Source organism: Anopheles funestus, unplaced genomic scaffold (assembly GCF_943734845.2).
Source record: "Anopheles funestus unplaced genomic scaffold, idAnoFuneDA-416_04 scaffold_16_ctg1, whole genome shotgun sequence".
Taxonomy (NCBI): Eukaryota; Metazoa; Arthropoda; class Insecta; order Diptera; family Culicidae; genus Anopheles; species Anopheles funestus.
In genome coordinates this window covers 51,202-195,380 of record NW_026045354.1, presented here as the reverse complement: position 1 = coordinate 195,380, position 144,179 = coordinate 51,202, and the positions used below count along the sequence as shown (strand labels likewise).

General features: G+C 47.1%; 4 long non-coding RNA genes across 7 annotated transcripts; all 4 read right to left on the bottom strand.

Moving 5' to 3' along the window:
* Positions 1 to 9,353: 9,353 nt before the first annotated feature.
* On the bottom strand, positions 9,354 to 18,051 carry LOC125774512 (uncharacterized). Its single transcript, XR_007420990.1, has 3 exons — positions 17,045 to 18,051; positions 16,415 to 16,932; positions 9,354 to 9,736 (listed from the first exon to the last, which is right to left on the bottom strand). It is a non-coding gene; the product is annotated as an uncharacterized LOC125774512 (long non-coding RNA).
* A 15,805-nt stretch (positions 18,052 to 33,856) lies between these two features.
* LOC125774514 (uncharacterized) lies at positions 33,857 to 63,152 on the bottom strand. Of its 4 annotated transcripts, none has more exons than XR_007420993.1 (3): positions 63,117 to 63,152; positions 51,091 to 51,174; positions 33,857 to 38,561 (listed from the first exon to the last, which is right to left on the bottom strand). It is a non-coding gene; the product is annotated as an uncharacterized LOC125774514 (long non-coding RNA). The 4 variants fall into 4 exon arrangements; XR_007420994.1 differs by lacking the exon at positions 63,117 to 63,152 and adding an exon at positions 60,219 to 60,254; XR_007420992.1 differs by lacking the exon at positions 63,117 to 63,152 and adding an exon at positions 59,169 to 59,386.
* Positions 63,153 to 70,916: 7,764 nt separating this feature from the next.
* Positions 70,917 to 126,385, bottom strand: LOC125774517 (uncharacterized). Its single transcript, XR_007420998.1, has 3 exons — positions 126,355 to 126,385; positions 80,487 to 80,906; positions 70,917 to 71,484 (listed from the first exon to the last, which is right to left on the bottom strand). It is a non-coding gene; the product is annotated as an uncharacterized LOC125774517 (long non-coding RNA).
* LOC125774518 (uncharacterized) lies at positions 82,063 to 107,097 on the bottom strand. The gene is made up of 3 exons (XR_007420999.1): positions 107,003 to 107,097; positions 97,313 to 98,390; positions 82,063 to 82,236 (listed from the first exon to the last, which is right to left on the bottom strand). It is a non-coding gene; the product is annotated as an uncharacterized LOC125774518 (long non-coding RNA).
* Positions 126,386 to 144,179: the final 17,794 nt, after the last annotated feature.

The window sequence follows — 144,179 nt, the reverse complement described above, 5'->3', positions numbered from 1 at the left end:
AGACACCTTAGCCAAGACACATTAGCCAAGACACATTAGCCAAGACACCTTAGCCAAGACACCTTAGCCAAGACACCTTAGCCAAGACACATTAGCCAAGACACCTTAGCCAAGACACCTTAGCCAAGACACATTAGCCAAGACACATTAGCCAAGACACATTAGCCAAGACACATTAGCCAAGACACATTAGCCAAGACACATTAGCCAAGACACCTTAGCCAAGACACATTAGCCAAGACACATTAGCCAAGACACATTAGCCAAGACACATTAGCCAAGACACCTTAGCCAAGACACATTAGCCAAGACACATTAGCCAAGACACATTAGCCAAGACACCTTAGCCAAGACACCTTAGCCAAGACACCTTAGCCAAGACACATTAGCCAAGACAAATTAGCCAAGACACCTTAGCCAAGACACATTAGCCGAGACACATTAGCCAAGACACTTTAGCCGAGACACATTAGCCAAGACACATTAGCCAAGACACATTAGCCAAGACACCTTAGCCAAGACACATTAGCCAAGACACATTAGCCAAGACACACTTGATAAGACACCTTAGCCGAGACACATTAGCCAAGACACATTAGCCAAGACACATTAGCCAAGACACATTAGCCAAGACACATTAGCCAAGACACATTAGCCAAGACACCTTAGCCAAGACACATTAGCCAAGACACATTAGCCAAGACACATTAGCCAAGACACCTTAGCCAAGACACCTTAGCCAAGACACCTTAGCCAAGACACATTAGCCAAGACACCTTAGCCAAGACACCTTAGCCAAGACACATTAGCCAAGACACCTTAGCCAAGACACCTTAGCCAAGACACCTTAGCCAAGACACATTAGCCAAGACACCTTAGCCAAGACACATTAGCCAAGACACATTAGCCAAGACACATTAGCCAAGACACATTAGCCAAGACACCTTAGCCAAGACACCTTAGCCAAGACACCTTAGCCAAGACACATTAGCCAAGACACCTTAGCCAAGACACCTTAGCCAAGACACATTAGCCAAGACACATTAGCCAAGACACATTAGCCAAGACACCTTAGCCAAGACACATTAGCCATGACACATTAGCCAAGACACCTTAGCCAAGACACAATAGCCAAGACACCTTAGCCAAGACACCTTAGCCAAGACACCTTAGCCAAGACACCTTAGCCAAGACACATTAGCCAAGACACCTTAGCCAAGACACCTTAGCCAAGACACATTAGCCAAGACACATTAGCCAAGACACATTAGCCAAGACACCTTAGCCAAGACACCTTAGCCAAGACACCTTAGCCAAGACACATTAGCCAAGACACATTAGCCGAGACACATAAGCCAAGACACATTAGCCAAGACACCTTAGCCAAGACACCTTAGCCAAGACACATTAGCCAAGACACCTTAGCCAAGACACCTTAGCCAAGACACATTAGCCAAGACACCTTAGCCAAGACACATTAGCCAAGACACCTTAGCCAAGACACATTAGCCAAGACACATTAGCCAAGACACCTTAGCCAAGACACATTAGCCAAGACACCTTAGCAAAGACACCTTAGCCAAGACACATTAGCCAAGACACATTAGCCAAGACACATTAGCCGAGACACATTAGCCAAGACACATTAGCTAAGACACATTTGCCAAGACACCTTAGCCAAGACACCTTAGCCAAGACACATTAGCCAAGACACATTAGCCAAGACACCTTAGCCAAGACACCTTAGCCAAGACACCTTAGCCAAGACACATTAGCCAAGACACATTAGCCAGGACACATTAGCCAAGACACATTAGCCAAGAAACATTAGCCAAGACACCTTAGCCAAGACACATTAGCCAAGACACCTTAGCCAGGACACATTAGCCAAGACACATTAGCCAAGAAACATTAGCCAAGACACCTTAGCCAAGACACATTAGCCAAAACACATTAGCCAAGACACCTTAGCCGAGACACCTTAGCCAAGACACATTAGGCAAAACACATTAGCCAAGACACATTAGCCAAGACACATTAGCCAAGACACATTAGACAAGACACATTAGCCAAGACACATTAGCCAAGACACATTAGCCAAGACACATTAGCCAAGACACATTAGCAAAGACACATTAGCCAAGACACATTAGCCAAGACACATTAGCCGAGACACATTAGCCAAGACACCTTAGTTAAGACACATTAGCCGAGACACATTAGCCAAGACACAATAGCCAAGACACCTTAGCCAAGACACATTAGCCAAGACACATTAGCCAAGACACATTAGCCAAGACACCTTAGCCAAGACACCTTAGCCAAGACACATTAGCCAAGACACCTTAGCCAAGACACCTTAGCCAAGACACCTTAGCCAAGACACATTAGCCAAGACACCTTAGCCAAGACACATTAGCCAAGACACATTAGCCAAGACACATTAGCCAAGACACATTAGCCAAGACACCTTAGCCAAGACACATTAGCCAAGACACATTAGCCAAGACACCTTAGCCAAGACACATTAGCCAAGACACATTAGCCAAAAAACATTAGCCAAGACACCTTAGCCAAGACACCTTAGCCAAGACACCTTAGCCAAGACACATTAGCCAAGACACCTTAGCCAAGACACATTAGCCAAGACACATTAGCCAAGACACCTTAGCCAAGACACATTAGCCAAAACACTTTAGCCAAGACACCTTAGCCAAGACACCTTAGCCAAGACACATTAGCCAAGACACCTTAGCCAAGACACCTTAGCCAAGACACATTAGCCAAGACACATTAGCCAAGACACCTTAGCCAAGACACCTTAGCCAAGACACCTTAGCCAAGACACTTTAGCCAAGACACCTTAGCCAAGACACATTAGCCAAGACACCTTAGCCAAGACACCTTAGCCAAGACACATTAGCCAAGACACATTAGCCAAGACACATTAGCCAAGACACCTTAGCCAAGACACATTAGCCAAGACACCTTAGCCAAGACACCTTAGCCAAGACACATTAGCCAAGACACATTAGCCAAGACACATTAGCCAAGACACCTTAGCCAAGACACCTTAGCCAAGACACCTTAGCCAAGACACATTAGCCAAGACACATTAGCCAAGACACATTAGCCAAGACACCTTAGCCAAGACACCTTAGCCAAGACACATTAGCCAAGACACCTTAGCCAAGACACATTAGCCAAGACACATTAGAAAAGACACATTAGCCAAGACACATTAGCCAAGACACATTAGCCAAGACACCTTAGCCAAGACACCTTAGCCAAGACACCTTAGCCAAGACACTTTAGCCAAGACACCTTAGCCAAGACACATTAGCCAAGACACCTTAGCCAAGACACCTTAGCCAAGACACATTAGCCAAGACACATTAGCCAAGACACATTAGCCAAGACACCTTAGCCAAGACACATTAGCCAAGACACCTTAGCCAAGACACCTTAGCCAAGACACATTAGCCAAGACACATTAGCCAAGACACATTAGCCAAGACACCTTAGCCAAGACACCTTAGCCAAGACACCTTAGCCAAGACACATTAGCCAAGACACCTTAGCCAAGACACATAAGCCAAGACACATTAGCCAAGACACATTAGCCAAGACACATTAGCCAAGACACCTTAGCCAAGACACATTAGCCAAGACACATTAGCCAAGACACATTAGCCAAGACACATTAGCCAAGACACCTTAGCCAAGACACCTTAGCCAAGACACATTAGCCAAAACACATTAGCCAAGACACCTTAGCCAAGACACCTTAGCCAAGACACATTAGCCAAGACACCTTAGCCAAGACACCTTAGCCAAGACACCTTAGCCAAGACACATTAGCCAAGACACCTTAGCCAAGACACATTAGCCAAGACACATTAGAAAAGACACATTAGCCAAGACACATTAGCCAAGACACATTAGCCAAGACACCTTAGCCAAGACACCTTAGCCAAGACACATTAGCCAAAACACATTAGCCAAGACACCTTAGCCGAGACACCTTAGCCAAGACACATTAGGCAAAACACATTAGCCAAGACACATTAGCCAAGACACATTAGCCAAGACACATTAGACAAGACACATTAGCCAAGACACATTAGCCAAGACACATTAGCCAAGACACATTAGCCAAGACACATTAGCAAAGACACATTAGCCAAGACACATTAGCCAAGACACATTAGCCGAGACACATTAGCCAAGACACCTTAGTTAAGACACATTAGCCGAGACACATTAGCCAAGACACAATAGCCAAGACACCTTAGCCAAGACACATTAGCCAAGACACATTAGCCAAGACACATTAGCCAAGACACCTTAGCCAAGACACCTTAGCCAAGACACATTAGCCAAGACACCTTAGCCAAGACACCTTAGCCAAGACACCTTAGCCAAGACACATTAGCCAAGACACCTTAGCCAAGACACATTAGCCAAGACACATTAGCCAAGACACATTAGCCAAGACACATTAGCCAAGACACCTTAGCCAAGACACATTAGCCAAGACACATTAGCCAAGACACCTTAGCCAAGACACATTAGCCAAGACACATTAGCCAAAAAACATTAGCCAAGACACCTTAGCCAAGACACCTTAGCCAAGACACCTTAGCCAAGACACATTAGCCAAGACACCTTAGCCAAGACACATTAGCCAAGACACATTAGCCAAGACACCTTAGCCAAGACACATTAGCCAAAACACTTTAGCCAAGACACCTTAGCCAAGACACCTTAGCCAAGACACATTAGCCAAGACACCTTAGCCAAGACACCTTAGCCAAGACACATTAGCCAAGACACATTAGCCAAGACACCTTAGCCAAGACACCTTAGCCAAGACACCTTAGCCAAGACACTTTAGCCAAGACACCTTAGCCAAGACACATTAGCCAAGACACCTTAGCCAAGACACCTTAGCCAAGACACATTAGCCAAGACACATTAGCCAAGACACATTAGCCAAGACACCTTAGCCAAGACACATTAGCCAAGACACCTTAGCCAAGACACCTTAGCCAAGACACATTAGCCAAGACACATTAGCCAAGACACATTAGCCAAGACACCTTAGCCAAGACACCTTAGCCAAGACACCTTAGCCAAGACACATTAGCCAAGACACCTTAGCCAAGACACATAAGCCAAGACACATTAGCCAAGACACATTAGCCAAGACACATTAGCCAAGACACCTTAGCCAAGACACATTAGCCAAGACACATTAGCCAAGACACATTAGCCAAGACACATTAGCCAAGACACCTTAGCCAAGACACCTTAGCCAAGACACATTAGCCAAAACACATTAGCCAAGACACCTTAGCCAAGACACCTTAGCCAAGACACATTAGCCAAGACACCTTAGCCAAGACACCTTAGCCAAGACACCTTAGCCAAGACACATTAGCCAAGACACCTTAGCCAAGACACATTAGCCAAGACACATTAGAAAAGACACATTAGCCAAGACACATTAGCCAAGACACCTTAGCCAAGACACCTTAGCCAAGACACCTTAGCCAAGACACATTAGCCAAGACACCTTAGCCAAGACACATTAGCCAAGACACATTAGCCAAGACACATTAGCCAAGACACCTTAGCCAAGACACATTAGCCAAGACACATTAGCCAAGACACATTAGCCAAGACACATTAGCCAAGACACCTTAGCCAAGACACATTAGCCAAGACACATTAGCCAAGACACATTAGCCAAGACACATTAGCCAAGACACCTTAGCCAAGACACCTTAGCCAAGACACATTAGCCAAGACACATTAGCCAAGACACATTAGCCAAGACACCTTAGCCAAGACACCTTAGCCAAGACACCTTAGCCAAGACACCTTAGCCAAGACACATTAGCCAAGACACCTTAGCCAAGACACATTAGCCAAGACACATTAGCCAAGACACATTAGCCAAGACACATTAGCCAAGACACCTTAGCCAAGACACATTAGCCAAGACACATTAGCCAAGACACATTAGCCAAGACACATTAGCCAAGACACCTTAGCCAAGACACATCAGCCAAAACACATTAGCCAAGACACCTTAGCCAAGACACCTTAGCCAAGACACATTAGCCAAGACACCTTAGCCAAGATACCTTAGCCAAGACACATTAGCCAAGACACCTTAGCCAAGACACATTAGCCAAGACACATTAGAAAAGACACATTAGCCAAGACACATTAGCCAAGACACATTAGCCAAGACACATTAGCCAAGACACATTAGCCAAGACACATTAGCCAAGACACCTTAGCCAAGACACATTAGCCAAGACACATTAGCCAAAAAACATTAGCCAAAAAACATTAGCCAAGACACCTTAGCCAAGACACCTTAGCCAAGACACCTTAGCCAAGACACATTAGCCAAGACACCTTAGCCAAGACACATTAGCCAAGACACATTAGCCAAGACACCTTAGCCAAGACACATTAGCCAAGACACCTTAGCCAAGACACATTAGCCAAAACACTTTAGCCAAGACACCTTAGCCAAGACACCTTAGCCAAGACACATTAGCCAAGACACCTTAGCCAAGACACATTAGCCAAGACACATTAGCCAAGACACATTAGCCAAGACACATTAGCCAAGACACCTTAGCCAAGACACATTAGCCAAGACACATTAGCCAAAAAACATTAGCCAAGACACCTTAGCCAAGACACCTTAGCCAAGACACCTTAGCCAAGACACATTAGCCAAGACACCTTAGCCAAGACACATTAGCCAAGACACATTAGCCAAGACACCTTAGCCAAGACACATTAGCCAAGACACCTTAGCCAAGACACATTAGCCAAAACACTTTAGCCAAGACACATTAGCCAAGACACCTTAGCCAAGACACCTTAGCCAAGACACATTAGCCAAGACACATTAGCCAAGACACCTTAGCCAAGACACCTTAGCCAAGACACCTTAGCCAAGACACTTTAGCCAAGACACCTTAGCCAAGACACATTAGCCAAGACACCTTAGCCAAGACACCTTAGCCAAGACACATTAGCCAAGACACATTAGCCAAGACACATTAGCCAAGACACATTAGCCAAGACACCTTAGCCAAGACACCTTAGCCAAGACACATTAGCCAAGACACATTAGCCAAGACACATTAGCCAAGACACCTTAGCCAAGACACCTTAGCCAAGACACCTTAGCCAAGACACCTTAGCCAAGACACATTAGCCAAGACACCTTAGCCAAGACACATTAGCCAAGACACATTAGCCAAGACACATTAGCCAAGACACCTTAGCCAAGACACATTAGCCAAGACACATTAGCCAAGACACATTAGCCAAGACACATTAGCCAAGACACCTTAGCCAAGACACCTTAGCCAAGACACATTAGCCAAAACACATTAGCCAAGACACCTTAGCCAAGACACCATAGCCAAGACACATTAGCCAAGACACATTAGCCAAGACACCTTAGCCAAGACACATTAGCCAAGACACCTTAGCCAAGACACATTAGCCAAAACACTTTAGCCAAGACACCTTAGCCAAGACACCTTAGCCAAGACACATTAGCCAAGACACCTTAGCCAAGACACATTAGCCAAGACACATTAGCCAAGACACATTAGCCAAGACACATTAGCCAAGACACCTTAGCCAAGACACATTAGCCAAGACACATTAGCCAAAAAACATTAGCCAAGACACCTTAGCCAAGACACCTTAGCCAAGACACCTTAGCCAAGACACATTAGCCAAGACACCTTAGCCAAGACACATTAGCCAAGACACATTAGCCAAGACACCTTAGCCAAGACACCTTAGCCAAGACACCTTAGCCAAGACACCTTAGCCAAGACACATTAGCCAAGACACCTTAGCCAAGACACATTAGCCAAGACACATTAGCCAAGACACATTAGCCAAGACACCTTAGCCAAGACACATTAGCCAAGACACATTAGCCAAGACACATTAGCCAAGACACATTAGCCAAGACACCTTAGCCAAGACACCTTAGCCAAGACACATTAGCCAAAACACATTAGCCAAGACACCTTAGCCAAGACACCATAGCCAAGACACATTAGCCAAGACACATTAGCCAAGACACCTTAGCCAAGACACATTAGCCAAGACACCTTAGCCAAGACACATTAGCCAAAACACTTTAGCCAAGACACCTTAGCCAAGACACCTTAGCCAAGACACATTAGCCAAGACACCTTAGCCAAGACACATTAGCCAAGACACATTAGCCAAGACACATTAGCCAAGACACATTAGCCAAGACACCTTAGCCAAGACACATTAGCCAAGACACATTAGCCAAAAAACATTAGCCAAGACACCTTAGCCAAGACACCTTAGCCAAGACACCTTAGCCAAGACACATTAGCCAAGACACCTTAGCCAAGACACATTAGCCAAGACACATTAGCCAAGACACCTTAGCCAAGACACATTAGCCAAGACACCTTAGCCAAGACACCTTAGCCAAGACACCTTAGCCAAGACACATTAGCCAAGACACCTTAGCCAAGACACCTTAGCCAAGACACATTAGCCAAGACACATTAGCCAAGACACCTTAGCCAAGACACCTTAGCCAAGACACCTTAGCCAAGACACTTTAGCCAAGACACCTTAGCCAAGACACATTAGCCAAGACACCTTAGCCAAGACACCTTAGCCAAGACACATTAGCCAAGACACATTAGCCAAGACACATTAGCCAAGACACATTAGCCAAGACACCTTAGCCAAGACACCTTAGCCAAGACACATTAGCCAAGACACATTAGCCAAGACACATTAGCCAAGACACCTTAGCCAAGACACCTTAGCCAAGACACCTTAGCCAAGACACCTTAGCCAAGACACATTAGCCAAGACACCTTAGCCAAGACACATTAGCCAAGACACATTAGCCAAGACACATTAGCCAAGACACCTTAGCCAAGACACATTAGCCAAGACACATTAGCCAAGACACATTAGCCAAGACACATTAGCCAAGACACCTTAGCCAAGACACCTTAGCCAAGACACATTAGCCAAAACACATTAGCCAAGACACCTTAGCCAAGACACCATAGCCAAGACACATTAGCCAAGACACCTTAGCCAAGACACCTTAGCCAAGACACCTTAGCCAAGACACATTAGCCAAGACACCTTAGCCAAGACACATTAGCCAAGACACATTAGAAAAGACACATTAGCCAAGACACATTAGCCAAGACACCTTAGCCAAGACACCTTAGCCAAGACACCTTAGCCAAGACACATTAGCCAAGACACCTTAGCCAAGACACATTAGCCAAGACACATTAGCCAAGACACATTAGCCAAGACACCTTAGCCAAGACACATTAGCCAAGACACATTAGCCAAGACACATTAGCCAAGACACCTTAGCCAAGACACATTAGCCAAGACACATTAGCCAAGACACCTTAGCCAAGACACCTTAGCCAAGACACATTAGCCAAGACACATTAGCCAAGACACCTTAGCCAAGACACCTTAGCCAAGACACATTAGCCAAGACACATTAGCCAAGACACATTAGCCAAGACACATTAGCCAAGACACATTAGCCAAGACACATTAGCCAAGACACCTTAGCCAAGACACATTAGCCAAGACACATTAGCCAAGACACATTAGCCAAGACACATTAGCCAAGACACATTAGCCAAGACACCTTAGCCAAGACACATTAGCCAAGACACATTAGCCAAGACACATTAGCCAAGACACCTTAGCCAAGACACCTTAGCCAAGACACCTTAGCCAAGACACATTAGCCAAGACAAATTAGCCAAGACACCTTAGCCAAGACACATTAGCCGAGACACATTAGCCAAGACACTTTAGCCGAGACACATTAGCCAAGACACATTAGCCAAGACACATTAGCCAAGACACCTTAGCCAAGACACATTAGCCAAGACACATTAGCCAAGACACACTTGATAAGACACCTTAGCCGAGACACATTAGCCAAGACACATTAGCCAAGACACATTAGCCAAGACACATTAGCCAAGACACATTAGCCAAGACACATTAGCCAAGACACCTTAGCCAAGACACATTAGCCAAGACACATTAGCCAAGACACATTAGCCAAGACACCTTAGCCAAGACACCTTAGCCAAGACACCTTAGCCAAGACACATTAGCCAAGACACCTTAGCCAAGACACCTTAGCCAAGACACATTAGCCAAGACACCTTAGCCAAGACACCTTAGCCAAGACACCTTAGCCAAGACACATTAGCCAAGACACCTTAGCCAAGACACATTAGCCAAGACACATTAGCCAAGACACATTAGCCAAGACACATTAGCCAAGACACCTTAGCCAAGACACCTTAGCCAAGACACCTTAGCCAAGACACATTAGCCAAGACACCTTAGCCAAGACACCTTAGCCAAGACACATTAGCCAAGACACATTAGCCAAGACACATTAGCCAAGACACCTTAGCCAAGACACATTAGCCATGACACATTAGCCAAGACACCTTAGCCAAGACACAATAGCCAAGACACCTTAGCCAAGACACCTTAGCCAAGACACCTTAGCCAAGACACCTTAGCCAAGACACATTAGCCAAGACACCTTAGCCAAGACACCTTAGCCAAGACACATTAGCCAAGACACATTAGCCAAGACACATTAGCCAAGACACCTTAGCCAAGACACCTTAGCCAAGACACCTTAGCCAAGACACATTAGCCAAGACACATTAGCCGAGACACATAAGCCAAGACACATTAGCCAAGACACCTTAGCCAAGACACCTTAGCCAAGACACATTAGCCAAGACACCTTAGCCAAGACACCTTAGCCAAGACACATTAGCCAAGACACCTTAGCCAAGACACATTAGCCAAGACACCTTAGCCAAGACACATTAGCCAAGACACATTAGCCAAGACACCTTAGCCAAGACACATTAGCCAAGACACCTTAGCAAAGACACCTTAGCCAAGACACATTAGCCAAGACACATTAGCCAAGACACATTAGCCGAGACACATTAGCCAAGACACATTAGCCAAGACACATTAGCCAAGACACCTTAGCCAAGACACCTTAGCCAAGACACATTAGCCAAGACACATTAGCCAAGACACCTTAGCCAAGACACCTTAGCCAAGACACCTTAGCCAAGACACATTAGCCAAGACACCTTAGCCAAGACACATTAGCCAAGACACCTTAGCCAAGACACCTTAGCCAAGACACCTTAGCCAAGACACCTTAGCCAAGACACCTTAGCCAAGACACATTAGCCAAGACACATTAGCCAAGACACATTAGCCAAGACACCTTAGCCAAGACACATTAGCCATGACACATTAGCCAAGACACCTTAGCCAAGACACATTAGCCAAGACACATTAGCCAAGACACCTTAGCCAAGACACCTTAGCCAAGACACCTTAGCCAAGACACCTTAGCCAAGACACATTAGCCAAGACACATTAGCCAGGACACATTAGCCAAGACACATTAGCCAAGAAACATTAGCCAAGACACCTTAGCCAAGACACATTAGCCAAAACACATTAGCCAAGACACCTTAGCCGAGACACCTTAGCCAAGACACATTAGCCAAAACACATTAGCCAAGACACATTAGCCAAGACACATTAGCCAAGACACATTAGACAAGACACATTAGCCAAGACACATTAGCCAAGACACATTAGCCAAGACACATTAGCCAAGACACATTAGCAAAGACACATTAGCCAAGACACATTAGCCAAGACACATTAGCCGAGACACATTAGCCAAGACACCTTAGTTAAGACACATTAGCCGAGACACATTAGCCAAGACACAATAGCCAAGACACCTTAGCCAAGACACATTAGCCAAGACACATTAGCCAAGACACATTAGCCAAGACACATTAGCCAAGACACCTTAGCCAAGACACATTAGCCAAGACACATTAGCCAAAAAACATTAGCCAAGACACCTTAGCCAAGACACCTTAGCCAAGACACCTTAGCCAAGACACATTAGCCAAGACACCTTAGCCAAGACACATTAGCCAAGACACATTAGCCAAGACACCTTAGCCAAGACACATTAGCCAAAACACTTTAGCCAAGACACCTTAGCCAAGACACCTTAGCCAAGACACATTAGCCAAGACACCTTAGCCAAGACACCTTAGCCAAGACACATTAGCCAAGACACATTAGCCAAGACACCTTAGCCAAGACACCTTAGCCAAGACACCTTAGCCAAGACACTTTAGCCAAGACACCTTAGCCAAGACACATTAGCCAAGACACCTTAGCCAAGACACCTTAGCCAAGACACATTAGCCAAGACACATTAGCCAAGACACATTAGCCAAGACACCTTAGCCAAGACACATTAGCCAAGACACCTTAGCCAAGACACCTTAGCCAAGACACATTAGCCAAGACACATTAGCCAAGACACATTAGCCAAGACACCTTAGCCAAGACACCTTAGCCAAGACACCTTAGCCAAGACACCTTAGCCAAGACACATTAGCCAAGACACCTTAGCCAAGACACATTAGCCAAGACACATTAGCCAAGACACATTAGCCAAGACACATTAGCCAAGACACCTTAGCCAAGACACATTAGCCAAGACACATTAGCCAAGACACATTAGCCAAGACACATTAGCCAAGACACCTTAGCCAAGACACCTTAGCCAAGACACATTAGCCAAAACACATTAGCCAAGACACCTTAGCCAAGACACCTTAGCCAAGACACATTAGCCAAGACACCTTAGCCAAGACACCTTAGCCAAGACACCTTAGCCAAGACACATTAGCCAAGACACCTTAGCCAAGACACATTAGCCAAGACACATTAGAAAAGACACATTAGCCAAGACACATTAGCCAAGACACCTTAGCCAAGACACCTTAGCCAAGACACCTTAGCCAAGACACATTAGCCAAGACACCTTAGCCAAGACACATTAGCCAAGACACATTAGCCAAGACACATTAGCCAAGACACCTTAGCCAAGACACATTAGCCAAGACACATTAGCCAAGACACATTAGCCAAGACACATTAGCCAAGACACCTTAGCCAAGACACATTAGCCAAGACACATTAGCCAAGACACATTAGCCAAGACACATTAGCCAAGACACCTTAGCCAAGACACCTTAGCCAAGACACATTAGCCAAGACACATTAGCCAAGACACATTAGCCAAGACACCTTAGCCAAGACACCTTAGCCAAGACACCTTAGCCAAGACACCTTAGCCAAGACACATTAGCCAAGACACCTTAGCCAAGACACATTAGCCAAGACACATTAGCCAAGACACATTAGCCAAGACACATTAGCCAAGACACCTTAGCCAAGACACATTAGCCAAGACACATTAGCCAAGACACATTAGCCAAGACACATTAGCCAAGACACCTTAGCCAAGACACATCAGCCAAAACACATTAGCCAAGACACCTTAGCCAAGACACCTTAGCCAAGACACATTAGCCAAGACACCTTAGCCAAGATACCTTAGCCAAGACACATTAGCCAAGACACCTTAGCCAAGACACATTAGCCAAGACACATTAGAAAAGACACATTAGCCAAGACACATTAGCCAAGACACATTAGCCAAGACACATTAGCCAAGACACATTAGCCAAGACACATTAGCCAAGACACCTTAGCCAAGACACATTAGCCAAGACACATTAGCCAAAAAACATTAGCCAAAAAACATTAGCCAAGACACCTTAGCCAAGACACCTTAGCCAAGACACCTTAGCCAAGACACATTAGCCAAGACACCTTAGCCAAGACACATTAGCCAAGACACATTAGCCAAGACACCTTAGCCAAGACACATTAGCCAAGACACCTTAGCCAAGACACATTAGCCAAAACACTTTAGCCAAGACACCTTAGCCAAGACACCTTAGCCAAGACACATTAGCCAAGACACCTTAGCCAAGACACATTAGCCAAGACACCTTAGCCAAGACACATTAGCCAAGACACATTAGCCAAAAAACATTAGCCAAGACACCTTAGCCAAGACACCTTAGCCAAGACACCTTAGCCAAGACACCTTAGCCAAGAGAGCTTAGCCAAGACACATTAGCCAAGACACATTAGCCAAGACACCTTAGCCAAGACACATTAGCCAAGACACCTTAGCCAAGACACATTAGCCAAAACACTTTAGCCAAGACACCTTAGCCAAGACACCTTAGCCAAGACACATTAGCCAAGACACCTTAGCCAAGACACCTTAGCCAAGACACATTAGCCAAGACACATTAGCCAAGACACCTTAGCCAAGACACCTTAGCCAAGACACCTTAGCCAAGACACTTTAGCCAAGACACCTTAGCCAAGACACATTAGCCAAGACACCTTAGCCAAGACACCTTAGCCAAGACACATTAGCCAAGACACATTAGCCAAGACACATTAGCCAAGACACATTAGCCAAGACACATTAGCCAAGACACCTTAGCCAAGACACCTTAGCCAAGACACATTAGCCAAGACACATTAGCCAAGACACATTAGCCAAGACACCTTAGCCAAGACACCTTAGCCAAGACACCTTAGCCAAGACACCTTAGCCAAGACACATTAGCCAAGACACCTTAGCCAAGACACATTAGCCAAGACACATTAGCCAAGACACATTAGCCAAGACACCTTAGCCAAGACACATTAGCCAAGACACATTAGCCAAGACACATTAGCCAAGACACATTAGCCAAGACACCTTAGCCAAGACACCTTAGCCAAGACACATTAGCCAAAACACATTAGCCAAGACACCTTAGCCAAGACACCATAGCCAAGACACATTAGCCAAGACACCTTAGCCAAGACACCTTAGCCAAGACACCTTAGCCAAGACACATTAGCCAAGACACCTTAGCCAAGACACATTAGCCAAGACACATTAGAAAAGACACATTAGCCAAGACACATTAGCCAAGACACCTTAGCCAAGACACCTTAGCCAAGACACCTTAGCCAAGACACATTAGCCAAGACACCTTAGCCAAGACACATTAGCCAAGACACATTAGCCAAGACACATTAGCCAAGACACCTTAGCCAAGACACATTAGCCAAGACACATTAGCCAAGACACATTAGCCAAGACACCTTAGCCAAGACACATTAGCCAAGACACATTAGCCAAGACACATTAGCCAAGACACATTAGCCAAGACACCTTAGCCAAGACACCTTAGCCAAGACACATTAGCCAAGACACATTAGCCAAGACACATTAGCCAAGACACCTTAGCCAAGACACCTTAGCCAAGACACCTTAGCCAAGACACCTTAGCCAAGACACATTAGCCAAGACACCTTAGCCAAGACACATTAGCCAAGACACATTAGCCAAGACACATTAGCCAAGACACATTAGCCAAGACACCTTAGCCAAGACACATTAGCCAAGACACATTAGCCAAGACACATTAGCCAAGACACCTTAGCCAAGACACCTTAGCCAAGACACCTTAGCCAAGACACATCAGCCAAAACACATTAGCCAAGACACCTTAGCCAAGACACCTTAGCCAAGACACATTAGCCAAGACACCTTAGCCAAGACACCTTAGCCAAGACACATTAGCCAAGACACCTTAGCCAAGACACATTAGCCAAGACACATTAGAAAAGACACATTAGCCAAGACACATTAGCCAAGACACCTTAGCCAAGACACCTTAGCCAAGACACCTTAGCCAAGACACCTTAGCCAAGACACATTAGCCAAAACACATTAGCCAAGACACCTTAGCCAAGACACCTTAGCCAAGACACATTAGCCAAGACACCTTAGCCAAGACACCTTAGCCAAGACACATTAGCCAAGACACCTTAGCCAAGACACATTAGCCAAGACACATTAGCCAAGACACATTAGCCAAGACACATTAGCCAAGACACCTTAGCCAAGACACCTTAGCCAAGACACATTAGCCAAAACACATTAGAAAAGACACCTTAGCCAAGACACCTTAGCCAAGACACATTAGCCAAGACACCTTAGCCAAGACACCTTAGCCAAGACACCTTAGCCAAGACACATTAGCCAAGACACCTTAGCCAAGACACATTAGCCAAGACACCTTAGCCAAGACACCTTAGCCAAGACACCTTAGCCAAGACACATTAGCCAAGACACCTTAGCCAAGACACATTAGCCAAGACACCTTAGCCAAGACACCTTAGCCAAGACACCTTAGCCAAGACACATTAGCCAAGACACCTTAGCCAAGACACATTAGCCAAGACACATTAGCCAAGACACATTAGCCAAGACACCTTAGCCAAGACACATTAGCCAAGACACCTTAGCCAAGACACCTTAGCCAAGACCCATTAGCCAAGACACATTAGCCAAGACACCTTAGCCAAGACACCTTAGCCAAGACACATTAGCCAAGACACATTAGCCAAGACACATTAGCCAAGACACCTTAGCCAAGACACCTTAGCCAAGACCCATTAGCCAAGACACATTAGCCAAGACACCTTAGAAAAGACACATTAGCCAAGACACATTAGCCAAGACACCTTAGCCAAGACACATTAGCCAAGACACATTAGCCAAGACACATTAGCCAAGACACCTTAGCCAAGACACATTAGCCAAGACACATTAGCCAAGACACATTAGCCAAGACACATTAGCCAAGACACCATAGCCAAGACACATTAGCCGAGACACATTAGCCAAGACACATTAGCCAAGACACCTTAGCCAAGACACCTTAGCCAAGACACCTTAGCCAAGACCCATTAGCCAAGACACATTAGCCAAGACACCTTAGCCAAGACACCTTAGCCAAGACACATTAGCCAAGACACCTTAGCCAAGACACATTAGCCAAGACACATTAGCCAAGACACATTAGCCAAGACACCTTAGCCAAGACACCTTAGCCAAGACCCATTAGCCAAGACGCATTAGCCAAGACACCTTAGCCAAGACACCTTAGCCAAGACACCTCAGCCAAGACACATTAGCCAAGACACCTTAGCCAAGACACATTAGCCAAGACACATTAGCCAAGACACATTAGCCAAGACACCTTAGCCAAGACACATTAGCCAAGACACCTTAGCCAAGACACCTTAGCCAAGACACCTTAGCCAAGACACATTAGCCAAGACACCTTAGCCAAGACACATTAGCCAAGACACCTTAGCCAAGACACCTTAGCCAAGACACCTTAGCCAAGACACCTTAGCCAAGACACATTAGCCAAGACACCTTAGCCAAGACACCTTAGCCAAGACACCTTAGCCAAGACACATTAGCCAAGACACATTAGCCAAGACACCTTAGAAAAGACACATTAGCCAAGACACATTAGCCAAGACACCTTAGCCAAGACACATTAGCCAAGACACCTTAGCCAAGACACATTAGCCAAGACACATTAGCCAAGACACATTAGCCAAGACACCTTAGCCAAGACACATTAGCCAAGACACCTTAGCCAAGACACCTTAGCCAAGACACCTTAGCCAAGACACATTAGCCAAGACACCTTAGCCAAGACACCTTAGCCAAGACACATTTGCCAAGACACCTTAGCCAAGACACATTAGCCAAGACACATTAGCCAAGACACCTTAGCCAAGACACCTTAGCCAAGACACCTTAGCCAAGACACATTAGTCAAGACACCTTAGCCAAGACACATTAGCCAAGACACATTAGCCAAGACACCTTAGCCAAGACACCTTAGCCAAGACACCTTAGCCAAGACACATTAGCCAAGACACCTTAGCCAAGACACCTTAGCCAAGACACATAAGCCAAGACACATTAGCCAAGACACATTAGCCAAGACACATTAGCCAAGACACCTTAGCCAAGACACATTAGCCGAGACACATAAGCCAAGACACATTAGCCAAGACACCTTAGCCAAGACACATTAGCCAAGACACATTAGCCAAGACACATTAGCCAAGACACCTTAGCCAAGACACATAAGCTAAAACACCTTAGCCAAGACACCTTAGCCAAGACACCTTAGCCAAGACACATTAGCCAAGACACTTTAGCCAAGACACATTAGCCAAGACACATTAGCCGAGACACATTAGCCAAGACACCTTAGCCAAGACACATAAGCCAAGACACATTAGCCAAGACACCTTAGCCAAGACACCTTAGCCAAGACACCTTAGCCAAGACACATTAGCCAAGACACCTTAGCCAAGACACCTTAGCCAAGACACCTTAGCCAAGACACATTAGCCAAGACACCTTAGCCAAAACACATTAGCCAAGACACCTTAGCTAAGACACCTTAGCCAAGACACATAAGCCAAGACACATTAGCCAAGACACATTAGCCAAGACACATTAGCCAAGACACCTTAGCCAAGACACATTAGCCAAGACACATCAGCCAAGACACCTTAGCCAAGACACCTTAGCCAAGACACCTTAGCCAAGACACATTAGCCAAGACACCTTAGCCAAGACACCTTAGCCAAGACACATTAGCCAAGACACCTTAGCCAAGACACCTTAGCCAAGACACATTAGCCAAGACACCTTAGCCAAAACACCTTAGCCAAGACACCTTAGCCAAGACACATTAGCCAAGACACCTTAGCCAAGACACATTAGCCAAGACACCTTAGCCAAGACACATTAGCCAAGACACATTAGCCAAGACACATTAGCCAAGACACCTTAGAAAAGACACATTAGCCAAGACACATTAGCCAAGACACCTTAGCCAAGACACATTAGCCAAGACACCTTAGCCAAGACACATTAGCCAAGACACATTAGCCAAGACACATTAGCCAAGACACCTTAGAAAAGACACATTAGCCAAGACACATTAGCCAAGACACCTTAGCCAAGACACATTAGCCAAGACACCTTAGCCAAGACACATTAGCCAAGACACATTAGCCAAGACACATTAGCCAAGACACCTTAGAAAAGACACATTAGCCAAGACACATTAGCCAAGACACCTTAGCCAAGACACATTAGCCAAGACACCTTAGCCAAGACACATTAGCCAAGACACATTAGCCAAGACACATTAGCCAAGACACCTTAGAAAAGACACATTAGCCAAGACACATTAGCCAAGACACCTTAGCCAAGACACATTAGCCAAGACACATTAGCCAAGACACCTTAGCCAAGACCCATTAGCCAAGACACATTAGCCAAGACACCTTAGAAAAGACACATTAGCCAAGACACATTAGCAAAGACACCTTAGCCAAGACACCTTAGCCAAGACACCTTAGCCAAGACACATTAGCCAAGACACCTTAGCCAAGACACCTTAGCCAAGACACATTTGCCAAGACACCTTAGCCAAGACACATTAGCCAAGACACATTAGCCGAGACACCTTAGCCAAGACACCTTAGCCAAGATACCTTAGCCAAGACACATTAGCCAAGACACATTAGCCAAGACACATTAGCCAAGACACATTAGCCAAGACACCTTAGCCAAGACACCTTAGCCAAGACACCTTAGCCAAGACACATTAGCCAAGACACCTTAGCCAAGACACCTTAGCCAAGACACATAAGCCAAGACACATTAGCCAAGACACATTAGCCGAGACACATTAGCCAAGACACATAAACCAAGACACCTTAGCCGGACACATTAGCCAAGACACATTAGCCAAGACACATTAGCCAAGACACCTTAGCCGAGACACTTTAGCCGAGACACATTAGCCAAGACACATTATCCAAGACACATTAGCCAAGACACATTAGACAAGACACATTAGCCAAGACACCTTAGCCAAGACACATTAGCCAAGACACATTAGCCGAGACACATTAGCCAAGACACCTTAGCCAAGACACCTTAGCCAAGACACCTTAGCCAAGACACCTTAGCCAAGACACATTAGCCAAGACACATTAGCCAAGACACATTAGCCAAGACACATTAGCCAAGACACCTTAGCCAAGACACCTTAGCCAAGACACATTAGCCAAGACACCTTAGCCAAGACACCTTAGCCAAGACACATTAGCCGAGACACATTAGCCAAGACACCTTAGCTGAGACACATTAGCCAAGACACATTAGCCAAGACACATTAGCCAAGACACAATAGCCAAGACACATTAGCCAAGACACATTAGCCAAGACACCTTAGCCAAGACACATAAGCCAAGACACATTAGCCAAGACACATTAGCCGAGACACATTAGCCAAGACACATAAACCAAGACACCTTAGCCGAGACACATTAGCCAAGACACCTTAGCCGAGACACATTAGCCAAGACACATTATCCAAGACACATTAGCCAAGACACATTAGACAAGACACATTAGCCAAGACACCTTAGCCAAGACACATTAGCCAAGACACATTAGCCGAGACACATTAGCCAAGACACATTAGCCAAGACACCTTAGCCAAGACACCTTAGCCAAGACACCTTAGCCAAGACACATTAGCCAAGACACATTAGCCAAGACACATTAGCCAAGACACATTAGCCAAGACACCTTAGCCAAGACACCTTAGCCAAGACACATTAGCCAAGACACCTTAGCCAAGACACCTTAGCCAAGACACCTTAGCCGAGACACATTAGCCAAGACACATTAGCCAAGACACATTAGCCAAGACACAATAGCCAAGACACATTAGCCAAGACACATTAGCCGAGACACATTAGCCAAGACACCTTAGCCAAGACACCTTAGCCAAGACACATTAGCCAAGACACATTAGCCAAGACACCTTAGCCAAGACACCTTAGCCAAGACACATTAGCCAAGACACCTTAGCCAAGACACCTTAGCCAAGACACATTAGCCGAGACACATTAGCCAAGACACCTTAGCCGAGACACATTAGCCAAGACACCTTAGCCAAGACACATTAGCCAAGACACAATAGTCAAGACACATTAGCCAAGACACATTAGCCAAGACACCTTAGCCAAGACACATAAGCCAAGACACATTAGCCAAGACACATTAGCCGAGACACATTAGCCAAGACACATAAACCAAGACACCTTAGCCGAGACACATTAGCCAAGACACCTTAGCCGAGACACATTAGCCAAGACACATTATCCAAGACACATTAGCCAAGACACATTAGACAAGACACATTAGCCAAGACACCTTAGCCAAGACACATTAGCCAAGACACATTAGCCGAGACACATTAGCCAAGACACATTAGCCAAGACACCTTAGCCAAGACACCTTAGCCAAGACACCTTAGCCAAGACACATTAGCCAAGACACATTAGCCAAGACACATTAGCCAAGACACATTAGCCAAGACACATTAGCCAAGACACATTAGCCGAGACACATTAGCCAAGACACCTTAGCCGAGACACATTAGCCAAGACACATTAGCCAAGACACCTTAGCCAAGACACCTTAGCCAAGACACCTTAGCCAAGACACATTAGCCAAGACACCTTAGCCAAGACACCTTAGCCAAGACACATTAGCCAAGACACCTTAGCCAAGACACCTTAGCCAAGACACATTAGCCAAGACACATTAGCCAAGACACATTAGCCAAGACACCTTAGCCAAGACACCTTAGCCAAGACACATTAGCCGAGACACATTAGCCAAGACACCTTAGCCGAGACACATTAGCCAAGACACATTAGCCAAGACACATTAGCCAAGACACCTTAGCCGAGACACATAAGCCAAGACACATTAGCCAAGACACATTAGCCGAGACACATTAGCCAAGACACATAAACCAAGACACCTTAGCCAAGACACATAAGCCAAGACACATTAGCCAAGACACATTAGCCAAGACACATTAGCCAAGACACAATAGCCAAGACACCTTAGCCAAGACACCTTAGCCAAGACACATTAGCCAAGACACATTAGCCAAGACACATTAGCCAAGACACATTAGCCAAGACACATTAGCCAAGACACCTTAGCCAAGACACATTAGCCAAGACACCTTAGCCAAGACACATTAGCCAAGACACATTAGCCAAGACACATTAGCCAAGACACATTAGCCAAGACACCTTAGCCAAGACACCTTAGCCAAGACACATTAGCCAAGACACCTTAGCCAAGACACCTTAGCCAAGACACCTTGGCCGAGACACATTAGCCAAGACACATTAGCCAAGACACATTAGCCAAGACACATTAGCCGAGACACATTAGCCAAGACACATTAGCCAAGACACCTTAGCCAAGACACCTTAGCCAAGACACCTTAGCCAAGACACATTAGCCAAGACACATTAGCCAAGACACATTAGCCAAGACACCTTAGCCAAGACACCTTAGCCAAGACACATTAGCCAAGACACCTTAGCCAAGACACCTTAGCCAAGACACATTAGCCGAGACACATTAGCCAAGACACCTTAGCCGAGACACATTAGCCAAGACACATTAGCCAAGACACATTAGCCAAGACACAATAGCCAAGACACATTAGCCAAGACACATTAGCCAAGACACCTTAGCCAAGACACATAAGCCAAGACACATTAGCCAAGACACATTAGCCGAGACACATTAGCCAAGACACATAAACCAAGACACCTTAGCCGAGACACATTAGCCAAGACACCTTAGCCGAGACACATTAGCCAAGACACCTCAGCCAAGACACATTAGCCAAGACACATTAGCCAAGACACCTTAGCCAAGACACCTTAGCCAAGACACCTTAGCCAAGACACCTTAGCCAAGACACCTTAGCCAAGACACATTAGCCAAGACACCTTAGCCAAGACACCTTAGCCAAGACACCTTAGCCAAGACACATTAGCCAAGACACATTAGCCAAGACACATTAGCCAAGACAAATTAGCCAAGACACCTTAGCCAAGACACCTTAGCCAAGACATATTAGCCAAGACACCTTAGCCAAGACACCTTAGCCAAGACACATTAGCCGAGACACATTAGCCAAGACACCTTAGCCGAGACACATTAGCCAAGACACATTAGCCAAGACACAATAGCCAAGACACATTAGCCAAGACACATTAGCCAAGACACCTTAGCCAAGACACATTAGCCAAGACACATTAGCCAAGACACATTAGCCAAGACACATTAGCCAAGACACCTTAGCCAAGACACATTAGCAAAGACACATTAGCCAAGACACCTTAGCCAAGACACCTTAGCCAAGACACCTTAGCCAAGACACATTAGCCAAGACACCTTAGCCAAGACACCTTAGCCAAGACACATTAGCCAAGACACCTTAGCCAAGACACATTAGCCAAGATACATTAGCCAAGACACCTTAGCCAAGACACCTTAGCCAAGACACCTTAGCCAAGACACATTAGCCAAGACACCTAAGCCAAGACACATTAGCCAAGACACATTAGCCAAGACACCTTAGCCAAGACACATTAGCCAAGACACCTTAGCCAAGACACCTTAGCCAAGACACCTTAGCCAAGACACATTAGCCAAGACACCTTAGCCAAGACACCTTAGCCAAGACACATTAGCCAAGACACATTAGCCAAGACACATTAGCCAAGACACCTTAGCCAAGACACCTTAGCCAAGACACCTTAGCCGAGACACATTAGCCGAGACACATAAGCCAAGACACATTAGCCAAGACAGATTAGCCAAGACACATTAGCCAAGACACCTTAGCCAAGACACATAAGCCAAGACACATTAGCCAAGACACCTTAGCCAAGACACATTAGCCAAGACACATTAGCCAAGACACCTTAGCCAAGACACATAAGCTAAAACACCTTAGCCAAGACACCTTAGCCAAGACACCTTAGCCAAGACACCTTAGCCAAGACACATTAGCCAAGACACTTTAGCCAAGACACATTAGCCAAGACACATTAGCCGAGACACATTAGCCAAGACACATTAGCCAAGACACCTTAGCCAAGACACCTTAGCCAAGACACATTAGCCAAGACACATTAGCCAAGACACTTTAGCCAAGACACCTTAGCCAAGACACATTAGCCAAGACACATTAGCCAAGACACATTAGCCAAGACACCTTAGCCAAGACACATTAGCCAAGACACATTAGCCAAGACACCTTAGCCAAGACACATTAGCCAAGACACATTAGCAAAGACACCTTAGCCAAGACACCTTAGCCAAGACACCTTAGTCAAGACACATTAGCCAAGACACATTAGCCAAGACACATTAGCCAAAACACATTAGCCAAGACACCTTAGCCAAGACACATTAGCCAAAATACATTAGCCAAGACACATTAGCCAAGACACCTTAGCCAAGACACATTAGACAAGACACATTAGCCAAGACACCTTAGCCAAGACACATTAGCAAAGACACATTAGCCAAGACACATTAGCCAAGACACATTAGCCGAGACACATTAGCCAAGACACCTTAGCCAAGACACATTAGCCGAGACACATTAGCCAAGACACCTTAGCCAAGACACCTTAGCCAAGACACATTAGCCAAGACACATTAGCCAAGACACATTAGCCAAGACACCTTAGCCAAGACACATTAGCCAAGACACATTAGCCAAGACACATTAGCCAAGACACATTAGCCAAGACACCTTAGCCAAGACACCTTAGCCAAGACACCTTAGCCAAGACACATTAGCCAAGACACCTTAGCCAAGACACATTAGCCAAGACACATTAGCCAAGACAGATTAGCCAAGACACCTTATCCAAGACACATTAGCCAAGACACCTTAGCCAAGAAACATTAGACAAGACACATTAGCCAAGACACCTTAGCCAAGACACATTAGCCAAGACACTTTAGCCAAGACACATTAGCCGAGACACATTAGCCAAGACACTTTAGCCAAGACACATTAGCCAAAACACCTTAGCCAAGACACATTAGCCAAGACACATAAGCCAAGACACATTAGCCAAGACACATTAGCCGAGACACCTTAGCCAAGACACCTTAGCCAAGACACCTTAGCCAAGACACATAAGCCAAGACACATAAGCCGAGACACATAAGCCAAGACACATTAGCCAAGACACCTTAGCCAAGACACATTAGCCAAGACACCTTAGCCAAGACACCTTAGCCAAGACACATTAGCCAAGACACCTTAGCCAAGACACATTAGCCAAGACACATTAGCCAAGACACATTAGCCAAGACACCTTAGCCAAGACACATTAGCCAAGACACATTAGCCAAGACACCTTAGCCAAGACACATTAGCCAAGACACATTAGCCAAGACACCTTAGCCAAGACACATTAGCTAAGACACATTAGCCAAGACACATTAGCCGAGACACATTAGTCAAGACACATTAGCCAAGACACCTTAGCCAAGACACCTTAGCCAAGACACATTAGCCAAGACACATTAGCCAAGACACATTAGCCGAGACACCTTAGCCGAGACACCTTAGCCAAGACACCTTAGCCAAGACACATTAGCCAAGACACATTAGCCGAGACACATAAGCCAAGACACATTAGCCAAGACACCTTAGCCAAGACACATTAGCCAAGACACCTTAGCCAAGACACCTTAGCCAAGACACCTTAGCCAAGACACATTAGCCAAGACACATTAGCCAAGACACATTAGCCAAGACACATTAGCCAAGACACCTTAGCCAAGACACATTAGCCAAGACACCTTAGCCAAGACACATTAGCCAAGACACATTAGCCAAGACACCTTAGCCAAGACACATTAGCCAAGACACCTTAGCCAAGACACATTAGCCAAGACACATTAGCCAAGACACATTAGCCAAGACACATTAGCCAAGACACCTTAGCCAAGACACCTTAGAAAAGACACCATAGCCAAGACACATTAGCCAAAACACATTAGCCAAGACACCTTAGCCAAGACACCTTAGCCAAGACACATTAGCCAAGACACCTTAGCCAAGACACCTTAGCCAGGACACATTAGCCAAGACACATTAGCCAAGACACATTAGCCGAGACACATTAGCCAAGACACATTAGCCAAGACACCTTAGCCAAGACACATTAGCCAAGACACATTAGCCAAGACACCTTAGCCAAGACACATTAGCCAAGACACATTAGCCAAGACACATTAGCCAAGACACATTAGCCAAGACACATTAGCCAAGACACCTTAGCCAAGACACCTTAGCCAAGACACCTTAGCCAAGACACCTTAGCCAAGACACATTAGCCAAGACACCTTAGCCAAGACACCTTAGCCAAGACACATTAGCCAAGACACATTAGCCAAGACACATTAGCCGAGACACATTAGCCAAGACACATTAGCCAAGACACCTTAGCCAAGACACCTTAGCCAAGACACATTAGCCAAGACACATTAGCCAAGACACATTAGCCAAGACACCTTAGCCAAGACACATTAGCCAAGACACATTAGCCAAGACACATTAGCCAAGACACATTAGCCAAGACACCTTAGCCAAGACACCTTAGCCAAGACACATTAGCCAAGACACCTTAGCCAAGACACATTAGCCAAGACACCTTAGCCAAGACACATTAGCCAAGACACATTAGCCAAGACACATTAGCCAAGACACATTAGCCAAGACACCTTAGCCAAGACACCTTAGCCAAGACACATTAGCCAAGACACATTAGCCAAGACACATTAGCCAAGACACCTTAGCCAAGACACATTAGCCAAGACACCTTAGCCAAGACACCTGAGCCAAGACACCTTAGCCAAGACACATTAGCCAAGACACATTAGCCGAGACACATTAGCCAAGACACATTAGCCAAGACACCTTAGCCAAGACACCTTAGCCAAGACACATAAGCCAAGACACCTTAGCCAAGACACATTAGCCAAGACACCTTAGCCAAGACACATTAGCCAAGACACATTAGCCAAGACACATTAGCCAAGACACCTTAGCCAAGACACCTTAGCCAAGACACCTTAGCCAAGACACATTTGCCAAGACACCTTAGCCAAGACACCTTAGCCAAGACACATTAGCCAAGACACCTTAGCCAAGACACCTTAGCCAAGACACCTTAGCCAAGACACATTAGCCAAGACACCTTAGCCAAGACACATTAGCCAAGACACCTTAGCCAAGACACCTTAGCCAAGACACCTTAGCCAAGACACATTAGCCAAGACACCTTAGCCAAGACACATTAGCCAAGACACATTAGCCAAGACACATTAGCCAAGACACATTAGCCAAGACACCTTAGCCAAGACACATTAGCCAAGACACATTAGCCAAGATACATTAGCCAAGACACATTAGCCAAGACACATTAGCCAAGACACCTTAGCCAAGACACCTTAGCCAAGACACCTTAGCCAAGACACATTAGCCAAGACACCTTAGCCAAGACACCTTAGCCAAGACACATTTGCCAAGACACCTTAGCCAAGACACATTAGCCAAGACACATTAGCCAAGACACCTTAGCCAAGACACCTTAGCCAAGACACCTTAGCCAAGACACCTTAGCCAAGACACATTAGCCAAGACACCTTAGCCAAGACACATTAGCCAAGACACCTTAGCCAAGACACCTTAGCCAAGACACATTAGCCAAGACACATTAGCCAAGACACCTTAGCCAAGACACCTTAGCCAAGACACCTTAGCCAAGACACATTAGCCAAGACACCTTAGCCAAGACACCTTAGCCAAGACACATTAGCCAAGACACCTTAGCCAAGACACCTTAGCCAAGACACATTAGCCAAGACACCTTAGCCAAGACACCTTAGCCAAGACACATTTGCCAAGACACCTTAGCCAAGACACATTAGCCAAGACACATTAGCCAAGACACCTTAGCCAAGACACCTTAGCCAAGACACCTTAGCCAAGACACCTTAGCCAAGACACATTAGCCAAGACACCTTAGCCAAGACACATTAGCCAAGACACCTTAGCCAAGACACCTTAGCCAAGACACATTAGCCAAGACACATTAGCCAAGACACCTTAGCCAAGACACCTTAGCCAAGACACCTTAGCCAAGACACATTAGCCAAGACACCTTAGCCAAGACACCTTAGCCAAGACACATTAGCCAAGACACATTAGCCAAGACACATTAGCCAAGACACATTAGCCAAGACACCTTAGCCAAGACACATTAGCCGAGACACATTAGCCAAGACACCTTAGCCGAGACACATTAGCCAAGACACATTAGCCAAGACACATTAGCCAAGACACATTAGCCAAGACACATTAGCCAAGACACATTAGCCAAGACACATGAGCCAAGACACATTAGCCAAGACACATTAGCCAAGACACCTTAGCCAAGACACATTAGCCGAGACACATTAGCCAAGACACCTTAGCCGAGACACATTAGCCAAGACACATTAGCCAAGACACCTTAGCCAAGACACATTAGCCAAGACACATTAGCCAAGACACCTTAGCCAAGACACATTAGCCAAGACACATTAGCCAAGACACATTAGCCGAGACACATTAGCCAAGACACATTAGCCAAGACACATTAGCCAAGACACATTAACCAAGACACCTTAGCCAAGACACCTTAGCCAAGACACATTAGCCAAGACACTTTAGCCAAGACACCTTAGCCAAGACACCTTAGCCAAGACACCTTAGCCAAGACACCTTAGCCAAGACACATTAGCCAAGACACATTAGCCGAGACACATTAGCCAAGACACCATAGCCAAGACACATTAGCCAAGACACCTTAGCCAAGACACATTAGCCGAGACACATTAGCCAAGACACCTTAGCCAAGACACATTAGCCAAGACACATTAGCCAAGACACCTTAGCCAAGACACCTTAGCCAAGACACCTTAGCCAAGACACCTTAGCCAAGACACCTTAGCCAAGACACATTAGCCAAGACACATTAGCCGAGACACATTAGCCAAGACACCTTAGCCAAGACACCTTAGCCGAGACACATTAGCCAAGACACATTAGCCAAGACACATTAGCCAAGACACATGAGCCAAGACACATTAGCCAAGACACATTAGCCAAGACACCTTAGCCAAGACACATTAGCCGAGACACATTAGCCAAGACACCTTAGCCGAGACACATTAGCCAAGACACATTAGCCAAGACACATTAGCCAAGACACATTACCCAAGACACATTAGCCAAGACACATTAGCCAAGACACCTTAGCCAAGACACCTTAGCCAAGACACCTTAGCCAAGACACATTAGCCAAGACACATAAGCCAAGACACCTTAACCAAGACACCTTAGCCAAGACACATTAGCCAAGACACATTAGCCAAGACACATTAGCCAAGACACATTAGCCAAGACACCTTAGCCAAGACACATTAGCCAAGACACATAAGCCAGGACACATTAGCCAAGACACATTAGCCAAGACACCTTAGCCAAGACACCTTAGCCTAGACACCTTAGCCAAGACACATTAGCCAAGACACATTAGCCAAGACACCTTAGCCAAGACACATTAGCCAAGACACCTTAGCCAAGACACCTTAGCCAAGACACCTTAGCCAAGACACATTAGCCAAGACACATAAGCCAAGACACCTTAACCAAGACACCTTAGCCAAGACACCTTAGCCAAGACACATTAGCCAAGACACGTTAGTCGAGACACATTAGCCAAGACACATTAGCCAAGACACCTTAGCCAAGACACATTAGCCAAGACACATTAGCCAAGACACCTTAGCCAAGACACATTAGCCAAGACACATTAGCCAAGACACCTTAGCCAAGACACCTTAGCCAAGACACCTTAGCCAAGACACCTTAGCCAAGACACATTAGCTAAGACACATAAGCCAAGACACCTTAACCAAGACACCTTAGCCAAGACACCTTAGCGAAGACACATTAGCCAAGACACATTAGCCAAGACACATTAGCCAAGACACCTTAGCCAAGACACATCAGCCAAGACACCTTAGCCAAGACACCTTAGCCAAGACACATTAGCCAAGACACGTTAGTCGAGACACATTAGCCAAGACACATTAGCCAAGACACCTTAGCCAAGACACATTAGCCAAGACACATTAGCCAAGACACCTTAGCCAAGACACATTAGCCAAGACACATTAGCCAAGACACATTAGCCAAGACACCTTAGCCAAGACACCTTAGCCAAGACACCTTAGCCAAGACACATTAGCCAAGACACATAAGCCAAGACACCTTAACCAAGACACCTTAGCCAAGACACCTTAGCCAAGACACATTAGCCAAGACACGTTAGTCGAGACACATTAGCCAAGACACATTAGCCAAGACACCTTAGCCAAGACACCTTAGCCAAGACACATTAGCCAAGACACCTTAGCCAAGACACATTAGCCAAGACACATTAGCCAAGACACATTAGCCAAGACACCTTAGCCAAGACACATTAGCCAAGACACATTAGCCAAGACACCTTAGTCAAGACACATTAGCCAAGACACCTTAGCCAAGACACCTTAGCCAAGACACATTAGCCAAGACACATTAGCCGAGACACATTAGCCAAGACACATTAGCCAAGACACCTTAGCCAAGACACCTTAGCCAAGACACATTAGCCAAGACACATTAGCCAAGACACCTTAGCCAAGACACATTAGCCAAGACACATTAGCCGAGACACATTAGCCAAGACACATTAGCCAAGACACCTTAGCCAAGACACATTAGCCAAGACACATTAGCCAAGACACCTTAGCCAAGACACATTAGCCAAGACACATTAGCCAAGACACCTTAGCCAAGACACATTAGCCAAGACACCTTGGCCAAGACACATTAGCCAAGACACATTAGCCAAGACACATTAGCCAAGACACCTTAGCCAAGACACCTTAGCCAAGACACCTTAGCCAAGACACATTAGCCAAGACACATTAGCCAAGACACATTAGCCGAGACACATTAGCCAAGACACATTAGCCAAGACACCTTAGCCAAGACACCTTAGCCAAGACACATTAGCCAAGACACCTTAGCCAAGACACCTTAGCCAAGACACATTAGCCAAGACACATTAGCCAAGACACATTAGCCAAGACACATTAGCCAAGACACCTTAGCCAAGACACATTAGCCAAGACACATTAGCCAAGACACATTAGCCAAGACACCTTAGCCAAGACACATTAGCCAAGACACCTTAGCCAAGACACCTTAGCCAAGACACCTTAGCCAAGACACCTTAGCCAAGACACATTAGCCAAGACACATAAGCCAAGACACCTTAACCAAGACACCTTAGCCAAGACACCTTAGCCAAGACACATTAGCCAAGACACGTTAGTCGAGACACATTAGCCAAGACACATTAGCCAAGACACCTTAGCCAAGACACATTAGCCAAGACACATTAGCCAAGACACCTTAGCCAAGACACGTTAGCCAAGACACCTTAGCCAAGACACATTAGCTAAGACACATTAGCTAAGACACATTAGCCAAGACACCTTAGCCAAGACACATTAGCCAAGACACATTAGCCAAGACACCTTAGCCAAGACACATTAGCCAAGACACCTTAGCCAAGACACCTTAGCCAAGACACCTTAGCCAAGACACCTTAGCCAAGACACATTAGCCAAGACACATAAGCCAAGACACCTTAACCAAGACACCTTAGCCAAGACACCTTAGCCAAGACACATTAGCCAAGACACGTTAGTCGAGACACATTAGCCAAGACACGTTAGCCAAGACACCTTAGCCAAGACACATTAGCTAAGACACATTAGCCAAGACACATTAGCCAAGACACCTTAGCCAAGACACATTAGCCAAGACACATTAGCCGAGACACATTAGCCAAGACACATTAGCCAAGACACCTTAGCCAAGACACATTAGCCAAGACACATTAGCCAAGACACCTTAGCCAAGACACATTAGCCAAGACACCTTAGCCAAGACACCTTAGCCAAGACACCTTAGCCAAGACACCTTAGCCAAGACACATTAGCCAAGACACATAAGCCAAGACACCTTAACCAAGACACCTTAGCCAAGACACCTTAGCCAAGACACATTAGCCAAGACACGTTAGTCGAGACACATTAGCCAAGACACATTAGCCAAGACACCTTAGCCAAGACACATTAGCCAAGACACATTAGCCAAGACACCTTAGCCAAGACACATTAGCCAAGACACCTTAGCCAAGACACATTAGCTAAGACACATTAGCTAAGACACATTAGCCAAGACACATTAGCCAAGACACCTTAGCCAAGACACCTTAGCCAAGACACCTTAGCCAAGACACATTAGCCAAGACACCTTAGCCAAGACACCTTAGCCAAGACACATTAGCCAAGACACATTAGCCAAGACACATTAGCCAAGACACATTAGCCAAGACACCTTAGCCAAGACACATTAGCCAAGACACATTAGCCAAGTTACATTAGCCAAGACACATTAGCCAAGACACATTAGCCAAGACACCTTAGCCAAGACACCTTAGCCAAGACACATTAGCCAAGACACCTTAGCCAAGACACCTTAGCCAAGACACATTTGCCAAGACACCTTAGCCAAGACACATTAGCCAAGACACCTTAGCCAAGACACCTTAGCCAAGACACATTAGCCAAGACACCTTAGCCAAGACACATTAGCCAAGACACATTAGCCAAGACACCTTAGCCAAGACACATTAGCCAAGACACATTAGCCAAGACACCTTAGCCAAGACACATTAGCCAAGACACATTAGCCAAGACACATTAGCCAAGACACCTTAGCCAAGACACATTAGCCAAGACACCTTAGCCAAGACACCTTAGCCAAGACACATTAGCCAAGACACCTTAGCCAAGACACCTTAGCCAAGACACTTTAGCCAAGACACATTAGCCAAGACACATTAGCCAAGACACATTAGCCAAGACACATAAGCCAAGACACATTAGCCAAGACACATTAGCCGAGACACCTTAGCCAAAACACCGTAGCCAAGACACCTTAGCCAAGACACATTAGCCAAGACACATTAGCCGAGACACATAAGCCAAGACACATTAGCCAAGACACCTTAGCCAAGACACATTAGCCAAGACACCTTAGCCAAGACACCTTAGCCAAGACACATTAGCCAAGACACCTTAGCCAAGACACCTTAGCCAAGACACATTAGCTAAGACACATTAGCCAAGACACATTAGCCGAGACACATTAGCCAAGACACATTAGCCAAGACACCTTAGCCAAGACACCTTAGCCAAGACACATTAGCCAAGACACATTAGCCAAGACACATTAGCCGAGACACCTTAGCCAAGACACCTTAGCCAAGACACCTTAGCCAAGACACATTAGCCAAGACACATTAGCCGAGACACATAAGCCAAGACACATTAGCCAAGACACCTTAGCCAAGACACATTAGCCAAGACACCTTAGCCAAGACACCTTAGCCAAGACACATTAGCCAAGACACATTAGCCAAGACACATTAGCCAAGACACCTTAGCCAAGACACATTAGCCAAGACACCTTAGCCAAGACACCTTAGCCAAGACACATTAGCCAAGACACCTTAGCCAAGACACATTAGCCAAGACACATTAGCCAAGACACCTTAGCCAAGACACATTAGCCAAGACACCTTAGCCAAGACACATTAGCCAAGACACATTAGCCAAGACACATTAGCCAAGACACCTTAGCCAAGACACATTAGCCAAGACACCTTAGCCAAGACACCTTAGCCAAGACACATTAGCCAAGACACCTTAGCCAAGACACCTTAGCCAAGACACTTTAGCCAAGACACATTAGCCAAGACACCTTAGCCAAGACACATTAGCTAAGACACATTAGCTAAGACACATTAGCCAAGACACATTAGCCAAGACACCTTAGCCAAGACACCTTAGCCAAGACACCTTAGCCAAGACACATTAGCCAAGACACCTTAGCCAAGACACCTTAGCCAAGACACATTAGCCAAGACACATTAGCCAAGACACATTAGCCAAGACACCTTAGCCAAGACACATTAGCCAAGACACATTAGCCAAGACACGTTAGCCAAGACACATTAGCCAAGACACCTTAGCCAAGACACCTTAGCCAAGACACATTAGCTAAGACACATTAGCCAAGACACATTAGCCGAGACACATTAGCCAAGACACATTAGCCAAGACACCTTAGCCAAGACACCTTAGCCAAGACACATTAGCCAAGACACATTAGCCAAGACACATTAGCCGAGACACCTTAGCCAAGACACCTTAGCCAAGACACCTTAGCCAAGACACATTAGCCAAGACACATTAGCCGAGACACATAAGCCAAGACACATTAGCCAAGACACCTTAGCCAAGACACATTAGCCAAGACACCTTAGCCAAGACACCTTAGCCAAGACACATTAGCCAAGACACCTTAGCCAAGACACATTAGCCAAGACACATTAGCCAAGACACATTAGCCAAGACACCTTAGCCAAGACACATTAGCCAAGACACATTAGCCAAGACACCTTAGCCAAGACACATTAGCCAAGACACCTTAGCCAAGACACCTTAGCCAAGACACATTAGCCAAGACACATTAGCCGAGACACATTAGCCAAGACACATTAGCCAAGACACCTTAGCCAAGACACCTTAGCCAAGACACATTAGCCAAGACACATTAGCCAAGACACCTTAGCCAAGACACATTAGCCAAGACACATTAGCCGAGACACATTAGCCAAGACACATTAGCCAAGACACCTTAGCCAAGACACATTAGCCAAGACACATTAGCCAAGACACCTTAGCCAAGACACATTAGCCAAGACACATTAGCCGAGACACATTAGCCAAGACACATTAGCCAAGACACCTTAGCCAAGACACATTAGCCAAGACACATTAGCCAAGACACCTTAGCCAAGACACATTAGCCAAGACACCTTGGCCAAGACACATTAGCCAAGACACATTAGCCAAGACACATTAGCCAAGACACCTTAGCCAAGACACCTTAGGCAAGACACCTTAGCCAAGACACATTAGCCAAGACACATTAGCCAAGACACATTAGCCGAGACACATTAGCCAAGACACAATAGCCAAGACACCTTAGCCAAGACACCTTAGCCAAGACACATTAGCCAAGACACCTTAGCCAAGACACCTTAGCCAAGACACCTTAGTCAAGACACATTAGCCAAGACACATTAGCCAAGACACCTTAGCCAAGACACATTAGCCAAGACACCTTAGCCAAGACACATTAGCCAAGACACATTAGCCAAGACACCTTAGCCAAGACACATTAGCCAAGACACCTTAGCCAAGACACCTTAGCCAAGACACCTTAGCCAAGACACCTTAGCCAAGACACATTAGCCAAGACACATAAGCCAAGACACATTAGCCAAGACACCTTAGCCAAGACACCTTAGCCAAGACACATTAGCCAAGACACGTTAGTCGAGACACATTAGCCAAGACACATTAGCCAAGACACCTTAGCCAAGACACATTAGCCAAGACACATTAGCCAAGACACCTTAGCCAAGACACCTTAGCCAAGACACCTTAGCCAAGACACATTAGCCAAGACACCTTAGCCAAGACACATTAGCCAAGACACATTAGCCAAGACACATTAGCCAAGACACATTAGCCAAGACACCTTAGCCAAGACACCTTAGCCAAGACACCTTAGCCAAGACACATTAGCCAAGACACCTTAGCCAAGACACCTTAGCCAAGACACATTAGCCAAGACACATTAGCCAAGACACATTAGCCAAGACACCTTAGCCAAGACACCTTAGCCAAGACACCTTAGCCAAGACACATTAGAAAAGACACATTAGCCGAGACACATTAGCCAAGACACATTAGCCAAGACACCTTAGCCAAGACACATTAGCCAAGACACATTAGCCTAGACACATTAGCCAAGACACCTTAGCCAAGACACATTAGCCAAGACACCTTAGCCAAGACACCTTAGCCAAGCCACATTAGCCAAGACACCTTAGCCAAGACACCTTAGCCAAGCCACATTAGCCAAGACACATTAGCCAAGACACCTTAGCCAAGACACATTAGCCAAGACACCTTAGCCAAGACACCTTAGCCAAGACACATTAGCCAAGACACATTAGCCAAGACACCTTAGCCAAGACACCTTAGCCAAGACACCTTAGCCAAGACACTTTAGCCAAGACACCTTAGCCAAGACACATAAGCCAAGACACATTAGTCGAGACACATTAGCCAAGACACATTAGCCAAGACACCTTAGCCAAGACACATTAGCCAAGACACCTTAGCCAAGACACATTAGCCAAGACACATTAGCCAAGACACCTTAGCCAAGACACATTAGCCAAGACACCTTAGCCAAGACACATTAGCCAAGACACCTTAGCCAAGACACATTAGCCAAGACACCTTAGCCAAGACACCTTAGCCAAGACACATTAGCCAAGACACATTAGCCAAGACACATTAGCCAAGACACATTAGCCAAGACACCTTAGCCAAGACACCTTAGCCAAGGCACCTTAGCCAAGACACATTAGCCAAGACACCTTAGCCAAGACACCTTAGCCAAGACACATTAGCCAAGACACCTTAGCCAAGACACCTTAGCCAAGACACCTTAGCCAAGACACATTAGCCAAGACACATTAGAAAAGACACATTAGCCGAGACACATTAGCCAAGACATATTAGCCAAGACACCTTAGCCAAGACACATTAGCCAAGACACATTAGCCAAGACACATTAGCCAAGACACCTTAGCCAAGACACCTTAGCCAAGACACCTTAGCCAAGACACCTTAGCCAAGCCACCTTAGCCAAGACACATTAGCCAAGACACATTAGCCAAGACACCTTAGCCAAGACACCTTAGCCAAGACACCTTAGCCAAGACACATTAGCCAAGACACCTTAGCCAAGACACCTTAGCCAAGACACATTAGCCAAGACACATTAGCCAAGACACCTTAGCCAAGACACCTTAGCCAAGACACCTTAGCCAAGACACTTTAGCCAAGACACCTTAGCCAAGACACATAAGCCAAGACACATTAGTCGAGACACATTAGCCAAGACACATTAGCCAAGACACCTTAGCCAAGACACATTAGCCAAGACACCTTAGCCAAGACACATTAGCCAAGACACATTAGCCAAGACACCTTAGCCAAGACACATTAGCCAAGACACCTTAGCCAAGACACATTAGCCAAGACACCTTAGCCAAGACACATTAGCCAAGACACCTTAGCCAAGACACCTTAGCCAAGACACATTAGCCAAGACACATTAGCCAAGACACATTAGCCAAGACACCTTAGCCAAGACACATTAGCCAAGACACATTAGCCAAGACACCTTAGCCAAGACACCTTAGCCAAGACACCTTAGCCAAGACACTTTAGCCAAGACACCTTAGCCAAGACACCTTAGCCAAGACACATTAGAAAAGACACATTAGCCGAGACACATTAGCCAAGACACATTAGCCAAGACACCTTAGCCAAGACACATTAGCCAAGACACATTAGCCAAGACACATTAGCCAAGACACCTTAGCCAAGACACATTAGCCAAGACACCTTAGCCAAGACACCTTAGCCAAGCCACATTAGCCAAGACACATTAGCCAAGACACATTAGCCAAGACACCTTAGCCAAGACACCTTAGCCAAGACACCTTAGCCAAGACACATTAGCCAAGACACCTTAGCCAAGACACCTTAGCCAAGACACATTAGCCAAGACACATTAGCCAAGACACCTTAGCCAAGACACCTTAGCCAAGACACCTTAGCCAAGACACTTTAGCCAAGACACCTTAGCCAAGACACATAAGCCAAGACACATTAGTCGAGACACATTAGCCAAGACACATTAGCCAAGACACCTTAGCCAAGACACATTAGCCAAGACACCTTAGCCAAGACACATTAGCCAAGACACATTAGCCAAGACACCTTAGCCAAGACACATTAGCCAAGACACCTTAGCCAAGACACATTAGCCAAGACACCTTAGCCAAGACACATTAGCCAAGACACATAAGCCAAGACACCTTAGCCAAGGCACCTTAGCCAAGACACATTAGCCAAGACACCTTAGCCAAGACACCTTAGCCAAGACACATTAGCCAAGACACCTTAGCCAAGACACCTTAGCCAAGACACCTTAGCCAAGACACATTAGCCAAGACACCTTAGCCAAGACACCTTAGCCAAGACACATTAGCCAAGACACATTTACCGAGACACATTAGCCAAGACACATTAGCCAAGACACCTTAGCCAAGACACATTAGCCAAGACACCTTAGCCAAGACACCTTAGCCAAGACACATTAGCCAAGACACCTTAGCCAAGACACATTAGCCAAGACACATAAGCCAAGACACCTTAGCCAAGACACCTTAGCCAAGACACCTTAGCCAAGACACATTAGAAAAGACACATTAGCCGAGACACATTAGCCAAGACACATTAGCCAAGACACCTTAGCCAAGACACCTTAGCCAAGACACCTTAGCCAAGACACTTTAGCCAAGACACCTTAGCCAAGACACATAAGCCAAGACACATTAGTCGAGACACATTAGCCAAGACACATTAGCCAAGACACCTTAGCCAAGACACATTAGCCAAGACACCTTAGCCGAGACACATTAGCCAAGACACCTTAGCCAAGACACCTTAGCCAAGACACCTTAGCCAAGACACATTAGCCAAGACACATTAGCCAAGACACCTTAGCCAAGACACTTTAGCCAAGACACTTTAGCCAAGACACATTAGCCAAGACACCTTAGCCGAGACACATTAGCCAAGACACCTTAGCCAAGACACCTTAGCCAAGACACCTTAGCCAAGACACCTTAGCCAAGACACATTAGCCAAGACACCTTAGCCGAGACAACTTAGCCAAGACACCTTAGCCAAGACACATTAGCCGAGACACATTAGCCAAGACACCTTAGCCAAGACACCTTAGCCAAGACACCTTAGCCAAGACACTTTAGCCAAGACACCTTAGCCAAGACACCTTAGCCAAGACACCTTAGCCGAGACACCTTAGCCAAGACACCTTAGCCAAGACACCTTAGCCAAGACACCTTAGCCAAGACACCTTAGCCGAGACACATTAGCCAAGACACCTTTGCCAAGACACCTTAGCCAAGACACCTTAACCAAGACACCTTAGCCAAGACACATTAGCCAAGACACCTTAGCCAAGACACCTTAGCCAAGACACCTTAGCCAAGACACATTAGCCAAGACACCTTAGCCAAGACACATTAGCCAAGACACCTTAGCCAAGACACCTTAGCCAAGACACAATAGCCAAGACACCTTAGCCAAGACACCTTAGCCAAGACACATTAGCCGAGACACATTAGCCAAGACACTTTAGCCAAGACACCTTAGCCGAGACGCATTAGCCAAGACACCTTAGCCAAGACACCTTAGCCAAGACACCTTAGCCAAGACACCTTAGCCAAGACACTTTAGCCGAGACACATTAGCCAAGACACATTAGCCAAGACACCTTAGCCAAGACACATTAGCCAAGACACCTTAGCCAAGACACATTAGCCAAGACACATTAGCCAAGACACCTTAGCCAAGACACCTTAGCCAAGACACCTTAGCCAAGACACAATACCCGAGACACATTAGCCAAGACACCTTAGCCAAGACACCTTAGCCAAGACACTTTAGCCGAAACACATTAGCCAAGACACCTTAGCCAAGACACCTTAGCCAAGACACATTAGCCAAGACACATTAGCCAAGACACCTTAGCCAAGACACCTTAGCCAAGACACCTTAGCCAAGACACATTAGCCAAGACACCTTAGCCAAGACACCTTAGCCAAGACACCTTAGCCAAGACACTTTAGCCGAGACACATTAGCCAAGACACCTTAGCCAAGACACCTTAGCCAAGACACCTTAGCCAAGACACATTAGACAAGACACCTAAGCCAAGACACTTTAGCCAAGACACATTAGCCAAGACACATTAGCCAAGACACCTTAGCCGACACACATTAGCCAAGACACCTTAGCCGAGACACATTAGCCAAGACACCTTAGCCAAGACACCTTAGCCAAGACACATTAGCCAAGACACCTTAGCCGAGACACATTAGCCAAGACACCTTAGCCAAGACACCTTAGCCAAGACACATTAGCCAAGACACATTAGCCAAGACACCTTAGCCAAGACACCTTAGCCAAGACACCTTAGCCAAGACACCTTAGCCAAGACACAATAGCCAAGACACCTTAGCCGAGACACCTTAGCCAAGACACCTTAGCAAAGACACCTTAGCCAAGACACCTTAGCCAAGACACATTAGCCAAGACACATTAGCCAAGACACTTTAGCCACGACACTTTAGCCAAGACACATTGACCAAGACACATTAGCCAAGACACCTTAGCCGAGACACATTAGCCAAGACACCTTAGCCAAGACACCTTAGCCAAGACACATTAGCCAAGACACCTTAGCCGAGACACATTAGCCAAGACACTTTAGCCAAGACACCTTAGCCAAGACACTTCAGCCGAGACACATTAGCCAAGACACCTGAGCCAAGACACCTTAGCCAAGACACCTTAGCCAAGACACATTAGCCAAGACACATTAGCCAAGACACATTAGCCAAGACACATTAGCCAAACACCTTAGCCAAGACACCTTAGCCAAGACACATTAGCCGAGACACATTAGCCAAGACACCTTAGCCAAGACACCTTAGCCAAGACACCTTAGCCAAGACACCTTAGCCGAGACACCTTAGCCAAGACACCTTAGCCAAGACACCTTAGCCAAGACACCTTAGCCGAGACACCTTAGCCAAGACACCTTAGCCAAGACACCTTAGCCAAGACACCTTAGCCAAGACACCTTAGCCAAGACACTTTAGCCAAGACACCTTAGCCAAGACACATTAGCCGAGACACATTAGCCAAGACACCTTAGCCAAGACACCTTAGCCAAGACACCTTAGCCAAGACACATTAGCCTAGACACCTTAGCCAAGACACCTTAGCCAAGACACCTTAGCCGAGACACATTAGCCAAGACACCTTAGCCAAGACACCTTAGCCAAGACACCTTAGCCAAGACACATTAGCCAAGACACCTTAGCCAAGACACTTTAGCCAAGACACTTTAGCCAAGACACATTAGCCAAGACACCTTAGCCGAGACACATTAGCCAAGACACCTTAGCCAAGACACCTTAGCCAAGACACCTTAGCCAAGACACATTAGCCAAGACACTTTAGCCGAGACAATTTAGCCAAGACACTTTAGCCAAGACACCTTAGCCGAGACACATTAGCCAAGACACCTTAGCCAAGACACCTTAGCCAAGACACCTTAGCCAAGACACCTTAGCCAAGACACCTTAGCCAAGACACCTTAGCCAAGACACTTTAGCCGAGACACATTAGCCAAGACACCTTAGCCAAGACACCTTAGCCAAGACACCTTAGCCAAGATACTTAATCCAAGACACCTTAGCCAAGACACCTTAGCCAAGACACATTAGCCAAGACACCTTAGCCGAGACACATTAGCCAAGACACCTTAGCCAAGACACCTTAGCAAAGACACATTAGCCAAGACACATTAGCCGAGACACATTAGCCAAGACACCTTAGCCAAGACACATTAGCCAAGACACCTAAGCCAAGACACCTTAGCCAAGACACCTTAGCCAAGACACATTAGCCAAGACACCTTAGCCAAGACACCTTAGCCAAGACACGTTAGCCGAGACACATTAGCCAAGACACCTTAGCCAAGACACCTTAGCCAAGACACATTAGCCAAGACACCTTAGCCAAGACACCTTAGCCAAGACACCTTAGCCAAGACACATTAGCCAAGACACCTTAGCCGAGACACATTAGCCAAGACACCTTAGCCAAGACACCTTAGCCAAGACACCTTAGCCAAGACACCTTAGCCAAGACACATTAGCCGAGACACATTAGCCAAGACACTTTAGCCAAGACACCTTAGCCGAGACACATTAGCCAAGACACCTTAGCCAAGACACATTAGCCAAGACACCTTAGCCAAGACACATTAGCCAAGACACTTTAGCCAAGACACCTTAGCCGAGACACATTAGCCAAGACACCTTAGCCAAGACACCTTAGCCAAGACACATTAGCCAAGACACCTTAGCCAAGACACATTAGCCAAGACACTTTAGCCAAGACACCTTAGCCGAGACGCATTAGCCAAGACACCTTAGCCAAGACACCTTAGCCAAGACACCTTAGCCAAGACACTTTAGCCGAGACACATTAGCCGAGACACCTAAGCCAAGACGCATTAGCCAAGACACCTTAGCCAAGACACATTAGCCAAGACACCTTAGCCGAGACACATTAGCCAAGACACCTAAGCCAAGACACTTTAGCCAAGACACATTAGCCAAGACACCTTAGCCAAGACACCTTAGCCGAGACACATTAGCCAAGACACTTTAGCCAAGACACATTAGCCAAGACACCTTAGCCAAGACACCTTAGCCAAGACACATTAGCCAAGACACCTTAGCCGAGACACATTAGCCAAGACACTTTAGCCAAGACACCTTAGCCAAGACACTTTAGCCGAGACACATTAGAAAAGACACCTGAGCCAAGACACCTTAGCCAAGACACCTTAGCCAAGACACATTAGCCAAGACACATTAGCCAAGACACATTAGCCAAGACACATTAGCCAAGACACCTTAGCCAAGACACCTTAGCCAAGATACTTAATCCAAGACACCTTAGCCAAGACACCTTAGCCAAGACACCTTAGCAAAGACACCTTAGCCAAGACACAATAGCCAAGACACCTTAGCCAAGACACCTTAGCCAAGACACATTAGCCGAGACACATTAGCCAAGACACTTTAGCCAAGACACCTTAGCCGAGACGCATTAGCCAAGACACCTTAGCCAAGACACCTTAGCCAAGACACCTTAGCCAAGACACCTTAGCCAAGACACTTTAGCCGAGACACATTAGCCAAGACACCTAAGCCAAGACGCATTAGCCAAGACACCTTAGCCAAGACACATTAGCCAAGACACCTTAGCCGAGACACATTAGCCAAGACACCTAAGCCAAGACACTTTAGCCAAGACACATTAGCCAAGACACCTTAGCCAAGACACCTTAGCCGAGACACCTTAGCCAAGACACTTTAGCCAAGACACATTAGCCAAGACACCTTAGCCAAGACACCTTAGCCAAGACACATTAGCCAAGACACCTTAGCCGAGACAAATTAGCCAAGACACTTTAGCCAAGACACCTTAGCCAAGACACTTTAGCCGAGACACATTAGCCAAGACACCTGAGCCAAGACACCTTAGCCAAGACACCTTAGCCAAGACACATTAGCCAAGACACATTAGCCAAGACACATTAGCCAAGACACATTAGCCAAGACACATTAGCCAAGACACCTTAGCCAAGACACCTTAGCCAAGACACCTTAGCCAAGACACCTTAGCCAAGACACATTAGCCGAGACACATTAGCCAAGACATTTTAGCCAAGACACCTTAGCCGAGACACATTAGCCAAGACACCTTAGCCAAGACACCTTAGCCAAGACACCTTAGCCAAGACACCTTAGCCAAGACACCTTAGCCGAGACACTTTAGCCAAGACACCTTAGCCAAGACACCTTTGCCAAGACACATTAGCCAAGACACCTTAGCCAAGACACCTTAGCCAAGACACATTAGCCAAGACACATTAGCCAAGACACCTTAGCCAAGACACCTTAGCCAAGACACATTAGCCAAGACACCTTAGCCAAGACACATTAGCCAAGACACTTTAGTCAAGACACCTTAGCCGAGACACATTAGCCAAGACACCTTAGCCAAGACACCGTAGCCAAGACACCTTAGCCAAGACACCTTAGCCAAGACACATTAGCCAAGACACCTTAGCCAAGACACCTTAGCCAAGACACCTTAGCCAAGACACCTTAGCCAAGACACCTTAGCCAAGACACATTAGCAGAGACACATTAGCCAAGACACATTAGCCAAGACACCTTAGCCAAGACACCTTAGCCAAGACACCTTAGCCAAGACACCTTAGCCAAGACACATTAGACAAGACACATTAGCCAAGACACCTTAGCCAAGACACATTAGCTAAGACACCTTAGCCAAGACACATTAGCCAAGACACCTTAGCCAAGACACCTTAGCCAAGACACATTAGCAGAGACACATTAGCCAAGACACATTAGCCGAGACACATTAGCCAAGACACATTAGCCAAGACACCTTAGCCAAGACACATTAGCAGAGACACATTAGCCAAGACACCTTAGCCGAGACACATTAGCCAAGACACATTAGCCAAGACACCTTAGCCAAGACACCTTAGCCAAGACACATTAGCAGAGACACATTAGCCAAGACACATTAGCCAAGACACCTTAGCCAAGACACCTTAGCCAAGACACATTAGCAGAGACACATTAGCCAAGACACATTAGCCAAGACACCTTAGCCAAGACACCTTAGCCAAGACACCTTAGCCAAGACACCTTAGCCAAGACACATTAGCCAAGACACCTTAGCCAAGACACCTTAGCCAAGATACCTTAGCCAAGACACATTAGCAGAGACACATTAGCCAAGACACCTTAGCCGAGACACATTAGCCAAGACACATTAGCCAAGACACCTTAGCCAAGACACCTTAGCCAAGACACATTAGCCAAGACACCTTAGCCAAGACACCTTAGCCAAGACACCTTAGCCAAGACACATTAGCAGAGACACATTAGCCAAGACACATTAGCCAAGACACCTTAGCCAAGACACCTTAGCCAAGACACCTTAGCCGAGACACTTTAGCCAAGACACCTTAGCCAAGACACCCTAGCCAAGACACATTAGCCAAGACACCTTAGCCAAGACACCTTAGCCAAGACACATTAGCCAAGACACATTAGCCAAGACACCTTAGCCAAGACACCTTAGCCAAGACACATTAGCCAAGACACCTTAGCCAAGACACATTAGCCAAGACACTTTAGCCAAGACACCTTAGCCGAGACACATTAGCCAAGACACCTTAGCCAAGACACCGTAGCCAAGACACCTTAGCCAAGACACCTTAGCCAAGACACATTAGCCAAGACACCTTAGCCAAGACACCTTAGCCAAGACACCTTAGCCAAGACACCTTAGCCAAGACACCTTAGCCAAGACACATTAGCAGAGACACATTAGCCAAGACACATTAGCCAAGACACATTAGCCAAGACACCTTAGCCAAGACACCTTAGCCAAGACACCTTAGCCAAGACACCTTAGCCAAGACACCTTAGCCAAGACACCGTAGCCAAGACACCTTAGCCAAGACACCTTAGCCAAGACACATTAGCCAAGACACCTTAGCCAAGACACCTTAGCCAAGACACCTTAGCCAAGACACCTTAGCCAAGACACCTTAGCCAAGACACATTAGCAGAGACACATTAGCCAAGACACATTAGCCAAGACACATTAGCCAAGACACCTTAGCCAAGACACCTTAGCCAAGACACCTTAGCCAAGACACCTTAGCCAAGACACCTTAGCCAAGACACATTAGCAGAGACACATTAGCCAAGACACATTAGCCAAGACACCTTAGCCAAGACACCTTAGCCAAGACACCTTAGCCAAGACACCTTAGCCAAGACACCTTAGCCAAGACACCTTAGCCAAGACACATTAGCAGAGACACATTAGCCAAGACACATTAGCCAAGACACCTTAGCCAAGACACCTTAGCCAAGACACCTTAGCCAAGACACCTTAGCCAAGACACATTAGCCAAGACACCTTAGCCAAGACACATTAGCCAAGACACCTTAGCCAAGACACATTAGCCAAGACACATTAGCCAAGACACCTTAGCCGAGACACATTAGCCAAGACACCTTAGCCAAGACACCGTAGCCAAGACACCTTAGCCAAGACACCTTAGCCAAGACACATTAGCCAAGACACCTTAGCCAAGACACCTTAGCCAAGACACCTTAGCCAAGACACCTTAGCCAAGACACCTTAGCCAAGACACCTTAGCCAAGACACCTTAGCCAAGACACATTAGCAGAGACACATTAGCCAAGACACATTAGCCAAGACACCTTAGCCAAGACACCTTAGCCAAGACACCTTAGCCGAGACACTTTAGCCAAGACACCTTAGCCAAGACACCTTAGCCAAGACACATTAGCCAAGACACCTTAGCCAAGACACCTTAGCCAAGACACATTAGCCAAGACACATTAGCCAAGACACCTTAGCCAAGACACCTTAGCCAAGACACATTAGCCAAGACACCTTAGCCAAGACACATTAGCCAAGACACTTTAGCCAAGACACCTTAGCCGAGACACATTAGCCAAGACACCTTAGCCAAGACACCTTAGCCAAGACACATTAGCCAAGACACTTTAGCCAAGACACATTAGCCAAGACACCTTAGCCAAGACACCTTAGCCAAGACACCTTAGCCAAGACACCGTAGCCAAGACACCTTAGCCAAGACACCTTAGCCAAGACACATTAGCCAAGACACATTAGCCAAGACACCTTAGCCGAGACACATTAGCCAAGACACCTTAGCCAAGACACCGTAGCCAAGACACCTTAGCCAAGACACCTTAGCCAAGACACATTAGCCAAGACACCTTAGCCAAGACACCTTAGCCAAGACACCTTAGCCAAGACACCTTAGCCAAGACACCTTAGCCAAGACACCTTAGCCAAGACACATTAGCAGAGACACATTAGCCAAGACACATTAGCCAAGACACCTTAGCCAAGACACCTTAGCCAAGACACCTTAGCCGAGACACTTTAGCCAAGACACCTTAGCCAAGACACCTTAGCCAAGACACATTAGCCAAGACACCTTAGCCGAGACACATTAGCCAAGACACCTTAGCCAAGACACCTTAGCCAAGACACATTAGCCAAGACACCTTAGCCAAGACACCTTAGCCAAGACACATTAGCCAAGACACATTAGCCAAGACACCTTAGCCAAGACACCTTAGCCAAGACACATTAGCCAAGACACCTTAGCCAAGACACATTAGCCAAGACACTTTAGCCAAGACACCTTAGCCGAGACACCTTAGCCAAGACACCTTAGCCAAGACACCTTAGCCAAGACACATTAGCCAAGACACTTTAGCCAAGACACCTTAGCCGAGACACATTAGCCAAGACACCTTAGCCAAGACACCGTAGCCAAGACACCTTAGCCAAGACACCTTAGCCAAGACACCTTAGCCAAGACACATTAGCCAAGACACCTTAGCCAAGACACCTTAGCCAAGACACCTTAGCCAAGACACCTTAGCCAAGACACCTTAGCCAAGACACATTAGCAGAGACACATTAGCCAAGACACATTAGCCAAGACACATTAGCCAAGACACCTTAGCCAAGACACCTTAGCCAAGACACCTTAGCCAAGACACCTTAGCCAAGACACCTTAGCCAAGACACCGTAGCCAAGACACCTTAGCCAAGACACCTTAGCCAAGACACATTAGCCAAGACACCTTAGCCAAGACACCTTAGCCAAGACACCTTAGCCAAGACACCTTAGCCAAGACACCTTAGCCAAGACACATTAGCAGAGACACATTAGCCAAGACACATTAGCCAAGACACATTAGCCAAGACACCTTAGCCAAGACACCTTAGCCAAGACACCTTAGCCAAGACACCTTAGCCAAGACACCTTAGCCAAGACACATTAGCAGAGACACATTAGCCAAGACACATTAGCCAAGACACCTTAGCCAAGACACCTTAGCCAAGACACCTTAGCCAAGACACCTTAGCCAAGACACCTTAGCCAAGACACCTTAGCCAAGACACATTAGCAGAGACACATTAGCCAAGACACATTAGCCAAGACACCTTAGCCAAGATACCTTAGCCAAGACACCTTAGCCAAGACACCTTAGCCAAGACACATTAGCCAAGACACCTTAGCCAAGACACCTTAGCCAAGATACCTTAGCCAAGACACATTAGCAGAGACACATTAGCCAAGACACCTTAGCCGAGACACATTAGCCAAGACACATTAGCCAAGACACCTTAGCCAAGACACCTTAGCCAAGACACATTAGCCAAGACACCTTAGCCAAGACACCTTAGCCAAGACACCTTAGCCAAGACACATTAGCAGAGACACATTAGCCAAGACACATTAGCCAAGACACCTTAGCCACGACACCTTAGCCAAGACACCTTAGCCGAGACACTTTAGCCAAGACACCTTAGCCAAGACACCTTAGCCAAGACACATTAGCCAAGACACCTTAGCCAAGACACCTTAGCCAAGACACATTAGCCAAGACACATTAGCCAAGACACCTTAGCCAAGACACCTTAGCCAAGACACATTAGCCAAGACACCTTAGCCAAGACACATTAGCCAAGACACTTTAGCCAAGACACCTTAGCCGAGACACATTAGCCAAGACACCTTAGCCAAGACACCGTAGCCAAGACACCTTAGCCAAGACACCTTAGCCAAGACACATTAGCCAAGACACCTTAGCCAAGACACCTTAGCCAAGACACCTTAGCCAAGACACCTTAGCCAAGACACCTTAGCCAAGACACCTTAGCCAAGACACATTAGCCAAGACACCTTAGCCAAGACACCTTAGCCAAGATACCTTAGCCAAGACACATTAGCAGAGACACATTAGCCAAGACACCTTAGCCGAGACACATTAGCCAAGACACATTAGCCAAGACACCTTAGCCAAGACACCTTAGCCAAGACACATTAGCCAAGACACCTTAGCCAAGACACCTTAGCCAAGACACCTTAGCCAAGACACATTAGCAGAGACACATTAGCCAAGCCACATAAGCCAAGACACATTAGCTAAGACACATTAGCCAAGACACCTTAGCCGAGACACTTTAGCCAAGACACCTTAGCCAAGGCACCTTAGCCAAGACACATTAGCCAAGACACCTTAGCCAAGACACCTTAGCCAAGACACATTAGCCAAGACACATTAGCCAAGACACCTTAGCCAAGACACCTTAGCCAAGACACATTAGCCAAGACACCTTAGCCAAGACACATTAGCCAAGACACTTTAGCCAAGACACCTTAGCCGAGACACATTAGCCAAGACACCTTAGCCAAGACACCGTAGCCAAGACACCTTAGCCAAGACACCTTAGCCAAGACACATTAGCCAAGACACCTTAGCCAAGACACCTTAGCCAAGACACCTTAGCCAAGACACCTTAGCCAAGACACCTTAGCCAAGACACATTAGCAGAGACACATTAGCCAAGACACATTAGCCAAGACACATTAGCCAAGACACCTTAGCCAAGACACCTTAGCCAAGACACCTTAGCCAAAACACCTTAGCCAAGACACCTTAGCCAAGACACATTAGCAGAGACACATTAGCCAAGACACATTAGCCAAGACACCTTAGCCAAGACACCTTAGCCAAGACACCTTAGCCAAGACACCTTAGCCAAGACACATTAGCCAAGACACCTTAGCCAAGACACCTTAGCCAAGATACCTTAGCCAAGACACATTAGCAGAGACACATTAGCCAAGACACCTTAGCCGAGACACATTAGCCAAGACACCTTAGCCAAGACACCTTAGCAAAGACACCTTAGCCAAGACACAATAGCCAAGACACCTTAGCCAAGACACCTTAGCCAAGACACATTAGCCGAGACACCTTAGAAACGACACCTTAGCCAAGACACCTTAGCCGAGACGCATTAGCCAAGACACCTTAGCCAAGACACCTTAGCCAAGACACCTTAGCCAAGACACCTTAGCCAAGACACCTTAGCCAAGACACATTAGCCGAGACACATGAGCCAAGACATTTTAGCCAAGACACCTTAGCCGAGACACATTAGCCAAGACACCTTAGCCAAGACACCTTAGCCAAGACACCTTAGCCAAGACACCTTAGCCAAGACACCTTAGCCAAGACACCTTAGCCGAGACACTTTAGCCAAGACACCTTAGCCAAGACACCTTAGCCAAGACACATTAGCCAAGACACCTTAGCCAAGACACCTTAGCCAAGACACATTAGCCAAGACACATTAGCCAAGACACCTTAGCCAAGACACCTTAGCCAAGACACATTAGCCAAGACACCTTAGCCAAGACACATTAGCCAAGACACTTTAGCCAAGACACCTTAGCCGAGACACATTAGCCAAGACACCTTAGCCAAGACACCGTAGCCAAGACACCTTAGCCAAGACACCTTAGCCAAGACACATTAGCCAAGACACCTTAGCCAAGACACCTTAGCCAAGACACCTTAGCCAAGACACCTTAGCCAAGACACATTAGCAGAGACACATTAGCCAAGACACATTAGCCAAGACACCTTAGCCAAGACACCTTAGCCAAGACACCTTAGCCAAGACACCTTAGCCAAGACACCTTAGCAAAGACACCTTAGCCAAGACACAATAGCCAAGACACCTTAGCCAAGACACCTTAGCCAAGACACATTAGCCGAGACACCTTAGAAACGACACCTTAGCCAAGACACCTTAGCCGAGACGCATTAGCCAAGACACCTTAGCCAAGACACCTTAGCCAAGACACCTTAGCCAAGACACCTTAGCCAAGACACTTTAGCCGAGACACATTAGCCAAGACACCTAAGCCAAGACACATTAGCCAAGACACCTTAGCCAAGACACATTAGCCAAGACACCTTAGCCGAGACACATTAGCCAAGACACCTAAGCCAAGACACTTTAGCCAAGACACATTAGCCAAGACACCTTAGCCAAGACACCTTAGCCGAGACACATTAGCCAAGACACTTTAGCCAAGACACCTTAGCCGAGACACATTAGCCAAGACACCTTAGCCAAGACACCTTAGCCAAGATACCTTAGCCAAGACACATTAGCAGAGACACATTAGCCAAGACACATTAGCCGAGACACCTTAGCCAAGACACCTTAGCCAAGACACCTTAGCCAAGACACATTAGCCAAGACACCTTAGCCAAGACACCTTAGCCAAGACACCTTAGCCGAGACACCTTAGCCAAGACACCTTAGCCAAGACACCTTAGCCAAGACACCTTAGCCAAGACACCTTAGCAAAGACACCTTAGCCAAGACACAATAGCCAAGACACCTTAGCCAAGACACCTTAGCCAAGACACATTAGCCGAGACACCTTAGAAACGACACCTTAGCCAAGACACCTTAGCCGAGACGCATTAGCCAAGACACCTTAGCCAAGACACTTTAGCCAAGACACCTTAGCCAAGACACTTAAGCCGAGACACCTTAGCCAAGACACCTTAGCCAAGACACCTTAGCCAAGACACCTTAGCCAGGACACATTAGCCAAGACACCTTAGCCAAGACACATTAGCCACGACACATTAGCCAAGACACCTTAGCCAAGACACCTTAGCCAAGACACCTTAGCCAAGACACCTTAGCCAAGACACATTAGCCGAGACACATTAGCCAAGACACTTTAGCCTAGACACCTTAGCCGAGACACATTAGCCAAGACACCTTAGCCAAGACACCTTAGCCAAGACACCTTAGCCAAGACACCTTAGCCAAGACACCTTAGCCAAGACACCTTAGCCGAGACACCTTAGCCAAGACACCTTAGCCAAGACACATTAGCCAAGACACCTTAGCCAAGACACCTTAGCCAAGTCACCTTAGCCAAGACACCTTAGCCAAGACACCTTAGCCGAGACACATTAGCCAAGACACCTTAGCCAAGACACCTTAGCCAAGACACTTTAGCCGAGACACATTAGCCAAGACACATTAGCCAAGACACCTTAGCCAAGACACCTTAGCCAAGACACTTTAGCCGAGACACATTAGCCAAGACACCTTAGCCAAGACACCTTATCCAAGACACATTAGCCAAGACACCTTAGCCAAGACACCTTAGCCAAGACACATTAGCCAAGACACATTAGCCAAGACACCTTAGCCAAGACACCTCAGCCAAGACACCTTAGCCAAGACACCTTTGCCAAGACACCTTAGCCGAGACACCTTAGCCAAGACACCTTAGCCAAGACACATTAGCCAAGACACCTTAGCCAAGACACCTTAGCCAAGACACCTTAGCCAAGACACCTTAGCCAAGACACCTTAGCCAAGACACCTAAGCTAAGACACATTAGCCAAGACACATTAGCCAAGACACATTAGCCAAAACACATTAGGCAAGACACATTTGCCAAGACACATTAGCCAAGACACATTAGCCAAGACACCTTAGCCAAGACACATTAGCCAAGACACATTAGCCAAGACACCTTAGCCGAGACACATTAGCCAAGACACCTTAGCCAAGACACCTTAGCCAAGACACCTTAGCCAAGACACCTTAGCCAAGACACCTTAGCCAAGACACAATAGCCAAGACACCTTAGCCAAGACACCTTAGCCAAGACACATTAGCCAAGACACATTAGCCAAGACACATTAGCCGAGACACATTAGCCAAGACACATTAGGCAAGACACATTTGCCAAGACACATTAGCCAAGACACATTAGCCAAGACACCTTAGCCAAGACACCTTAGCCAAGACACCTTAGCCAAGACACCTTAGCCAAGACACCTTAGCCAAGACACATTAGCCAAGACACATTAGCCAAGACACATTAGCCAAGACACCTTAGCCAAAACACATTAGGCAAGACACATTTGCCAAGACACATTAGCCAAGACACATTAGCCAAGACACCTTAGCCAAGACACATTAGCCAAGACACCTTAGCCAAGACACCTTAGCCAAGACACATTAGCCAAGACACCTTAGCCAAGACACCTTAGCCAAGACACCTTAGCCAAGACACCTTAGCCAAGACACCTTAGCCAAGACACCTTAGCCAAGACACATTAGCCAAGACACATTAGTCAAGACACATTAGCCGAGACACATTAGCCAAGACACATTAGGCAAGACACATTTGCCAAGACACCTTAGCCAAGACACATTAGCCAAGACACCTTAGCCAAGACACCTTAGCCGAGACACTTTAGCCAAGACACATTAGCCAAGACACCTTAGCCAAGACACATTAGCCAAGACACCTTAGCCAAGACACCTTAGCCAAGACACATTAGCCAAGACACCTTAGCCAAGACACCTTAGCCGAGACACATTAGCCAAGACACCTTAGCCAAGAAACCTTAGCCAAGACACCTTAGCCAAGACACCTTAGCCAAGACACTTTAGCCGAGACACTTTAGCCAAGACACCTTAGCCGAGACACCTTAACCAAGACACATTAGCCAAGACACCTTAGCCAAGACACATTAGCCAAGACACCTTAGCCAAGACACATTAGCCAAGACACCTAAGCCAAGACACTTTAGCCAAGACACATTAGCCAAGACACATTAGCCAAGACACATTAGCCAAGACACATTAGCCAAGACACCTTAGCCGACACACATTAGCCAAGACACCTTAGCCGAGACACATTAGCCAAGACACCTTAGCCAAGACACCTTAGCCAAGACACCTAAGCCAAGACACCTTAGCCAAGACACATTAGCCAAGACACCTTAGCCAAGACACATTAGCTAAGACACCTTAGCCAAGACACCTTAGCCAAGACACCTTAGCCAAGACACCTTAGCCAAGACACATTAGCAGAGACACATTAGCCAAGACACATTAGCCAAGACACCTTAGCCAAGACACCTTAGCCAAGACACCTTAGCCAAGACACATTAGCCAAGACACCTTAGCCAAGACACCTTAGCCAAGACACCTTAGCCAAGACACCTTAGCCAAGACACCTTAGCCAAGACACATTAGCAGAGACACATTAGCCAAGACACATTAGCCAAGACACCTTAGCCAAGACACCTTAGCCAAGACACCTTAGCCAAGACACCTTATCCAAGACACCTTAGCCAAGACACCTTAGCCAAGACACCTTAGAAACGACACCTTAGCCAAGACACCTTAGCCAAGACACCTTAGCCAAGACACCTTAGCCAAGACACCTTAGCCAAGACACCTTAGCCAAGACACATTAGCAGAGACACATTAGCCAAGACACATTAGCCAAGACACCTTAGCCAAGACACCTTAGCCGAGACACATTAGCCAAGACACCTTAGCCAAGACACATTAGCCAAGACACCTTAGCCAAGACACCTTAGCCAAGACACCTAAGCCAAGACACCTTAGCCAAGACACCTTAGCCAAGACACCTTAGCCAAGACACCTAAGCTAAGACACCTTAGCAAAGACACATTAGCCAAGACACATTAGCCAAGACACATTAGCCAAGACACATTAGCCAAAACACATTAGGCAAGACACATTTGCCAAGACACATTAGCCAAGACACATTAGCCAAGACACCTTAGCCAAGACACATTAGCCAAGACACATTAGCCAAGACACATTAGCCAAGACACCTTAGCCAAGACACCTTAGCCAAGACACTTTAGCCGAGACACATTAGCCAAGACACATTAGCCAAGACACCTTAGCCAAGACACCTTAGCCAAGACACCTTAGCCAAGACACCTTAGCCAAGACACATTAGCCAAGACACATAAGCCAAGACACATTAGCCGAGACACATTAGCCAAGACACATTAGGCAAGACACATTTGCCAAGACACATTAGCCAAGACACATTAGCCAAGACACCTTAGCCAAGACACCTTAGCCAAGACACCTTAGCCAAGACACCTTAGCCAAGACACCTTAGCCAAGACACCTTAGCCAAGACACATTAGCCAAGACACATTAGCCAAGACACATTAGCCAAGACACCTTAGCCAAAACACATTAGGCAAGACACATTTGCCAAGACACATTAGCCAAGACACATTAGCCAAGACACCTTAGCCAAGACACATTAGCCAAGACACCTTAGCCAAGACACCTTAGCCGAGACACATTAGCCAAGACACCTTAGCCAAGACACCTTAGCCAAGACACCTTAGCCAAGACACCTTAGCCAAGACACCTTAGCCAAGACACCTTAGCCAAGACACCTTAGCCAAGACACCTTAGCCAAGACACATTAGCCAAGACACATTAGCCGAGACACATTAGCCAAGACACATTAGGCAAGACACATTTGCCAAGACACATTAGCCAAGACACATTAGCCAAGACACCTTAGCCAAGACACCTTAGCCGAGACACTTTAGCCAAGACACATTAGCCAAGACACCTTAGCCAAGACACATTAGCCAAGACACCTTAGCCAAGACACCTTAGCCAAGACACATTAGCCAAGACACCTTAGCCAAGACACCTTAGCCGAGACACATTAGCCAAGACACCTTAGCCAAGAAACCTTAGCCAAGACACCTTAGCCAAGACACCTTAGCCAAGACACATTAGCCGAGACACTTTAGCCAAGACACCTTAGCCGAGACACCTTAACCAAGACACATTAGCCAAGACACCTTAGCCAAGACACATTAGCCAAGACACCTTAGCCAAGACACATTAGCCAAGACACCTAAGCCAAGACACTTTAGCCAAGACACATTAGCCAAGACACATTAGCCAAGACACATTAGCCAAGACACATTAGCCAAGACACCTTAGCCGACACACATTAGCCAAGACACCTTAGCCGAGACACATTAGCCAAGACACCTTAGCCAAGACACCTTAGCCAAGACACCTAAGCCAAGACACCTTAGCCAAGACACATTAGCCAAGACACCTTAGCCAAGACACATTAGCTAAGACACCTTAGCCAAGACACCTTAGCCAAGACACCTTAGCCAAGACACCTTAGCCAAGACACATTAGCAGAGACACATTAGCCAAGACACATTAGCCAAGACACCTTAGCCAAGACACCTTAGCCAAGACACCTTAGCCAAGACACCTTAGCCAAGACACATTAGCCAAGACACCTTAGCCAAGACACCTTAGCCAAGACACCTTAGCCAAGACACCTTAGCCAAGACACCTTAGCCAAGACACCTTAGCCAAGACACCTTAGAAACGACACCTTAGCCAAGACACCTTAGCCAAGACACCTTAGCCAAGACACCTTAGCCAAGACACCTTAGCCAAGACACCTTAGCCAAGACACATTAGCAGAGACACATTAGCCAAGACACATTAGCCAAGACACCTTAGCCAAGACACCTTAGCCAAGACATATTAGCCAAGACACCTTAGCCGAGACACATTAGCCAAGACACCTTAGCCAAGACACCTTAGCCAAGACACCTAAGCCAAGACACCTTAGCCAAGACACCTTAGCCAAGACACCTTAGCCAAGACACCTTAGCCAAGACACATTAGCAGAGACACATTAGCCAAGACACATTAGCCAAGACACCTTAGCCAAGACACCTTAGCCAAGACACATTAGCAGAGACACATTAGCAGAGACACATTAGCCAAGACACATTAGCCAAGACACCTTAGCCAAGACACCTTAGCCAAGACATATTAGCCAAGACACCTTAGCCAAGACACCTTAGCCAAGACACCTTAGCCAAGACACATTAGCCAAGACACTTTAGCCAAGACACCTTAGCCGAGACACATTAGCCAAGACACCTTAGCCAAGACACCGTAGCCAAGACACCTTAGCCAAGACACCTTAGCCAAGACACATTAGCCAAGACACCTTAGCCATGACACCTTAGCCAAGACACATTAGCAGAGACACATTAGCCAAGACACATTAGCCAAGACACCTTAGCCAAGACACCTTAGCCAAGACACCTTAGCCAAGACACCTTAGCCAAGACACATTAGCCAAGACACCTTAGCCAAGACACATTAGCAGAGACACATTAGCCAAGACACATTAGCCAAGACACCTTAGCCAAGACACCTTAGCCAAGACACCTTAGCCAAGACACATTAGCCAAGACACCTTAGCCAAGACACATTAGCCAAGACACCTAAGCCAAGACACTTTAGCCAAGACACATTAGCCAAGACACATTAGCCAAGACACATTAGCCAAGACACATTAGCCAAGACACCTTAGCCAAGACACCTTAGCCAAGACACCTTAGCCAAGACACCTTAGCCAAGACACCTAAGCTAAGACACCTTAGCAAAGACACATTAGCCAAGACACATTAGCCAAGACACATTAGCCAAGACACATTAGCCAAAACACATTAGGCAAGACACATTTGCCAAGACACATTAGCCAAGACACATTAGCCAAGACACCTTAGCCAAGACACATTAGCCAAGACACATTAGCAGAGACACATTAGCAGAGACACATTAGCCAAGACACATTAGCCAAGACACCTTAGCCAAGACACCTTAGCCGAGACACATTAGCCAAGACACCTTAGCCAAGACACATTAGCCAAGACACATTAGCCAAGACACATTAGCCAAGACACATTAGCCAAGACACCTTAGCCGACACACATTAGCCAAGACACCTTAGCCGAGACACATTAGCCAAGACACCTTAGCCAAGACACCTTAGCCAAGACACCTAAGCCAAGACACCTTAGCCAAGACACATTAGCAGAGACACATTAGCCAAGACACATTAGCCAAGACACCTTAGCCAAGACACCTTAGCCAAGACACCTTAGCCAAGACACCTTAGCCAAGACACCTTAGCCAAGACACCTTAGAAACGACACCTTAGCCAAGACACCTTAGCCAAGACACCTTAGCCAAGACACCTTAGCCAAGACACCTTAGCCAAGACACCTTAGCCAAGACACATTAGCAGAGACACATTAGCCAAGACACATTAGCCAAGACACCTTAGCCAAGACACCTTAGCCAAGACATATTAGCCAAGACACCTTAGCCGAGACACATTAGCCAAGACACCTTAGCCAAGACACCTTAGCCAAGACACCTAAGCCAAGACACCTTAGCCAAGACACCTTAGCCAAGACACCTTAGCCAAGACACCTTAGCCAAGACACATTAGCAGAGACACATTAGCCAAGACACATTAGCCAAGACACCTTAGCCAAGACACCTTAGCCAAGACACATTAGCAGAGACACATTAGCAGAGACACATTAGCCAAGACACATTAGCCAAGACACCTTAGCCAAGACACCTTAGCCAAGACATATTAGCCAAGACACCTTAGCCAAGACACCTTAGCCAAGACACCTTAGCCAAGACACATTAGCCAAGACACTTTAGCCAAGACACCTTAGCCGAGACACATTAGCCAAGACACCTTAGCCAAGACACCGTAGCCAAGACACCTTAGCCAAGACACCTTAGCCAAGACACATTAGCCAAGACACCTTAGCCAAGACACCTTAGCCAAGACACATTAGCAGAGACACATTAGCCAAGACACATTAGCCAAGACACCTTAGCCAAGACACCTTAGCCAAGACACCTTAGCCAAGACACCTTAGCCAAGACACATTAGCCAAGACACCTTAGCCAAGACACATTAGCAGAGACACATTAGCCAAGACACATTAGCCAAGACACCTTAGCCAAGACACCTTAGCCAAGACACCTTAGCCAAGACACATTAGCCAAGACACCTTAGCCAAGACACATTAGCCAAGACACCTAAGCCAAGACACTTTAGCCAAGACACATTAGCCAAGACACATTAGCCAAGACACATTAGCCAAGACACATTAGCCAAGACACCTTAGCCAAGACACCTTAGCCAAGACACCTTAGCCAAGACACCTAAGCTAAGACACCTTAGCAAAGACACATTAGCCAAGACACATTAGCCAAGACACATTAGCCAAGACACATTAGCCAAAACACATTAGGCAAGACACATTTGCCAAGACACATTAGCCAAGACACATTAGCCAAGACACCTTAGCCAAGACACATTAGCCAAGACACATTAGCAGAGACACATTAGCAGAGACACATTAGCCAAGACACATTAGCCAAGACACCTTAGCCAAGACACCTTAGCCGAGACACATTAGCCAAGACACCTTAGCCAAGACACATTAGCCAAGACACCTTAGCCAAGACACCTTAGCCAAGACACATTAGCCAAGACACATTAGCCAAGACACATTAGCCGAGACACATTAGCCAAGACACATTAGGCAAGACACATTAGCCAAGACACATTAGCCAAGACACATTAGCCAAGACACCTTAGCCAAGACACCTTAGCCAAGACACCTTAGCCAAGACACCTTAGCCAAGACACCTTAGCCAAGACACCTTAGCCAAGACACATTAGCCAAGACACATTAGCCAAGACACATTAGCCAAGACACCTTAGCCAAAACACATTAGGCAAGACACATTTGCCAAGACACATTAGCCAAGACACCTTAGCCAAGACACCTTAGCCAAGACACATTAGCCAAGACACCTTAGCCAAGACACCTTAGCCAAGACACATTAGCCAAGACACCTTAGCCAAGACACTTTAGCCGAGACACATTAGCCAAGACACATTAGCCAAGACACCTTAGCCAAGACACCTTAGCCAAGACACCTTAGCCAAGACACCTTAGCCAAGACACCTTAGCCAAGACACCTTAGCCAAGACACATTAGCAGAGACACATTAGCCAAGACACATTAGCCAAGACACCTTAGCCAAGACACCTTAGCCGAGACACATTAGCCAAGACACCTTAGCCAAGACACATTAGCCAAGACACCTTAGCCAAGACACCTTAGCCAAGACACCTAAGCCAAGACACCTTAGCCAAGACACCTTAGCCAAGACACCTTAGCCAAGACACCTAAGCTAAGACACCTTAGCAAAGACACATTAGCCAAGACACATTAGCCAAGACACATTAGCCAAGACACATTAGCCAAAACACATTAGGCAAGACACATTTGCCAAGACACATTAGCCAAGACACATTAGCCAAGACACCTTAGCCAAGACACATTAGCCAAGACACATTAGCCAAGACACATTAGCCAAGACACCTTAGCCAAGACACCTTAGCCAAGACACTTTAGCCGAGACACATTAGCCAAGACACATTAGCCAAGACACCTTAGCCAAGACACCTTAGCCAAGACACCTTAGCCAAGACACCTTAGCCAAGACACCTTAGCCAAGACACATTAGCCAAGACACATTAGCCAAGACACATTAGCCGAGACACATTAGCCAAGACACATTAGGCAAGACACATTTGCCAAGACACATTAGCCAAGACACCTTAGCCAAGACACCTTAGCCAAGACACCTTAGCCAAGACACCTTAGCCAAGACACCTTAGCCAAGACACCTTAGCCAAGACACATTAGCCAAGACACATTAGCCAAGACACATTAGCCAAGACACCTTAGCCAAAACACATTAGGCAAGACACATTTGCCAAGACACATTAGCCAAGACACATTAGCCAAGACACCTTAGCCAAGACACATTAGCCAAGACACCTTAGCCAAGACACCTTAGCCAAGACACATTAGCCAAGACACCTTAGCCAAGACACCTTAGCCAAGACACCTTAGCCAAGACACCTTAGCCAAGACACCTTAGCCAAGACACCTTAGCCAAGACACCTTAGCCAAGACACCTTAGCCAAGACACATTAGCCAAGACACATTAGCCGAGACACATTAGCCAAGACACATTAGGCAAGACACATTTGCCAAGACACATTAGCCAAGACACATTAGCCAAGACACCTTAGCCAAGACACCTTAGCCGAGACACTTTAGCCAAGACACATTAGCCAAGACACCTTAGCCAAGACACATTAGCCAAGACACCTTAGCCAAGACACCTTAGCCAAGACACATTAGCCAAGACACCTTAGCCAAGACACCTTAGCCGAGACACATTAGCCAAGACACCTTAGCCAAGAAACCTTAGCCAAGACACCTTAGCCAAGACACCTTAGCCAAGACACTTTAGCCGAGACACTTTAGCCAAGACACCTTAGCCGAGACACCTTAACCAAGACACATTAGCCAAGACACCTTAGCCAAGACACATTAGCCAAGACACCTTAGCCAAGACACATTAGCCAAGACACCTAAGCCAAGACACTTTAGCCAAGACACATTAGCCAAGACACATTAGCCAAGACACATTAGCCAAGACACATTAGCCAAGACACCTTAGCCGACACACATTAGCCAAGACACCTTAGCCGAGACACATTAGCCAAGACACCTTAGCCAAGACACCTTAGCCAAGACACCTAAGCCAAGACACCTTAGCCAAGACACATTAGCCAAGACACCTTAGCCAAGACACATTAGCTAAGACACCTTAGCCAAGACACCTTAGCCAAGACACCTTAGCCAAGACACCTTAGCCAAGACACATTAGCAGAGACACATTAGCCAAGACACATTAGCCAAGACACCTTAGCCAAGACACCTTAGCCAAGACACCTTAGCCAAGACACCTTAGCCAAGACACATTAGCCAAGACACCTTAGCCAAGACACCTTAGCCAAGACACCTTAGCCAAGACACCTTAGCCAAGACACCTTAGCCAAGACACATTAGCAGAGACACATTAGCCAAGACACATTAGCCAAGACACCTTAGCCAAGACACCTTAGCCAAGACACCTTAGCCAAGACACCTTAGCCAAGACACCTTAGCCAAGACACCTTAGCCAAGACACCTTAGAAACGACACCTTAGCCAAGACACCTTAGCCAAGACACCTTAGCCAAGACACCTTAGCCAAGACACCTTAGCCAAGACACCTTAGCCAAGACACATTAGCAGAGACACATTAGCCAAGACACATTAGCCAAGACACCTTAGCCAAGACACCTTAGCCAAGACACCTAAGCCAAGACACCTTAGCCAAGACACATTAGCCAAGACACATTAGCCAAGACACATTAGCCAAGACACATTAGCCAAGACACCTTAGCCGACACACATTAGCCAAGACACCTTAGCCGAGACACATTAGCCAAGACACCTTAGCCAAGACACCTTAGCAAAGACACCTAAGCCAAGACACCTTAGCCAAGACACATTAGCCAAGACACCTTAGCCAAGACACATTAGCTAAGACACCTTAGCCAAGACACCTTAGCCAAGACACCTTAGCCAAGACACCTTAGCCAAGACACATTAGCAGAGACACATTAGCCAAGACACATTAGCCAAGACACCTTAGCCAAGACACCTTAGCCAAGACACCTTAGCCAAGACACATTAGCCAAGACACCTTAGCCAAGACACCTTAGCCAAGACACCTTAGCCAAGACACCTTAGCCAAGACACCTTAGCCAAGACACATTAGCAGAGACACATTAGCCAAGACACATTAGCCAAGACACCTTAGCCAAGACACCTTAGCCAAGACACCTTAGCCAAGACACCTTAGCCAAGACACCTTAGCCAAGACACCTTAGCCAAGACACCTTAGAAACGACACCTTAGCCAAGACACCTTAGCCAAGACACCTTAGCCAAGACACCTTAGCCAAGACACCTTAGCCAAGACACCTTAGCCAAGACACATTAGCAGAGACACATTAGCCAAGACACATTAGCCAAGACACCTTAGCCACGACACCTTAGCCGAGACACATTAGCCAAGACACCTTAGCCAAGACACATTAGCCAAGACACCTTAGCCAAGACACCTTAGCCAAGACACCTAAGCCAAGACACCTTAGCCAAGACACCTTAGCCAAGACACCTTAGCCAAGACACCTAAGCTAAGACACCTTAGCAAAGACACATTAGCCAAGACACATTAGCCAAGACACATTAGCCAAGACACATTAGCCAAAACACATTAGGCAAGACACATTTGCCAAGACACATTAGCCAAGACACATTAGCCAAGACACCTTAGCCAAGACACATTAGCCAAGACACATTAGCCAAGACACATTAGCCAAGACACCTTAGCCAAGACACCTTAGCCAAGACACTTTAGCCGAGACACATTAGCCAAGACACATTAGCCAAGACACCTTAGCCAAGACACCTTAGCCAAGACACCTTAGCCAAGACACCTTAGCCAAGACACATTAGCCAAGACACATTAGCCAAGACACATTAGCCGAGACACATTAGCCAAGACACATTAGGCAAGACACATTTGCCAAGACACATTAGCCAAGACACATTAGCCAAGACACCTTAGCCAAGACACCTTAGCCAAGACACCTTAGCCAAGACACCTTAGCCAAGACACCTTAGCCAAGACACCTTAGCCAAGACACATTAGCCAAGACACATTAGCCAAGACACATTAGCCAAGACACCTTAGCCAAAACACATTAGGCAAGACACATTTGCCAAGACACATTAGCCAAGACACATTAGCCAAGACACCTTAGCCAAGACACATTAGCCAAGACACCTTAGCCAAGACACCTTAGCCAAGACACATTAGCCAAGACACCTTAGCCAAGACACCTTAGCCAAGACACCTTAGCCAAGACACCTTAGCCAAGACACCTTAGCCAAGACACCTTAGCCAAGACACCTTAGCCAAGACACATTAGCCAAGACACATTAGCCGAGACACATTAGCCAAGACACATTAGGCAAGACACATTTGCCAAGACACATTAGCCAAGACACATTAGCCAAGACACCTTAGCCAAGACACCTTAGCCGAGACACTTTAGCCAAGACACATTAGCCAAGACACCTTAGCCAAGACACATTAGCCAAGACACCTTAGCCAAGACACCTTAGCCAAGACACATTAGCCAAGACACCTTAGCCAAGACACCTTAGCCGAGACACATTAGCCAAGACACCTTAGCCAAGAAACCTTAGCCAAGACACCTTAGCCAAGACACCTTAGCCAAGACACTTTAGCCGAGACACTTTAGCCAAGACACCTTAGCCGAGACACCTTAACCAAGACACATTAGCCAAGACACCTTAGCCAAGACACATTAGCCAAGACACCTTAGCCAAGACACATTAGCCAAGACACCTAAGCCAAGACACTTTAGCCAAGACACATTAGCCAAGACACATTAGCCAAGACACATTAGCCAAGACACATTAGCCAAGACACCTTAGCCGACACACATTAGCCAAGACACCTTAGCCGAGACACATTAGCCAAGACACCTTAGCCAAGACACCTTAGCCAAGACACCTAAGCCAAGACACCTTAGCCAAGACACATTAGCCAAGACACCTTAGCCAAGACACATTAGCTAAGACACCTTAGCCAAGACACCTTAGCCAAGACACCTTAGCCAAGACACCTTAGCCAAGACACATTAGCAGAGACACATTAGCCAAGACACATTAGCCAAGACACCTTAGCCAAGACACCTTAGCCAAGACACCTTAGCCAAGACACCTTAGCCAAGACACATTAGCCAAGACACCTTAGCCAAGACACCTTAGCCAAGACACCTTAGCCAAGACACCTTAGCCAAGACACCTTAGCCAAGACACATTAGCAGAGACACATTAGCCAAGACACATTAGCCAAGACACCTTAGCCAAGACACCTTAGCCAAGACACCTTAGCCAAGACACCTTAGCCAAGACACCTTAGCCAAGACACCTTAGCCAAGACACCTTAGCCAAGACACCTTAGAAACGACACCTTAGCCAAGACACCTTAGCCAAGACACCTTAGCCAAGACACCTTAGCCAAGACACCTTAGCCAAGACACCTTAGCCAAGACACATTAGCAGAGACACATTAGCCAAGACACATTAGCCAAGACACCTTAGCCAAGACACCTTAGCCAAGACATATTAGCCAAGACACCTTAGCCGAGACACATTAGCCAAGACACCTTAGCCAAGACACCTTAGCCAAGACACCTAAGCCAAGACACCTTAGCCAAGACACCTTAGCCAAGACACCTTAGCCAAGACACCTTAGCCAAGACACCTTAGCCGAGACACATTAGCCAAGACACCTTAGCCAAGAAACCTTAGCCAAGACACCTTAGCCAAGACACCTTAGCCAAGACACTTTAGCCGAGACACTTTAGCCAAGACACATTACCCAAGACACCTTAGCCTTACGCATACCGCATCATACGATATGGTACGATACGCACTGGTAACACGCATGACCAATCGTCTGTGTACCTTATCCACAGCTTTCCGGTTCTGCTTCGCCGACATGATGTGCGCCCACGCAGGGGCTCCGTACCTCACTACGGACGTGGCTACATTAGCGTGTAGGCGCCTAATGTTGCTGCTTGGTCCACCTATATTTGGCATGAATGTTGCCATCATATTTGCGGTCTTCATAGCCTTCCCACACACTTCTACGAGGTGCTGCTTGAAGTTCAGCCGATCGTCGATTATGACTCCGAGATATTTTAGATATCTGGTAGACTCAATGTGGTGCGAGCCAACCAATATCGTAGCTTTCTGTACTTCCCTGTGGCTGCTGATGACTATAAACTTCGTCTTCGCGTGCTCAATTTGCAGCTTTACCCCTCTCATCCACCTATCAATCCTGTTGACTGCGTCCGTTGCCAGCATCTCGATCTCCTCAATCGTTTCGCCGGTTATTGTAAGGGCGATGTCATCTGCAAACCCGATCAATTGAGCTCCTGGTGGTAGTGCGAGAGTCAGCACCCCGTCATACATGACGTTCCACAGAGTGGGTCCTAAAACTGATCCCTGTGGGACGCCTGCCGTAATCGAGGTTGTCCGGACTCCTTCCTCCGTGTCATATTGTAGCACCCGTCCTTGAAGATAATTACTCAAGAGCCTGCACAAGTACGGGGGAACCTCCATGCGCTCCAACGCAGCAGCAATTGCCTCCCAGCTAGCACTGTTAAAGGCGTTTTTTACATCGATTGTAATCAACGCGCAGTAACGTGCACCGGACCTTTTTCTCCGAAACGCAGCATATCCCGTCTCCAGCACTGCCAGCATTGCGTCGACTGTTGAGCGCTTCTTCCGAAATCCAAACTGCCGCTTAGAAAGTCCAAGCGGACCTTCCGTGTGCACTGTCAGGCGATCCAGAATTGGAATTTCCTGTACCTTAGCCAGGGAATCAGTGAGCCCCAAAGGCCTTAGAGCTGATGGGTCGCCCGGCTGCTTTCCTGGTTTTGGTATTAGCACCAGCTTCTGCTGTTTCCACGTCGACGGGAATTGGCCTGACTTCAGTGTGTCCTGGAGTACAATCTGGAACACTTTCGGGAAAGCTCTCATGGCTACTTTGACTGCTTCGTTTGGAATGCCATCCGGGCCAGGTGCTTTCCCAGGTTTAAGACGGTCGGCAATCCGTAGAATTTCGTCTTCAGTTATTGGCTCAATCTCTTTTTCTGAAGTTCTGAAGGTAGTGTACAGTTCTGGAGCGTCATGAGTGGGGAACAAATTCCCAATGATCCTTTTAAGCCTCATGGGACATCGTTCCACAGGCTCTTGGCGAGTTTTCACCTTCTGCATCACTGTCTTGTAGGCAAAACCCCAGGGCTTCCGAGCAATTTCAGCACTAAGCTCCAGGAAGCATCTCCTCTTACTGTCTTTAATTGCTCTCTTCAGATCAGACCTGGCCGTGACGTATGCTGCTCGCAGTTGATCTCGGTTTCCAATACGTCTCTCCCGCTGTAATTTCCGGCGTACTGCTATGCACCTGGCCCGTAGTGTCGCGATAGAAGCGTTCCACCAGTAGGCAGGGTTTCGCTTACAGCTGGAGGCTTTTCTCCTCGGCATTGTCGCATCGCAAGCATCAGTCAACCCAGCTGCTAGTTCGTGCACGCTGCGCGCATCTGCGAAGCCACCAAAGGCTAACGCCTCCTTGAACAGCTCCTCGTCGAAAAACTGGATTTTCCAACCTAGGGTGCCGTTAGTATACACTGTCGTTGGCATGCTCCTTCTGATGGCAGCGTATCGGACAACTCGATGGTCGCTGAGAGTGTACGCTTCGCTCACTCTCCAGTTCAGATGTCGCGCTAGGATTGGGCTACAGAACGTGATGTCTATAATCGAAGTCCTATCATTTCTACTAAACGTGGGAGTAGAACCTACGTTTCCCAAAACAACATCCAGTCGAGCAAGGCTTTCTAGCACCGCGTCTCCTCTGGTGTTCGTCCGTCTACTTCCCCATTCAACCGCCCAGGCATTGAAGTCTCCAGCTATAACTACTGGGCTTCGCCCCTCGAGCTGTTCCACTAGGCTGTCTAACATATCGTTGAATTTGTTTAGCTCCCACCTGGGGGGAGCGTAGCAGCTGCAGAAATATACTCCGTTGATCAGGGCGATGACGAACCCCTCGAAGCCGCAGGATACTACTGTTTGAATGGGAAGCCAAGACACCTTAGCCAAGACACATTAGCAGAGACACATTAGCCAAGACACATTAGCCAAGACACCTTAGCCAAGACACCTTAGCCAAGACACCTTAGCCAAGACACCTTAGCCAAGACACATTAGCCAAGACACCTTAGCCAAGACACATTAGCAGAGACACATTAGCCAAGACACATTAGCCAAGACACCTTAGCCAAGACACCTTAGCCAAGACACCTAAGCCAAGACACCTTAGCCAAGACACATTAGCCAAGACACCTTAGCCAAGACACCTTAGCCAAGACACCTTAGCCGCGACACCTTAGCCAAGACACCTTAGCCGAGACACGTTAGCCAAGACACCTTAGCCAAGACACAATAGCCAAGACACCTTAGCCAAGACACCTTAGCCAAGACACATTAGCCAAGACACCTTAGCCGAGACACATTAGCCAAGACACCTTAGCCAAGACACCTTAGCAAAGACACATTAGCCAAGACACATTAGCCGAGACACATTAGCCAAGACACCTTAGCCAAGACACATTAGCCAAGACACCTAAGCCAAGACACCTTAGCCAAGACACCTTAGCCAAGACACCTTAGCCAAGACACCTTAGCCAAGACACCTTAGCCAAGACACCTTAGCCAAGTCACCTTAGCCAAGACACCTTAGCCAAGACACCTTAGCCGAGACACATTAGCCAAGACACCTTAGCCAAGACACCTTAGCCAAGACACATTAGCCAAGACACCTTAGCCAAGACACCTTAGCCAAGACACATTAGCCAAGACACCTTAGCCAAGACACCTTAGCCAAGACACCTTAGCCAAGACACCTAAGCCAAGACACATTAGCCAAGACACCTTAGCCAAGACACATTAGCCAAGACACTTTAGCCAAGACACCTTAGCCGAGACACCTTAGCCAAGACACATTAGCCAAGACACCTTAGCCAAGACACCTTAGCCAAGACACCTTAGCCAAGACACCTTAGCCAAGACACCTTAGCCAAGACACTTAAGCCAAGACACCTTAGCCAAGACACCTTAGCCAAGACACATTAGCCAAGACACATTAGCCGAGACACATTAGCCAAGACACCTTAGCCAATACACCTTAGCCAAGACACCTTAGCAAAGACACATTAGCCAAGACACATTAGCCGAGACACATTAGCCAAGACACCTTAGCCAAGACACCTTAACCAAGACACTTTAGCCAAGACACCTTAGCCGAGACACATTAGCCAAGACACCTTAGCCAAGACACCTTAGCCAAGACACCTTAGCCAAGACACCTTAGCCAAGACACATAAGCCAAGACACATTAGCCAAGACACATTAGCCAAGACACCTTAGCCAAAACACATTAGCCAAGACACATTAGCCGAGACACATTAGCCAAGACACATTGGGCAAGACACATTTGCCAAGACACATTAGCCAAGACACATTAGCCAAGACACCTTAGCCAAGACACCTTAGCCGAGACACTTTAGCCGAGACACCTTAGCCAAGACACCTTAGCCAAGACACATTAGCCAAGACACCTTAGCCAAGACACCTTAGCCAAGACACATTAGCCAAGACACCTTAGCCAAGACACCTTAGCCGAGACACATTAGCCAAGACACCTTAGCCAAGAAACCTTAGCCAAGACACCTTAGCCAAGACACCTTAGCCAAGACACTTTAGCCGAGACACTTTAGCCAAGACACATTACCCAAGACACCTTAGCCAAGACACATTAGCCGAGACACATTAGCCAAGACACATTAGCCAAGACACCTAAGCCAAGACACTTTAGCCAAGACACATTAGCCAAGACACATTAGTCAAGACGCCTTAGCCAAGACACCTTAGCCAAGACACCTTAGCCAAGACACCTTAGCCAAGACACCTTAGCCAAGACACCTTAGCCAAGACACTTTAGCCGAGACACTTTAGCCAAGACACCTTAGCCAAGACACATTAGCCAAGACACCTTAGCCAAGACACATTAGCCAAGACACCTTAGCCAAGACACATTAGCCAAGACACTTTAGCCAAGACACCTTAGCCAAGACACATTAGCCAAGACACCTTAGCCAAGAAACCTTAGCCAAGACACCTTAGCCAAGACACTTTAACCAAGACACATTAGCCAAGACACCTTAGCCAAGACACCTTAGCCAAGACACCTTAGCCAAGACACCTTAGCCAAGACACCTTAGCCAAGACACATTAGCCAAGACACCTTAGCCAAAACACATTAGCCAAGACACATTAGCCGAGACACATTAGCCAAGACACATTAGGCAAGACACATTTGCCAAGACACATTAGCCAAGACACATTAGCCAAGACACCTTAGCCAAGACACCTTAGCCGAGACACTTTAGCCGAGACACATTAGCCAAGACACCTTATCCAAGACACATTAGCCAAGACACCTTAGCCAAGACACCTTAGCCAAGACACATTAGCCAAGACACCTTAGCCAAGACACCTTAGCCGAGACACATTAGCCAAGACACCTTAGCCAAGAAACCTTAGCCAAGACACCTTAGCCAAGACACCTTAGCCAAGACACTTTAGCCGAGACACTTTAGCCAAGACACCTTAGCCGAGACACCTTAACCAAGACACATTAGCCAAGACACCTTAGCCAAGACACATTAGCCAAGACACCTTAGCCAAGACACATTAGCCAAGACACCTAAGCCAAGACACTTTAGCCAAGACACATTAGCCAAGACACATTAGCCAAGACACATTAGCCAAGACACCTTAGCCGACACACATAAGCCAAGACACCTTAGCCGAGACACATTAGCCAAGACACCTTAGCCAAGACACCTTAGCCAAGACACCTAAGCCAAGACACCTTAGCCAAGACACATTAGCCAAGACACCTTAGCCAAGACACATTAGCCAAGACACCTTAGCCAAGACACCTTAGCCAAGACACATTAGCCAAGACACCTTAGCCGAGACACATTAGCCAAGACACCTTAGCCAAGACACCTTAGCCAAGACACCTTAGCCAAGACACCTTAGCCAAGACACATTAGCCAAGACACATTAGCCAAGACACCTTAGCCAAGACACCTTAGCCAAGACACCTTAGCCGAGACACCTTAGCCAAGACACCTTAGCCAAGACACATTAGCCAAGACACCTTAGCCAAGACACCTTAGCCAAGACACATTAGCCAAGACACCTTAGCCAAGACACCTTAGCCAAGACACATTAGCCAAGACACCTTAGCCAAGACACCTAAGCCAAGACACCTTAGCCAAGACACATTAGCCAAGACACCTTAGCCAAGACACATTAGCCAAGACACCTTAGCCAAGACACCTTAGCCAAGACACATTAGCCAAGACACCTTAGCCGAGACACATTAGCCAAGACACCTTAGCCAAGACACATTAGCCAAGACACCTTAGCCAAGACACCTTAGCCAAGACACCTTAGCCAAGACACATTAGCAGAGACACATTAGCCAAGACACCTTAGCCAAGACACCTTAGCCAAGACACCTTAGCCAAGACACCTTAGCCAAGACACCTTAGCCAAGACACCTTAGCCAAGACACCTTAGCCAAGACACCTTAGCCAAGACACATTAGCAGAGACACATTAGCCAAGACACATTAGCCAAGACACCTTAGCCAAGACACCTTAGCCAAGAAACCTTAGCCAAGACACCTTAGCCAAGACACATTAGCCAAGACACATTAGCCAAGACACCTTAGCCAAGACACATTAGCCAAGACACCTTAGCCAAGACACCTTAGCCAAGACACCTTAGCCGAGACACATTAGCCAAGACACCTTAGCCAAGACACCTTAGCCAAGACACATTAGCCAAGACACCTTAGCCAAGACACCTTAGCCAAGACACATTAGCCAAGACACCTTAGCCGAGACACATTAGCCAAGACACCTTAGCCAAGACACATTAGCCAAGACACCTTAGCCAAGACACCTTAGCCAAGACACCTTAGCCAAGACACCTTAGCCAAGACACATTAGCCAAGACACATTAGCCAAGACACCTTAGCCAAGACACATTAGCCAAGATACCTTAGCCAAGACACCTTAGCCAAGACACATTAGCCAAGACACATTAGCCAAGACACCTTAGCCAAGACACCTTAGCCAAGACACATTAGCCAAGACACCTTAGCCAAGACACTTTAGGCGAGACACTTTAGCCAAGACACCTTAGCCAAGACACCTTAGCCAAGACACCTTAGCCAAGACACCTTAGCCAAGACACCTTAGCCAAGACACATTAGCCAAGACACCTTAGCCAAAACACATTAGCCAAGACACTTTAGCCGAGACACATTAGCCAAGACACATTAGGCAAGACACATTTGCCAAGACACATTAGCCAAGACACATTAGCCAAGACACCTTAGCCAAGACACCTTAGCCGAGACACTTTAGCCGAGACACATTAGCCAAGACACCTTAGCCAAGACACATTAGCCAAGACACCTTAGCCAAGACACCTTAGCCAAGACACATTAGCCAAGACACCTTAGCCAAGACACTTTAGCCGAGACACTTTAGCCAAGACACCTTAGCCGAGACACCTTAACCAAGACACATTAGCCAAGACACCTTAGCCAAAACACATTAGCCAAGACACATTAGCCGAGACACATTAGCCAAGACACATTAGGCAAGACACATTTGCCAAGACACATTAGCCAAGACACATTAGCCAAGACACCTTAGCCAAGACACCTTAGCCGAGACACTTAAGCCGAGACACATTAGCCAAGACACCTTAGCCGAGACACATTAGCCAAGACACCTTAGCCAAGAAACCTTAGCCAAGACACCTTAGCCAAGACACCTTAGCCAAGACACTTTAGCCGAGACACTTTAGCCAAGACACCTTAGCCGAGACACCTTAACCAAGACACATTAGCCAAGACACCTTAGCCAAGACACATTAGCCAAGACACCTTAGCCAAGACACATTAGCCAAGACACCTAAGCCAAGACACCTTAGCCAAGACACCTTAGCCAAGACACATTAGCCAAGACACCTTAGCCAAGACACATTTGCCAAGACACATTAGCCAAGACACATTAGCCAAGACACATTAGCCAAGACACCTTAGCCAAGACACCTTAGCCGAGACACTTTAGCCGAGACACATTAGCCAAGACACCTTATCCAAGACACATTAGCCAAGACACCTTAGCCAAGACACCTTAGCCAAGACACATTAGCCAAGACACCTTAGCCAAGACACCTTAGCCGAGACACATTAGCCAAGACACCTTAGCCAAGAAACCTTAGCCAAGACACCTTAGCCAAGACACCTTAGCCAAGACACTTTAGCCGAGACACTTTAGCCAAGACACCTTAGCCGAGACACCTTAACCAAGACACATTAGCCAAGACACCTTAGCCAAGACACATTAGCCAAGACACCTTAGCCAAGACACATTAGCCAAGACACCTAAGCCAAGACACTTTAGCCAAGACACATTAGCCAAGACACATTAGCCAAGACACATTAGCCAAGACACCTTAGCCGACACACATAAGCCAAGACACCTTAGCCGAGACACATTAGCCAAGACACCTTAGCCAAGACACCTTAGCCAAGACACCTAAGCCAAGACACCTTAGCCAAGACACATTAGCCAAGACACCTTAGCCAAGACACATTAGCCAAGACACCTTAGCCAAGACACCTTAGCCAAGACACATTAGCCAAGACACCTTAGCCGAGACACATTAGCCAAGACACCTTAGCCAAGACACCTTAGCCAAGACACCTTAGCCAAGACACCTTAGCCAAGACACATTAGCCAAGACACATTAGCCAAGACACCTTAGCCAAGACACCTTAGCCAAGACACCTTAGCCGAGACACCTTAGCCAAGACACCTTAGCCAAGACACATTAGCCAAGACACCTTAGCCAAGACACCTTAGCCGAGACACATTAGCCAAGACACCTTAGCCAAGACACCTTAGCCAAGACACATTAGCCAAGACACCTTAGCCAAGACACCTAAGCCAAGACACCTTAGCCAAGACACATTAGCCAAGACACCTTAGCCAAGACACATTAGCCAAGACACCTTAGCCAAGACACCTTAGCCAAGACACATTAGCCAAGACACCTTAGCCGAGACACATTAGCCAAGACACCTTAGCCAAGACACATTAGCCAAGACACCTTAGCCAAGACACCTTAGCCAAGACACCTTAGCCAAGACACATTAGCAGAGACACATTAGCCAAGACACCTTAGCCAAGACACCTTAGCCAAGACACCTTAGCCAAGACAGCTTAGCCAAGACACCTTAGCCAAGACACCTTAGCCAAGACACCTTAGCCAAGACACATTAGCAGAGACACATTAGCCAAGACACATTAGCCAAGACACCTTAGCCAAGACACCTTAGCCAAGAAACCTTAGCCAAGACACCTTAGCCAAGACACATTAGCCAAGACACATTAGCCAAGACACCTTAGCCAAGACACATTAGCCAAGACACCTTAGCCAAGACACCTTAGCCAAGACACCTTAGCCGAGACACATTAGCCAAGACACCTTAGCCAAGACACCTTAGCCAAGACACATTAGCCAAGACACCTTAGCCAAGACACCTTAGCCAAGACACATTAGCCAAGACACCTTAGCCGAGACACATTAGCCAAGACACCTTAGCCAAGACACATTAGCCAAGACACCTTAGCCAAGACACCTTAGCCAAGACACCTTAGCCAAGACACCTTAGCCAAGACACATTAGCCAAGACACATTAGCCAAGACACCTTAGCCAAGACACATTAGCCAAGATACCTTAGCCAAGACACCTTAGCCAAGACACATTAGCCAAGACACATTAGCCAAGACACCTTAGCCAAGACACCTTAGCCAAGACACATTAGCCAAGACACATTAGCCAAGACACCTTAGCCAAGACACCTTAGCCGAGACACATTAGCCAAGACACCTAAGCCAAGACACTTTAGCCAAGACACATTAGCCAAGACACCTTAGCCAAGACACCTTAGCCAAGACACATTAGCCAAGACACCTTAGCCAAGACACCTTAGCCGAGACACATTAGCCAAGACACCTTAGCCAAGACACATTAGCCAAGACACCTTAGCCAAGACACATTAGCCAAGACACCTTAGCCAAGACACATTAGCCAAGACACCTAAGCCAAGACACCTTAGCCAAGACACCTTAGCCAAGACACATTAGCCAAGACACCTTAGCCAAGACACATTTGCCAAGACACATTAGCCAAGACACATTAGCCAAGACACATTAGCCAAGACACCTTAGCCGACACACATTAGCCAAGACACCTTAGCCAAGACACATTAGCCAAGACACCTTAGCCAAGACACTTTAGCCAAGACACCTTAGCCGAGACACATTAGCCAAGACACCTTAGCCAAGACACCTTAGCCAAGACACCTTAGCCAAGACACCTTAGCCAAGACACCTTAGCCAAGACACATTAGCCAAGACACCTTAGCCAAAACACATTAGCCAAGACACTTTAGCCGAGACACATTAGCCAAGACACATTAGGCAAGACACATTTGCCAAGACACATTAGCCAAGACACATTAGCCAAGACACCTTAGCCAAGACACCTTAGCCGAGACACTTTAGCCGAGACACATTAGCCAAGACACCTTAGCCAAGACACATTAGCCAAGACACCTTAGCCAAGACACCTTAGCCAAGACACATTAGCCAAGACACCTTAGCCAAGACACTTTAGCCGAGACACTTTAGCCAAGACACCTTAGCCGAGACACCTTAACCAAGACACATTAGCCAAGACACCTTAGCCAAAACACATTAGCCAAGACACATTAGCCGAGACACATTAGCCAAGACACATTAGGCAAGACACATTTGCCAAGACACATTAGCCAAGACACATTAGCCAAGACACCTTAGCCAAGACACCTTAGCCGAGACACTTAAGCCGAGACACATTAGCCAAGACACCTTAGCCGAGACACATTAGCCAAGACACCTTAGCCAAGAAACCTTAGCCAAGACACCTTAGCCAAGACACCTTAGCCAAGACACTTTAGCCGAGACACTTTAGCCAAGACACCTTAGCCGAGACACCTTAACCAAGACACATTAGCCAAGACACCTTAGCCAAGACACATTAGCCAAGACACCTTAGCCAAGACACATTAGCCAAGACACCTAAGCCAAGACACCTTAGCCAAGACACCTTAGCCAAGACACATTAGCCAAGACACCTTAGCCAAGACACATTTGCCAAGACACATTAGCCAAGACACATTAGCCAAGACACATTAGCCAAGACACCTTAGCCGACACACATTAGCCAAGACACCTTAGCCAAGACACATTAGCCAAGACACCTTAGCCAAGACACCTTAGCCAAGACACATTAGCCAAGACACCTTAGCCAAGACACCTTAGCCAAGACACCTTAGCCAAGACACCTTAGCCAAGACACATTAGCCAAGACACCTTAGCCAAGACACCTTAGCCGAGACACATTAGCCAAGACACCTTAGCCAAGAAACCTTAGCCAAGACACATTAGCCAAGACACCTTAGCCAAGACACCTTAGCCAAGACACCTTAGCCGAGACACCTTAGCCAAGACACCTTAGCCAAGACACATTAGCCAAGACACTTTAGCCAAGACACCTTAGCCAAGACACATTAGCCAAGACACCTTAGCCAAGACACCTTAGCCAAGACACTTTAGCCGAGACACATTAGCCAAGACACTTTAGCCAAGACACATTAGCCAAGACACATTAGCCAAGACACATTAGCCAAGACACCTTAGCCGACACACATTAGCCAAGACACCTTAGCCGACACACATTAGCCAAGACACCTTAGCCGAGACACCTTAGCCAAGACACATTAGCCAAGACACATTAGCCAAGACACCTTAGCCAAGACACATTAGCCAAGACACCTTAGCCAAGACACCTTAGCCAAGACACCTTAGCCAAGACACATTAGCCGAGACACATTAGCCAAGACACTTTAGCCAAGACACCTTAGCCAAGACACTTTAGCCAAGACACCTTAGCCAAGACACCTTAGCCAAGACACCTTAACCAAGACACCTTAGCCAAGACACCTTAGCCAAGACACCTTAGCCAATTCACCTTAGCCAAGACACATTAGCCAAGACACATTAGCCAAGACACATTAGCCAAGACACCTTAGCCAATTCACCTTAGCCAAGACACATTAGCCGAGACACATTAGCCAATTCACCTTAGCCAAGACACATTAGCCAAGACACATTAGCCAAGACACCTTAGCCAAGACACCTTAGCCAATTCACCTTAGCCAAGACACATTAGCCGAGACACATTAGCCAAGACACATTAGGCAAGACACATTTTCCAAGACACATTAGCCAAGACACATTAGCCAAGACACCTTAGCCAAGACACCTTAGCCGAGACACTTTAGCCGAGACACATTAGCCAAGACACCTTAGCCAAGACACATTAGCCAAGACACCTTAGCCAAGACACCTTAGCCAAGACACATTAGCCGAGACACATTAGCCAAGACACTTTAGCCAAGACACCTTAGCCAAGACACTTTAGCCAAGACACCTTAGCCGAGACACATTAGTCAAGACACCTTAGCTAAGACACCTTAGCCAAGACACCTTAGCCAAGACACCTTAGCCAATTCACCTTAGCCAAGACACATTAGCCAAGACACATTAGCCAAGACACAATAGCCAAGACACCTTAGATAATTCACCTTAGCCAAGACACATTAGCCGAGACACATTAGCCAATTCACCTTAGCCAAGACACATTAGCCAAGACACATTAGCCAAGACACCTTAGCCAAGACACCTTAGCCAATTCACCTTAGCCAAGACACATTAGCCGAGACACATTAGCCAAGACACATTAGGCAAGACACATTTGCCAAGACACATTAGCCAAGACACATTAGCCAAGACACCTTAGCCAAGACACCTTAGCCGAGACACTTTAGCCGAGACACATTAGCCAAGACACCTTAGCCAAGACACATTAGCCAAGACACCTTAGCCAAGACACCTTAGCCAAGACACATTAGCCAAGACACCTTAGCCAAGACACCTTAGCCGAGACACATTAGCCAAGACACCTTAGCCAAGAAACCTTAGCCAAGACACCTTAGCCAAGACACCTTAGCCAAGACACTTTAGCCGAGACACTTTAGCCAAGACACCTTAGCCAAGACACTTTAGCCGAGACACATTAGCCAAGACACCTTAGCCAAGACACCTTAGCCAAGACACCTTAGCCAAGACACTTTAGCCGAGACACATTAGCCAAGACACCTTAGCCAAGACACATTAGCCGAGACACATTAGCCAAGACACCTTAGCCAAGACACCTTAGCCAAGACACCTTAGCCAAGACACATTAGCAGAGACACATTAGCCAAGACACATTAGCCAAGACACCTTAGCCAAGACACCTTAGCCAAGACACATTAGCCAAGACACATTAGCCAAGACACATTAGCCAAGACACCTTAGCCGACACACATTAGCCAAGACACCTTAGCCGAGACACATTAGCCAAGACACCTTAGCCAAGAAACCTTAGCCAAGACACCTTAGCCAAGACACCTTAGCCAAGACACCTAAGCCAAGACACCTTAGCCAAGACACCTTAGCCAAGACACATTAGCAGAGACACATTAGCCAAGACACATTAGCCAAGACACATTAGCCGAGACACATTAGCCAAGACACATTAGGCAAGACACCTTAGCCAAGACACATTAGCCAAGACACATTAGCCAAGACACCTTAGCCAAGACACCTTAGCCGAGACACTTTAGCCGAGACACATTAGCCAAGACACCTTAGCCAAGACACATTAGCCAAGACACCTTAGCCAAGACACCTTAGCCAAGACACCTTAGCCAAGACACCTTAGCCAAGACACCTTAGCCGAGACACTTTAGCCAAGACACCTTAGCCAAGAAACCTTAGCCAAGACACCTTAGCCAAGACACCTTAGCCAAGACACTTTAGCCGAGACACTTTAGCCAAGACACCTTAGCCAAGACACTTTAGCCGAGACACATTAGCCAAGACACCTTAGCCAAGACACCTTAGCCAAGACACCTTAGCCAAGACACCTTAGCCAAGACACTTTAGCCAAGACACCTTAGCCAAGACACATTAGCCAAGACACCTTAGCCAAGACACATTAGCCAAGACACCTTAGCCAAGACACCTTAGCCAAGACACCTTAGCCAAGACACATTAGCAGAGACACATTAGCCAAGACACATTAGCCAAGACACCTTAGCCAAGACACCTTAGCCAAGACACCTTAGCCAAGACACCTTAGCCAAGACACTTTAGCCAAGACACCTTAGCCGAGACACATTAGCCAAGACACCTTAGCCAAGACACCTTAGCCAAGACACCTTAGCCAAGACACCTTAGCCAAGACACCTTAGCCAAGACACATTAGCCAAGACACCTTAGCCAAAACACATTAGCCAAGACACATTAGCCGAGACACATTAGCCAAGACACATTAGGCAAGACACATTTGCCAAGACACAATAGCCAAGACACATTAGCCAAGACACCTTAGCCAAGACACCTTAGCCGAGACACTTTAGCCGAGACACATTAGCCAAGACACCTTAGCCAAGACACATTAGCCAAGACACCTTAGCCAAGACACCTTAGCCAAGACACATTAGCCAAGACACCTTAGCCAAGACACCTTAGCCGAGACACCTTAGCCAAGACACCTTAGCCAAGAAACCTTAGCCAAGACACCTTAGCCAAGACACCTTAGCCGAGACACATTAGCCAAGACACCTTAGCCAAGAAACCTTAGCCAAGACACCTTAGCCAAGACACCTTAGCCAAGACACTTTAGCCGAGACACTTTAGCCAAGACACCTTAGCCGAGACACCTTAACCAAGACACATTAGCCAAGACACCTTAGCCAAGACACATTAGCCAAGACACCTTAGCCAAGACACATTAGCCAAGACACCTTAGCCAAGACACTTTAGCCAAGACACATTAGCCAAGATACATTAGCCAAGACACATTAGCCAAGACACCTTAGCCGACACACATTAGCCAAGACACCTTAGCCGAGACACATTAGCCAAGACACCTTAGCCAAGACACCTTAGCCAAGACACCTAAGCCAAGACACCTTAGCCAAGACACATTAGCCAAGACACCTTAGCCAAGACACATTAGCCAAGACACCTTAGCCAAGACACCTTAGCCAAGACACCTTAGCCAAGACACCTTAGCCAAGACACATTAGCCAAGACACCTTAGCCGAGACACATTAGCCAAGACACATTAGCCAAGACACCTTAGCCAAGACACCTTAGCCAAGACACCTTAGCCAAGACACATTAGCCAAGACACATTAGCCAAGACACATTAGCCAAGACACCTTAGCCAAGACACCTTAGCCAAGACACCTTAGCCGAGACACCTTAGCCAAGACACCTTAGCCAAAACACATTAGCCAAGACACTTTAGCCAAGACACCTTAGCCGAGACACATTAGCCAAGACACCTTAGCCAAGACACCTTAGCCAAGACACATTAGCCAAGACACCTAAGCCAAGACACCTTAGCCAAGACACATTAGCCAAGACACCTTAGCCAAGACACATTAGCCAAGACACCTTAGCCAAGACACCTTAGCCAAGACACATTAGCCAAGACACCTTAGCCAAGACACCTTAGCCGAGACACCTTAGCCAAGACACCTTAGCCAAGACACCTTAGCCAAGACACCTTAGCCAAGACACCTTAGCCGAGACACCTTAGCCAAGACACCTTAGCCAAGACACCTTAGCCAAGACACCTTAGCCAAGACACATTAGCCAAGACACCTTAGCCAAGACACCTTAGCCAAGACACCTTAGCCAAGACACCTTAGCCAAGACACCTTAGCCAAGACACCTTAGCCAAGACACATTAGCCAAGACACCTTAGCCAAGACGCATTAGCCAAGACACCTTAGCCAAGACACAATAGCCAAGACACCTTAGCCGAGACACATTAGCCAAGACACCTTAGCCAAGACACCTTAGCCAAGACACCTTAGCCAAGACACCTTAGCCAAGACACATTAGCCAAGACACCTTAGCCAAGACACTTTAGCCAAGACACTTTAGCCAAGACACATTAGCCAAGACACCTTAGCCGAGACACATTAGCCAAGACACCTTAGCCAAGACACCTTAGCCAAGACACCTTAGCCAAGACACCTTAACCAAGACACATTAGCCAAGACACCTTAGCCGAGACAACTTAGCCAAGACACTTTAGCCAAGACACCTTAGCCGAGACACATTAGCCAAGACACCTTAGCCAAGACACCTTAGCCAAGACACCTTAGCCAAGACACCTTAGCCAAGACACTTTAGCCGAGACACATTAGCCAAGACACCTTAGCCAAGACACCTTAGCCAAGACACCTTAGCCAAGACACTTTAGCCGAGACACATTAGCCAAGACACCTTAGCCAAGACACCTTAGCCAAGACACATTAGCCAAGACACCTTAGCCAAGACACCTTAGCCAAGACACATTAGCCAAGACACCTTAGCCAAGACACCTTAGCCAAGACACCTTAGCCAAGACACATTAGCCGAGACACCTTAGCCAAGACACTTTAGCCAAGACACCTTAGCCGAGACACATTAGTCAAGACACCTTAGCTAAGACACCTTAGCCAAGACACCTTAGCCAAGACACTTTAGCCGAGACACATTAGCCAAGACACTTTAGCCAAGACACATTAGCCAAGACACATTAGCCAAGACACATTAGCCAAGACACCTTAGCCGACACACATTAGCCAAGACACCTTAGCCGAGACACCTTAGCCAAGACACTTTAGCCGAGACACATTAGTCAAGACACCTTAGCCAAGACACCTTAGCCAAGACACATTAGCCAAGACACATTAGCCAAGACACCTTAGCCAAGACACATTAGCCAAGACACCTTAGCCAAGACACCTTAGCCAAGACACCTTAGCCAAGACACATTAGCCGAGACACATTAGCCAAGACACTTTAGCCAAGACACCTTAGCCAAGACACTTTAGCCAAGACACCTTAGCCGAGACACATTAGTCAAGACACTTTAGCCGAGACACATTAGCCAAGACACCTTAGCCAAGACACCTTAGCCAAGACACCTTAGCCAAGACACTTTAGCCGAGACACATTAGCCAAGACACCTTAGCCAAGACACCTTAGCCAAGACACATTAGCCAAGACACATTAGCCAAGACACCTTAGCCAAGACACCTTAGCTAAGACACCTTAGCCAAGACACCTTAGCCAAGACACATTAGCCAAGACACCTTAGCCAAAACACATTAGCCAAGACACATTAGCCGAGACACATTAGCCAAGACACATTAGGCAAGACACATTTGCCAAGACACATTAGCCAAGACACATTAGCCAAGACACCTTAGCCAAGACACCTTAGCCGAGACACTTTAGCCGAGACACATTAGCCAAGACACCTTAGCCGAGACACATTAGTCAAGACACCTTAGCTAAGACACCTTAGCCAAGACACCTTAGCCAAGACACTTTAGCCGAGACACATTAGCCAAGACACTTTAGCCAAGACACATTAGCCAAGACACATTAGCCAAGACACATTAGCCAAGACACCTTAGCCGACACACATTAGCCAAGACACCTTAGCCGAGACACCTTAGCCAAGACACTTTAGCCGAGACACATTAGCCAAGACACCTTAGCCAAGACACCTTAGCCAAGACACATTAGCCAAGACACATTAGCCAAGACACCTTAGCCAAGACACATTAGCCAAGACACCTTAGCCAAGACACCTTAGCCAAGACACCTTAGCCTAACACATTAGCCGAGACACATTAGCCAAGACACTTTAGCCAAGACACCTTAGCCAAGACACTTTAGCCAAAACACCTTAGCCGAGACACCTTAGCCAAGACACTTTAGCCGAGACACATTAGCCAAGACACCTTAGCCAAGACACCTTAGCCAAGACACCTTAGCCAAGACACTTTAGCCGAGACACATTAGCCAAGACACCTTAGCCAAGACACCTTAGCCAAGACACATTAGCCAAGACACATTAGCCAAGACACCTTAGCCAAGACACCTTAGCAAAGACACCTTAGCCAAGACACCTTAGCCAAGACACATTAGCCAAGACACCTTAGCCAAAACACATTAGCCAAGACACATTAGCCGAGACACATTAGCCAAGACACATTAGGCAAGACACATTAGCCAAGACACATTAGCCAAGACACATTAGCCAAGACACCTTAGCCAAGACACCTTAGCCGAGACACTTTAGCCGAGACACATTAGCCAAGACACCTTAGCCAAGACACATTAGCCAAGACACCTTAGCCAAGACACCTTAGCCAAGACACATTAGCCAAGACACCTTAGCCAAGACACCTTAGAAGAGACACATTAGCCAAGACACCTTAGCCAAGAAACCTTAGCCAAGACACCTTAGCCAAGACACCTTAGCCAAGACACTTTAGCCGAGACGCTTTAGCCAAGACACCTTAGCCAAGACACTTTAGCCGAGACACATTAGCCAGGACACCTTAGCCAAGACACCTTAGCCAAGACACCTTAGCCAAGACACTTTAGCCGAGACACATTAGCCAAGACACCTTAGCCAAGACACATTAGCCGAGACACATTAGCCAAGACACCTTAGCCAAGACACCTTAGCCAAGACACCTTAGCCAAGACACATTAGCCAAGACACCTTAGCCAAAACACATTAGCCAAGACACATTAGCCGAGACACATTAGCCAAGACACATTAGGCAAGACACATTTGCCAAGACACATTAGCCAAGACACATTAGCCAAGACACCTTAGCCAAGACACCTTAGCCGAGACACTTTAGCCGAGACACATTAGCCAAGACACCTTAGCCAAGACACATTAGCCAAGACACCTTTGCCAAGACACCTTAGCCAAGACACATTAGCCAAGACACCTTAGCCAAGACACCTTAGCCGAGACACATTAGCCAAGACACCTTAGCCAAGAAACCTTAGCCAAGACACCTTAGCCAAGACACCTTAGCCAAGACACTTTAGCCGAGACACTTTAGCCAAGACACCTTAGCCAAGACACTTTAGCCGAGACACTTTAGCCAAGACACCTTAGCCAAGACACCTTAGCCAAGACACCTTAGCCAAGACACCTTAGCCGAGACACATTAGCCAAGACACCTTAGCCAAGAAACCTTAGCCAAGACACCTTAGCCAAGACACCTTAGCCAAGACACTTTAGCCGAGACACTTTAGCCAAGACACCTTAGCCAAGACACCTTAGCCAAGACACCTTAGCCAAGACACTTTAGCCGAGACACATTAGCCAAGACACCTTAGCCAAGACACATTAGCCGAGACACCTTAGCCAAGACACCTTAGCCAAGACACCTTAGCCAAGACACCTTAGCCAAGACACATTAGCAGAGACACATTAGCCAAGACACATTAGCCAAGACACCTTAGCCAAGACACCTTAGCCAAGACACCTTAGCCAAGACACCTTAGTCAAGACACATTAGCCAAGACACATTAGCCAAGACACCTTAGCCAAGACACATTAGCCAAGACACCTTAGCCAAGACACCTTAGCCAAGACACCTTAGCCAAGACACATTAGCCAAGACACCTTAGCCAAGACACCTTAGCCAAGACACATTAGCCAAGACACCTTAGCCAAGACACCTTAGCGAAGACACTTTAGCCAAGACACCTTAGCCGAGACACATTAGCCAAGACACCTTAGCCAAGACACCTTAGCCAAGACACCTTAGCCAAGACACCTTAGCCAAGACACCTTAGCCAAGACACATTAGCCAAGACACCTTAGCCAAAACACATTAGCCAAGACACATTAGCCGAGACACATTAGCCAAGACACATTAGGCAAGACACATTTGCCAAGACACATTAGCCAAGACACATTAGCCAAGACACCTTAGCCAAGACACCTTAGCCGAGACACTTTAGCCGAGACACATTAGCCAAGACACATTAGCCAAGACACCTTAGCCAAGACACCTTAGCCAAGACACCTTAGCCAAGACACATTAGCCAAGAGACATTAGCCAAGACACCTTAGCCAAGACACATTAGCCAAAACACCTTAGCCAAGACACCTTAGCCAAGACACCTTAGCCAAGACACATTAGCCAAGACACCTTAGCCAAGACACCTTAGCCAAGACACATTAGCCAAGACACCTTAGCCAAGACACCTTAGCCAAGACACTTTAGCCAAGACACCTTAGCCGAGACACATTAGCCAAGACACCTTAGCCAAGACACCTTAGCCAAGACACCTTAGCCAAGACACCTTAGCCAAGACACCTTAGCCAAGACACATTAGCCAAGACACCTTAGCCAAGACACCTTAGCCAAGACACATTAGCCAAGACACCTTAGCCAAGACACCTTAGCCAAGACACCTTAGCCAAGACACATTAGCCAAGACACATTAGCCAAGACACATTAGCCAAGACACCTTAGCCAAGACACCTTAGCCAAGACACATTAGCCAAGACACCTTAGCCAAGACACCTTAGCCAAGACACCTTAGCCAAGACACCTTAGCCAAGACACATTAGCCAAGACACCTTAGCCAAGACACATTAGCCAAGACACCTTAGCCAAGACACATTAGCCAAGACACCTTAGCCAAGACACATTAGCCAAGACACCTAAGCCAAGACACTTTAGCCAAGACACATTAGCCAAGACACATTAGCCAAGACACATTAGCCAAGACACCTTAGCCGACACACATTAGCCAAGACACCTTAGCCGAGACACATTAGCCAAGACACCTTAGCCAAGACACATTAGCCAAGACACCTTAGCCAAGACACCTTAGCCAAGACACATTAGCCAAGACACCTTAGCCGAGACACATTAGCCAAGACACCTTAGCCAAGACACCTTAGCCAAGACACCTTAGCCAAGACACCTTAGCCAAGACACATTAGCCAAGACACATTAGCCAAGACACATTAGCCAAGACACCTTAGCCAAGACACCTTAGCCAAGACACCTTAGCCGAGACACCTTAGCCAAGACACCTTAGCCAAGACACATTAGCCAAGACACCTTAGCCAAGACACATTAGCCGAGACACATTAGCCAAGACACCTTAGCCAAGACACCTTAGCCAAGACACTTTAGCCGAGACACATTAGCCAAGACACTTTAGCCAAGACACATTAGCCAAGACACATTAGCCAAGACACATTAGCCAAGACACCTTAGCCGACACACATTAGCCAAGACACCTTAGCCGACACACATTAGCCAAGACACCTTAGCCGAGACACCTTAGCCAAGACACATTAGCCAAGACACATTAGCCAAGACACCTTAGCCAAGACACATTAGCCAAGACACCTTAGCTAAGACACCTTAGCCAAGACACCTTAGCCAAGACACATTAGCCGAGACACATTAGCCAAGACACTTTAGCCAAGACACCTTAGCCAAGACACATTAGCCAAGACACCTTAGAAGAGACACATTAGTCAAGACACCTTAGCTAAGACACCTTAGCCAAGACACCTTAGCCAAGACACCTTAGCCAATTCACCTTAGCCAAGACACATTAGCCAAGACACATTAGCCAAGACACATTAGCCAAGACACCTTAGCCAATTCACCTTAGCCAAGACACATTAGCCGAGACACATTAGCCAATTCACCTTAGCCAAGACACCTTAGCCAAGACACATTAGCCAAGACACCTTAGCCAAGACACCTTAGAAAATTCACCTTAGCCAAGACACATTAGCCGAGACACATTAGCCAAGACACATTAGGCAAGACACATTTTCCAAGACACATTAGCCAAGACACATTAGCCAAGACACCTTAGCCAAGACACCTTAGCCGAGACACTTTAGCCGAGACACATTAGCCAAGACACCTTAGCCAAGACACATTAGCCAAGACACCTTAGCCAAGACACCTTAGCCAAGACACATTAGCCGAGACACATTAGCCAAGACACTTTAGCCAAGACACATTAGCCAAGACACTTTAGCCAAGACACCTTAGCCGAGACACATTAGTCAAGACACCTTAGCTAAGACACCTTAGCCAAGACACCTTAGCCAAGACACCTTAGCCAATTCACCTTAGCCAAGACACATTAGCCAAGACACATTAGCCAAGACACATTAGCCAAGACACCTTAGATAATTCACCTTAGCCAAGACACATTAGCCGAGACACATTAGCCAATTCACCTTAGCCAAGACACATTAGCCAAGACACATTAGCCAAGACACCTTAGCCAAGACACCTAAGCCAATTCACCTTAGCCAAGACACATTAGCCGAGACACATTAGCCAAGACACATTAGGCAAGACACATTTGCCAAGACACATTAGCCAAGACACATTAGCCAAGACACCTTAGCCAAGACACCTTAGCCGAGACACATTAGCCAAGACACCTTAGCCAAGACACATTAGCCAAGACACCTTAGCCAAGACACATTAGCCAAGACACCTTAGCCTAGACACATTAGCCAAGATACCTTAGCCAAGACACCTTAGCCAAGACACCTTAGCCAAGACACCTTAGCCAAGACACATTAGCCAAGACACCTTAGCCAAGACACCTTAGCCAAGACACCTTAGCCAAGACACATGAGCCAAGACACTTTAGCCAAGACACATTAGCCAAGACACCTTAGCCAAGACACCTTAGCCGAGACACCTTAGCCAAGACACCTTAGCCAAGACACCTTAGCCAAGACACCTTAGCCAAGACACCTTAGCCAAGACACCTTAGCCAGACACCTCAGCCAAGACACATTAGCCAAGACACCTTAGCCAAGACACATTAGCCAAGACGCATTAGCCAAGACACCTTAGCCAAGACACATAAGCCAAGACACCTTAGCCAAGACACCTTAGCCAAGACACCTTAGCCAAGACACCTTAGCCAAGACACCTTAGCCAAGACACATAAGCCAAGACACCTTAACCAAGACACCTTAGCCAAGACACCTTAGCCAAGACACATTAGCCAAGACACATTAGCCAAGACACATTAGCCAAGACACCTTAGCCAAGACACTTTAGCCAAGACACATTATCCAAGACACCTTAGCCAAGACACCTTAGCCAAGACACCTTAGCCAAGACACCTTAGCCAAGACACCTTAGCCAAGACACCTTAGCCAAGACACATTAGCCAAGACACCTTAGCCAAGACACCTTAGCCAAGACACATTAGCCAAGACACCTTAGCCGAGACACATAAGCCAAGATACCTTAGCCAAGACACCTTAGCCAAGACACCTTAGCCAAGACACCTTAGCCAAGACACATTAGCCAAGACACCTTAGCCAAGACACCTTAGCCAAGACACCTTAGCCAAGACACATTAGCCAAGACACATTAGCCAAGACACCTTAGCCAAGACACCTTAGCCAAGACACCTTAGCCAAGACACATTAGCCAAGACACCTTAGCCAAAACACCTTAGCCAAGACACATAAGCCAAGACACCTTAACCAAGACACCTTAGCCAAGACACCTTAGCCAAGACACATTAGCCAAGACACATTAGCCAAGACACCTTAGCCAAGACACCTTAGCCAAGACACATTAGCCGAGACACATTAGCCAAGACACCTTAGCCAAGACACCTTAGCCGAGACACATTAGCCAAGACACCTTAGCCAAGACACCTTAGCGAAGACACTTCAGCCAAGACACCTTAGCCAAGACACCTTAGCCAAGACACCTTAGCCAAGACACCTTAGCCAAGACACATTAGCCAAGACACCTTAGCCAAGACACCTTAGCCAAGACACATTAGCCAAGACACCTTAGCCAAGACACCTTAGCCAAGACACCTTAGCCAAGACACCTTAGCCAAGACACCTTAGCCAAGACACCTTAGCCAAGACACCTTAGCTAAGATACATTAGCCAAGACACCTTAGCCAAGACACCTTAGCCAAGACACCTTAGCCAAGACACCTTAGCCAAGACACCTTAGCCTAGACACATTAGCCAAGACACCTTAGCCAAAACACCTTAATCGAGACACATTAGCCAAGACACCTTAGCCAAGACACATTAGCCAAGACACCTTAGCCAAGACACATTAGCCAAGACACCTTAGCCAAGACACCTTAGCCAAGACACATTAGCCAAGACACCTTAGCCAAGACACCTTAGCCAAGACACCTTAGCCAAGACACCTTAGCCAAGACACATTAGCCAGGACACCTTAGCCAAGACACCTTAGCCAAGACACCTTAGCTAAGATACATTAGCCAAGACACCTTAGCCAAGACACCTTAGCCAAGACACCTTAGCCTAGACACATTAGCCAAGACACCTTAGCCAAGACACCTTAATCGAGACACATTAGCCAAGACACCTTAGCCAAGACACATTAGCCAAGACACCTTAGCCAAGACACATTAGCCAAGACACCTTAGCCAAGACACCTTAGCCAAGACACATTAGCCAAGACACCTTAGCCAAGACACCTTAGCCAAGACACCTTAACCAAGACACCTTAGCCAAGACACATTAGCCAAGACACCTTAGCCAAGACACCTTAGCCAAGACACCTTAGCCAAGACACCTTAGCCAAGACACCTTAGCCAAGACACCTTAGCCAAGACACCTTAGCCAAGACACCTTAGCCAAGACACCTTAGCCAAGACACCTTAGCCAAGACACCTTAGCTAAGATACATTAGCCAAGACACCTTAGCCAAGACACCTTAGCTAAGATACATTAGCCAAGACACTTTAGCCGAGAAACCTTAGCCGAGACACATTAGCCAAGACACCTTAGCCAAGACACCTTAGCCAAGACACCTTAGCCAAGACACCTTAGCCAAGACACATTAGCCGAGACACATTAGCCAAGACACCTTAGCCAAGACACCTTAGCCGAGACACACTAGCCAAGACACCTTAGCCAAGACACCTTAGCGAAGACACTTCAGCCAAGACACCTTAGCCAAGACACCTTAGCCAAGACACCTTAGCCAAGACACATTAGCCAAGACACCTTAGCCAAGACACCTTAGCCAAGACACCTTAGCCAAGACACATTAGCCAAGACACATTAGCCAAGACACATTAGCCAAGACACCTTAGCCAAGACACCTTAGCCAAGACACCTTAGCCAAGACACCTTAGCCAAGACACATTAGCCAAGACACCTTAGCCAAAACACCTTAGCCAAGACACCTTAGCCAAGACACCTTAGCCAAGACACTTTAGCCAAGACACCTTAGCCGAGACACATTAGCCAAGACACTTTAGCCAAGACACATTAGCCAAGACACCTTAGCCAAGACACATTAGCCAAGACACATTAGCCAAGACACATTAGCCAAGACACCTTAGCCAAGACACCTTAGCCAAGACACCTTAGCCAAGACACATTAGCCAAGACACCTTAGCCAAGACACATTAGCCAAGACACCTTAGCCAAGACACCTTAGCCAAGACACATTAGCCAAGACACCTTAGCCAAGACACCTTAGCCAAGACACCTTAGCCAAGACACATTAGCCAAGACACCTTAGCCAAGACACCTTAGCCAAGACACCTTAGCCAAGACACCTTAGCCAAGACACCTTAGCCAAGACACCTTAGCCAAGACACCTTAGCCAAGACACCTTAGCCAAGACACCTTAGCCAAGACACCTTAGCCAAGACACCTTAGCTAAGATACATTAGCCAAGACACCTTAGCCGAGACACATTAGCCAAGACACTTTAGCCGAGAAACCTTAGCCGAGACACATTAGCCAAGACACCTTAGCCAAGACACCTTAGCCAAGACACCTTAGCCAAGACACCTTAGCCAAGACACCTTAGCCAAGACACCTTAGCCAAGACACCTTAGCCAAGACACCTTAGCCAAGACACCTTAGCCAAGACACATTAGCCAAGACACATTAGCCAAGACACCTTAGCCAAGACACATTAGCCAAGACACCTTAGCCAAGACACCTCAGCCAAGACACATTAGCCAAGACACCTCAGCCGAGACACATTAGCCAAGACACCTTAGCCAAGACACCTTAGCCGAGACACATTAGCCAAGACACCTAAGCCAAGACACTTTAGCCAAGACACATTAGCCAAGACACCTTAGCCAAGACACCTTAGCCAAGACACATTAGCCAAGACACCTTAGCCAAGACACATTAGCCGAGACACATTAGCCAAGACACCTTAGCCAAGACACATTAGCCAAGACACCTTAGCCAAGACACCTTAGCCAAGACACATTAGCCAAGACACCTTAGCCAAGACACCTTAGCCAAGACACCTTAGCCAAGACACCTTAGCCAAGACACCTTAGCCAAGACACCTTAGCCAAGACACCTTAGCTAAGATACATTAGCCAAGACACCTTAGCCGAGACACATTAGCCAAGACACCTTAGCCAAGACACCTTAGCCAAGACACCTTAGCCAAGACACATTAGCCGAGACACCTTAGCCAAGACACATTAGCCAAGACACCTTAGCCAAGACACCTAAGCCAAGACACATTAGCCAAGACACCTTAGCCAAGACACATTAGCCAAGACACCTTAGCCAAGACACATTAGCCGAGACACATTAGCCAAGACACCTTAGCCAAGACACCTTAGCCAAGACACATTAGCCAAGACACAATAGCCGAGACACCTTAGCCAAGACACATTAGCCAAGACACCTTAGCCAAGACACCTTAGCCAAGACACATTAGCCAAGACACCTTAGCCAAGACACCTTAGCCAAGACACCTTAGCCAAGACACCTTAGCCAAGACACATTAGCCAAGACACCTTAGCCAAGACACATTAGCCGAGACACATTAGCCAAGACACCTTAGCCAAGACACCTTAGCCAAGACACATTAGCCAAGACACAATAGCCGAGACACCTTAGCCAAGACACATTAGCCAAGACACCTTAGCCAAGACACCTTAGCCAAGACACATTAGCCAAGACACCTTAGCCAAGACACATTAGCCGAGACACATTAGCCAAGACACCTTAGCCAAGACACCTTAGCCAAGACACATTAGCCAAGACACCTTAGCCGAGACACATTAGCCAAGACACCTTAGCCAAGACACCTTAGCCAAAACACCTTAGCCAAGACACCTTAGCCAAGACACCTTAGCCAAGACACATTAGCCGAGACACATTAGCCAAGACACCTTAGCCAAGAGACCTTAGCCAAGACACCTTAGCCAAGACACATTAGCCGAGACACATTAGCCAAGACACCTTAGCCAAGACACCTTAGCCAAGACACCTTAGCCAAGACACCTTAGCCAAGACACCTTAGCCAAGACACAATAGCCGAGACACCTTAGCCAAGACACATTAGCCAAGACACCTTAGCTTAGACACCTTAGCCAAGACACATTAGCCAAGACACCTTAGCCAAGACACATTAGCCGAGACACATTAGCCAAGACACCTTAGCCAAGACACCTTAGCCAAGACACATTAGCCAAGACACATTAGCCGAGACACATTAGCCAAGACACCTTAGCCAAGACACCTTAGCCAAGACACCTTAGCCAAGACACATTAGCCAAAACACCTTAGCCAAAACACCTTAGCCAAGACACCTTAGCCAAGACACATTAGCCAAGACACCTTAGCCGAGACATATTAGCCAAGACACCTAAGCCAAGACACTTTAGCCAAGACACATTAGCCAAGACACCTTAGCCAAGACACATTAGCCAAGACACATTAGCCAAGACACATTAGCCAAGACACCTTAGCCAAGACACATTAGCCAAGACACATTAGCCAAGACACCTTAGCCAAGACACCTTAGCCAAGACACATTAGCCAAGACACAATAGCCGAGACACCTTAGCCAAGACACATTAGCCAAGACACCTTAGCCAAGACACATTAGCCGAGACACATTAGCCAAGACACCTTAGCCAAGACACCTTAGCCAAGACACATTAGCCAAGACACCTCAGCCAAGACACATTAGCCAAGACACCTTAGTCAAGACACCTTAGCCAAGACACATTAGCCAAGACACCTAAGCCAAGACACTTTAGCCAAGACACATTAGCCAAGACACCTTAGCCAAGACACCTTAGCCAAGACACATTAGCCAAGACACCTTAGCCAAGACACATTAGCCGAGACACATTAGCCAAGACACCTTAGCCAAGACACATTAGCCAAGACACCTTAGCCAAGACACATTAGCCAAGACACCTTAGCCAAGACACCTTAGCCAAGACACATTAGCCAAGACACCTTAGCCAAGACACCTTAGCCAAGACACCTTAGCCAAGACACCTTAGCCAAGACACATTAGCCAAGACACATTAGCCAAGACACCTTAGCCAAGACACCTTAGCCAAGACACCTTAGCCAAGACACCTTAGCCAAGACACCTTAGCCAAGACACATTAGCCAAGACACATTAGCCAAGACACCTTAGCCAAGACACCTTAGCCAAGACACCTTAGCCGAGACACATTAGCCAAGACACCTTAGCCGAGACACATTAGCCAAGACACCTTAGCCAAGACACATTAGCCAAGACACATTAGCCAAGACACCTTAGCCAAGACACCTTAGCCAAGACACTTTAGCCGAGACACCTTAGCCGAGACACATTAGCCAAGACACCTTAGCCAAGACACCTTAGCCAAGACACCTTAGCCAAGACACATTAGCCAAGACACCTTAGCCAAGACACCTTAGCCAAGACACCTTAGCCAAGACACCTTAGCCAAGACACCTTAGCCAAGACACCTTAGCCAAGACACCTTAGCCAAGACACCTTAGCCAAGACACTTTAGCCAAGACACCTTAGCCAAGACACCTTAGCCGAGACACATTAGCCAAGACACCTTAGCCAAGACACCTTAGCCAAGACACCTTAGCCAAGACACCTTAGCCAAGACACCTTAGCCAAGACACCTTAGCCAAGACACCTTAGCCAAGACACCTTAGCCAAGACACATTAGCCAAGACACCTTAGCCAAGACACCTTAGCCAAGACACATTAGCCAAGACACCTTAGCCGAGACACATAAGCCAAGACACCTTAGCCAAGACACCTTAGCCAAGACACCTTAGCCAAGACACCTTAGCCAAGACACCTTAGCCAAGACACCTTAGCCAAGACACCTTAGCCAAGACACATTATCCGAGACACATTAGCCAAGACACTTTAGCCGAGAAACCTTAGCCAAGACACCTAAGCCAAGACACTTTAGCCAAGACACATTAGCCAAGACACCTTAGCCAAGACACCTTAGCCAAGACACCTTAGCCAAGACACATTAGCCAAGACACATTTGCCAAGACACATTAGCCAAGACACCTTAGCCAAGACAACTTAGCCAAGACACCTTAGCCTAGACACATTAGCCAAGACACCTTAGCCAAGACACCTTAGCCAAGACACATTAGCCAAGACACCTTAGCCAAGACACCTTAGCCAAGACACCTTAGCCAAGTCACCTTAGCCAAGACACTTTAGCCAAGACACCTTAGCCAAGACACCTTAGCCAAGAAACCTTAGCCGAGACACATTAGCCAAGACACCTAAGCCAAGACACTTTAGCCAAGACACATTAGCCAAAACACCTTAGCCAAGACACCTTAGCCAAGACACATTAGCCAAGACACCTTAGCCAAGACACCTTAGCCGAGACACATTAGCCAAGACACCTTAGCCAAGACACATTAGCCAAGACACCTTAGCCAAGACACCTTAGCCAAGACACCTTAGCCAAGACACCTTAGCCAAGACACCTTAGCCAAGACATCTTAGCCAAGACACCTTAGCCAAGACACCTTAGCCAAGACACCTTAGCCAAGACACATTAGCCAAGACACCTTAGCCAAGACACCTTAGCCAAGACACATTAGCCAAGACACCTTAGCCGAGACACATAAGCCAAGACACCTTAGCCAAGACACCTTAGCCAAGACACCTTAGCCAAGACACCTTAGCCAAGACACCTTAGCCAAGACACCTTAGCCAAGACACCTTAGCCAAGACACATTATCCGAGACACATTAGCCAAGACACTTTAGCCGAGAAACCTTAGCCGAGACACATTAGCCAAGACACCTTAGCCAAGACACCTTAGCCAAGACACCTTAGCCAAGACACATTAGCCAAGACACCTTAGCCAAGACACATTAGTCGAGACACATTAGCCAAGACACCTTAGCCAAGACACCTTAGCCGAGACACATTAGCCAAGACACATTAGCCAAGACACCTTAGCCAAGACACATTAGCCAAGACACATTAGCCAAGACACATTAGCCAAGACACCTTAGCCAAGACACCTTAGCCAAGACACCTTAGCCAAGACACATTAGCCAAGACACCTTAGCCAAGACACATTAGCCAAGACACCTTAGCCAAGACACCTTAGCCAAGACACATTAGCCAAGACACCTTAGCCAAGACACCTTAGCCAAGACACCTTAGCCAAGACACATTAGCCAAGACACCTTAGCCAAGACACATTAGCCAAGACACATTAGCCAAGACACCTTAGCCAAGACACCTTAGCCAAGACACCTTAGCCAAGACACATTAGCCAAGACACATTAGCCAAGACACCTTAGCCAAGACACATTAGCCAAGACACCTTAGCCAAGACACATTAGCCAAGACACATTAGCCAAGACACCTCAGCCAAGACACATTAGCCAAGACACCTCAGCCAAGACACATTAGCCAAGACACCTTAGCCAAGACACCTTAGCCGAGACACATTAGCCAAGACACCTAAGCCAAGACACTTTAGCCAAGACACATTAGCCAAGACACCTTAGCCAAGACACCTCAGCCAAGACACATTAGCCAAGACACCTTAGCCAAGACACCTTAGCCAAGACACATTAGCCAAGACACCTTAGCCAAGACACCTTAGCCAAGACACCTTAGCCAAGACACCTTAGCCAAGACACCTTAGCCAAGACACCTTAGCCAAGACACCTTAGCTAAGATACATTAGCCAAGACACCTTAGCCAAGACACCTCAGCCAAGACACCTTAGCCAAGACACCTTAGCCAAGACACCTTAGCCAAGACACATTAGCCAAGACACATTAGCCGAGACACATTAGCCAAGACACCTTAGCCAAGACACATTAGCCAAGACACCTTAGCCAAGACACATTAGCCAAGACACCTTAGCCAAGACACATTAACCAAGACACCTTAGCCGAGACACATTAGCCAAGACACTTTAGCCGAGACACCTTAGCCGAGACACCTTAGCCGAGACACATTAGCCAAGACACCTTAGCCAAGACACCTTAGCCAAGACACCTTAGCCAAGACACCTTAGCCGAGACACATTAGCCAAGACACCTTAGCCAAGACACCTTAGCCAAGACACCTTAGCCAAGACACCTTAGCCAAGACACATTAGCCAAGACACCTTAGCCAAGACACCTTAGCCAAGACACATTAGCCAAGACACATTAGCCAAGACTCCTTAGCCAAGACACATTAGCCAAGACACCTTAGCCGAGACACATTAGCCAAGACACATTAGCCAAGACACATTAGCCAAGACACATTAGCCAAGACACCTTAGCCAAGACACCTTAGCCAAGACACCTTAGCCAAGACACCTTAGCCAAGACACATTAGCCAAGACACATTAGCCAAGACACCTCAGCCAAGACACCTTAGCCAAGACACATTAGCCGAGACACATTAGCCAAGACACCTTAGCCAAGACACCTTAGCCGAGACACATTAGCCAAGACACCTTAGCCAAGACACCTTAGCCAAGACACCTTAGCCAAGACACCTTAGCCAAGACACATTAGTCAAGACACCTCAGCCAAGACACCTTAGCCAAGACACCTTAGCCAAGACACATTAGCCGAGACACATTAGCCAAGACACCTTAGCCAAGACACCTTAGCCGAGACACATTAGCCAAGACACCTAAGCCAAGACACTTTAGCCAAGACACATTAGCCAAGACACCTTAGCCAAGACACCTTAGCCAAGACACATTAGCCAAGACACCTTAGCCAAGACACATTAGCCAAGACACCTTAGCCAAGACACATTAGCCAAGACACCTTAGCCAAGACACATTAGCCAAGACACATTAGCCAAGACACCTCAGCCAAGACACATTAGCCAAGACACCTCAGCCAAGACACATTAGCCAAGACACCTTAGCCAAGACACCTTAGCCGAGACACATTAGCCAAGACACCTAAGCCAAGACACCTTAGCCAAGACACCTTAGCCAAGAGACCTTAGCCAAGACACATTAGCCAAGACACATTAGCCGAGACACATTAGCCAAGACACCTTAGCCAAGACACATTAGCCAAGACACCTTAGCCAAGACACATTAGCCAAGACACCTTAGCCAAGACACCTTAGCCAAGACACATTAGCCAAGACACCTTAGCCAAGACACCTTAGCCAAGACACCTTAGCCAAGACACCTTAGCCAAGACACCTTAGCCAAGACACATTAGCCAAGACACATTAGCCAAGACACCTTAGCCAAGACACCTTAGCCAAGACACCTTAGCCAAGACACATTAGCCAAGACACATTAGCCAAGACACCTTAGCCAAGACACATTAGCCAAGACACCTTAGCCGAGACACCTTAGCCAAGACACCTTAGCCAAGACACCTTAGCCAAGACACCTTAGCCAAGACACCTTAGCCAAGACACATTAGCCAAGACACCTTAGCCAAGACACCTTAGCCAAGACACTTTAGCCGAGACACCTTAGCCGAGACACATTAGCCAAGACACCTTAGCCAAGACACCTTAGCCAAGACACCTTAGCCAAGACACCTTAGCCAAGACACCTTAGCCAAGACACTTTAGCCAAGACACCTTAGCCTAGACACATTAGCCAAGACACCTTAGCCAAGACACCTTAGCCAAGACACCTTAGCCAAGACACCTTAGCCAAGACACATTAGCCAAGACACCTTAGCCAAGACACCTTAGCCAAGACACCTTAGCCAAGACACATGAGCCAAGACACTTTAGCCAAGACACATTAGCCAAGACACCTTAGCCAAGACACCTTAGCCGAGACACATTAGCCAAGACACCTAAGCCAAGACACTTTAGCCAAGACACATTAGCCAAGACACCTTAGCCAAGACACCTTAGCCAAGACACATTAGCCAAGACACCTAAGCCAAGACACCTTAGCCGAGACACATTAGCCAAGACACCTTAGCCAAGACACATTAGCCAAGACACCTTAGCCAAGACACCTTAGCCAAGACACCTTAGCCAAGACACCTTAGCCAAGACACCTTAGCCAAGACACCTTAGCCAAGACACATTAGCCAAGACACCTTAGCCGAGACACATTAGCCAAGACACTTTAGCCGAGACACCTTAGCCGAGACACCTTAGCCGAGACACATTAGCCAAGACACCTTAGCCAAGACACCTTAGCCAAGACACCTTAGCCAAGACACTTTAGCCGAGACACATTAGCCAAGACACCTTAGCCAAGACACCTTAGCCAAGACACCTTAGCCAAGACACCTTAGCCAAGACACCTTAGCCGAGACACATTAGCCAAGACACATTAGCCAAGACACTTTAGCCAAGACACCTTAGCCAAGACACATTAGCCAAGACACCTTAGCCAAGACACCTTAGCCAAGACACATTAGCCAAGACACCTTAGCCAAGACACCTTAGCCAAGACACATTAGCCAAGACACCTTAGCCAAGACACCTTAGCCAAGACACCTTAGCCACGACACCTTAGCCGAGACACATTAGCCAAGACACCTTAGCCAAGACACCTAAGCCAAGACACCTTAGCCAAGACACCTTAGCCAAGACACCTTAGCCAAGACACCTTAGCCAAGACACCTTAGCCAAGACACCTTAGCCAAGACACCTTAGCCAAGACACCTTAGCCAAGACACCTTAGCCAAGACACCTTAGCCGAGACACATTAGCCAAGACACATTAGCCAAGACACCTTAGCCAAGACACATTAGCCAAGACACCTTAGCCTAAACACCTTAGCCAAGACACATTAGCCGAGACACCTTAGCCGAGTCACATTAGCCAAGACACCTTAGCCAAGACACCTTAGCCAAGACACCTTAGCCAAGACACCTTAGCCAAGACACCTTAGCCGAGACACATTAGCCAAGACACATTAGCCAAGACACATTAGCCAAGACACCTTAGCCAAGACACATTAGCCAAGACACCTTAGCCAAGACACATTAGCCAAGACACATTAGCCAAGACACCTTAGCCAAGACACATTAGCCGAGACACATTAGCCAAGACACCTTAGTCAAGACACATTAGCCAAGACACCTTAGCCAAGACACATTAGCCAAGACACCTTAGCCAAGACACCTTAGCCAAGACACATTAGCCAAGACACCTTAGCCAAGACACCTTAGCCAAGACACATTAGCCAAGACACCTTAGCCAAGACACCTTAGCCAAGACACCTTAGCCAAGACACCTTAGCCAAGACACCTTAGCCAAGACACCTTAGCCAAGACACATTAGCCAAGACACCTTACCCAAGACACCTTAGCCAAGACACTTTAGCCGAGACACATTAGCCAAGACACCTTAGCCAAGACACCTAAGCCAAGACACCTTAGCCAAGACACCTTAGCCAAGACACCTTAGCCAAGACACCTTAGCCAAGACACATTAGCCGAGACACATTAGCAAAGACACCTTAGCCAAGACACCTTAGCAAAGACACCTTAGCCAAGACACCTTAGCCAAGACACCTTAGCCAAGACACATTAGCCAAGACACCTTAGCCAAGACACATTAGCCAAGACACCTTAGCCAAGACACCTTAGCCAAGACACTTTAGCCAAGACACATTAGCCGAGACACATTAGCCAAGACACCTTAGCGAAGACACCTTTTGCCAAGACACTTTAGCCAAGACACATTAGCCAAGACACTTTAGCCAAGACACATTAGCCAAGACACCTTAGCCAAGACACCTTAGCCGAGACACATTAGCCAAGACAACTAAGCCAAGACACTTTAGCCAAGACACAATAGCCAAGACACCTTAGCCAAGACACCTTAGCCGAGACACATTAGCCAAGACACCTTAGCCAAGACACCTTAGCCGAGACACATTAGCCAAGACACCTTAGCCAAGACACATTAGCCAAGACACCTTAGCCAAGACACCTTAGCCAAGACACCTTAGCCAAGACACCTTAGACAAGACACCATAACCAAGACACCTTAGCCAAGACACATTAGCCAAGACACCTTAGCCAAGACACATTAGCCACGACACCTTAGCCAAGACACCTTAGCCGAGACACATTAGCCAAGACACCTAAGCCAAGACACTTTAGCCAAGACACATTAGCCAAGACACCTTAGCCAAGACACCTTAGCCAAGACACCTTAGCCAAGACACCTTAGCCAAGACACATTAGCCAAGACACATTAGCCAAGACACATAAGCCAAGACACATTAGCCAAGACACATTAGCCAAGACACTTTAGCCAAGACACCTTAGCCAAGACACATTAGCCGAGACACATTAGCCAAGACACATTAGCCAAGACACCTTAGCCAAGACACATTAGCCAAGACACCTTAGCCTAAACACCTTAGCCAAGACACATTAGCCGAGACACCTTAGCCGAGTCACATTAGCCAAGACACATTAGCCGAGACACCTTAGCCAAGACACATTAGCCACGACACCTTAGCCAAGACACCTTAGCCGAGACACATTAGCCAAGACACCTAAGCCAAGACACTTTAGCCAAGACACATTAGCCAAGACACCTTAGCCAAGACACCTTAGCCAAGACACCTTAGCCAAGACACCTTAGCCAAGACACCTTAGCCAAGACACATTAGCCAAGACACATTAGCCAAGACACATAAGCCAAGACACATTAGCCAAGACACATTAGCCAAGACACTTTAGCCAAGACACCTTAGCCAAGACACATTAGCCGAGACACATTAGCCAAGACACATTAGCCAAGACACCTTAGCCAAGACACATTAGCCAAGACACCTTAGCCTAAACACCTTAGCCAAGACACATTAGCCGAGACACCTTAGCCGAGTCACATTAGCCAAGACACATTAGCCGAGACACCTTAGCCAAGACACATTAGCCACGACACCTTAGCCAAGACACCTTAGCCGAGACACATTAGCCAAGACACCTAAGCCAAGACACTTTAGCCAAGACACATTAGCCAAGACACCTTAGCCAAGACACCTTAGCCAAGACACCTTAGCCAAGACACCTTAGCCAAGACACCTTAGCCAAGACACCTTAGCCAAGACACCTTAGCCAAGACACCTTAGCCAAGACACCTTAGCCAAGACACCTTAGCCAAGACACCTTAGCCAAGACACCTTAGCCAAGACACCTTAGCCGAGACACATTAGCCAAGACACATTAGCCAAGACACCTTAGCCAAGACACATTAGCCAAGACACCTTAGCCTAAACACCTTAGCCAAGACACATTAGCCGAGACACCTTAGCCGAGTCACATTAGCCAAGACACCTTAGCCAAGACACCTTAGCCAAGACACCTTAGCCAAGACACCTTAGCCAAGACACCTTAGCCGAGACACATTAGCCAAGACACATTAGCCAAGACACATTAGCCAAGACACCTTAGCCAAGACACATTAGCCAAGACACCTTAGCCAAGACACATTAGCCAAGACACATTAGCCAAGACACCTTAGCCAAGACACATTAGCCGAGACACATTAGCCAAGACACCTTAGTCAAGACACATTAGCCAAGACACCTTAGCCAAGACACATTAGCCAAGACACCTTAGCCAAGACACCTTAGCCAAGACACATTAGCCAAGACACCTTAGCCAAGACACCTTAGCCAAGACACATTAGCCAAGACACCTTAGCCAAGACACCTTAGCCAAGACACCTTAGCCAAGACACCTTAGCCAAGACACCTTAGCCAAGACACCTTAGCCAAGACACATTAGCCAAGACACCTTACCCAAGACACCTTAGCCAAGACACTTTAGCCGAGACACATTAGCCAAGACACCTTAGCCAAGACACCTAAGCCAAGACACCTTAGCCAAGACACCTTAGCCAAGACACCTTAGCCAAGACACCTTAGCCAAGACACATTAGCCGAGACACATTAGCAAAGACACCTTAGCCAAGACACCTTAGCAAAGACACCTTAGCCAAGACACCTTAGCCAAGACACCTTAGCCAAGACACATTAGCCAAGACACCTTAGCCAAGACACATTAGCCAAGACACCTTAGCCGAGACACCTTAGCCAAGACACTTTAGCCAAGACACATTAGCCGAGACACATTAGCCAAGACACCTTAGCGAAGACACCTTTTGCCAAGACACTTTAGCCAAGACACATTAGCCAAGACACTTTAGCCAAGACACATTAGCCAAGACACCTTAGCCAAGACACCTTAGCCGAGACACATTAGCCAAGACAACTAAGCCAAGACACTTTAGCCAAGACACAATAGCCAAGACACCTTAGCCAAGACACCTTAGCCGAGACACATTAGCCAAGACACCTTAGCCAAGACACCTTAGCCGAGACACATTAGCCAAGACACCTTAGCCAAGACACATTAGCCAAGACACCTTAGCCAAGACACCTTAGCCAAGACACCTTAGCCAAGACACCTTAGACAAGACACCATAGCCAAGACACCTTAGCCAAGACACATTAGCCAAGACACCTTAGCCAAGACACATTAGCCACGACACCTTAGCCAAGACACCTTAGCCGAGACACATTAGCCAAGACACCTAAGCCAAGACACTTTAGCCAAGACACATTAGCCAAGACACCTTAGCCAAGACACCTTAGCCAAGACACCTTAGCCAAGACACCTTAGCCAAGACACCTTAGCCAAGACACATTAGCCAAGACACATTAGCCAAGACACATAAGCCAAGACACATTAGCCAAGACACATTAGCCAAGACACTTTAGCCAAGACACCTTAGCCAAGACACCTTAGCCAAGACACATTAGCCAAGACACCTTAGCCAAGACACCTTAGCCAAGACACCTTAGCCAAGACACCTTAGCCAAGACACATTAGCCAAGACACATTAGCCAAGACACCTTAGCCAAGACACCTTAGCCAAGACACCTTAGCCAAGACACCTTAGCCAAGACACCTTAGCCAAGACACATTAGCCAAGACACATTAGCCAAGACACCTTAGCGAAGACACCTTTTGCCAAGACACTTTAGTCAAGACACATTAGCCAAGACACTTTAGCCAAGACACATTAGCCAAGACAACTAAGCCAAGACACTTTAGCCAAGACACAATAGCCAAGACACCTTAGCCAAGACACCTTAGCCAAGACACATTAGCCAAGACACCTTAGCCAAGACACCTTAGCCGAGACACATTAGCCAAGACACCTTAGCCAAGACACATTAGCCAAGACACCTTAGCCAAGACACCTTAGCCAAGACACCTTAGCCAAGACACCTAAGCCAAGACACCTTAGCCAAGACACCTTAGCCAAGACACATTAGCCAAGACACCTTACCCAAGACACATTATCCAAGACACCTTAGCCAAGACACATTAGCCAAGACACTTTAGCCGAGACACATTAGCCAAGACACCTTAGCCAAGACACCTTAGCCAAGACACCTTAGCCAAGACACCTTAGCCAAGACACATTAGCCAAGACACATTAGCCAAGACACCTTAGCCAAGACACATTAGCCAAGACACCTTAGCCGAGACACATTAGCCAAGACACCTAAGCCAAGACACATAAGCCAAGACACATTAGCCAAGACACCTTAGCCAAGACACATTAGCCAAGACACCTTAGCCAAGACACCTTAGCCAAGACACCTTAGCCAAGACACCTTAGCCAAGACACCTTAGCCAAGACACATTAGCCAAGACACATTAGCCAAGACACATAAGCCAAGACACATTAGCCAAGACACATTAGCCGAGACACATTAGCCAAGACACCTTAGCCAAGACACCTTAGCCAAGACACCTTAGCCAAGACACCTTAGCCAAGACACATTAGCCAAGACACATTAGCCAAGACACATTAGCCAAGACAACTAAGCCAAGACACATTAGCCAAGACACATTAGCCAAGACACCTTAGCCAAGATACTTAGCCAAGACACCTTAGCCAAGACACATTAGCCAAGACACCTTAGAAAAAACACATTAGCCAAGACACCTTAGCTAAGACACCTTAGCCAAGACACATTAGCCAAGACACCTTAGCCAAGACACCTTAGCCAAGACACCTTAGCCAAGACACCTTAGCCAAGACACCTAAGCCAAGACACCTTAGCCAAGACACCTTAGCCAAGACACATTAGCCAAGACACCTTACCCAAGACACATTATCCAAGACACCTTAGCCAAGACACATTAGCCAAGACACTTTAGCCGAGACACATTAGCCAAGACACCTTAGCCAAGACACCTTAGCCAAGACACCTTAGCCAAGACACCTTAGCCAAGACACATTAGCCAAGACACATTAGCCAAGACACCTTAGCCAAGACACATTAGCCAAGACACCTTAGCCGAGACACATTAGCCAAGACACCTAAGCCAAGACACATAAGCCAAGACACATTAGCCAAGACACCTTAGCCAAGACACATTAGCCAAGACACCTTAGCCAAGACACCTTAGCCAAGACACCTTAGCCAAGACACCTTAGCCAAGACACCTTAGCCAAGACACATTAGCCAAGACACATTAGCCAAGACACATAAGCCAAGACACATTAGCCAAGACACATTAGCCGAGACACATTAGCCAAGACACCTTAGCCAAGACACCTTAGCCAAGACACATTAGCCAAGACACCTTAGCCAAGACACCTTAGCCAAGACACCTTAGCCAAGACACCTTAGCCAAGACACCTTAGCCAAGACACATTAGCCAAGACACATTAGCCAAGACACCTTAGCCAAGACACCTTAGCCAAGACACCTTAGCCAAGACACCTTAGCCAAGACACCTTAGCCAAGACACATTAGCCAAGACACATTAGCCAAGACACCTTAGCCAAGACACATTAGCCAAGACACCTTAGCCGAGACACATTAGCCAAGACACCTTAGCCAAGACACCTTAGCCAAGACACCTTAGCCAAGACACTTTAGCCAAGACACATTAGCCAAGACACTTTAGCCAAGACACATTAGCCAAGATACCTTAGCCAAGACACCTTAGCCGAGACACATTAGCCAAGACAACTAAGCCAAGACACTTTAGCCAAGACACAATAGCCAAGACACCATAGCCAAGACACCTTAGCCAAGACACTTTAGCCAAGACACATTAGCCAAGACACCTTAGCCAAGACACCTTAGCCAAGACACCTTAGCCAAGACACCTTAGCCAAGACACCTTAGCCAAGACACATTAGCCAAGACACATTAGACAAGACACCTTAGCCAAGACACCTTAGCCGAGACACATTAGCCAAGACACCTTAGCCAAGACACATTAGCCAAGACACATTAGCCGAGACACATTAGCCAAGACACCTTAGCCAAGACACCTTAGCCAAGACACATTAGCCAAGACATCTTAGCCAAGACACCTTAGCCAAGACACCTTAGCCAAGACACATTAGCCAAGACACATTAGCCAAGACACCTTAGCCAAGACACATAAGCCAAGACACCTTAGCCGAGACACATTAGCCAAGACACCTTAGCCAAGACACCTTAGCCAAGACACCTTAGCCAAGACACTTTAGCCAAGACACATTAGCCAAGACACTTTAGCCAAGACACATTAGCCAAGACACCTTAGCCAAGACACCTTAGCCGAGACACATTAGCCAAGACAACTAAGCCAAGACACTTTAGCCAAGACACAATAGCCAAGACACCATAGCCAAGACACCTTAGCCAAGACACTTTAGCCAAGACACATTAGCCAAGACACCTTAGCCAAGACACTTTAGCCAAGACACATTAGCCAAGACACCTTAGCCGAGACACTTTAGCCAAGACACCTTAGCCAAGACACATTAGCCAAGACACATTAGCCAAGACACCTTAGCCAAGACACCTTAGCCAAGACACCTTAGCCAAGACACCTTAGCCAAGACACCTTAGCCAAGACACCTTAGCCAAGACACATTAGCCAAGACACCTTAGCCAAGACACCTTAGCCAAGACACCTTAGCCAAGACACCTTAGCCAAGACACCTTAGCCAAGACACCTTAGCCGAGACACATTAGCCAAGACAACTAAGCCAAGACACTTTAGCCAAGACACAATAGCCAAGACACCATAGCCAAGACACCTTAGCCAAGACACATTAGCCAAGACACATTAGCCGAGACACATTAGCCAAGACACCTTTGCCAAGACACCTAAGCCAAGACACCTTAGCCAAGACACCTTAGCCAAGACACATTAGCCAAGACACCTTAGCCAAGACACCTTAGCCAAGACACATTAGCCAAGACACCTTAGCCAAGACACATTAGCCAAGACACCTTTGCCGAGACACATTAGCCAAGACACCTTAGCCAAGACACATTAGCCAAGATACATTAGCCAAGACACCTTAGCCAAGACACATTAGCCAATACACCTTAGCCAAGACACCTTAGCCAAGACACCTTAGCCAAGACACATTAGCCAAGACACCTTAGCCAAGACACCTTAGCCAAGACACCTTAGCCAAGACACCTTAGCCAAGACACATTAGCCAAGACACATTAGCCAAGACACCTTTGCCAAGACACCTAAGCCAAGACACCTTAGCCAAGACACCTTAGCCAAGACACATTAGCCAAGACACCTTAGCCAAGACACCTTAGCCAAGACACATTAGCCAAGACACCTTTGCCGAGACACGTTAGCCAAGACACCTTAGCCAAGACACATTAGCCAAGACACATTAGCCAAGACACCTTAGCCAAGACACATTAGCCAAGACACCTTAGCCAAGACACCTTAGCCAAGACACTTTAGCCAAGACACATTAGCCAAGACACCTTAGCCGAGACACTTTAGCCAAGACACCTTAGCCAAGACACATTAGCCAAGACACATTAGCCAAGACACCTTAGCCAAGACACCTTAGCCAAGACACCTTAGCCAAGACACATTAGCCAAGACACCTTAGCCAAGACACCTTAGCCAAGACACTTTAGCCAAGACACATTAGCCAAGACACCTTAGCCGAGACACATTAGCCAAGACACCTTAGCCAAGACACATTAGCCAAGACACATTAGCCAAGACACCTTAGCCAAGACACCTTAGCCAAGACACATTGGCCGAGACACCTTAGCCAAGACACCTTAGCCAAGACACCTTAGCCAAGACACCTTAGCCAAGACACATTAGCCAAGACACCTTAGCCAAGACACCTTAGCCAAGACACCTTAGCCAAGACACATTAGCCAAGACACCTTAGCCAAGACACCTTAGCCAAGACACTTTAGCCGAGACACATTAGCCAAGACACCTTAGCCAAGACACCTTAGCCAAGACACCTTAGCCAAGACACCTTAGCCGAGACACATTAGCAAAGACACCTTAGCCAAGACACCTTAGCCAAGACACCTTAGCCAAGACACATTAGCCAAGACACATTAGCCAAGACACCTCAGCCAAGATACTTAGCCAAGACACCTTAGCCAAGACACATTAGCCAAGACACCTTAGAAAAAAACACATTAGCCAAGACACCTTAGCTAAGACACCTTAGCCAAGACACATTAGCCAAGACACCTTAGCCAAGACACATTAGCCAAGACACCTAAGCCAAGACACCTTAGCCAAGACACTTTAGCCAAGACACATTAGCCGAGACACATTAGCCAAGACACCTTAGCGAAGACACCTTTTGCCAAGACACTTTAGCCAAGACACATTAGCCAAGACACTTTAGCCAAGACACATTAGCCAAGACACCTCAGCCAAGATACTTAGCCAAGACACCTTAGCCAAGACACATTAGCCAAGACACCTCAGCCAAGATACTTAGCCAAGACACCTTAGCCAAGACACATTAGCCAAGACACCTTAGAAAAAAACACATTAGCCAAGACACCTTAGCCAAGACACCTTAGCCGAGACACATTAGCCAAGACAACTAAGCCAAGACACTTTAGCCAAGACACAATAGCCAAGACACCTTAGCCAAGACACCTTAGCCAAGACACATTAGCCAAGACACCTTAGCCAAGACACCTTAGCCGAGACACATCAGCCAAGACACCTTAGCCAAGACACATTAGCCAAGACACCTTAGCCAAGACACCTTAGCCAAGACACCTTAGCCAAGACACCTTAGCCAAGACACCTTAGCCAAGACACATTAGCCAAGACACCTTAGCCAAGACACATTAGCCAAGACACCTTAGCCAAGACACCTTAGCCGAGACACATTAGCCAAGACACCTAAGCCAAGACACTTTAGCCAAGACACATTAGCCAAGACATCTTAGCCAAGACACCTTAGCCAAGACACCTTAGCCAAGACACCTTAGCCAAGACACATTAGCCAAGACACCTTAGCTAAGACACATAAGCCAAGACACATTAGCCAAGACACATTAGCCAAGACAGCTTAGCCAAGACACCTTAGCCAAGACACCTTAGCCAAGACACCTTAGCCAAGACACATTAGCCAAGACACATTAGCCAAGACAACTAAGCCAAGACACATTAGCCAAGACACATTAGCCAAGACACCTTAGCCAAGATACTTAGCCAAGACACCTTAGCCAAGACACATTAGCCAAGACACCTTAGAAAAAACACATTAGCCAAGACACCTTAGCTAAGACACCTTAGCCAAGACACATTAGCCAAGACACCTTAGCCAAGACACATTAGCCAAGACACCTTAGAAAAAACACATTAGCCAAGACACCTTAGCTAAGACACCTTAGCCAAGACACATTAGCCAAGACACCTTAGCCAAGACACATTAGCCAAGACACCTTAGCCAAGACACCTTAGCCAAGACACTTTAGCCAAGACACATTAGCCGAGACACATTAGCCAAGACACCTTAGCGAAGACACCTTTTGCCAAGACACTTTAGCCAAGACACATTAGCCAAGACACTTTAGCCAAGACACATTAGCCAAGACACCTTAGCCAAGACACCTTAGCCGAGACACATTAGCCAAGACAACTAAGCCAAGACACATTAGCCAAGACACATTAGCCAAGACACCTTAGCCAAGATACTTAGCCAAGACACCTTAGCCAAGACACATTAGCCAAGACACCTTAGAAAAAACACATTAGCCAAGACACCTTAGCTAAGACACCTTAGCCAAGACACATTAGCCAAGACACCTTAGCCAAGTTACATTAGCCAAGACACCTTAGCCAAGACACCTTAGCCAAGACACTTTAGCCAAGACACATTAGCCGAGACACATTAGCCAAGACACCTTAGCGAAGACACCTTTTGCCAAGACACTTTAGCCAAGACACATTAGCCAAGACACTTTAGCCAAGACACATTAGCCAAGACACCTTAGCCAAGACACCTTAGCCGAGACACATTAGTCAAGACAACTAAGCCAAGACACTTTAGCCAAGACACAATAGCCAAGACACCTTAGCCAAGACACCTTAGCCAAGACACATTAGCCAAGACACCTTAGCCAAGACACCTTAGCCAAGACACCTTAGCCAAGACACATTAGCCAAGACACTTTAGCCGAGACACATTAGCCAAGACACTTTAGCCAAGACACCTTAGCCGAGACACATCAGCCAAGACACCTTAGCCAAGACACATTAGCCAAGACACCTTAGCCAAGACACCTTAGCCAAGACACCTTAGCCAAGACACCTTAGCCAAGACACCTTAGCCAAGACACATTAGCCAAGACACCTTAGCCAAGACACCTTAGCGAAGACACCTTTTGCCAAGACACTTTAGTCAAGACACATTAGCCAAGACACTTTAGCCAAGACACATTAGCCAAGACAACTAAGCCAAGACACTTTAGCCAAGACACAATAGCCAAGACACATTAGCCAAGACACCTTAGCCAAGACACATTAGCCAAGACACCTTAGCCAAGACACCTTAGCCGAGACACATTAGCCAAGACACCTTAGCCAAGACACATTAGCCAAGACACCTTAGCCAAGACACCTTAGCCAAGACACCTTAGCCAAGACACCTAAGCCAAGACACCTTAGCCAAGACACCTTAGCCAAGACACATTAGCCAAGACACCTTACCCAAGACACATTATCCAAGACACCTTAGCCAAGAAACCTTAGCCGAGACACATTAGCCAAGACACCTAAGCCAAGACACATTAGCCAAGACACCTTAGCCAAGACACCTTAGCCAAGACACATTAGCCAAGACACCTTAGCCAAGACACCTTAGCCAAGACACCTTAGCCAAGACACCTTAGCCAAGACACCTTAGCCAAGACACATTAGCCAAGACACATTAGCCAAGACACATAAGCCAAGACACATTAGCCAAGACACATTAGCCGAGACACATTAGCCAAGACACCTTAGCCAAGACACCTTAGCCAAGACACATTAGCCAAGACACCTTAGCCAAGACACATTAGCCAAGACACCTTAGCCAAGACACCTTAGCCAAGACACCTTAGCCAAGACACATTAGCCAAGACACATTAGCCAAGACACCTTAGCCAAGACACCTTAGCCAAGACACCTTAGCCAAGACACATTAGCCAAGACACCTTAGCCAAGACACCTTAGCCAAGACACTTTAGCCGAGACACATTAGCCAAGACACCTTAGCCAAGACACCTTAGCCAAGACACCTTAGCCAAGACACCTTAGCCAAGACACCTTAGCCGAGACACATTAGCAAAGACACCTTAGCCAAGACACCTTAGCCAAGACACCTTAGCCAAGACACCTTAGCCAAGACACATTAGCCAAGACACATTAGCCAAGACACCTTAGCCAAGATACTTAGCCAAGACACCTTAGCCAAGACACATTAGCCAAGACACCTTAGAAAAAACACATTAGCCAAGACACCTTAGCTAAGACACCTTAGCCAAGACACATTAGCCAAGACACCTTAGCCAAGACACATTAGCCAAGACACCTTAGCCAAGACACCTTAGCCAAGACACTTTAGCCAAGACACATTAGCCGAGACACATTAGCCAAGACACCTTAGCGAAGACACCTTTTGCCAAGACACTTTAGCCAAGACACATTAGCCAAGACACTTTAGCCAAGACACATTAGCCAAGACACCTTAGCCAAGACACCTTAGCCGAGACACATTAGCCAAGACAACTAAGCCAAGACACTTTAGCCAAGACACAATAGCCAAGACACCTTAGCCAAGACACCTTAGCCAAGACACATTAGCCAAGACACCTTAGCCAAGACACCTTAGCCGAGACACATCAGCCAAGACACCTTAGCCAAGACACATTAGCCAAGACACCTTAGCCAAGACACCTTAGCCAAGACACCTTAGCCAAGACACCTTAGCCAAGACACCTTAGCCAAGACACCTTAGCCAAGACACATTAGCCAAGACACCTTAGCCAAGACACATTAGCCAAGACACCTTAGCCAAGACACCTTAGCCGAGACACATTAGCCAAGACACCTAAGCCAAGACACCTTAGCCAAGACACCTTAGCCAAGACACATTAGCCAAGATACCTTAGCCAAGACACCTTAGCCAAGACACCTTAGCCAAGACACATTAGCCAAGACACCTTAGCCAAGACACCTTAGCCAAGACACTTTAGCCGAGACACATTAGCCAAGACACCTTAGCCAAGACACCTTAGCCAAGACACCTTAGCCAAGACACCTTAGCCAAGACACCTTAGCCGAGACACATTAGCAAAGACACCTTAGCCAAGACACCTTAGCCAAGACACCTTAGCCAAGACACATTAGCCAAGACACATTAGCCAAGACACCTTAGCCAAGATACTTAGCCAAGACACCTTAGCCAAGACACATTAGCCAAGACACCTTAGAAAAAACACATTAGCCAAGACACCTTAGCTAAGACACCTTAGCCAAGACACATTAGCCAAGACACCTTAGCCAAGACACATTAGCCAAGACACCTTAGCCAAGACACCTTAGCCAAGACACTTTAGCCAAGACACATTAGCCGAGACACATTAGCCAAGACACCTTAGCGAAGACACCTTTTGCCAAGACACTTTAGCCAAGACACATTAGCCAAGACACCTTAGCCAAGACACATTAGCCAAGACACCTTAGCCAAGACACCTTAGCCGAGACACATTAGCCAAGACAACTAAGCCAAGACACTTTAGCCAAGACACAATAGCCAAGACACCTTAGCCAAGACACCTTAGCCAAGACACATTAGCCAAGACACCTTAGCCAAGACACCTTAGCCGAGACACATCAGCCAAGACACCTTAGCCAAGACACATTAGCCAAGACACCTTAGCCAAGACACCTTAGCCAAGACACCTTAGCCAAGACACCTTAGCCAAGACACCTTAGCCAAGACACATTAGCCGAGACACCTTAGCCAAGACACATTAGCCAAGACACCTTAGCCAAGACACCCTAGCCGAGACACATTAGCCAAGACACCTAAGCCAAGACACTTTAGCCAAGACACATTAGCCAAGACATCTTAGTCAAGACACCTTAGCCAAGACACCTTAGCTAAGACACCTTAGCCAAGACACCTTAGCCAAGACACATTAGCCAAGACACCTTAGCCAAGACACATAAGCCAAGACACATTAGCCAAGACACATTAGCCAAGACAGCTTAGCCAAGACACCTTAGCCAAGACACCTTAGCCAAGACACCTTAGCCAAGACACCTTAGCCAAGACACATTAGCCAAGACACCTTAGCCAAGACACCTTTGCCAAGACACCTTAGCCAAGACACCTTAGCCAAGACACATAAGGCAAGACACATTAGCCAAGACAGCTTAGCCAAGACACCTTAGCCAAGACACCTTAGCCAAGACACCTTAGCCAAGACACCTTAGCCAAGACACATTAGCCAAGACACATTAGCCAAGACACCTTAGCGAAGACACCTTTTGCCAAAACACTTTAGCCAAGACACATTAGCCAAGACACATTAGCCAAGACACATTAGCCAAGACAACTAAGCCAAGACACTTTAGCCAAGACACAATAGCCAAGACACCTTAGCCAAGACACCTTAGCCAAGACACATTAGCCAAGACACCTTAGCCAAGACACCTTAGCCGAGACACATTAGCCAAGACACCTTAGCCAAGACACATTAGCCAAGACACCTTAGCCAAGACACCTTAGCCAAGACACCTTAGCCAAGACACCTTAGCCAAGACACCTTAGCCAAGACACATTAGCCAAGACACATTAGCCAAGACACCTTAGCCAAGACACATTAGCCAAGACACCTTAGCCAAGACACCTTAGCCGAGACACATTAGCCAAGACACCTAAGCCAAGTCACTTTAGCCAAGACACATTAGCCAAGACACCTTAGCCAAGACACCTTAGCCAAGACACCTTAGCCAAGACACCTTAGCCAAGACACATTAGCCAAGACACATTAGCCAAGACACATAAGCCAAGACACATTAGCCAAGACACATTAGCCGAGACACATTAGCCAAGACACCTTAGCCAAGACACCTTAGCCAAGACACATTAGCCAAGACACCTTAGCCAAGACACCTTAGCCAAGACACATTAGCCAAGACACCTTAGCCAAGATACTTAGCCAAGACACCTTAGCCAAGACACATTAGCCAAGACACCTTAGAAAAAACACATTAGCCAAGACACCTTAGCTAAGACACCTTAGCCAAGACACATTAGCCAAGACACCTTAGCCAAGACACATTAGCCAAGACACCTTAGCCAAGACACCTTAGCCAAGACACTTTAGCCAAGACACATTAGCCGAGACACATTAGCCAAGACACCTTAGCGAAGACACCTTTTGCCAAGACACTTTAGCCAAGACACATTAGCCAAGACACTTTAGCCAAGACACATTAGCCAAGACACCTTAGCCAAGACACCTTAGCCGAGACACATTAGCCAAGACAACTAAGCCAAGACACTTTAGCCAAGACACAATAGCCAAGACACCTTAGCCAAGACACCTTAGCCAAGACACATTAGCCAAGACACCTTAGCCAAGACACCTTAGCCGAGACACATCAGCCAAGACACCTTAGCCAAGACACATTAGCCAAGACACCTTAGCCAAGACACCTTAGCCAAGACACCTTAGCCAAGACACCTTAGCCAAGACACCTTAGCCAAGACACATAAGCCAAGACACATTAGCCAAGACATCTTAGCCAAGACACCTTAGCCAAGACACCTTAGCCAAGACACATTAGCCAAGACACCTTAGCGAAGACACCTTTTGCCAAAACACTTTAGCCAAGACACATTAGCCAAGACAACTAAGCCAAGACACTTTAGCCAAGACACAATAGCCAAGACACCTTAGCCAAGACACCTTAGCCAAGACACATTAGCCAAGACACCTTAGCCAAGACACCTTAGCCGAGACACATTAGCCAAGACACATTAGCCGAGACACCTTAGCCAAGACACCTTTGCCAAGACACCTTAGCCAAGACACCTTAGCCAAGACAACTAAGCCAAGACACTTTAGCCAAGACACAATAGCCAAGACACCTTAGCCAAGACACCTTAGCCAAGACACATTAGCCAAGACACCTTAGCCAAGACACCTTAGCCAAGACACCTTAGTCAAGACACATTAGCCAAGACACCTTAGCCAAGACACCTTTGCCAAGACACCTTAGCCAAGACACCTTAGCCAAGACACATAAGGCAAGACACATTAGCCAAGACAGCTTAGCCAAGACACCTTAGCCAAGACACCTTAGCCAAGACACCTTAGCCAAGACACCTTAGCCGAGACACATTAGCCAAGACACATTAGCCAAGACACCTTAGCGAAGACACCTTTTGCCAAAACACTTTAGCCAAGACACATTAGCCAAGACACATTAGCCAAGACACATTAGCCAAGACAACTAAGCCAAGACACTTTAGCCAAGACACAATAGCCAAGACACCTTAGCCAAGACACCTTAGCCAAGACACATTAGCCAAGACACCTTAGCCAAGACACCTTAGCCGAGACACATTAGCCAAGACACCTTAGCCAAGACACATTAGCCAAGACACCTTAGCCAAGACACCTTAGCCAAGACACCTTAGCCAAGACACCTTAGCCAAGACACCTTAGCCAAGACACATTAGCCAAGACACATTAGCCAAGACACCTTAGCCAAGACACATTAGCCAAGACACCTTAGCCAAGACACCTTAGCCGAGACACATTAGCCAAGACACCTAAGCCAAGTCACTTTAGCCAAGACACATTAGCCAAGACACCTTAGCCAAGACACCTTAGCCAAGACACCTTAGCCAAGACACCTTAGCCAAGACACATTAGCCAAGACACATTAGCCAAGACACATAAGCCAAGACACATTAGCCAAGACACATTAGCCGAGACACATTAGCCAAGACACCTTAGCCAAGACACCTTAGCCAAGACACATTAGCCAAGACACCTTAGCCAAGACACCTTAGCCAAGACACCTTAGCCAAGACACCTTAGCCAAGACACCTTAGCCAAGACACCTTAGCCAAGACACCTTAGCCAAGACACATTAGCCAAGACACCTTAGCCAAGACACCTTAGCCGAGACACATCAGCCAAGACACCTTAGCCAAGACACCTTAGCCAAGACACCTTAGCCAAGACACCTTAGCCAAGACACCTTAGCCAAGACACCTTAGCCAAGACACGTTAGCCAAGACACCTTAGCCAAGACACATTAGCCAAGACACCTTAGCCAAGACACCTTAGCCGAGACACATTAGCCAAGACACCTAAGCCAAGACACTTTAGCCAAGACACATTAGCCAAGACACCTTAGCCAAGACACATTAGCCAAGACACCTTAGCCAAGACACCTTAGCCAAGACACATTAGCCAAGACACATTAGCCAAGACACCTTAGCCAAGACACCTTAGCCAAGACACATAAGGCAAGACACATTAGCCAAGACAGCTTAGCCAAGACACAATAGCCAAGACACCTTAGCCAAGACACCTTAGCCAAGACACATTAGCCAAGACACCTTAGCCAAGACACCTTAGCCGAGACACATTAGCCAAGACACCTTAGCCAAGACACATTAGCCAAGACACCTTAGCCAAGACACCTTAGCCAAGACACCTTAGCCAAGACACCTTAGCCAAGACACCTTAGCCAAGACACATTAGCCAAGACACATTAGCCAAGACACCTTAGCCAAGACACATTAGCCAAGACACCTTAGCCAAGACACCTTAGCCGAGACACATTAGCCAAGACACCTAAGCCAAGTCACTTTAGCCAAGACACATTAGCCAAGACACCTTAGCCAAGACACCTTAGCCAAGACACCTTAGCCAAGACACCTTAGCCAAGACACATTAGCCAAGACACATTAGCCAAGACACATAAGCCAAGACACATTAGCCAAGACACATTAGCCGAGACACATTAGCCAAGACACCTTAGCCAAGACACCTTAGCCAAGACACATTAGCCAAGACACCTTAGCCAAGACACCTTAGCCAAGACACCTTAGCCAAGACACATTAGCCAAGACACATTAGCCAAGACACATTAGCCAAGACACCTTAGCCAAGACACATTAGCCAAGACACCTTAGCCAAGACACCTTAGCCGAGACACATTAGCCAAGACACCTAAGCCAAGTCACTTTAGCCAAGACACATTAGCCAAGACACCTTAGCCAAGACACCTTAGCCAAGACACCTTACCCAAGACACCTTAGCCAAGACACATTAGCCAAGACAACTAAGCCAAGACACTTTAGCCAAGACACAATAGCCAAGACACCTTAGCCAAGACACCTTAGCCAAGACACATTAGCCAAGACACCTTAGCCAAGACACCTTAGCCGAGACACATTAGCCAAGACACCTTAGCCAAGACACATTAGCCAAGACACCTTAGCCAAGACACCTTAGCCAAGACACCTTAGCCAAGACACCTTAGCCAAGACACCTTAGCCAAGACACATTAGCCAAGACACATTAGCCAAGACACCTTAGCCAAGACACCTTAGCCAAGACACCTTAGCCAAGACACATTAGCCAAGACACATTAGCCAAGACACCTTAGCCAAGACACCTTAGCCAAGACACCTTAGCCAAGACACCTTAGCCAAGACACATTAGCCAAGACACCTTAGCCAAGACACATTAGCCAAGACACATTAGCCAAGACACATAAGCCAAGACACATTAGCCAAGACACATTAGCCAAGACACCTTAGCCAAGACACATTAGCCGAGACACCTTAGCCAAGACACCTTAGCCGAGACACATTAGCCAAGACACCTAAGCCAAGTCACTTTAGCCAAGACACATTAGCCAAGACACCTTAGCCAAGACACCTTAGCCAAGACACGTTAGCCAAGACACCTTAGCCAAGACACATTAGCCAAGACACCTTAGCCAAGACGCATAAGCCAAGACACATTAGCCAAGACACATTAGCCGAGACACATTAGCCAAGACACCTTAGCCAAGACACCTTACCCAAGACACCTTAGCCAAGACACCTTAGCCAAGACACCTTAGCCAAGACACCTTAGCCAAGACACCTTAGCCAAGACACCTTAGCCAAGACACATTAGCCAAGACACATTAGCCAAGACACCTTAGCCAAGACACCTTAGCCAAGACACCTTAGCCAAGACACCTTAGCCAAGACACATTAGCCAAGACACATTAGCCAAGACACCTTAGCCAAGACACCTTAGCCAAGACACCTTAGCCAAGACACCTTAGCCAAGACACATTAGCCAAGACACCTTAGCCAAGACACATTAGCCAAGACACATTAGCCAAGACACATAAGCCAAGACACATTAGCCAAGACACATTAGCCGAGACACATTAGCCAAGACACCTTAGCCAAGACACATTAGCCAAGACACCTTAGCCAAGACACCTTAGCCCAGACACCTTAGCCAAGACACCTTAGCCAAGACACCTTAGCCAAGACACATTAGCCAAGACACATTAGTCAAGACACCTTAGCCAAGACACATTAGCCAAGACACCTTAGCCAAGACACCTTAGCCAAGACACCTTAGCCAAGACACCTTAGCCAAGACACCTTAGCCAAGACACATTAGCCAAGACACATTAGCCAAGACACCTTAGCCAAGACACATTAGCCAAGACACCTTAGCCAAGACACCTTAGCCAAGACACATTAGCCAAGACACATTAGCCAAGACACCTTAGCCAAGACACCATAGCCAAGACACCTTAGTCAAGACACCTTAGCCAAGACACCTTAGCCAAGACACATTAGCCAAGACACATTAGCCAAGACACCTTAGCCAAGACACCTAAGCCAAGTCACTTTAGCCAAGACACATTAGCCAAGACACCTTAGCCAAGACACCTTAGCCAAGACACCTTAGCCAAGACACCTTAGCCAAGACACATTAGCCAAGACACATTAGCCAAGACACATAAGCCAAGACACATTAGCCAAGACACATTAGCCGAGACACATTAGCCAAGACACTTTAGCCAAGACACCTTAGCCAAGACACATTAGCCAAGACACCTTAGCCAAGACACCTTAGCCAAGACACCTTAGCCAAGACACCTTAGCCAAGACACATTAGCCAAGACACATTAGCCAAGACACCTTAGCCGAGACACCTTAGCCAAGACACCTTAGCCAAGACACCTTAGCCAAGACACCTTAGCCGAGACACATTAGCCAAGACACCTAAGCCAAGTCACTTTAGCCAAGACACCTTAGCCAAGACACCTTAGCCAAGACACCTTAGCCAAGACACCTTAGCCAAGACACATTAGCCAAGACAACTAAGCCAAGACACTTTAGCCAAGACACAATAGCCAAGACACCTTAGCCAAGACACCTTAGCCAAGACACATTAGCCAAGACACCTTAGCCAAGACACCTTAGCCGAGACACATTAGTCAAGACACCTTAGCCAAGACACATTAGCCAAGACACCTTAGCCAAGACACCTTAGCCAAGACACATTAGCCAAGACACCTTAGCCAAGACACCTTAGCCAAGACACCTTAGCCAAGACACCTTAGCCAAGACACATTAGCCAAGACACATTAGCCAAGACACCTTAGCCAAGACACATTAGCCAAGACACCTTAGCCAAGACACCTTAGCCAAGACACCTTAGCCGAGACACATTAGCCAAGACACCTAAGCCAAGTCACTTTAGCCAAGACACATTAGCCAAGACACCTTAGCCAAGACACCTTAGCCAAGACACCTTAGCCAAGACACCTTAGCCAAGACACATTAGCCAAGACAACTAAGCCAAGACACTTTAGCCAAGACACAATAGCCAAGACACCTTAGCCAAGACACCTTAGCCAAGACACATTAGCCAAGACACCTTAGCCAAGACACCTTAGCCGAGACACATTAGTCAAGACACCTTAGCCAAGACACATTAGCCAAGACACCTTAGCCAAGACACCTTAGCCAAGACACCTTAGCCAAGACACCTTAGCCAAGACACCTTAGCCAAGACACATTAGCCAAGACACATTAGCCAAGACACCTTAGCCAAGACACATTAGCCAAGACACCTTAGCCAAGACACCTTAGCCAAGACACATTAGCCAAGACACATTAGCCAAGACACCTTAGCCAAGACACCATAGCCAAGACACCTTAGCCAAGACACCTTAGCCAAGACACATTAGCCAAGACACATTAGCCAAGACACATTAGCCAAGACACCTTATCCGAGACACATTAGCCAAGACACCTAAGCCAAGTCACTTTAGCCAAGACACATTAGCCAAGACACCTTAGCCAAGACACCTTAGCCAAGACACCTTAGCCAAGACACCTTAGCCAAGACACATTAGCCAAGACACATTAGCCAAGACACATAAGCCAAGACACATTAGCCAAGACACATTAGCCGAGACACATTAGCCAAGACACTTTAGCCAAGACACCTTAGCCAAGACACATTAGCCAAGACACCTTAGCCAAGACACCTTAGCCAAGACACCTTAGCCAAGACACCTTAGCCAAGACACATTAGCCAAGACACATTAGCCAAGACACCTTAGCCAAGACACCTTAGCCAAGACACCTTAGCCAAGACACCTTAGCCAAGACACCTTAGCCAAGACACATTAGCCAAGACACCTTAGCGAAGATACCTTAGCCAAGACACTTTAGCCAAGACACATTAGCCAAGACACTTTAGCCAAGACACATTAGCCAAGACACCTTAGCCAAGACACCTTAGCCGAGACACATTAGCCAAGACAACTAAGCCAAGACACTTTAGCCAAGACACAATTGCCAAGACACCTTAGCCAAGACACCTTAGCCAAGACACTTTAGCCAAGACACATTAACCAAGACACCTTAGCCAAGACACATTAGCCAAGACACATTAGCCACGACACCTTAGTCAAGACACCTTAGCCAAGACACATTAGCCAAGACACCTTAGCCAAGATACATTAGTCAAGACACCTTAGCCGAGACACATTAGCCAAGACACTTTAGCCGAGACACCTTAGCCGAGACACATAAGCCAAGACACCTTAGCCGAGACACATTAGCCAAGACAACTAAGCCAAGACACTTTAGCCAAGACACCTTAGCCAAGACACCTTAGCCAAGACACATTAGCCAAGACACCTTAGTCAAGACACCTTAGCCGAGACACATTAGCCAAGACACCTTAGCCAAGACACCTTAGCCAAGACACCTTAGCCAATACACTTTAGCCAAGACACATTAGCCAAGACACTTTAGCCAAGACACATTAGCCAAGACACCTTAGCCAAGACACATTATCCGAGACACATTAGCCAAGACACCTTAGCCAAGACGCCTTAGCCAAGACACATTCGCCAAGACACATTAGCCAAGACACCTTAGCCAAGACACCTTAGCCAAGACACCTTAGCCAAGACACATTAGCCAAGACACCTTAGCCAAGACACCTTAGCCAAGACACATTAGCCAAGACACCTTAGCCGAGACACATTAGCCAAGACACCTTAGCCAAGACACCTTAGCCAAGACACCTTAGCCAAGACACCTTAGCCAAGACACATTAGCCAAGACACTTTAGCCAAGACACATTAGCCAAGACACCTTAGCCAAGACACCTTAGCCAAGACACCTTAGCAAAGACACATTAGCCAAGACACATTAGCCAAGACACCTTAGTCAAGACACCTTAGCCAAGACACATTAGCCGAGACACATTAGCCAAGACACCTTAGCCAAGACACCTTAGCCAAGACACATTAGCCAAGACACATTAGCCAAGACACCTTAGTCAAGACACCTTAGCCAAGACACATTAGCCAAGACACATTAGCCGAGACACCTTAGCCAAGACACATTAGCCAAGACACCTTAGCCAAGACACATTAGCCAAGACACCTTAGCCAAGACACCTTAGCCAAGACACATTAGCCGCGACACCTTAGCCAAGACACTTTAGCCATGACACATTAGCCAAGACACCTTAGCCAAGACACATTAGCCAAGACACATTAGCCGAGACACCTTAGCCAAGACACATTAGCCAAGACACCTTAGCCAAGACACATTAGCCAAGACACCTTAGCCGAGACACATTCGCCAAGACACCTTAGCCAAGACACCTTAGCCAAGACACCTTAGCCAAGACACCTTAGCCAAGACACCTTAGCCAAGACACATTAGCCAAGACACTTTAGCCAAGACACATTAGCCAAGACACCTTAGCCAAGACACCTTAGCCAAGACACCTTAGCCAAGACACATTAGCCAAGACACCTTAGTCATGACACCTTAGCCAAGACACATTAGCCGAGACACATTAGCCAAGACACCTTAGCCAAGACACCTTAGCCAAGACACCTTAGCAAAGACACCTTAGCCAAGACACCTTAGCCAAGAAACATTAGCCAAGACACCTTAGCCAAGACACCTTAGCCGAGACACCTTAGCCAAGACACCTAAGCCAAGACACTTTAGCCAAGACATATTAGCCAAGACACCTTAGCCAAAACACCTTAGCCAAGACACATTAGCCAAGACACCTTAGCCGAGACACCTTAGCCAAGACACCTTAGCCAAGACACATTAGCCACGACACATTAGCTAAGACACCTTAGCCAAGACACCTTAGCCAAGATACATTAGCCAAGACACCTTAGCCGAGACACATTAGCCAAGACACTTTAGCCGAGACACCTTAGCCGAGACACATTAGCCAAGACACCTTAGCCAAGACACCTTAGCCAAGACACCTTAGCCAAGACACCTTAGCCAAGACACCTTAGCCAAGACGCTTTAGCCGAGACACATTAGCCAAGACACCTTAGCCAAGACACCTTAGCCAAGACACCTTAGCCAAGACACCTTAGCCAAGACACCTTAGCCGAGACACATTAGCCAAGACACATTAGCCAAGACACATTAGCCAAGACACCTTAGCCAAGACACCTTAGCCAAGACACATTAGCCGAGACACATTAGCCAAGACACCTTAGCCAAGACACATTAGCCAAGACACATTAGCCAAGACACCTTAGCCAAGACACATTAGCCGAGACACATTAGCCAAGACACCTTAGCCAAGACACATTAGCCAAGACACCTTAGCCAAGACACATTAGCCAAGACACATTAGCCAAGACACCTTAGCCAAGACACATTAGCCGAGACACCTTAGCCGAGACACATTAGCCAAGACACATTAGCCGAGACACATTAGCCAAGACACCTTAACCAAGACACCTTAGCCAAGACACCTTAGCCAAGACACTTTAGCCAAGACACATTAGCCAAGACACCTTAGCCAAGACACTTTAGCCGAGACACATTAGCCAAGACACTTTAGCCAAGACACATTAGCCAAGACACCTTAGCCAAGACACCTTAGCCAAGACACATTAGCCAAGACACCTTAGTCAAGACACCTTAGCCAAGACACATTAGCCGAGACACATTAGCCAAGACACCTTAGCCAAGACACCTTAGCCAAGACACCTTAGCCAAGACACCTTAGCCAAGACACATTAGCCAAGACACCTTAGCCAAGACACATTAGCCAAGACACCTTAGCCAAGACACCTTAGCCGAGACACATTAGCCAAGACACCTAAGCCAAGACACTTTAGCCAAGACACATTAGCCAAGACACCTTAGCCAAGACACATTAGCCGAGACACATTAGCCAAGACACCTTAGCCAAGACACCTTAGCCAAGACACATTAGCCAAGACACCTTAGCCAAGACACATTAGCCAAGACACCTTAGCCAAGACACCTTAGCCAAGACACCTTAGCCAAGACACCTTAGCCAAGACACATTAGCCAAGACACCTTAGAAAAGACACATTAGTCAAGACACCTTAGCCAAGACACCTTAGCCAAGACACATTAGCCAAGACACATTAGCCAAGACACCTTAGCCAAGACACATTAGCCAAGACACCTTAGCCGAGACACATTAGCCAAGACACCTAAGCCAAGACACATTAGCCAAGACACATTAGCCAAGACACATTAGCCAAGACACCTTAGCCAAGACACATTAGCCAAGACACCTTAGCCAAGACACCTTAGCCAAGACACATTAGCCAAGACACCTTAGCCAAGACACATTAGCCAAGACACATTAGCCAAGACACCTTAGCCAAGACACCTTAGCCAAGACACCTTAGCCAAGACACATTAGCCAAGACACTTTAGCCGAGACACATTAGCCAAGACACTTTAGCCAAGACACATTAGCCAAGACACCTTAGCCAAGACACCTTAGCCAAGACACATTAGCCAAGACACCTTAGTCAAGACACCTTAGCCAAGACACATTAGCCGAGACACATTAGCCAAGACACCTTAGCCAAGACACCTTAGCCAAGACACCTTAGCCAAGACACCTTAGCCAAGACACCTTAGCCAAGACACATTAGCCAAGACACCTTAGCCAAGACACATTAGCCAAGACACCTAAGCCAAGACACCTTAGCCGAGACACATTAGCCAGGACACTTTAGCCAAGACACATTAGCCAAGACACATTAGCCAAGACACCTTAGCCAAGACACCTTAGCCAAGACACCTTAGCCAAGACACATTAGCCAAGACACCTTAGCCAAGACACCTTAGCCAAGACACCTTAGCCAAGACACCTTAGCCAAGACACCTTAGCCGAGACACATTAGCCGAGACACATTAGCCAAGACACCTTAGCCAAGACACCTTAGCCAAGACACCTTAGCCAAGACACCTTAGCCAAGACACCTTAGCCAAGACACCTTAGCCAAGACACATTAGCCAAGACACATTAGCCAAGACACCTTAGCCAAGACACCTTAGCCAAGACACATTAGCCAAGACACCTTAGCCAAGACACCTTAGCCAAGACACATTAGCCAAGACACATTAGCCAAGACACCTTAGCCAAGACACATTAGCCAAGACACCTTAGCCGAGACACATTAGCCAAGACACCTTAGCCAAGACACCTTAGCCAAGACACCTTAGCCAAGACACATTAGCCAAGACACCTTAGCCAAGACACCTTAGCCGAGACACATTAGCCAAGACACCTTAGCCAAGACACCTTAGCCAAGACACATTAGCCAAGACACCTTAGCCGAGACACATTAGCCAAGACACCTTAGCCAAGACACCTTAGCCAAGACACCTTAGCCGAGACACATTAGCCAAGACACCTTAGCCAAGACACATTAGCCAAGACACATTAGCCAAGACACCTTAGCCAAGACACATTAGCCGAGACACATTAGCCAAGACACCTTAGCCAAGACACCTTAGCCAAGACACATTAGCCAAGACACCTTAGCCAAGACACATTAGCCAAGACACATTAGCCAAGACACCTTAGCCAAGACACCTTAGCCAAGACACCTTAGCCAAGACACATTAGCCAAGACACTTTAGCCGAGACACATTAGCCAAGACACTTTAGCCAAGACACATTAGCCAAGACACCTTAGCCAAGACACCTTAGCCAAGACACATTAGCCAAGACACCTTAGTCAAGACACCTTAGCCAAGACACATTAGCCGAGACACATTAGCCAAGACACCTTAGCCAAGACACCTTAGCCAAGACACCTTAGCCAAGACACCTTAGCCAAGACACATTAGCCAAGACACCTTAGCCAAGACACATTAGCCAAGACACCTTAGCCAAGACACCTTAGCCGAGACACATTAGCCAAGACACCTAAGCCAGGACACTTTAGCCAAGACACATTAGCCAAGACACCTTAGCCAAGACACCTTAGCCAAGACACCTTAGCCAAGACACATTAGCCAAGACACCTTAGCCAAGACACCTTAGCCAAGACACCTTAGCCAAGACACCTTAGCCAAGACACCTTAGCCGAGACACATTAGCCGAGACACATTAGCCAAGACACCTTAGCCAAGACACCTTAGCCAAGACACCTTAGCCAAGACACCTTAGCCAAGACACCTTAGCCAAGACACATTAGCCAAGACACATTAGCCAAGACACCTTAGCCAAGACACCTTAGCCAAGACACATTAGCCAAGACACCTTAGCCAAGACACCTTAGCCAAGACACATAAGCCAAGACACATTAGCCAAGACACCTTAGCCAAGACACATTAGCCAAGACACCTTAGCCGAGACACATTAGCCAAGACACCTTAGCCAAGACACCTTAGCCAAGACACATTAGCCAAGACACCTTAGTCAAGACACCTTAGCCAAGACACATTAGCCGAGACACATTAGCCAAGACACCTTAGCCAAGACACATTAGCCAAGACACATTAGCCAAGACACCTTAGCCAAGACACATTAGCCAAGACACCTTAGCCGAGACACATTAGCCAAGACACCTTAGCCAAGACACCTTAGCCAAGACACCTTAGCCAAGACACATTAGCCAAGACACCTTAGCCAAGACACCTTAGCCGAGACACCTTAGCCAAGACACCTTAGCCAAGACACCTTAGCCAAGACACCTTAGCCAAGACACCTTAGCCGAGACACATTAGCCGAGACACATTAGCCAAGACACCTTAGCCAAGACACCTTAGCCAAGACACCTTAGCCAAGACACCTTAGCCAAGACACCTTAGCCAAGACACCTTAGCCAAGACACCTTAGCCAAGACACATTAGCCAAGACACATTAGCCAAGACACCTTAGCCAAGACACCTTAGCCAAGACACATTAGCCAAGACACCTTAGCCAAGACACCTTAGCCAAGACACATTAGCCAAGACACATTAGCCAAGACACCTTAGCCAAGACACATTAGCCAAGACACCTTAGCCGAGACACATTAGCCAAGACACCTTAGCCAAGACACCTTAGCCAAGACACCTTAGCCAAGACACATTAGCCAAGACACCTTAGCCAAGACACCTTAGCCGAGACACATTAGCCAAGACACCTTAGCCAAGACACCTTAGCCAAGACACATTAGCCAAGACACCTTAGCCGAGACACATTAGCCAAGACACCTTAGCCAAGACACCTTAGCCAAGACACATTAGCCAAGACACATTAGCCAAGACACCTTAGCCGAGACACATTAGCCAAGACACCTTAGCCAAGACACCTTAGCCAAGACACATTAGCCAAGACACCTTAGCCAAGACACCTTAGCCAAGACACTTTAGCCAAGACACCTTAGCCAAGACACCTTAGCCAAGACACCTTAGCCAAGACACCTTAGCCAAGACACCTTAGCCAAGACACCTTAGCCAAGACACCTTAGCCAAGACACCTTAGCCAAGTCACCTTAGCCAAGACACCTTAGCCAAGACACATTAGCCAAGACACCTTAGCCAAGACACATTAGCCAAGACACCTTAGCCAAGACACCTTAGCCAAGACACATTAGCCAAGACACCTTAGCCAAGACACATTAGCCAAGACACCTTAGCCAAGACACCTTAGCCAAGACACATTAGCCAAGACACATTAGCCAAGACACCTTAGCCAAGACACCTTAGCCAAGACACCTTAGCCAAGACACCTTAGCCAAGACACCTTAGCCAAGCCACATTAGCCAAGACACATTAGCCAAGACACCTTAGCCAAGACACATTAGCCAAGACACCTTAGCCGAGACACATTAGCCAAGATACCTTAGCCAAGACACCTTAGCCAAGACACCTTAGCCAAGACACATTAGCCAAGACACCTTAGCCAAGACACCTTAGCCGAGACACATTAGCCAAGACACCTTAGCCAAGACACCTTAGCCAAGACACCTTAGCCAAGACACCTTAGCCAAGACACCTTAGCCGAGACACATTAGCCAAGACACCTTAGCCAAGACACCTTAGCCAAGACACCTTAGCCAAGACACCTTAGCCAAGACACCTTAGCCAAGACACCTTAGCCAAGACACCTTAGCCAAGACACATTAGCCAAGACACATTAGCCAAGACACCTTAGCCGAGACACCTTAACCAAGACACCTTAGCCAAGACACATTAGCCAAGACACATTAGCCAAGACACCTTAGCCAAGACACCTTAGCCAAGACACCTTAGCCAAGACACCTTAGCCAAGACACCTTAGCCAAGACACCTTAGCCAAGACACCTTAGCCAAGACACCTTAGCCAAGACACATTAGCCAAGACACCTTAGCCAAGACACATTAGCCAAGACACTTTAGCCGAGACACCTTAGCCAAGACACCTTAGCCAAGATACCTTAGCCAAGACACCTTAGCCAAGACACCTTAGCCAAGACACATTAGCCAAGACACATTAGCCAAGACACATAAGCCAAGACACCTTAGCCAAGACACCTTAGCCGAGACACATTAGCCAAGACACCTAAGCCAAGACACTTTAGCCAAGACACATTAGCCAAGACACCTTAGCCAAGACACCTTAGCCAAGACACCTTAGCCAAGACACCTTAGCCGAGACACATTAGCCAAGACACCTTAGCCAAGACACATTAGCCAAGACACCTTAGCCAAGACACCTTAGCCAAGACACCTTAGCCAAGACACCTAAGCCGAGACACATTAGCCAAGACACTTTAGCCGAGACACCTTAGCCAAGACACCTTAGCCAAGATACCTTAGCCAAGACACCTTAGCCAAGACACCTTAGCCAAGACACATTAGCCAAGACACATTAGCCAAGACACATAAGCCAAGACACCTTAGCCAAGACACCTTAGCCAAGACACCTTAGCCAAGACACCTTAGCCAAGACACATTAGCCAAGACACCTTAGCCAAGACACATTAGCCAAGACACCTTAGCCAAGACACCTTAGCCAAGACACATTAGCCAAGACACCTTAGCCGAGACACATTAGCCAAGACACCTTAGCCAAGACACCTTAGCCAAGACACCTTAGCCAAGACACATTAGCCAAGACACTTTAGCCAAGACACATTAGCCAAGACACCTTAGCCAAGACACCTTAGCCGAGACACATTAGCCAAGACACCTAAGCCAAGACACTTTAGCCAAGACACATTAGCCAAGACACCTTAGCCAAGACACCTTAGCCAAGACACTTTAGCCAAGACACCTTAGCCAAGACACCTTAGCCGAGACACATTAGCCAAGACACCTTAGCCAAGACACATTAGCCAAGACACCTTAGCCAAGACACATTAGCCAAGACACCTTAGCCAAGACACCTTAGCCGAGGCACATTAGCCAAGACACCTAAGCCAAGACACTTTAGCCAAGACACCTTAGCCAAGACACCTTAGCCAAGACACCTTAGCCAAGACACCTTAGCCAAGACACATTAGCCAAGACACATTAGCCAAGACACCTTAGCCAAGACACCTTAGCCAAGACACCTTAGCCAAGACACCTGAGCAGAGACACCTTAGCCAAGACACCTTAGCCGAGACACATTAGCCAAGACACCTTAGCCAAGACACATTAGCCAAGACACCTTAGCCAAGACACCTTAGCCAAGACACCTTAGCCAAGACACATTAGCCAAGACACTTTAGCCAAGACACATTAGCCAAGACACCTTAGCCAAGACACCTTAGCCGAGACACATTAGCCAAGACACCTAAGCCAAGACACTTTAGCCAAGACACATTAGCCAAGACACCTTAGCCAAGACACCTTAGCCAAGACACCTTAGCCAAGACACCTTAGCCAAGACACCTTAGCCGAGACACATTAGCCAAGACACCTTAGCCAAGACACATTAGCCAAGACACCTTAGCCAAGACACCTTAGCCAAGACACCTTAGCCAAGACACCTTAGCCAAGACACCTAAGCCGAGACACATTAGCCAAGACACTTTAGCCGAGACACCTTAGCCAAGACACCTTAGCCAAGACACCTTAGCCAAGACACCTTAGCCAAGACACCTTAGCCAAGACACATTAGCCAAGACACATTAGCCAAGACACATAAGCCAAGACACCTTAATCGAGACACATTAGCCAAGACACATTAGCCAAGACACCTTAGCCAAGACACCTTAGCCAAGACACCTTAGCCAAGACACCTTAGCCAAGACACCTTAGCCGAGACACATTAGCCAAGACACATTAGCCAAGACACCTTAGCCAAGACACCTTAGCCAAGACACCTTAGCCAAGACACCTAAGCCGAGACACATTAGCCAAGACACTTAACCGAGACACCTTAGCCAAGACACCTTAGCCAAGATACCTTAGCCAAGACACCTTAGCCAAGACACATTAGCCAAGACACATTAGCCAAGACACATAAGCCAAGACACCTTAGCCAAGACACCTTAGCCAAGACACCTTAGCCAAGACACATAAGCCAAGACACCTTAGCCGAGACACCTTAGCCAAGACACCTTAGCCAAGACACCTTAGCCAAGACACCTTAGCCAAGACACATTAGCCAAGACACTTTAGCCAAGACACATTAGCCAAGACACCTTAGCCAAGACACCTTAGCCGAGACACATTAGCCAAGACACCTAAGCCAAGACACTTTAGCCAAGACACATTAGCCAAGACACCTTAGCCAAGACACCTTAGCCAAGACACATTAGCCAAGACACCTTAGCCAAGACACCTTAGCCGAGACACATTAGCCAAGACACCTTAGCCAAGACACATTAGCCAAGACACCTTAGCCAAGACACCTTAGCCAAGACACATTAGCCAAGACACATTAGCCAAGACACATTAGCCAAGACACCTTAGCCAAGACACCTTAGCCAAGACACCTTAGCCAAGACACATTAGCCAAGACACATAAGCCAAGACACCTTAGCCAAGACACATTAGCCAAGACACCTTAGCCGAGACACATTAGCCAAGACACCTTAGCCAAGACACCTTAGCCAAGACACCTTAGCCAAGACACCTTAGCCAAGACACCTTAGCCAAGACACCTTAGCCAAGACACATTAGCCAAGACACCTTAGCCAAGACACCTTAGCCAAGACACCTTAGCCAAGACACATTAGCCAAGACACCTTAGCCGAGACACATTAGCCAAGACACCTTAGCCAAGACACCTTAGCCAAGACACCTTAGCCGAGACACATTAGCCAAGACACCTTAGCCAAGACACCTTAGCCAAGACACTTTAGCCAAGACACCTTAGCTAAGACACCTTAGCCAAGACACCTTAGCCAAGACACCTTAGCCAAGACACATTAGCCAAGACACATTAGCCAAGACACATTAGCCAAGACACCTTAGCCGAGACACCTTAGCCAAGACACCTTAGCCAAGACACCTTAGATAAGACACCTTAGCCAAGACACATTAGCCAAGACACCTTAGCCAAGACACCTTAGCCAAGACACCTTAGCCAAGACACCTTAGCCAAGACACCTTAGCCAAGACACCTTAGCCAAGACACATTAGCCAAGACACCATAGCCGAGACACATTAGCCAAGACACCTAAGCCAAGACACATTAGCCAAGACACCTTAGCCAAGACACCTTAGCCAAGACACCTTAGCCAAGACACTTTAGCCGAGACACATTAGCCAAGACACCTTAGCCAAGACACCTTAGCCAAGACACATTAGCCAAGACACCTTAGCCAAGACACATTAGCCAAGACACCTTAGCCGAGACACATTAGCCAAGACACCTAAGCCAAGACACATTAGCCAAGACACCTTAGCCAAGACACCTTAGCCAAGACACTTTAGCCGAGACACATTAGCCAAGACACCTTAGCCAAGACACCTTAGCCAAGACACCTTAGCCAAGACACATTAGCCAAGACACCTTAGCCAAGACACCTTAGCCAAGACACCTTAGCCAAGACACCTTAGCCAAGACACCTTAGCCAAGACACCTTAGCCAAGACACCTTAGCCAAGACACATTAGCCAAGACACCTTAGCCAAGACACCTTAGCCGAGACACATTAGCCAAGACACCTTAGCCAAGACACCTTAGCCAAGACACCTTAGCCAAGACACCTTAGCCAAGACACCTTAGCCGAGACACATTAGCCAAAACACCTTAGCCAAGACACCTTAGCCAAGACACCTTAGCCGAGACACATTAGCCAAGACACCTTAGCCAAGACACATTAGCTTAGACACTTTAGCCAAGACACCTTAGCCAAGACACCTTAGCCAAGACACCTTAGCCGAGACACATTAGCCAAGACACCTAAGCCAAGACACTTTAGCCAAGACACCTTAGCCAAGACACCTTAGCCAAGACACCTTAGCCAAGACACCTTAGCCAAGACACCTTAGCCAAGACACCTAAGCCGAGACACATTAGCCAAGACACTTTAGCCGAGACACCTTAGCCAAGACACCTTAGCCAAGACACCTTAGCCAAGACACCTTAGCCAAGACACCTTAGCCAAGACACATTAGCCAAGACACATTAGCCAAGACACATAAGCCAAGACACCTTAATCGAGACACATTAGCCAAGACACATTAGCCAAGACACCTTAGCCAAGACACCTTAGCCAAGACACCTTAGCCAAGACACCTTAGCCAAGACACCTTAGCCGAGACACATTAGCCAAGACACCTTAGCCAAGACACATTAGCCAAGACACCTTAGCCAAGACACCTTAGCCAAGACACCTTAGCCAAGACACCTAAGCCGAGACACATTAGCCAAGACACTTTAGCCGAGACACCTTAGCCAAGACACCTTAGCCAAGATACCTTAGCCAAGACACCTTAGCCAAGACACATTAGCCAAGACACATTAGCCAAGACACATAAGCCAAGACACCTTAGCCAAGACACCTTAGCCAAGACACCTTAGCCAAGACACATAAGCCAAGACACCTTAGCCGAGAGACATTAGCCAAGACACCTTAGCCAAGACACCTTAGCCAAGACACCTTAGCCAAGACACATTAGCCAAGACACTTTAGCCAAGACACATTAGCCAAGACACCTTAGCCAAGACACATTAGCCGAGACACCTTAGCCGAGACACATAAGCCAAGACACATTAGCCAAGACACCTTAGCCAAGACACTTTAGCCAAGACACTTTAGCAAAGACACCTTAGCCGAGACACATTAGCCAAGACACCTTAGCCAAGACACTTTAGCCAAGACACATTAGCCAAGACACCTTAGCCAAGACACCTTAGCCAAGACACATTAGCCGAGACACATTAGCCAAGACACCTTAGCCAAGACACCTTAGCCAAGACACCTTAGCCGAGACACATTAGCCAAGACACCTTAGCCAAGACACATTAGCCGAGACACATTAGCCAAGACACATAAGCCAAGACACCTTAGCCAAGACACCTTAGCCAAGACACCTTAGCCAAGACACCTAAGCCGAGACACATTAGCCAAGACACCTAAGCCAAGACACTTTAGCCAAGACACATTAGCCAAGACACCTTAGCCAAGACACCTTAGCCAAGACACATTAGCCAAGACACCTTAGCCAAGACACCTTAGCCGAGACACCTTAGCCGAGACACATTAGCCAAGACACCTTAGCCAAGACACCTTAGCCAAGACACCTTAGCCAAGACACCTTAGCTAAGACACCTTAGCCAAGACACCTTAGCCAAGACACCTTAGCCAAGACACATTAGCCAAGACACATTAGCCAAGACACATTAGCCAAGACACCTTAGCCGAGACACATTAGCCAAGACACCTTAGCCAAGACACCTTAGCCAAGACACCTTAGCCAAGACACATTAGCCAAGACACCTTAGCCAAGACACCTTAGCCAAGACACTTTAGCCGAGACACATTAGCCAAGACACCTTAGCCAAGACACCTTAGCCAAGACACCTTAGCCAAGACACCTTAGCCAAGACACCTTAGCCAAGACACCTTAGCCAAGACACCTTAGCCAAGACACATTAGCCAAGACACTTTAGCCAAGACACATTAGCCAAGACACCTTAGCCAAGACACCTTAGCCGAGACACATTAGCCAAGACACCTAAGCCAAGACACTTTAGCCAAGACACATTAGCCAAGACACCTTAGCCAAGACACCTAAGCCAAGACACATTAGCCAAGACACCTTAGCCAAGACACCTTAGCCGAGACACATTAGCCAAGACACCTTAGCCAAGACACATAAGCCAAGACACCTTAGCCAAGACACCTTAGCCGAGACACATTAGCCAAGACACCTTAGCCAAGACACCTTAGCCAAGACACCTCAGCCAAGACACATTAGCCAAGACACTTTAGCCAAGACACCTTAGCCAAGACACCTTAGCCAAGACACATTAGCCAAGACACCATAGCCGAGACACCTTAGCCAAGACACATAAGCCAAGACACCTTAGCCAAGACACCTTAGCCAAGACACCTTAGCCAAGACACCTTAGCCAAGACACATTAGCCAAGACACCTTAGCCAAGACACCTTAGCCGAGACACCTTAGCCGAGACACATTAGCCAAGACACCATAGCCGAGACACATTAGCCAAGACACCTAAGCCAAGACACATTAGCCAAGACACCTTAGCCAAGACACCTTAGCCGAGACACATTAGCCAAGACACCTTAGCCAAGACACCTTAGCCAAGACACCTTAGCCAAGACACCTTAGCCAAGACACATTAGCCAAGACACCTTAGCCAAGACACCTTAGCCAAGACACATTAGCCAAGACACCTTAGCCGAGACACATTAGCCAAGACACCTTAGCCAAGACACCTTAGCCAAGACACCTTAGCCAAGACACCTTAGCCGAGACACATTAGCCAAGACACCTTAGCCAAGACACCTTAGCCAAGACACCTTAGCTAAGACACCTTAGCCAAGACACCTTAGCCAAGACACCTTAGCCAAGACACATTAGCCAAGACACATTAGCCAAGACACATTAGCCAAGACACCTTAGCCGAGACACCTTAGCCAAGACACCTTAGCCAAGACACATTAGCCAGAACACCTTAGCCAAGACACTTAAGCCAAGACACATTAGCCGAGACACCTTAGCCAAGACACCTTAGCCGAGACACATTAGCCAAGACACCTTAGCCAAGACACCTTAGCCAAGACACCTTAGCCAAGACACCTTAGCCAAGACACCTTAGCCAAGACACCTTAGCCAAGACACCTAAGCCGAGACACATTAGCCAAGACACCTTAGCCAAGACACCTTAGCCAAGACACCTTAGCCAAGACACATTAGCCAAGACACCTTAGCCAAGACACCTTAGCCAAGACACCTTAGCCAAGACACCTTAGCCAAGACACATTAGCCAAGACACCTTAGCCGAGACACCTTAGCCAAGACACCTTAGCCAAGACACCTTAGCCGAGACACATTAGCCAAGACACATTAGCCAAGACACATTAGCCAAGACACATTAGCCAAGACACATTAGCTTAGACACCTTAGCCAAGACACCTTAGCCAAGACACCTTAGCTAAGACACCTTAGCCAAGACACCTTAGCCAAGACACCTTAGCCAAGACACCTTAGCCAAGACACCTTAGCCAAGACACCTTAGCCAAGACACATTAGCCAAGACACCTTAGCCGAGACACATTAGCCAAGACACCTTAGCCAAGACACCTTAGCCAAGACACCTTAGCCGAGACACATTAGCCAAGACACATTAGCCAAGACACATTAGCCAAGACACATTAGCCAAGACACATTAGCCAAGACACCTTAGCCAAGACACCTTAGCCAAGACACCTTAGCCAAGACACATTAGCCAAGACACCTTAGCCGAGACACATTAGCCAAGACACCTTAGCCAAGACACCTTAGCCAAGACACCTTAGCCGAGACACATTAGCCAAGACACATTAGCCAAGACACATTAGCCAAGACACATTAGCCAAGACACATTAGCTTAGACACATTAGCCAAGACACCTTAGCCAAGACACCTTAGCCAAGACACCTTAGCCAAGACACATTAGCCAAGACACCTTAGCCAAGACACCTTAGCCAAGACACATTAGCCAAGACACATTAGCCAAGACACCTTAGCCGAGACACATTAGCCAAGACACCTTAGCCAAGACACCTTAGCCAAGACACCTTAGCCGAGACACATTAGCCAAGACACCTAAGCCAAGACACCTTAGCCAAGACACCTTAGCCAAGACACATTAGCCAAGACACATTAGCCAAGACACCTTAGCCAAGACACCTTAGCCGAGACACATTAGCCAAGACACCTAAGCCAAGACACCTTAGCCAAGACACCTGAACCAAGACACATTAGCCAAGACACATTAGCCGAGACACATTAGCCAAGACACCTTAGCCAAGACACCTTAGCCAAGACACCTTAGCTAAGACACCTTAGCCAAGACACCTTAGCCAAGACACCTTAGCCAAGACACATTAGCCAAGACACATTAGCCAAGACACATTAGCCAAGACACCTTAGCCGAGACACCTTAGCCAAGACACCTTAGCCAAGACACCTTAGCCAAGACACCTTAGCCAAGACACTTTAGCCAAGACACATTAGCCGAGACACCTTAGCCAAGACACCTTAGCCGAGACACATTAGCCAAGACACCTTAGCCAAGACACCTTAGCCAAGACACCTTAGCCAAGACACCTTAGCCAAGACACCTTAGCCAAGACACCTTAGCCAAGACACATTAGCCAAGACACATTAGCCAAGACACCTTAGCCGAGACACATTAGCCAAGACACCTTAGCCAAGACACCTTAGCCAAGACACCTTAGCCGAGACACATTAGCCAAGACACCTAAGCCAAGACACCTTAGCCAAGACACCTTAGCCAAGACACATTAGCCAAGACACATTAGCCAAGACACCTTAGCCAAGACACCTTAGCCGAGACACATTAGCCAAGACACCTAAGCCAAGACACCTTAGCCAAGACACCTGAACCAAGACACATTAGCCAAGACACATTAGCCGAGACACATTAGCCAAGACACCTTAGCCAAGACACCTTAGCCAAGACACCTTAGCTAAGACACCTTAGCCAAGACACCTTAGCCAAGACACCTTAGCCAAGACACATTAGCCAAGACACATTAGCCAAGACACATTAGCCAAGACACCTTAGCCGAGACACCTTAGCCAAGACACCTTAGCCAAGACACCTTAGCCAAGACACCTTAGCCAAGACACTTTAGCCAAGACACATTAGCCGAGACACCTTAGCCAAGACACCTTAGCCGAGACACATTAGCCAAGACACCTTAGCCAAGACACCTTAGCCAAGACACCTTAGCCAAGACACCTTAGCCAAGACACCTTAGCCAAGACACCTTAGCCAAGACACCTTAGCCAAGACACCTTAGCCAACACACCTTAGCCAAGACACCTTAGCCAAGACACCTTAGCCAAGACACCTTAGCCAAGACACATTAGCCAAGACACATTAGCCAAGACACATTAGCCAAGACACATTAGCCAAGACACCTTAGCCAAGACACCTTAGCCGAGACACCTTAGCCGAGACACATTAGCCAAGACACCTTAGCCAAGACACCTTAGCCAAGACACCTTAGCCAAGACACCTTAGCCAAGACACCTTAGCCAAGACACATTAGCCAAGACACCTTAGCCAAGACACATAAGCCAAGACACCTTAGCCGAGACACATTAGCCAAGACACCTTAGCCAAGACACCTTAGCCAAGACACCTTAGCCAAGACACCTTAGCCGAGACACATTAGCCAATACACCTTAGCCAAGACACCTTAGCCAAGACACCTGAACCAAGACACATTAGCCAAGACACCTTAGCCAAGACACCTTAGCCAAGACACATTAGCCAAGACACATTAGCCAAGACACCTTAGCCAAGACACATTAGCCAAGACACATTAGCCAAGACACCTTAGCCAAGACACCTTAGCCAAGACACCTTAGACAAGACGCCTTAGCCAAGATACATTAGCCAAGACACCTTAGCCAAGACACCTTAGCCAAGACACCTTAGCCAAGACACCTTAGCCAAGACACCTTAGCCAAGACACCTTAGCCAAGACACATTAGCCAAGACACCTTAGCCAAGACACCTTAGCCAACACACCTTAGCCAAGACACCTTAGCCAAGACACCTTAGCCAAGACACCTTAGCCAAGACACCTTAGCCAAGACACATTAGCCAAGACACATTAGCCAAGACACATTAGCCAAGACACCTTAGCCAAGACACCTTAGCCGAGACACCTTAGCCGAGACACATTAGCCAAGACACCTTAGCCAAGACACCTTAGCCAAGACACCTTAGCCAAGACACATTAGCCAAGACACCTTAGCCAAGACACATAAGCCAAGACACCTTAGCCGAGACACATTAGCCAAGACACCTTAGCCAAGACACCTTAGCCAAGACACCTTAGCCAAGACACCTTAGCCAAGACACATTAGCTAATACACCTTAGCCAAGACACCTTAGCCAAGACACCTGAACCAAGACACATTAGCCAAGACACCTTAGCCAAGACACCTTAGCCAAGACACATTAGCCAAGACACATTAGCCAAGACACCTTAGCCAAGACACATTAGCCAAGACACATTAGCCAAGACACCTTAGCCAAGACACCTTAGCCAAGACACCTTAGACAAGACGCCTTAGCCAAGATACATTAGCCAAGACACCTTAGCCAAGACACCTTAGCCAAGACACATTAGCCAAGACACCTTAGCCAAGACACCTTAGCCAAGACACATTAGCCAAGACACATTAGCCAAGACACATTAGCCAAGACACCTTAGCCGAGACACATTAGCCAAGACACCTTAGCCAAGACACATTAGCCAAGACACCTTAGCCAAGACACCTTAGCCAAGACACATTAGCCAAGACACAATAGCCAAGACACCTTAGCCAAGACACCTTAGCCAAGACACCTTAGCCAAGACACCTTAGCCAAGACACCTTAGCCAAGACACCTTAGCCAAGACACATTAGCCAAGACACATTAGCCAAGACACCTTAGCCAAGACACCTTAGCCAAGACACATTAGCCAAGACACCTTAGCCAAGACACATTAGCCAAGACACCTTAGCCAAGACACCTTAGCCAAGACACCTTAGCCAAGACACCTTAGCCAAGACACATTAGCCAAGACACATTAGCCAAGACACAGTAGCCAAGACACCTTAGCCAAGACACCTTAGCCAAGACACCTTAGCCAAGACACCTTAGCCAAGACACCTTAGCCAAGACACCTTAGCCAAGACACCTAAGCCGAGACACATTAGCCAAGACACTTTAGCCGAGACACCTTAGCCAAGACACCTTAGCCAAGACACCTTAGCCAAGACACCTTAGCCAAGACACCTTAGCCAAGACACATTAGCCAAGACACCTTAGCCGAGACACATTAGCCAAGACACCTAAGCCAAGACACATTAGCCAAGACACCTTAGCCAAGACACCTTAGCCAAGACACTTTAGCCGAGACACATTAGCCAAGACACCTTAGCCAAGACACCTTAGCCAAGACACCTTAGCCAAGACACATTAGCCAAGACACCTTAGCCAAGACACCTTAGCCAAGACACCTTAGCCAAGACACCTTAGCCAAGACACCTTAGCCAAGACACCTTAGCCAAGACACCTTAGCCAAGACACATTAGCCAAGACACCTTAGCCAAGACACCTTAGCCGAGACACATTAGCCAAGACACCTTAGCCAAGACACCTTAGCCAAGACACCTTAGCCAAGACACATTAGCCAAGACACCTTAGCCGAGACACATTAGCCAAAACACCTTAGCCAAGACACCTTAGCCAAGACACCTTAGCCGAGACACATTAGCCAAGACACCTTAGCCAAGACACATTAGCCAAGACACTTTAGCCAAGACACCTTAGCCAAGACACCTTAGCCAAGACACCTTAGCCGAGACACATTAGCCAAGACACCTAAGCCAAGACACTTTAGCCAAGACACCTTAGCCAAGACACCTTAGCCAAGACACCTTAGCCAAGACACCTTAGCCAAGACACCTTAGCCAAGACACCTAAGCCGAGACACATTAGCCAAGACACTTTAGCCGAGACACCTTAGCCAAGACACCTTAGCCAAGACACCTTAGCCAAGACACCTTAGCCAAGACACCTTAGCCAAGACACATTAGCCAAGACACATTAGCCAAGACACATAAGCCAAGACACCTTAATCGAGACACATTAGCCAAGACACATTAGCCAAGACACCTTAGCCAAGACACCTTAGCCAAGACACCTTAGCCAAGACACCTTAGCCAAGACACCTTAGCCGAGACACATTAGCCAAGACACCTTAGCCAAGACACATTAGCCAAGACACCTTAGCCAAGACACCTTAGCCAAGACACCTTAGCCAAGACACCTAAGCCGAGACACATTAGCCAAGACACTTTAGCCGAGACACCTTAGCCAAGACACCTTAGCCAAGATACCTTAGCCAAGACACCTTAGCCAAGACACATTAGCCAAGACACATTAGCCAAGACACATAAGCCAAGACACCTTAGCCAAGACACCTTAGCCAAGACACCTTAGCCAAGACACATAAGCCAAGACACCTTAGCCGAGAGACATTAGCCAAGACACCTTAGCCAAGACACCTTAGCCAAGACACCTTAGCCAAGACACATTAGCCAAGACACTTTAGCCAAGACACATTAGCCAAGACACCTTAGCCAAGACACATTAGCCGAGACACCTTAGCCGAGACACATTAGCCAAGACACATTAGCCAAGACACCTTAGCCAAGACACTTTAGCCAAGACACTTTAGCAAAGACACCTTAGCCGAGACACATTAGCCAAGACACCTTAGCCAAGACACTTTAGCCAAGACACATTAGCCAAGACACCTTAGCCAAGACACCTTAGCCAAGACACATTAGCCGAGACACATTAGCCAAGACACCTTAGCCAAGACACCTTAGCCAAGACACCTTAGCCGAGACACATAAGCCAAGACACCTTAGCCAAGACACCTTAGCCAAGACACCTTAGCCAAGACACATAAGCCAAGACACCTTAGCCGAGAGACATTAGCCAAGACACCTTAGCCAAGACACCTTAGCCAAGACACCTTAGCCAAGACACATTAGCCAAGACACTTTAGCCAAGACACATTAGCCAAGACACCTTAGCCAAGACACATTAGCCGAGACACCTTAGCCGAGACACATTAGCCAAGACACATTAGCCAAGACACCTTAGCCAAGACACTTTAGCCAAGACACTTTAGCAAAGACACCTTAGCCGAGACACATTAGCCAAGACACCTTAGCCAAGACACTTTAGCCAAGACACATTAGCCAAGACACCTTAGCCAAGACACCTTAGCCAAGACACATTAGCCGAGACACATTAGCCAAGACACCTTAGCCAAGACACCTTAGCCAAGACACCTTAGCCGAGACACATTAGCCAAGACACCTTAGCCAAGACACATTAGCCGAGACACATTAGCCAAGACACATAAGCCAAGACACCTTAGCCAAGACACCTTAGCCAAGACACCTTAGCCAAGACACCTAAGCCGAGACACATTAGCCAAGACACCTAAGCCAAGACACTTTAGCCAAGACACATTAGCCAAGACACCTTAGCCAAGACACCTTAGCCAAGACACATTAGCCAAGACACCTTAGCCAAGACACCTTAGCCGAGACACCTTAGCCGAGACACATTAGCCAAGACACCTTAGCCAAGACACCTTAGCCAAGACACCTTAGCCAAGACACCTTAGCTAAGACACCTTAGCCAAGACACCTTAGCCAAGACACCTTAGCCAAGACACATAAGCCAAGACACATTAGCCAAGACACCTTAGCCGAGACACATTAGCCAAGACACCTTAGCCAAGACACCTTAGCCAAGACACCTTAGCCAAGACACATTAGCCAAGACACCTTAGCCAAGACACCTTAGCCAAGACACTTTAGCCGAGACACATTAGCCAAGACACCTTAGCCAAGACACCTTAGCCAAGACACCTTAGCCAAGACACCTTAGCCAAGACACCTTAGCCAAGACACCTTAGCCAAGACACCTTAGCCAAGACACATTAGCCAAGACACTTTAGCCAAGACACATTAGCCAAGACACCTTAGCCAAGACACCTTAGCCGAGACACATTAGCCAAGACACCTAAGCCAAGACACTTTAGCCAAGACACATTAGCCAAGACACCTTAGCCAAGACACCTAAGCCAAGACACATTAGCCAAGACACCTTAGCCAAGACACCTTAGCCGAGACACATTAGCCAAGACACCTTAGCCAAGACACATAAGCCAAGACACCTTAGCCAAGACACCTTAGCCGAGACACATTAGCCAAGACACCTTAGCCAAGACACCTTAGCCAAGACACCTTAGCCAAGACACATTAGCCAAGACACTTTAGCCAAGACACCTTAGCCAAGACACCTTAGCCAAGACACATTAGCCAAGACACCATAGCCGAGACACCTTAGCCAAGACACATAAGCCAAGACACCTTAGCCAAGACACCTTAGCCAAGACACCTTAGCCAAGACACCTTAGCCAAGACACATTAGCCAAGACACCTTAGCCAAGACACCTTAGCCGAGACACCTTAGCCGAGACACATTAGCCAAGACACCATAGCCGAGACACATTAGCCAAGACACCTAAGCCAAGACACATTAGCCAAGACACCTTAGCCAAGACACCTTAGCCGAGACACATTAGCCAAGACACCTTAGCCAAGACACCTTAGCCAAGACACCTTAGCCAAGACACCTTAGCCAAGACACATTAGCCAAGACACCTTAGCCAAGACACCTTAGCCAAGACACATTAGCCAAGACACCTTAGCCGAGACACATTAGCCAAGACACCTTAGCCAAGACACCTTAGCCAAGACACCTTAGCCAAGACACCTTAGCCAAGACACCTTAGCCGAGACACATTAGCCAAGACCCCTTAGCCAAGACACCTTAGCCAAGACACCTTAGCTAAGACACCTTAGCCAAGACACCTTAGCCAAGACACCTTAGCCAAGACACATTAGCCAAGACACATTAGCCAAGACACATTAGCCAAGACACCTTAGCCGAGACACCTTAGCCAAGACACCTTAGCCAAGACACCTTAGCCAAGACACTTAAGCCAAGACACATTAGCCGAGACACCTTAGCCAAGACACCTTAGCCGAGACACATTAGCCAAGACACCTTAGCCAAGACACCTTAGTCAAGACACCTTAGCCAAGACACCTTAGCCAAGACACCTTAGCCAAGACACCTTAGCCAAGACACCTAAGCCGAGACACATTAGCCAAGACACCTTAGCCAAGACACCTTAGCCAAGACACCTTAGCCAAGACACATTAGCCAAGACACCTTAGCCAAGACACCTTAGCCAAGACACCTTAGCCAAGACACCTTAGCCAAGACACATTAGCCAAGACACCTTAGCCGAGACACCTTAGCCAAGACACCTTAGCCAAGACACCTTAGCCGAGACACATTAGCCAAGACACATTAGCCAAGACACATTAGCCAAGACACATTAGCCAAGACACATTAGCTTAGACACATAAGCCAAGACACCTTAGCCAAGACACCTTAGCTAAGACACCTTAGCCAAGACACCTTAGCCAAGACACCTTAGCCAAGACACCTTAGCCAAGACACCTTAGCCAAGACACCTTAGCCAAGACACATTAGCCAAGACACCTTAGCCGAGACACATTAGCCAAGACACCTTAGCCAAGACACCTTAGCCAAGACACCTTAGCCGAGACACATTAGCCAAGACACATTAGCCAAGACACATTAGCCAAGACACATTAGCCAAGACACATTAGCCAAGACACCTTAGCCAAGACACCTTAGCCAAGACACCTTAGCCAAGACACCTTAGCCAAGACACATTAGCCAAGACACCTTAGCCGAGACACATTAGCCAAGACACCTTAGCCAAGACACCTTAGCCAAGACACCTTAGCCGAGACACATTAGCCAAGACACATTAGCCAAGACACATTAGCCAAGACACATTAGCCAAGACACATTAGCTTAGACACATTAGCCAAGACACCTTAGCCAAGACACCTTAGCCAAGACACCTTAGCCAAGACACATTAGCCAAGACACCTTAGCCAAGACATCTTAGCCAAGACACCTTAGCCAAGACACATTAGCCAAGACACCTTAGCCGAGACACATTAGCCAAGACACCTTAGCCAAGACACCTTAGCCAAGACACCTTAGCCGAGACACATTAGCCAAGACACATTAGCCAAGACACATTAGCCAAGACACATTAGCCGAGACACATTAGCCAAGACACCTTAGCCAAGACACCTTAGCCAAGACACCTTAGCTAAGACACCTTAGCCAAGACACCTTAGCCAAGACACCTTAGCCAAGACACATTAGCCAAGACACATTAGCCAAGACACATTAGCCAAGACACCTTAGCCGAGACACCTTAGCCAAGACACCTTAGCCAAGACACCTTAGCCAAGACACCTTAGCCAAGACACTTTAGCCAAGACACATTAGCCGAGACACCTTAGCCAAGACACCTTAGCCGAGACACATTAGCCAAGACACCTTAGCCAAGACACCTTAGCCAAGACACCTTAGCCAAGACACCTTAGCCAAGACACCTTAGCCAAGACACCTTAGCCAAGACACCTTAGCCAACACACCTTAGCCAACACACCTTAGCCAAGACACATTAGCCAAGACACATAAGCCAAGACACCTTAGCCAAGACACATTAGCCAAGACACCTTAGCCAAGACACCTTAGCCAAGACACCTTAGCCAAGACACATAAGCCAAGACACCTTAGCCAAGACACATTAGCCAAGACACCTTAGCCAAGACACCTTAGCCAAGACACCTTAGCCAAGACACCTTAGCCAAGACACATTAGCCAAGACACATTAGCCAAGACACCTTATCCAAGACACCTTAGCCAAGACACCTTAGCCAAGACACATTAGCCAAGACACCTTAGCCAAGACACCTTAGCCAAGACACCTAAGCCAAGACACCTTAGCCAAGACACATTAGCCAAGACACATTAGCCAAGACACCTTAGCCAAGACACCTTAGCCAAGACACATTAGCCAAGACACCTTAGCCAAGACACCTTAGCCAATACACCTTAGCCAAGACACCTTAGCCAAGACACCTTAGCCAAGACACCTTAGCCAGAACACCTTAGCCAAGACACATTA